Raw genomic sequence first — 144,179 nt, 5'->3', positions numbered from 1 at the left:
CATTTCTGTTTTGTATTACCACTTTCCTAAACCATAATTCAGTGCGTGGTATTTAAAGATGTTTGTGTGTAACCCTTTGCTTCAAGCGTTTTAACAATAATGCCGCGATATCTAGCTTCGAGTAGGAGGCATACAACTGCTCGATCATAATCTATGAGAAGAATCCCAAACGATCGGCATACAGGACTAAGATTCTGAAGCTTGTTGCAGTGCATGCTCCTTCAGCCTGCTACTTTTGATTTTATTTTAAAATCGGGAATGCGTTTTACATGTTGATATTTCCCTCTTCATGAGCACAAATTTTTCTACAGGCTGCTTGGCTGACGCCTGAAACCACTCGGCTACCTCCGCAGTGATCGCTGTCTCATATTTCTGTATAGTATTAACACTTTCCTAAACCATGTGGAGTTGACCGAAATTTCTGCAATTCGCAGCACCATGCCTATTGGACGGGAATCTGATTGGGGGTCTTTGGGAGGCTTGAAGTACAAAAATAGGCGTGGCTCCCCTATGGATAGCAACATGCGAAGGTTACCACCGCGAACGTAACTATGGCGCCTACAGGGGCGCCTCTCGCGGCGAGGGGCTCACTTCCTGCAAGATAAGCTCGCTCGGACGCGAGCTGCGACGCCTGCAGTCCTATCATTGTGGCGGGCGCTGCTGCGTTCTCAGTTTTCTAACACTGTCTATTTTGAACGTAAATCGTTGCGTTGTCGACTGGACAGGCATGCACGTGCGATATTTCACCAGGTATTGGCTGACATGTCCAGTAGTTTGATCGTGCTTGTCCGAGGGCAAGAGTTGCAAGACTCTCTAGCGTTTGTCGGTTACAGTAGAGTGAATGCTATGAAATCTAGAGCGAGCATATTGTTGGCCTTTAGGAAACAAATTAAGCAACTTATCTGCCTTGCTACCGCTCGCCTTTGTTGTAAAAGCGGCCCTCTAACCTCTCGATAGCAGATTGCCGTATTTGTACTGTAACGAGGTGGCTCTCAAAGTTAATGTGGACGGCCACAATCTTCGTTCTAGCGGTGCTGCTCAACATACCAGCGTTCTTGAGCACCTCTCTCTCTCTCTTAAACGCAAAACCCGCTCTTCGTCAGCTTTGTTTTTCTTCTTTCTCTCCTTCGTCGGCTATAGCAGCTGGGGCATCAAACCCGAACTCTCTTTCTTACAGTACAAACTTTTCTTGAAGAAAATGTTCCTGCGGAACTAGTTTGCTTTGAGCACTAACTCTCAAACCTAGGCTTAACCTGCAGCTGTGCCTGCCCCTTTCGGAAACCAATATGATCATTTGAGAACACAATGTCACACGCAGAAGGTTTCTGCTACGGAAGATGTTTGCGCGTAAAGCATGCCACTGAGCGTGTAGTGCCCTGAAGAAACTGCATGCCATGAATCAAGGGTATGCCTCTGCCGCGTCCTCCAAAACTGCGAAGATAGAAATAGCCTTTGGGGGATTTTTTTTTATCATACCAGTACGGTCTCATTCGCCTTTCTTCGAAGAGCATCATTAACGTACTCCTGAATCGGTAGAGCATGTTGTAACGCTGTATCGCCCTTCTCCCGTCTCGTGAAATAAAGTAAATAGCAAAACTAGTTTAAGAAAGTTTATTACACCTAGTATTAACTCGTTTCCGCTGAAATTAAAAGTTTGACTACTCACAAAATCTCACCCGTGCCCGATGTTAATTCATTCTATGCTCTCCTCGTTATGTTCGCCAACCGTTCGTTTCTTTGAGACAGTTTTCTACGAGCTGATACGCCCCATTGTCGTGCATGGCTGGTTCGCAACCGAAACATGGCGTCTTTGAACGAAAAGCGCGACAGCTCCACTTTGCACGCCTTTTTTTTATTGTCTGACGGCATACACCTGCAAGACGCCGGCAATATTTTGCTGTGTTCACGAGATGGTGTCACTACACTCGTACTTTAAAAGCGCGCACTACGGTAACTAGGACCGGGTGGCAAATACGGACAAGCAAGGCACAACGGTAGGCACAGCCACGCGTTACGGTACAGCAAATACTTACGCATGGCTCCACCAAAACACTGTTAAATTAGCCAGGTCTGTAAGCTCTCAAAACGCAAGCGTTTAATAGTACGTGCGTTTTACTGTACTCTGAAAGCCACCTGACAAGACCAGCAACTTCACGTCGTGAACTTGTGCGGCTACAAGAATGCGCGCGTCAATTTTTATATTCCTGTGCGAAAAAAAGCCTCACAATTCTACCCTCTAGGCCAGGCATTGTTCTCTCGCCTTCTCTTGCGATGCTTTGATGCTTTCTGTTTCGTGCAGTGCGCCAGTCTGCTACGCCGACTGCGACGGAGCGGTCCTGATATACTCTTACCGCTGCTCGCAAGGCGGGGCTGGCTGCAAGGCTATTGCGGCAGGTCGTAGCAAATTCCCTTTGCATTTAGGCCAAGGCCAAAGACAAGCGCGGGCTGAAAAGCAGAACAGCTCAAGTTGAAAGGTTTAGAAGAGACGAAAAGAGTTTCGCAGGAGGTTTTTTTTTTTCAGGTCCTAGGAGGTAGAGCGATTGCTTTGAGAGTCCCAGAATGAGCTGAAGCTATTTGGGCGTCACGCGAAAGCGCTAAGGAGCTAAACAGGTGAAAGCCCCTACGAGCACCATAGGCCTTGGATGTGACCGCCAAGAGTTTCGACTACGGAGCACAAATGAGAGCAGGAAGGGCATCGCTAACTGCAAAGCACGGCGCTGTGCGTACATGTTTCTCAAGTAAAGGCTAAAGCGTAGCACGAATTAGCCTGCAACTTTGTAGTAAAGTTGTTCTTAATAAGAAAACGAAAAACCGAGAATTGAAAGCTTTATTCCCGCTTAAATCGAGTTCTATCTCTAAGAATTTATTTGGTAGTATATCCTGCATGATGGCTGAATGGCTATGACGTGCGGCTACTATGCACAGGTTAAGAGTTATTGAATTACAACCACGTCAGTGCATTTTGACGAATGCGGAATGCAGCAACACCACTGTCCTTGCCTCATCTTGCCTTGGACATTCGCAGTCTTCTCCGGTGCACCACATGCGATATCGTGACGTCGGTCCACGTAATGACTACGCCAGTCTTCTGCCAGCTATTCTGGCAGGTACTGCCGGCGCCTAGTTAGCATCCGGTTTCGGAATTTCATAGTGTAAGGACGCAGAAGAAAGCAAAGCATACCTCGAGAAAGGCAGCATTTTATCAAGTTGCCCGAACCAAATTACCCTCACATGAAGACAGGCTTTAGGAGTTCAGCTGCAATGTACGGTATAAAGTAACTGAAAATAGAGCAAATTTTTGTTCATTGACGAACCGTTATCGTTTTCTTAACCACCGAGCACAAGATACGCCTTATTGGCACAGTACCTATACATTTCGCGATCTTTTAGCAGGCGAATGCGTGTGTCCTCGTCACTTCAACTGAAAATGTGTTTGTCAGCGGTAAACAAAATTTATTCAATTCCGAGGGATCCACTGTACGCAGAAAGACAGTTCTGTCGTCTCAAGTTTAGAGCTTCCTCCCAAATGACCGTTCTCCTTGCCTTGCGCTACGAGTCTTCATGCCTTATGACTACGTCCTAAGATTCTTGCTTTAATACATACGCGGCCGCATGCACACCTAAATGAATCTTGCAAATATTCTCATTATTTAGCGCAAGAGACTAAGAGTTGATTGACGTCTGGTAGCAGGAAGCTGGTTTGGACACAGCAACGAACTTGGAGGATGCTCAGTGCGCTAATATTGATATAAAATTCATCTGCTGATGACTACGAGGGGCATCGGCACGCTCAACGGTATTTGGACTGCAGAGCTTAGGCGCTTTGAAAACGCCGTGTTAAGATAGATGTACAGCATACGTTAATAGATTGCAATTGAAAGGGTCTTCTTTGGGACAATGCTCCATGGCTCGTTAAGAACCGTCAGCATTCCAAATCTAATGAAAGCGACAAGCTCTCAAGGGCATATTCAAGAAAACTTTGCGCAGAATGACACAAGACGGAGGGAGAAACCGGTACACACACAGGAGCGCAAACTTGCGACTGTATTTTCGGAAACAATACATCGCCTTAAAAAGCAGAAAAGGCGCAAGCGTACGATAGCCAGTGCAACACGTGTGGGAGGGCATTGGTATAGCAAATATAGCATCAGTGATAGGCACATGACAATTCAAACGAAGCGAAATAGCCCAGAAAGCAGAACACAAAAGCGGGTTATCGGACGCGAAGAAAATCAAGTTTTTTTTTTTTAGAAGGGCTACCCAGACTTACTCCCGCAGCCTGCCGTACTATATATCTCAAGGGCCTCCACAATTTCCCGCGCCACCCTATCGGACGCTCTCCCGATAACCATCGTAGAACGCAGGAGAGGGCGGCAAAGCAATGCAATGACAGGTTCGAGCCTCCATTTGAGCCCAAGGAATTGGCATGCTCTCTGAGCCTGTCATTGAGACAGCGCCCTGTCTGGCCTATGTACACAGACCCACAGCTGAGTGGAGCCTTATACACAACTCCAATAGTGCAGGGCACAAACTGTGTTTGGTGTTTCGTGACACATTTGTTCTTCATTGCTCTCATACCCTGGCACCTGCTGGTCATGGCGCACAGGGGGGTCATTTTCAAAGCAGCTGTAAAAACAACATCAACTCCGAACTTGTTGGCCACCCTTTTGACATTGTGAGATAGCTTGTGCACATAAGGGAGGATTGAAAAGGCCTTCTTTCTCTTGGCAGCGTGAGGTGGGGAACATCGACGGCCCTCTCAAGCCTTCTAAATTGTCTAAGCAATGACTCGGCTAAGGAAACTAATACTGAACTCGGGAATCCAGCTCGCTCCAAACGTTCAACCTGGCGGTCAAAACTGGGTTTGACCCTGTGCGTGCATGATTTCGAAAAGGCTGATCCTACACAAGAAGATGCAATGCCACGTTTTACGAGTTTAGAATGAGATGAGTCAAATGGTAACAAAGCTTTTTTCGAACGCGGAATGTGAACCCTACAAAGGTGCTTGTCATTAGTAAAAAACAATTTTAGATCTAAAAATTGTACACAGTTGTCCTGTGGTAGTTCAAGGGTAAACTTCAGAGTCTTGGAGCAAGCACAAAAATTCGCCAAGACTGAGTCAGTCTTGCTGACTCTCAGATTTAGCCCCAGATTTACCTAAATTGATCCCTTCCAGGTGCAGCCGATGTTATCTTGTTCAAGAATGTTCTAGTAACTTGCAACGCGTTGTCTCGTAAGTTCGCGATCATCTTAAAACGAGCACGGCCCAGAGCTCCGGACATTCTGTTCGACGAGCGCCTAGCACACTTGTTGCTACGCCGCAGACGAGTGATTCAGTTCTCTGCGGGCGCAGGTCTGCCTAAATAAAGAGTTTTCGTTATTTGGTCTGCGCGCACCGTGCCTTGATTCAGTGCACATTAAAATCTTGCAAGCTGTTCATGTCTGACCACAGCGGTGCGGGCACCTTTCATGCTAAGATCTTTGAAGGCGCTTTACGCTTAACTACCTCTAGCTAGTTCCAGAGGCACTGAACTCAGTGACTGGGAATCATGCTCCCTATGCTAGTGGCGGAGTCGTCTCTTTGCTGCCATCATGTGGGAAAATTTTACACCTTTTGCAATTCCACGAGCACTCATCACCGTCACGATTAATAAAACATTACCAGTCGAACCACATTCACAGCAGGACTAAGGGAAAGGCCATGGACCTCCGATTGATCCCTGATTACATCCTTGCTTACTTCAAGCCATCATCTCCTCCCCTATAGCTGTCCCGCCCTCTTCTGTCGTTTTTTTTCTTGTCGAATTAACTTTGTACCCCTAACGGAGCATCAGTTATACTTTCTCCCTATTGTTGCCTTACCCATACGGATAGCTTTCTGATTTAACCGCGCATAATTTCATCTCCTCATTTGTTGCATATCTGCTATCTCACGCTGCTCTCTTGTCGATCCCTTCCCACAGCTCGCAATGTTTTCGTTAGTGCAGTTTCGACCCTCTGCTGTAGACTGCGAGCTCCTTCCCCATATGAGTTCTCGGCCCGATAGAACTTTTGCGTAAATTGCCTCCCGAGGTACGCAGGTAGGCAACTATTCGTGACCTAAAGCCTGGACCACGTGGAGCGCTTACAACGTGCAAAAACGCGCAGCGTGTGATGCTCACGCGGCCATGAGGCCAAGCTTCCTAAACCACAAGTGCGATTCCCATGGTAGAGCAAGTTCGGCGGTAAGACCACCTACGTTTCACTTGCGGAGAGTTTTAGACTGAAAAAAAAAACACCCCATACCGGCCACGCTTACCAGGACGTGACAAACCCACTCAACCTCACATCCAGTCTCCTGCCTATTGCACACTCAAGTTACAAATCCGGGTCGAATACTTGTCGCAACTTATAACGCATCGCTGTAAATCGATTTCTTTCCCTTTGCGGTCTTTACGATCCAGGAATCTCGCTACAAGCACAGACGTAGCCACATTGCGGCACCTTTATATTTTAACTCTCCTGACTTCTATGTTATGGACTGAGTACTTGCTAGTGGACGCGGCAGCTTTTACGAAACATTCATTCTTGTGCGACGACAACCACACCGGTCTTCATATGAATGCTGTTTACCAGGCGTACGCTTACGAAAGTGTTTGGCGTGTCAAAAGTCTTGCGCTGTTGCAAGACTTTTGACTCGCCATCTCAATTATCCAGATGGCCTTTCCTTGGCGTGTAGCAAACGACACTTCTGTGAGCTGAGCCGGTAAGGTGCAAAAACGTCAACGTCATATTGACGCCAACGCTCGTGAAGACGAAAACGCCAATCAAGAAGAGGAAGAAGTGTGCGTTGCGGAAGTGTTGTAGAAGCGCACGTCATGGGCTACGCCGCAGTTGACCTTCGGCTGCTTAATACCAACGGGACAATATTCTTTGCGCCACTCAGGCCTGTCGTTGTATTATCGGACAGCGATAATATGGCGGACACACAAAGCCAAAGTGCTGCACCGGAGAATTGGTCTCGAGCCCGCAAGTTGCACTGTGAGATGTCCCCTTATCTTCTAGGACAGATAAATTGCGACTCATGTGTCCGCACACCATCCGGAAGCGCACGCCGTGAGATACCCAGTACGGCATCAAACAGACGCACGGATGTTCCATCACGTAGCCAAATATTTCCTCTCTTAAACCTCGAAAATCATCGTCTTGGCCGTCCCGTTTTTTGTGTCGCAGCTTTAAGAACCTGCATTTTTCCTTCTCTTAGTATGTGGCATTTCTCTCATTTATCCTTTCATTTTTCGAAACTATATTAGAAAGAATTATTCCAAATATCTCGTTTACGCACTCCAAAGCCTATTTCAAGGATGGGCGACCTGAGAGAGAAGTTAGCCGCGAACACCGTGTCTTGCTGATTAAAAAACTAAAGCTGTTAAAAGGTACTTTCAAACTGCACTGATTCATAACGAAGTTCAATAAAAAGCACAGAAAACAAGCACATGAATGACTAGAATAATCGAGCATTTCATACCTGACTTTTACAAGACAAAGCAGATTCCGATAAATACGACGGCCCTAGCTGCTTCAAAATTGCTCGATTCGCCCATCATAATGGCCCGCGCCGTAACTTTGACAACTGATATGTAATCTAAAGTTGGAAACCAAATATCTCATAGCCACAGCGACCGCTAAATCCGTAATCTATAAGTGGCTAATGGTGCTCAGCCGCGCAAAGAATATAACGTGTACTTTCTCGCACCTCAGCGGCTCAGCTCAGAAGCGTCGTTTCCTACACGCCAGGGAAAGACCCTCAGGTTCAATCAGATGGAGAGTCAGAAGGTTTGAAAAAATGGAAGATAAGCCTCTGATACACTACAAGCAAAACACTTTCGTAAGCGTACGCGTGGTAAACCGCCTTCACGTGAAGGACGGCGTCGTTATCGTCGCACAAGAATGAATGTTTCGTAAAAGCTGCCGCGGCCACTAGCAAGTGCTCCAGCCCATAGCATGGAATTCAGGCGAGTTAATATACCAAGCTGCCGCGACGTGGCGTCATCTGCGCCTGGAGCGAGATTCCTCGAACGGGAAGAAGACAAAGGGGAAGGAAATGATTTGCAGCGATGAGTTCTAAGTTGCGCCAAGTAGTCGCCCCGGATTCGTAACTTGAGTGGGCAATGGGAAGGAGACTGAGTGCGAGGTTGAGTGCGTTTGCCATGTGCTCGTATGCTTGGCCGGCATGGAGTGTTGTTCTCTGGTAATAGCTCGCCCCTAGTGAAACACAGGTTGCCTAGCCGTCGAACTTGTACTACCATGGGAATCGCACCCGTGATTGGGGAAGTTTGGCGTCACGGCCGCGTGAGTATCCCACGCTGCGCCTTTTCAAATGTTGAAAGCGCTCGATGCGGTGCAGGCTTTAGGTCATGAATAGTTGCCTACGTGCGTACCTCGCGAGGAAATTTATGCAAAAGTTTCACCTGGCGAAGAACTCATTTATGGGAGAGAAGCTGGGACTCCACATTTAGTATTTAGCTGCAGTCATATCTTTCCGCAGTCAAACCTACAAAAGGAATCAGACACTTTCGAAATTTTATCTCTAGCTCTTTCAAAAACATAAAAAACTGCTTGTCGGCGTTGGGCGTGCTGCTTGCGATCATCCCTTCAATTTATTTAACCACCACAAATGTCAGGGCAACTGCATATGAATTCACCTCACTCTGAATAAATTAGAAAATCGAAGATGATGGTGCGTTGGCTTCGCCACATTGTAGCTGCCGCTAGAATGGTCGCAGCGTTTCTTATAACTAGAAAAAGTTATGCCTACTTATTCACCTTTAAAACTAGGCAGAAAATGCCCTTCAGTTTCGTAAATGATTAGATTTAAAAATATATACTTAAGTAGAACAGAAAACTGGGCGAGTTGGTGAAGGTTCAAAATTATGTACAGCGCGAAAAACTAAGACAGGGGAAGAAACACGCAAACAAACAAGCGCTGACTATCAACTGAAAATTTTATTAGGAAACAGGCACAGGGATCAGAAGTGCCGGGAAATAGTAGAGGCGTATCTGATCGCCACATCGCGCATTCCATGCGTTGCAAAACCTTCGGTGGCGTTACACCAGGTAGAACTGGAATATATTGATAGTACTGCGGCAGTGCAATGAGGCTAATGCACACGTGTGGTTTGGTTTGCTGTTTCGGTTTTGCTGTTTTTGTTGTTTTGTTGTTTCAGGCTTTGTGCGCCTGCGCGTGCAGGGTTGAAGCCTTTATAACCACGAGTTTCCTAATAAAATTTTCAGTTGATAGTCAGCGCTTGTTTGTTTGCGTGTTTCTTCCCCTGTCTTAGTTTTTCGCGCTGTACATAATGTTGAATATATACTTGTTTTTCGACCACGGTGGAGCATTCTCGTAAACACGAATTCATAGAACCAATAGGTGCGATAGTAAGAGTTTGAACTTTCTGTAGCATGGGGAAAAGAAGTTATAGATTCTTATCACATATTGAACCACCTCGAGTGAAGGCATACAGCTCACATCTGCCTGAGAAACATTGATTTGGCATGAAGAAGAACCCCGCACTCCTCGGCTACAATCTTTGAAGTTTATACGCAAGCCCTGAAAAAATATCAACATTTTATCGCATTGGCAACTAGAGAGAAGCGTTGCAGTAATGCGTTAATGCACGCGTAAGACATATTTGCATAGACGAGGAAAACATCTACGCAGAATGCGTTAGAAATTGACATTAAAGACCGGGGAAAGAGTATTCGGAAAGGTCGTCATAGAATACAAAACATTTTCTTCAAGTTCTTAATCCTACTCTCCTCCAGATACATCCAGACCAGTCACTCCATATATAGAACACATAGGGTTTTATTCCACACTTTTTAGGCTTGCTGTAACAACTGCCCCTTAGTGAGGGTGCGGCCTCTCTGCTTGACACGCGGTACCATCCCCCAGTCTCTCTTGATCGTCTGCGTGTATCGTGTTCTCGCATAGAAAACCAGGGACTGGAGAGCTTCCAGCTGAGTGCCGATGCCGATCGCTGGGTGCATCACAGTTTGCGCCTCACTTTGCCCATGTGGCCATCCGGCGCTAACCAAACAGCGTGCCTCAGAGGTGCAATAGAAGCATCGCTGGTCGAGCACTGCTAGGCGATTGCGGCTGCATTGTTCTTCTAGCGAGGTCACTCCTAGCTCGGCCTCTCGGTTTTTAAAGGGTCTCCATGAGCACCTTTCTTTTTTAGCTCATTCGAGGGCTGCTTGCCGGTGGTCCACAAACGTCCGTGCGCACGAATGCACTATTACGACCACACATGCTGAGCGGGTCCACACGGGACGGATGCAAAGAGACACCGTTAGGCACAGTTGAAAGAAAAGCATCTATTCAAGAATTACATATTGCCACCTAGTCTTGCCAGGTGGCGCATACGAAGTAGGGCGACGACGACGAAGTAGGGCTCGCGCCGTGTGGAGTATGTCGCCGTTGTTGCCGCAGCTTGCCTGGCCTTCACTTTCGTGCCTGCTAATAAAGCCCCCTTCGTCAGCAAGTACGTTACAGTCTGGTGGAGTGTGCCGGGTACCCGTGAGCCCATGCAAGAGACCCCTCCAGGCAGCCGTCGAGCCAGCCCTGTACTGCTTGACACCCCGGTATATCGCTTCAGCCGGAGGATCCAGGGACTGCCATCGGAGGTTGGACCATTAGAGAGCGGCGCCATGGCGACAGCCGCTCTTCCTCCTCTGCAAACCGCTGCTGCCGCGCCATCCCACTACACCTTGCAGACTCCGCGGATTCCCAAGACGTTCCGAGGGGAACTTTTTGAGGATGTGGAGGACTGGCTCCTTCACTTTGAACGCGTAGCTGCGTTTAACCAATGGGACGACGCAGCCAAACTCCGAAACGTTTACTTCAGCCTCGAGGATAGTGCTCGCACCTGGTTTGAGAACCGGGAGGACGTTCTAATCTCGTGGCATGAGTTCCGTCGACGGCTGCTGGAGGCCTACACAAGCGCTGATCGTCGCGAACGAGCTGAGCGTGCGCTACAATCCCGCATCCAGCTGCCGAACGAAAGCGTTCAGATGTACGTCGAGGACATGACGCGCCTCTTTAGTAGAGCTGATCCGGCCATGCCAGAAGAAAAGAAAGTCCGGCATTTGATGCGTGGCGTCAAAGAACAGCTCTTTGCAGGCCTCGTGCGCAGCCCGCCATCGACCGTCGCTGCATTCCTTGCCGAGGCCGCGACGATGGAAAAGGTTCTTCAACAACGTTCTGCGACTTACAACCGGCCCGTGCATGCTGCTGCAGTCACCGAATCGTTTGCCACCACCGGGAGCCACCCTGACGATTTGCGCGAACTGATTCGCACCATCGTGCGTGAAGAGGTCCTCAAGTTTTGCAGCCCTTCGCAGTCTGCACTTGGTTCGATTTCCGCTCTTGTTCGCGAGGAGGTGCAACAGGCGTTCAGGGGTCCTACCGTCGAAACACCACCTCTGCCGGGAGACTACAGCCGCCCCACCTATGCCGAAGTTGCGAGACGCCCAGCTGCAGCTTCGCCACCGCCGATTCCAGTAACGCCTCCTGCACTGCTGTCCCCAGTTCCACCAGTCCCGTATTTCGACGATCGCCGAGCGTACTTGCGGAAGGCCGATGCCTGGCGCACATCTGACAACCGGCCACTCTGTTTTCACTGCGGAGAACCAGGCCATCTATACCGCAATTGCTCTTATCGACGCCTCGGTCTGCAGGGATTTCGAGCCGATTCGCCCAGACCCCGGTTTGGCCACCGGCCTCCAGCCATTGAAGACTTCCTCGCGGAACAGCGACTTTCAGCCCGTGCGCCGCATCAGCCGCGCTCATCTTCTCCGAGACGCTCTTCCCCGAACCCGCACAGCTCCTCGCGAGCAGTACAGGGTCGCTCGCCGAGCCCTCGCCGCGAAAACTGAGACCAGCGACCTTCGGGGGCGAGGTCGCTGGGAGTCGCTGCGCTGAAGACCTCCCGCCGCCGCCGCTACGCTCCGACCGTGAACAGATAGCACCGTCATCTGACCGAGACAGCTGCGTTTCCTTCGACATACCTGTTCTTCTCGACGGTCACAGAGTCAGTGCATTAGTGGACACCGGGGCCGACTATTCAATTATGAGTGATAAATTGGCGACTCTTCTAAAAAAAGTGCTTACGCCTTGTTCTGTAGTGCATCTCCGTACTGCCGGTGCTCATCTCGTTACTCCAAAGGGTATTTGCACGGCTCGCGTTCAGATTCAGGGATCTACGTTCGTCGTCAGTTGTGTAGTTCTGTGCAATTGCTCCCCCGATCTCATTATCGGCATTGACTTTCTGCGGGAGTATGGTGCTGTCATCGACCTCCGCCAACGAATCATCACCCTTTCGACCAGTAAAGCGACCCACCTCGCCGAAACTTGCCACCGCAGTGCCGCCCTTCGTGTTTCTGCAGACAGTGTCACGTTGCCGCCACGGAGCAGTGTTTTGGTTGAAGTCACTTGCAACGACTTGCATGACGCAGAAGCAGTCGCCGAGGCTAACCGTTCACTCCTGCTTACTCAAGGCATCTGCGCCGCTCGCAGTCTACTGACGCTTCGTTGTGGCCGGTCTGCGGTCCTGGTCACTAATTTTTCTAATGAGTACCGGCACCTTTTTGCAGGTACTGCTATCGCTTGTGCCGAACCTGTTACCGATATTCCCGTTTGTTTTGCGTCCGCGGCAGCCGGCACTGACGAACCTTCCTTTGAAAACGTCGACATAAACTGCCACCTGTCTCGGGAGCAACGCCTGGCTTTGGAACAGCTGCTGAAGGAATGCAAGTCGTGCTTCGCTTCCTCCTCGAAGGTTCGTCAAACACCCATCACGCAGCACCGCATCATCACTTATGACGACGCTCGCCCTATACGACAGTAGCCTTATCGTGTTTCTGCTAAAGAACGGGTGGTTATCCAAACTCCGGTTCAGGAAATGCTTGACGATGGCGTTGTTCAACCTTCCCAAAGCCCGTGGTCTTCACCTGTAGTCCTTGTTAAGAAAAAGGACGGCACTCTCCGGTTTTGTGTCGACTATCGCAAACTGAACAGTGTGACTAAAAAGGACGTCTACCCGTTGCCGCGCATTGACGACTCGCTGGGTAGATTACGGCGCGCTAAGTACTTCTCATCCATTGACTTAAAGAGCGGCTATTGGCAAATTGAAGTAGACGAACGGGACCGCGAAAAAACCGCCTTTGTGACTCCAGATGGCCTCTATGAATTTGAAGTGCTTCCTTTCGGTTTGTGCTCCGCCCCGGCTACGTTCCAACGGATGATGGACACCGTCCTCACAGGCCTCAAGTGGCAAAGCTGTCTTGTTTACTTGGACGACGTCGTAGTTTTTTCGGAAACATTTGACCAACATCTCCAGCGCCTGCGGGCTGTCCTCGAAGCCCTCCGCTCGGCAGACCTTACCCTGAAGCCCCAGAAGTGTCATTTCGGTTACGAAGAGCTCAAATTTCTTGGTCACGTTGTGAGCGCTGAGGGAGTGCGGCCGGACCCCGAAAAGACTGCCGCCGTCGCACGTTTTCCCGTTCCGACCGACAAGAAAGCTGTCCAGCGCTTCCTGGGTCTCTGTGCGTATTATCGGCGCTTTATTGCGGACTTTTCCACGATTGCTGAGCCGTTGACGCGCCTCACCAGGAATACCACCTCCTTTGTCTGGACCACTGAGCAACAGACCGCTTTCTCTACGCTCCGCCAGCGCCTTCAAACACCTCCCGTTCTTGCGCACTTCGACGAAGATGCCGATACCGAGGTCCACACCGACGCCAGTAACATCGGTCTTGTTCAACACCAAGAGGGCCTTGAGAGGGTTATCGCCTATGCTAGCCGTACTCTCTCCCGCGCCGAGAGCAATTACTCCACGTCTGAAAAAGAATGTCTTGCGGTCGTGTGGGCCACCATGAAGTTTCGCCCTTATCTTTACGGCCGCCCATTCAAAGTGGTCACCGATCACCACTGCCTATGCTGGCTGGCAAATTTGCGCGACCCATCTGGACGCCTGGCACGCTGGAGCTTACGGCTCCAGGAATTTGGCATTACTATTGTCTACAAGTCCGGCCGCAGACACGAAGACGCCGACACACTGTCGCGTGCACCAGTTGATGCTGCCGACGCAGTGCCCGATGACGACAGCGGCTTCCTTGGTACTCTCACCGCCTCCGACCTACTGACTCGGCAGAGGGCGGACTCGGACCTTCGCCCTCTCATTGACGCCCTTGAAGGTAGTGATACGGCTATACCTCGCCATTTCTGTCGACGTCTTGGCTCCTTCTGTTTGCGGCAAGATCTCTTGTACAAGAAGAACTCGAGAGGCAACGATAGACCTTACCTTCTCGTCATTCCAGCCGACCTCCGGTCTGACGTTCTTTTCGCCTGCCACGATGAGCCCACGTCTGGCCACTTGGGCTTTTCACCTACGCTCGCCAGAGTGCGGAACATGTATTACTGGCCTGGACTTTCTGCTGATGTCAAACGATACGTTAAAAGCTGCCGAGAATGCCAGCGCCGGAAAACGCCCCCACTTAAGCCGGCGGGTTTTCTCAAGCCCTTTACTGCCCCTCGCGCTCCGTTCGACCAGATCGGCATGGACCTCCTCGGCCCTTTCCCCTTGTCGCAGGGCGGTAATAAGTGGATCATAGTTGCTACCGACTATTTGACTCGCTACGCCGAGACCAAGGCGATCCCTCGTGGCACAGCTTCAGAAGTCGCAGAGTTTTTCATGCACAACATCGTCCTGCGACATGGCGCTCCTTCGAACGTGATTACAGACAGAGGGACGGCGTTTACAGCGCAACTAATCGACCACATCTTTCGGCTGAGCTGCACAGCACACCGCAAGACCACGGCCTACCATCCCCAGAGCAATGGCTTGACCGAACGATTTAACAGGACCCTTGCGGACATGTTGTCCATGTACGTAGATGTCCAACACAAAACTTGGGATGAGGTCCTGCCGTATGTCACATTTGCCTACAACACCGCCCTGCAGGAAACTACGCGCTCCTCCGCGTTTCGCCTTGTGTACGGACGCGAATTCCAGAGCATGCTTGATGCCATGCTCCCGTGCCCAGAGGATGACCAACTCGCCCCAGACGCCCAACAGTTTGCCCAACGTGCTGAAGAAGCCCGTCAGCTGGCCCGCATGCACATCGGGCAACAGCAGAGCTCGGATGCGCGCCGTTACAACCTTCGCCACCGACAGGTTGACTACAAACCCGGTGACCATGTCTGGTTGTGAACTCCTGTTCGTCGCCAAGGCTTGTGTGAGAAACTGCTCACCCGCTATTTTGGCCCTTACAGAGTGGTACGGCGTGTGAGTGAGGTTAACTATGAAGTGGTTCCGGACGGTGCTGCGCAACCGCGACGCCGACAGCCCGACTCTGACGTTGTGCATGTTGTGCGGCTTAAGCCGTACTATACACGGTGACGCAACCGTGCTGATGTTTTCGCGCGCTTCAGTTGCGGCAGTTTGCTTGTTTGTTTTGTTTATTTTTTGTTTCACCCTTACGTCGACAGCGACAGCGCTCTTTTTTTTTTTCTTCATAAGGGGGGAATAATGCCACCTAGTCTTGCCAGGTGGCGCATACGAAGTAGGGCGACGACGACGAAGTAGGGCTCGCGCCGTGTGGAGTCTGTCGCTGTTGTTGCCCCAGCTTGCCTCGCCTTTGAAACATTTAGTTATTTTTCATTTATTTTGAATTGGCGTTAAGCCTGGCAAAGCATTGCTGGTCCAGGCATCCTCTCTCTTTCTTTTATGTTTTTTTTACCTCTTTTTTTGAGAGGACCAATAAAAGGGTAAAAGGGTGCTCAAGCTTACATGCAGCTGCGTTGGCGCCGGATTCTTCGTCAGGAGATACGGAGGGGCTGCCTTTTTCGTTCTCACAAGCTCACCTTTTTCGTTCTCACAAGCTCGGCTTCTCCCCGTTGGCTTGGGCGCATGGGGCACTTCAGGACCGACTGCCCAGCGGTGTCCTCTCTACTACAACGTTTTCCTTATTTCCCCGTCCATTCAAGTGATCATTCTTTACCAAGCTATAGTGTGTTTGTACCTCCCTCTCAGCGTGGGTGCCTGCGGAATTCCTGGTCTACAAAGGCCTCCGGCCGGCTTGGGTCTTTTCCATTACTCTCGCAGCCCCTGTCGCTCTTGTGGTGTGTGCAGCTGGTGTTGCGTTTCGGCAGCCTAATTGAGCTGGCCTCTCCAATGCGGCACACAGGCGCTCATGTCCACAGCGTCGCCGAACGTGGGCCGCTTAGTCTGACGGGTTCGAGGGGACAGTGACACTGTAAGAAGGCGCCTCAACCCGGCATGCACTTGTTCCAAGACGAAGGTAATGCTGAAGAGAAAGCAACGCTGATCAGGCATAGGACAAAAATTTAGTGTCTGTCTTGATCACCTGCATGTGCATTTCCTCGGTTATGCCTAACGGAAGAGTGGGAATCTCCGATGAATCGCCGATTATACATCCCTGTTCCCACCGTTCTTTGTTTCCAGCATTACTCCCCCCTTCCAACTGCACCTCGTTTTACTTAGGATGTTGTTACATAATACTCTTCAGGACGAAAAGCTGGGCTGTGTTGTATGCTTCTTGGCGTGTTGCCTTTTGAGCAGTTTTAGTATGGCTAAGTTCAGTGAGATAGAGAAACTCTGAGAGAGAAGTAGGTTAGTAACTAGTAATTTCTCATTAGCACCCACTTTACGTGTGGATGGATGCAATGAGCAATTACTTCCTCGCAGCCGATTTTCATCGCCCGAGGAATTTCCCCTCAACTCACTGCACTAACCTGCAGCGAGGAGATCAATTCCGCCTCGCGTAGTCGTCTGCAAGCTGTTCTGGTTAGTTCATTTGGTAGAGCGACTGCTCTAGACGGGCGATGGTCTCCGGTTCGGTCCCGAGGCCAGGATGAACATTTGCTAGCAGTGAAAGTTCTGAGAGTGCAAGTGCGCATGGGTGAATGCGAGTCAGTAATCACTCCCTTTTCAAAAATATCATAATTGTCTTTTGTTGTGAAATTTATGGCGGTGCTTTTATGCGTCCTTATATAATTCCTTCCGTTTACAATTTGCAGCGAGGTGCAGGATGTGGTACGGTAATGCGTCTACTTGAGGCAGGTAGTGAACCCACATCCTAATCACGAGAGAAAAATAACTAAAAGAATAACAATAGTCTGGAGTGCATTTGGAAGGTTCTCGCAGATCATGAATGACAGATTATCAATATACCTGAAGAGAAAAGTATGTAACAGTTTTTTTCTTACCGGCACCCTAGGATACGGCAAAAACACGAAGGATAACCAAAAGGGTTCAGGTTAAATTAAGGGCCACGCAACCAGCTATGGAACGGAACGTGATAGGTATATCGTTAAGAGACAGGGAGATGGCACAGTGGGCCAGAGAACAAACGCCGCTTAATGGAACCTAGTCGAAATCAAGACAGAGAAAAAGTGTTGGCCAGGCCATGTAATGTCAAGGTAAGACAACCGAAGGTCCGTACGAGTAACGGAATGGATTTAAAGAGAAGGTAAGCGTAGAGAGGGAGGCAGAAAGTTAGGTGGGCAGATGAGATTGAGCAGTTTGCAGGGGTAGGATGGCCAAAGCTGGCACAGGCCAGGGTTAACTGGAGAGATGTGGTATGGGAGTGGGAGTAGTGAGGATGATGAAGACGATATGCTAATTAACTGGCTGCCAAATATAAACTTTAGCTTCTTTTGAAATTCTTAAGCGCTCAAATTCTTATCCTGTAACAACCGTTTGCTTTTCTGCAACTGTTTTTTTGCAGTACAATGAGGAACTATTTTCCACAAAGGCTACTGTAATGTATTTTAGTCATTCGGTGAGCAGTATTTCATACTGCTTTGTGCTACTTAGACACCTTGCTAAACAAGTACCTGGAAGAAGACAGCGAGGCAAATTGCTTGGGAACAGATTAGAACTTGTGTAATTTGCTTAGTCTAAAATTGCGGAGCGATACGCGACGCACTTCGAAGCTACACTTCCGGAAGTGACGTGTATTATGCGAGTGATTTGAACGAAGCCTTTCTATGAAAATGAGCGAAGCGAAGGCCAATAAAGAACACTTTATCGTGCGGCTCCAGAATAGTATATACTTGGCAAGCTTCCATTCTTTTTAATGCACCGAAATCTCAGGACAGCCAGTTTCTGAATTCCATCAGTATCGGTTTATACACATCGGAAATAGAATGGCTGAGCCACGCGACGATATTTTATCCATTTTTCGAGTCACTGACAGAAAGCGACACCTATATACGGCCAGAAAGCTGCTGTTCCTCTAGAAAAATTTCATACATCTTCATTAGTACGTCAGGATTGCTTAAGTTGTTTGAAGTGTCTCGCATACGTGTACCCTCTCTTGAAAGAGGATTCCATTATTTAAGGAGGTGTCATGTTCGCTCGGCCAGTTCATATACTGGCTTCAGATTGCACAGTCTATAAAAACTTGGACGCTTTCCGTGGATAACAACAATGATTATTCTTGAAGTTATACCTGTACTGGCTTTCTTCGCACTGTTTCTCACTTCAGGCGGAGAGCAAAGCACGGATGAAGAAACCGACAATGCCTGGAAGGTAACGAGAAGGGGCTTCTTTATTAGACTCTAATGGCGGAATTGAAATGGAGTACAATTTTCTCACTAATTCTTTCGAATTCCTTTCGAAAGGCATTCGTCTTGGCAGTGTTGATTTCATACGTTTTTCTTTGTATATGATTATTGAATGTGCCACTGATGTCCAGGAAGGAGAAGGGCTAGCTGCTAAGGCAGGCCTTCTGGCGTTTTAAATATTGAATTATTTCTGCAGATTATGTGAACGACAAATACGCAAGTCTAAGGGCCTGCCCGTTCTCATGCGATCCTCATATTCTCATACTCCCAGTATCTTATATTTTCGATCCATTCAGACGACGATGTCACCGATGCAATATTTATTTGTCAGAAGTATTTGATTTTATTCTTATCACTTTTTCTTTGCAGCTTTAACCCAGTTTGATTTTTACTCAATTTTTTTTTCTGGCCGGTTTTCGAAAACTCACAGTGGAGTATGTAGTGACACTTTTATTTTTCGCCGGTTTTCGATTGCTCGCTGATTTACCATGATTTATTCCAGTGGTCGATATAGTGACGTTTCTTATCAGTTAGAGCACGTGATGATTGTTGACTAGGGATATAAACACGTTGTGCAGCCACGCAGCTATAGCCGAGAGGCGCAGTGTTCGATGATAGGAATGCATATTTAACGGCAATTTACTATCATATTTACTTTCACCTCCAGCTTCGCAAAAGTTCTTCGCATTTTCGTGAGCATGTTCGAACAATTTCCTCAAAAAATGAAGCTATAACATTTGTACCTAAACGCGCTAAGAAACTCGTTAGCCGAGAAGAGGGACCTCCAAGTCAAGAACTTAGCATCAAATGTCACCGAGTCACAAAATAAGACTCTCCAAACAACAGAGTCTACCTATTACATTGAAGTCCCAGATAACCGCGTTGTACTCCCTTGCATTTTTCGCAGGAGGCTAGAGATGACGGGCCGTCTTGTCTCGTTATTGCGCGGCTGTTTTTGTGCCCGCTGCGCCAGCGGCAACGGAGACGCGGCCGCTTGCTGTTGCTTGGTGCACACAATCCGCTGCCACGTGCGCGGAGAAATGCCGCCCGCCCAGAAAGTCACACCAAGATGGTGACGTGCTCGGTGAGGGCAAGGCCCCCCGGCAACAAGTCAACGGGGCGTCCTAAACAGAGCGCCCGGCTTTTACTAGAGTTCAACTTGGGCCAGAGAGGAGGGCGTACTCGGCATACTCACGCCAGAAACCCACGAGACTGTCTGCATCGCGTAGCAGAAAGGAAACGTCATCTGCGTAGGCAACAACTCTGACATGAGCGACGCTCGGCAGCGGCAGTCCGCGTATCCCACCGGAGCCCTGCACGCGTCGCAACAGTGGGTCTATCGATCGTCCGAGCAGAACGGGCCAGAGCAGCAGCCCTGCCTGACCCCCCGCGTGACGGGAAAGCCCGGCGTGGCAACGCCCTTAAGAAAGATGTCCGCCGTTCTCGTCGCGTATAGCTTTCGTAACAGTGTGAATAAGCCAGCGGGGAAGTTTTAGTCCGCGAGTACTTCGAACAGATAGGAGTGTCCTAGGCGGCCGAACGCCTTTCCGGTCCAGGCTCACTATAACCCGCCACGTCATCGCGATTGCTGGTGTGAGCAATCAGGACACGCATAACGCTCAACGCAGCGAAGGTACTGGGGCCTAAAACCGAGAAAAATTGGTTGGAAAGAGGTTCATTAGGGCGACAAGCAGGGCTGTGAGGATTTTATAATCTACGTTAAGCAGCGCAAGAGGTCGCCAGCCTGACAGATTGTGGCTGTCCGCGCCGGATTTCAGAAGGAGCGTTATACGACCGCACCCAAAAGAGTGCGGGATTAACTTTCCTTTGAACACAGCGTTCAAAGTCGCTACAAGAGCGTGTTGAATGAGGGGCACACCACTCTGTAGAATTCTACTTGGATGCGGTCAGTCACGTGGGTGCGCCAGAGTTCATCCCGCGAAGAATTTGCCACACTTCGCTGCCTGTAATTGGGCGCATGATCGATTGCGCTTCCTCGTCGTCAAGCCGCGGGAGATCAGAGGTGAAACGAACCAAGCGCTCTGCCTATTAGCGGCCTGTATAAAAATGCTCACGGGAAAACAGTTCTGAGAAGAAATTTCAAAACATGCGCACTATATCGCGCCGTCAGAACTCTCCCATCCGTTCTCGGAAAAAACTGACGAGACGTGTAACGATACTTTCTCCGACGTCCCTGTATCACGTGCAAGGCTCAAGACATCCGGGTTGCAAATGGAGCGGTGGTGGCCACCGAAGATACCGCGGTGCGCGACTGCTGACATAAGTGTGTTCCGCGCAACTGGAACTCGGATCGCGCACGCGATTCTGCGACCGCATCCTGCCATTCTCTCAGAGTACTTGGATCTTGCGGCACTGGTACATCTAGTCGGCAGATATCGCTATGGTCTCCGGGCCGACCCGGCAGGTTAAGGACGAGCGAGAGCGGCCGATGGTCCCGCACGTAATCTGCGTCTCTCCGAAAGTTTAGGACACGGCACTGCGCGACAGCCTGCAAAAACTCCAATTATACGTACACCCGACCAAATCTTTAACTGGCTCACGTGTTGCATCGCTAAATACACCTTGTAACAGGTTCTTTTCGGCTACACCGCTGGTGTATTCATGCTATAATTTGACACGTGAGATGGCATTTCGTGGTTTCTTTTTTTTCCTACAATGTTTGAGTGGAGTACTTGCGTGTTGAGATCAAAGTTATCAAAAATATTCATCTTCTGTCACTACGAAGAGCTGAAACAAGCGGAATACGCAGCAATGGTTCTGGTGGCGCACTTGCGCTTACTCTGGGCAAAAAACTTGTCCGCCATGAAAGCAGTGGTAGTTTACCCAGAGGAGGAGGCCATAACGACAAGAACCATTGCTGCGTATGCCGCTTATTCTGGCTCTTCGCAGATATGGACGATTCGGATTGCTAATAATTTTGTCCAAGCACGCAAAATACTCCTATCGAATATCACGTGAAAGAAAAAGACCTCGAAATGCCACCTCACGGACCGAATTACAGCACGAATATGCTAGCGGTGTAGCCAAAAGCAACCTCTTACAAGGAGCATTTATTAATGTCGCCCTCAAGCCAGTTATAGATTTGGCCTGGTGTACATGCGGTCAAGCCTGTTGCTACTTAACCTACCACTCCAAGTGCCCGAAAACGCAGCGCCGTGTAAACGAATGTATGCATCACTCAAAATGAATTGGCTCAGGATGCGCCGCAATTGAACAGACTGCGTTAAAGACCGTCGCACCTCGCTAACTGAACACATATCTCTGTCGAGGTCAACCACGCAATTAGAATCCCCAAGAAAGAACGGGTGGCTATCCGAAAGAAACAGTGCTAAAGAATGGACGAAGTTGTTCGTCTGGGAGAGATCGACCGGCTCATGTACATTGACGACGCGGATTTTGCGCTGACCATGATAAAAATCAAATGCGATAAAGCAACCTTTAGTGTTCAACAGGCTGCGTCTAAACACCATCACTACCGCACCACGGCTGCGACACGAACTAAAAAAGAAAAAAAAACCTTTCACAGAAAACCAGTCGTGAAAAGCGTTCGCATCGCGGCATGTACGAAGGTTACATTCTTGCAGAAACATGTGTTGTGTTGTGTTTTGTTAGGTTTAATGGCACATAGGTATCTAGGTCATCATGCTCCAAACACAAGGTATAGGAAATGTTTTCTGCGGGATTTAATAAAAATGTGGAAAGCGATCAGTGGTGTAAAAGGCCTAATAAGTTTAACTAAAAAGTAGTAACAGACAAAACGAGATTTAAGATTCGCTAATGGTAAGAGCTTTCAAAAAAGAGGTCAGGCAGCCTCAGCGGCGATCCTTGGCTGGGCTAGGATGTCGAGGATCCCAACCAATCAAATAAACGCCTCAGTCTTCTTCTCACGAGTGAGAAAGTGGTTGAGGTATATCAGGCAATAAAGCAAGTCAGTGGTTCAATATTTAGTTTTTCAATTACGCCTGCTTCTTTTAAAAAGCTGGAAATATAAGGTATGTTAACAATGGCATTCTCATCTAAGAGCAGTTCTGGATGAAAAGGAATGCATTCATTATAAAATTGAATAAGGTACTTTTTTCTATATTTTTCAAGTTTAACACAAGAGATTAAAGTATGGTTAACCGTAAGTTCGTCTCCGCATTCTTCGCAAACAGGTTTGTCTTCTTTTGTTAGTAGGAAGTTGTGCGTAAGGTGCGTGTGGCCTTTTCGGAGACGGCATAGGATCACTTCTTTGAAACGTTCCTGGTGCACACACGACTTAAATTCACGTAAAACGGGTTTTTCCAAGTGTGATTTATTATTTACTTCATCCTTCCAAGCCGAATGCTATTTCTGTTTAGTTTCCTTTCTACTAATTTCATGCAATAATTAAAAAGTATATCTACTTTTTCATTTCCATACCACGAGCTTTAGCAGCACACAAATCTGCTCTCTGATTGCCTTTTCTTCCTACACGACTCGGGACCCAGCAAAGTTTTATGTTTTGTCCTCGAGATATGGCAGTTAACATGCTGTGTATGATGTCACCAAGTATAGAAGTGATTGCGTTTCCAGAGTGGAGAGCTGTAAGTACGCTTAAGAAGTCTAGGTAAATAATACTGTTTGGGAGCTTCTCGTGTACTATTTTTTCTATGGCCACTCAGACTGCGAAACTTTCTGTAGTGAAGATGGATGCACTCTGTGGAAGTTGTACTGTTTTCTCTGAATTCCCTCGTACCACTGCACTTCCTACGTAAAGATCCGTTTTTGATCCATCAGTGTAGAAACCTGTAAAACTACTGTATTTTTCTTAGAGCGCAAAGAATTCTTGTATTATATGTAGTTTTAAGGTTTGTTTTTTACGAAACTGTGAAGGGTGAGATCACAGATTTCAGAAAAATTGTACCATGCAGGCAGTGGATCTGGTCTTCGAGCAATGGCAGGTAATGTGTCTAGTACACTGAGGTTTTGGCACAACTCTTCAAGACGCAGGAGGAATGGCCTTATAGCTAGCGTTTTTTTGTTAAATAGTGTTCTTGGTGGGCTCTTTGTGACTATGCGGGAACACAGATGTTTGGGCAGCGAGCGGCTTTTTAAAATTTATGAGCATGTCAGCATGGTTGTTCGGTCTGTAAGTGATGGTTCCTTGGTTTGTACATAAAAACTTTTTGTGGGTGACATTGTATTGTTGTGCCGGCGCCCACATTCCGCTGGCTGGCCTCTCTGGAAACCAGCGCTGCGCGCCCGCCGTCGCCAAAACAGGCCCAGACTCTCTCGGACATGTCGCGGCTTGCAGCGTGAATCCCCCGCCTCGCCGGCGCCTGGCACGGACCCTTCCTCCTTTCCCTCCTCTCCGTCGGTTCGAACACCTACGACGCTTCGCGGCCGCCCGTTCCTGTCGGCAAGCCTTCAACGGCCGGGCGCCTCCGGACTATTGGTCTAATTTGAACGGTGGCCAGTGCCGTGACCTGATTGGAGGATTTGAACTGCTGGCTGCCGCAACGGACACCGGCGGCTTTAAAAACGGAGCCGCGCTGAGCCTGAAAAGCAGACGGGGAGCAGTAGAGCCATCACGCCGGAGCTACGCTCGCCGGCGGGGGCGCCCTTCTTCCTTGTGCTAGCCCGTGGTGCTCTTGGCTCTTATATCATGTAAAAGCCCTTGTACATAATGTACGTAAAGGTCCTTTGACTCACCGTCGCCTCGACCGTTTCCTGGCTCGGACTCCCAGACCCAACACTGGTGGCAGCGGTGGGATGCCTCAGTCTCAACAGTATGCACCAGTAGAAAGACGCAAACCTAAGTTATGTTTTTTTTTTGTTTATTTCTCCTTCGGGCAACATACAGGTATTGCCCACGAGGCAAGACAAAAGGAGGTGCTAAACCTCCTGACTGGGTCTTGTCCTCGCCTGGGTACAGCAGCAGGAGCGGTATTGCATTGTACAACAACAAAAGGCTGTCTTTGCCATCGCTTACAAAACAGACGCATCATAAACAGTTCTTGTAAATATATACAGATAATAAAATAATAATACACACTAAATCATATACAAAAATGGTACAGTAAAGCAATACATTACGGTTGTTCGAACCGATACAGCATTCCCTGCTGAAAAAAAAAGCTCTACGACGCAACAACCCCACAGACCATCCACCACAGAACACCACACAATCTGCACGACACACCACTCCGGAGTCTGTCGTTTAAGGTATCATGGTCTCGCCGACCCATACACTATACATTCATAATCAAAGATAGAGCGTACTACCGAGCGTTAATTTTCTAAAAGGCATGTCCCGTCGGCACCCCAGTGTTTTCGCGAATATACTTTTAGTATGTTAAGGGATCGGGAGGCATTCTTTTTCACTGCAGTTATATGAGGCAGGAAAGTTTTTTTTTTTTCAAAGGTTACGCGTAGGAATTTGTGTTCATATTTTACGAGTTGGTGTGTTTTGTTCAGATGTATGAGTGGGTCGGCTTGTAGGCCTCGTTTAAGAGAGAACAATATGGCCACTGTTTTCTGAGGAGAGAACTCGAATCCCTTTCAGTCTGCCCACGCCGCAAGTTTATTCACTGCCAATTCTACTTGTCTCTCGCATGTTGATATATTTGTTGACGTGCAGGCTATTTGATGATCGTCAACATAAACTGAGTACATTATTGATTTTGGGATTATTGATTTTGGACAGTGTTGAACCTAGGCGTACATGAAAGGAACGGTTGGATAGAAAATCGCTTAGGCAGTTCGGCGGATGCCAAGTTCTGCAACATCGCAGAGTATCCCGAACCTCGAAAGTTTTGTCATATACCTTTTTCGAGATCGAAGAAGACAGCAAGACAGTGCTATTCATGTATGAAACCTTCTCGGACGGTATTTTCGAGGTGAACTAAATGATCTGTTGTTGAGAATAACTTTCACTCACTGATAAATGTCAAGGAGCTCACGAGAATCAAGCACAAAGGTTAGCCGGATATTTAGAATACTTTCAAAACACTTGGCAAAGCAGCTGGTAAGAGCTATTGGTCTATAACTGGAGGGGGATGTTGGCTGTTTTCCCGGTTTCAGGAACGGTACTATGATGGCTTTCTTCCAAGCTTCTGAAATTTTTTTAGAGTCCAAATTTTGTTCAAAAATTTCATAAGAGCTTCTACAGAAGGTTGGGAAAGATGTGCCAGCATTTGTTAATGTATTTCATTAGGGCCAGGAGCACTCTGCTTGATAACAGATAAAACTCTGGTTTGGTTTCTTGGGATTTAACGTCCAAAAGCGACTCAGGCAATGAGGGAGGCCGTACTGAAGGGCTCCGGAAATTTCGCCCACCTGGGGTTCTTTAACGTGCACTGACATCGCCCAGTACACGGGCCTCCAGAATTCCGCCTCCATCGAAATTCAGCCGCCGCGGCCGGGATCGAACCCGCGTTTTTCGGGCCAGCAGCCGAGCGTCGTAACCACTGAGCCACCGCGGCGGGGCATAAAACTCTATTTATTCCTTTCATTGTAATTAAGCTATTGAATGGTTCATATGCGCAACCGCTTGTTCGAAGCCTGTTTTTTTTTCAGCTGTGTTTTTATATTTTAAAAATTATTCAGTGTAGTGTGCAGAGCTAGAAACTGTTGAGAAATATTTGACTAAGATGTTTTCTTGTTCCTGTATACTTGTTTGTCTTCCTGGGGCTGTAAGGAAAGGAATCGTGAGAGAAGTTGACATTTAATTTATGGACTTGCTCCCACATTTTCTTGGCTGTAATTGAACTGTTTATGGATGATATATAGTTTTTCCTTTCTCAGCATTTCGACAGATACGCCGTGCATTTGCTCTTGCCTTTTTAAAATTATTAAGGTTCTCGTGCGTTGAGTGCCTGCGAAACACTTCCCAGACTTTATTCTGCTTCTTTTTCGCCTTTGTACGTTCTTTGTCATACAACTCTTTGTGGCGCTGTTGAACCACTCCCGAGGATTCGAGGATTGAGGAATATTAAGACGTGCTGCAGCAATGATAGAAGATGTAAACGCTTCTTTCAGTTCATCAATACTGAGATTATCTGTAAATAGTTGGTCAAGAGACACTTTTTCTAGAAATAGGTCCCAGTTAGCTGCGTGTAGCTTCCAACGGTGCGGTTTACTTGGGGATCATTGATGGTGGTGATAAGTTAATAACCACGGGAAGGTGATCACATCTGAAGGGATTATTCAGGACATCCCATTTAAAATCGATAAAAACACACGGTTAACTACAAGAAAGGTCGATGCAGCTCATTTTTCCAGACCTTGGAGAGCAGTGTGTGGGTTTTCCTGTATTGAGCAGGCAGATATTGTTGGACAGAATAAAATCCTCTAGAATATGACTTGTATCTGTTTCTTCACTTCCCCAAAAACCAGAAAGGACCTTAAAATCTCTAACAACTAGGTATGCCTCTGGTAGCTGATTAAAAAGTACTTCGAGATCATGTAGTGTGACTGTTAGGTGTGGCTCGAGATATATAGAGCATATTGTTATTGTTTTCAAATGTAGAACAGTCACTGCAACAGCTTGAAATCTAGTTTTAAGTTTCACTTCGTGAGTCGGAACACCGCTCTCTAAAATAAATTCTACTTGGATGCGGTCGGTTGCGGGGGTGCGCCGGAGTTCATCCCGCGAAGAATTTGCCACACTTCGCTGCCTGTGATTGGGCGCATGATCGTATGCGCTTCCTCGTCGTCATGCCGCGGGAGATCAGAGGTGAAACGAACCAAGCGCTCTGCCTATTAGCGGCCTGTATAAAAATGCTCGCGGGAAAACAGTTCTGAGAAGAAATTTCAAAACATGCGCACTATATCGCGCCGTCAGAGCTCTCCCATCCGTTCTCGGAAAAAACTGACGAGACGTGTAACGATACTTTCTCCGACGTCCCTGTATCACGTGCAAGGCTCAAGACATCCGGGTTGCAAATGGGGCGGTGGTGGCCACCGAAGATACCGCGGTGCGCGACAGCTGACATAAGTGTGATCCGCGCAGCTGGAACTCGGATCGCGCCAGCGACTCTGCGACCGCATCCTGCCATTCTCTCAGAGTACTTGGATCTTGCGGCACTGGTACATCTAGTCGGCAGATATCGCTATGGTCTCCGGGCCGACCGGGCAGGTTAAGGACGAGCGAGAGCGGCCGATGGTCCCACACGTAATCTGCGTCTCTCCGAAAGTTTAGGACACGGCACTGCGCGACAGCCTGCAAAAACTCATATTATACGTACACCCGACCAAATCTTTAACTGGCTCACGTGTTGCATCGCTAAATACACCTTGTAACAGGTTCTTTTCGGCTACACCGCTGGTGTATTCATGCTATAATTTGACACGTGAGATGGCATTTCGTGGTTTCTTTTTTTTCCTATAATGTTTGAGTGGAGTACTTGCGTGTTGAGATCAAAGTTATCAAAAATATTCATCGTCTGTCACTACGAAGAGCTGAAACAAGCGGAATACGCAGCAATGGTTCTGGTGGCGCACTTGCGCTTACTCTGGGCAAACAACTTGTCCGCCATGAAAACAGTGGTAGTTTACCCAGCGGAGGAGGCCATATCGACAAGAACCATTGCTGCGTATGCCGCTTATTCTGGCTCTTCGCAGATATGGACGATTAGGATTGCTAATAATTTTGTCCAAGCACGCAAAATACTCCTATCGAATATCACGTGAAAGAAAAAGACCTCGAAATGCCACCTCACGGACCGAATTACAGCACGAATATGCTAGCGGTGTAGCCAAAAGCAACCTCTTACAAGGTGCATTTATTAATGTCACCCTCAAGCCAGTTATAGATTTGGCCTTGTGTACATGCGGTCAAGCCTGTTGCTACTCAACCTACCACGCCAAGTGCCTGAAAACGCTGCGCCGTGTAAACGAAGGCATGCATCACTCAAAATGAATTGGCTCAGGATGGGCCGCAATTGAACAGACTGCGTTAAAGACCGTCGCACCTCGCTAACTGAACACATATCTCTGTCGAGGTCAACCACGCAATTAGAATCCCCAAGAAACAACGGGTGGCTATCCGAAAGAAACAGTGCTAAAGAATGGACGAAGTTGTTCGTCTGGGAGTGATCGACCGGCTCATGTACATTGACGACGCGGATTTTGCGCTGACCATGATAAAAATCAAATGCGATAAAGCAACCTTTAGTGTTCAACAGGCTGCGTCTAAACACCACCACTACCACACCACGGCTGCGACACGAATTAAAAAAGAAAAAAAATCCTTTCACAGAAAACCAGTCGTGAAAAGCGTTCGCATCGCGGCATGTACGAAGGTTACATTCTTGCAGAAACATGTGTTGTGTTGTGTTTTGTTAGGTTGAATGGCACATAGGTATCTAGGTCATCATGCTCCAAGCACAAGGTATAGGAAATGTTTTCTGCGGGATTTAATAAAAATGTGGAAAGTGATCAGTGGTGTAAAAGGCCTAATAAGTTTAACTACCAAGTAATAACAGAAAAAACGAGATTTAAGATTCGCTAATGGTAAGAGCTTTCAAAAAAGAGGTCAGGCAGCCTCAGCGGCCATCCTTGGCTGGGCTAGGATGTCGAGGATCCCAACAAATCAAATAAACGCCTCAGTCTTCTTCTCACGAGTGAGAAAGTGGTTGAGCCGTATCATGCAATAAAGCGAGTCAGTGGTTCAATATTTAGTTTTTCAAGTACGCCTGCTTCTTTTAAAAAGCTGGAAATATAAGGTATGTTAACAATGGCATTCTCATCTAAGAGCAGTTCTGGATGAAAAGGAATGCATTCATTATAAAATTGAATAAGGTACTTTTTCTATATTTTTCAAGTTTAACACAAGAGATTAAAGTATGGTTAACCGTAAGTTCGTCTCCGCATTCTTCGCAAACAGGTTTGTCTTCTTTTGTTAGTAGGAAGTGGTGCGTAAGGTGCGTGTGGCCTTTTCGGAGACGGCATAGGATCACTTCTTTGAAACGTTCCTGGTGCACACACGACTTAAATTCACGTAAAACGGGTTTTTCCAAGTGTAATTTATTATTTACTTCATCCTTCCAAGCCGAATGCTATTTCTGTTTAGTTTCCTTTCTACTAATTTCATGCAATAATTGAAATGTATATCTACTTTTCTTATTTCCATACCACGAGCTTTAGCAGCACACAAATCTGCTCTCTGATTGCCTTTTCTTCCTGCACGACTCGGGACCCAGCAAAGTTTTATGTTTTGTCCTCGAGATGTGGCAGTTAACATGCTGTGTATGATGTCACCAAGTATAGAAGTGATTGCGTTTCCAGAGTGGAGAGCTGTAAGTACGCTTAAGAAGTCTAGGTAAATAATACTGTTTGGGAGCTTCTCGTGTACTATTTTTTCTATGGCCACTCAGACTGCGAAACTTTCTGTAGTGAAGGTGGATGCACTCTGTGGAAGTTGTACTGTTTTCTCTGAATTCCCTCGTACCACTGCACTTCCTACGTAAAGATCCGTTTTTGATCCATCAGTGTAGAAACCTGTAAAACTACTGTATTTTTCTTCGAGCGCAAAGAATTCTTGTATTATATGTAGTTTTAAGGTTTGTTTTTTACGAAACTGTGTAAGGGTGAGATCACAGATTTCAGAAAAATTGTACCATGCAGGCAGTGGATCTCGTCTTCGAGCAATGGCAGGTAATGTGTCTAGTACACTGAGGTTTTGGCACAACTCTTCAAGACGCAGGAGGAATGGCCTTATAGCTAGCGTTTTTTTGTTAAATAGTGTTATTGGTGGGCTCTTTGTGACTATGCGGGAACGCAGATGTTTGGGCAGCGAGCGGCTTTTTAAAATTTATGAGCATGTCAGCATGGTTGTTCGGTCTGTAAGTGATGGTTCCTTGGTTTGTACATAAAAACTTTTTGTCGGTGACATTCTGTATTGTTGTGCCGGCGCCCACATTCCGCTGGCTGGCCTCTCTGGAAACCAGCGCTGCGCGCCTGCCGTCGCTCAAAGCAGGCCCAGACTCTATCGGACATGTCGCGGCTTGCAGCGTGAATCCCCCGCCTCGCCGGCGCCTGGCACGGACCCTTCCTCCTTCCCCTCCTCTCCGTCGGTTCGAACACCTACGACGCTTCGCGGCCGCCCGTTCCTGTCGGCAAGCCTTCAACGGCCGGGCGCCTCCGGACTATTCGTCAAATTTGAACGGTGTCCAGTGCCGTGACCTGATTGGAGGATTTGAACTGCTGGCTGCCGCAACGGACACCGGCGGCTTTAAAAACGGAGCCGCGCTGAGCCTGAGAAGCAGACGGGCAGCAGTAGAGCCATCACGCCGGAGCTACGCTCGCCGGCGGGGGCGCCTTTCTTCCTTGTGCTAGCCCATGGTGCTCTTGGCTCTTATATCATGTAAAAGCCCTTGTACATAATGTACATAAAGGTCCTTTGACTCACCGTGGCCTCGACCGTTTCCTGGCTCGGACTCCCAGACCCAACACTGGTGGCAGCGGTGGGATGCCTCAGTCCCAACAGTATGCACCAGTAGAAAGACGCAAACCTAAGTTATGTACCGGAGTCTGTCGTTTAAGGTATGATGGTCTCGCCGACCCATACACTATACATTCATAATCAAAGATAGAGCGTACTACCGAGCGTTAATTTTCTAAAAGGCATGTCCCGTCGGCACCCCAGTGTTTTCCCGACAATACTTTTAGTATGTTAAGGGATCGGGAGGCATTCTTTTTCACTGCAGTTATATGAGGCCTCCCAGCTAGCTGAAATTCCCGACCTGCATCATATATTTTACGCCGATGACATCACTCTCTGGTGTTCATCTGGATCTCCCGGTCACGTACAGGACACCCTGCAACGTGGCCTAGATCTCATCGACTCCTTTCTCACCACCGCTGGCCTCTCTCCTGCTCCTGAGAAATCCGAGCTTCTCCTTCTCAGCCATTCCTCCTACCAGCGCTCACACAACCACTTCGTCTCTCTCCACCTTTCTGGCTCTCCCATTCCTGTCGTCACACAGTGCAAAGTTCTTGGCTTCCCTTTGCATGCGGCTAAGAATGTGCAATCCCTTCACCGCGCTGTCACCACCTGCCACTCTGTAACTCACCTCCTGCGGCGCGTGGTCACTCGACGCTCAGGTCTCCACGAGGCTCACGCGTGCCGAGTTGCCCACGCGCTGGCCCTCAACAAGGTCTTGTACTTTGCACCCTACGCTTCCTTCACTCAGACTCAACTTAACGCTCTCGAGACTGCTCTTGTGGGCCTCTACAAGGCAGCTCTCAACCTTCCTATCACTACCTCTACCACTAAGCTCTTTGCCACAGGCCTCTTCCATCCTCTTCGTTCTCTTCTCAGTCTCCATCGTGACTCGCAGCTTGCCCGGCTTTCCCTTACCCGTCAGGGTCAGTGGTTATTGACTCAAGCGGGTATCTCGCCCATTCCAATCTCCCCGTTTACCTCTCCTATTCCCACCCCCGCCCCCAATCTTCGTATCCTTCCCCTCCCGACCAACATGTCCCCCGTCCTGCACGCCGGACGTCGTCATGCGGCCGCACAGCACCATTCCCCTCTCTTTGATACCCAGGGTGTAGCTTACACGGATGCCTCCTTCGTGGCTCCTCGAGGTTCCTGCGGCTACGCCCTGTACCATCCACACCTCCCTGCTCCTGAAACCCACACCAGCGGGCCGTATCTACACCCTCCAGACGCATTGTCCCTCGAGGTCCTCGCCATTGCGCATGCCCTCCAGTCATTTTCCCTCCTTCCCTCTCTCCAAGAGTACACAGTCTATTCGGACTCACAAGCCGCTATACACCACATACAGAAACGCACCCTGACCCCTTCTCTCCAACAGGAGGTCGAACGAGCGGTCTCCGCACTGCAGCCTTCCATCGTTTTCCTCCGCTGGGTCCCTGGGCATTCAGGGATTGACGGCAATGAGCTGGCCCATCAGCTCGCCCGCGACACACTTTTCCGGGCACCGTTGATCCCCTGGCCCAAGCCCTCGGAGGACGGTGGGAGACTCACCCTTCGCCGCACCATAAAAGAGGTCTACCTTGAGCTCCGCCTCGACAAACGCCTTTACCCTCCCCCTCATCCATCACTCACGGTGCCAGAGTCTCGCCTTCTTCGGCACATTCAGATGAATGCAGTTATCACCCCGTCCCGCCTCTTCCTCTATCGCTATCGATCGGACCCTTCCTGTCCCAACTGCCCCTGTATCTATGCGGACCTGGCCCATTGCCTATTCTATTGCCCGGCTGCTCAGCAGTCGGGTTCCTTCCCCCCACCCTCTCTATCCATCACCACCTGGCTCGACTGGCTTGGCGCTGAAGGGGAAGAAGAACAGCGGCTTCTGGTCGCCCAGGCGGTCGAAATGCTCGGCCTGTAAATTATGGTTGATTAAAAGTCTTTTACTACTACTACTATGAGGCAGGAAAGTTTTTTTTTTTTCAAAGGTTACGCATAGGAATTTGTGTTCATATTTTACGAGTAGGTGTGTTTTGTTCAGATGTATGAGTGGGTCGGCTTGTAGGCCTCGTTTGAGAGAGAACAATATGGCCACTGTTTTCTGAGGAGAGAACTCGAATCCCTTTCAGTCTGCCCACGCCGCAAGTTTATTCACTGCCAATTGTACTTGTCTCTCGCATGTTGATATATTTGTTGACGTGCAGGCTATTTGAAGATCGTCAACATAAACTGAGTACATTATTGATTTTGGGATTATTGATTTTGGACAGTGTTGAACCTAGGCGTACATGAAAGGAACGGTTGGATAGAAAATCGCTTAGGCAGTTCGGCATCCTTCCGCGCATGCCAAGTTCTGCAACATCGCAGAGTATCCCGAACCTCGAAAGTTTTGTCATATGCCTTTTTCGAGATCGAAGAAGACAGCAAGACAGTGCTGTTCATGTATGAAACCTTCTCGGACGGTATTTTCGAGGCGAACTAAATGATCTGTTGTTGAGCATGCCTTTCACTCACTGATAAATGTCAAGGAGCTCACGAGAATCAAGCACAAAGGTTAGCCGGATATTTAGAATACTTTCAAAACACTTGGCGAAGCACCTGGTAAGAGCTAATGGTCTATAACTGGAGGGGGATGTTGGCTGTTTTCCCGGTTTCAGGAACGGTACTATGATGGCTTTCTTCCAAGCTTCTGAAATTTTTCCTAGAGTCCAAATTTTGTTCAAAAATTTCATAAGAGCTTCTACAGAAGGTTGGGAAAGATGTGCCAGCATTTGGTAATGTATTTCATTAGGGCCAGGAGCACTCTGCTTGATAACAGATAAAACTCTGGTTTGGTTTATTGGGGTTTAACGTCCGAAAGCGACTCAGGCAATGAGGGAGGCCGTACTGAAGGGCTCCGGAAATTTCGCCCACCTGGGGTTCTTTAACGTGCACTGACATCGCCCAGTACACGGGCCTCCAGAATTCCGCCTCCATCGAAATTCAGCCGCCGCGGCCGGGATCGAACCCGCGTCTTTCGGGCCAGCAGCCGAGCGTCGTAACCACTGAGCCACCGCGGCGGGGCATAAAACTCTATTTATTCCTTTCATTGTAATTAAGCTATTGAATGGTTGATATGCGCAACCCCTTGTTCGAAGTCTGTTTTTTTTTCAGCTGTGTTTTTCGATTTTAAAAATTATTCAGTGTAGTGTGCAGAGCTAGAAACTGTTGAGAAATATTTGACTAAGATGTTTTCTTGTTCCTGTATACTTGTTTGTCTTCCAGGGGCTGTAAGGAAAGGAATCGTGAGAGAAGTTGACATTTAATTTATGGACTTGCTCCCACATTTTCTTGGCTGTAATTGAACTGTTTATAGATGATATATAGTTTTTCCTTTCTCAGCATTTCGACAGATACGCCGTGCATTTGCTCTTGCCTTTTTAAAATTATTAAGGTTCTCGTGCGTTGAGTGCCTGCGAAACACTTCCAAGACTTTATTCTGCTTCTTTTTCGCCTCGGTACGTTCTTTGTCATACAACTCTTTGTGGCGCTGTTGAACCACTCCCGAGGATTCGAGGATTGAGGAATAGTAAGACGTGCTGCAGCAATGATAGAAGATGTAAACGCTTCTTTCAGTTCATCAATACTGAGATTATCTGTAAATAGTTGGTCAAGAGAGACTTTTTCTAGAAATAGGTCCCAGTTAGCTGCGTGTAGCTTCCAACGGTGCGGTTTACTTGGGGATCATTGATGGTGGTGGTGATAAGTTAATAACCACGGGAAGGTGATCACATCTGAAGGGATTATTCAGGACATCCCATTTAAAATCGATAAAAACACACGGTTAACTACAAGAAAGGTCGATGCAGCTCATTTTTCCAGACCTTGGAGAGCAGTGTGTGGGTTTTCCTGTATTGAGCAGGCAGATATTGTTGGACAGAATAAAATCCTCTAGAATATGACTTGTATCTGTTTCTTCACTTCCCCAAAAACCAGAAAGGACATTAAAATCTCTAACAACTAGGTATGGCTCTCGTAGCTGATTAAAAAGTGCTTCGAGATCATGTAGTGTGACTGTTAGGTGTGGCTCGAGATATATAGAGCATATTGTTATTGTTTTCAAATGTAGAACAGTCACTGCAACAGCTTGAAATCTACTTTTAAGTTTCACTTCGTGAGTCAGAACACCGCTCTCTAAAATAATAGCGACACCTCCAGGGAGCCCACTTGAGTGCTGCCGATCACAGCGGAAGACTTTATATTTTTCTAAAATATTCTTATGTTGAAGTCCTAAGCTTGTTTCCTGTAAGCATAAAGCTAAAGGAGAGAATGAGGTTGCGAGATCCTTTACATCGGTGTAATTATTCAACAGTCCTCGGCAGTTCCAATGACTTAGGAATGCCATTTTTACTACTTTGGGGGAATAGGGCAAAAAACCTAGGCTCCCGGATTATTGGGGCCTGTGATTTGAGTTTTGGGTTTTTTGGCGCGCTCAAGTAAGCTGCACCGCCACTGTATTGTGGATGTGCTGGGGGATGTGTCCATTGTCTCACGGGAGGCGCTGGAGTGTCGCGAAAAAGCCGCGGCTGTGCGAGATGCAGACCTACCCCGACTAGGTGAAGTCTATCGGGCTGCCGACTCGCGGGCTGGCAAGCCTTTTTCTAGAGATGGCAGGGCAGCTTTCGCCGCGTCTGCCGGCGGCGCAGATGGCCCTGCCGTAGGCTCACTGTGCGTGGCCTAGGCAGGTGCCAATGACCGGTGTGGTGCCCCGCCACGTCGCACCACAAAGGCGAATTTTGTTTTTGCACTGAAGGAGAACGTGCCAATGGTATGTGAAAGCCGTTGACGTGCTTCTCTGAACTAAATGTTTTCCTTTGCTTTGAGAGTGGTTACTTCTTTTTCTGTTTTCCATGTTGGGTAAGACCTTGAGTAAGCGGCGAGATCTCCTTCACAGTTGGCGCAGTACGGTGCTGCTTCACAGTTCTCTGAGGTGTGTTCATGTGAGGCGCATTTCGCGCATGTTTTGCGGCCACGGCAGCTCTGTGAGTAATGACCGTATCGAAGGCACATGTAACACCGTCGCGGGTTTGGGATGTAGTGGCGGACGGCTATCTATTTTTAGATAGCCACTGCCAAATTCCCCTCCCTACGCAGAGTAGCATGTCAGCGATTTTTAAACGCCGGCTAAATTCTCTGCTCTTCATTAAAGAGTCTCTCTCTCTCTCTAGATAGCCAACCTCTGTTGTTTCTGGGAGTGTACTTGAGTTGAAAGTGAGGACTAGGTTTTTGGTTGGTATTTCTTTGTTTTCTTTCCTAACTATTTACAGTCTAACTATATACAGCTGCGCGAAGAGATGTAATATTTGCCTGGGCTGGGCCATTAGTCCGCAGGAGGTACACGGTGGTGCGCAGGCGAGTCGTGCCGAGAAGGCGAAGAACCTCAGTGAAGAGTCGACATGAATTGTCAGCCGCGGTCCTAATAAATGTTGACGGAAATTTCAAACGGGCCATTCGGGCAGAAAAGAAAGCAGGCGCAACTGTGGAGGCAGTTATTATATCGGTGAGTGGTGCTGCTTCTGGCCAACGAGTGAACCTGTACGCAAATTTAAGTATCGGTGGCCTTGGCCAAGTAGAAGTCGGCCGACAAGACCGATGTGGACCGTATCAATATGGCCGTCGGGAGGAAGTGTCACAGAGCGCTTTTTGCAGACCGGAATGCGTGTACTGTTCATGGAAAGCAGGTACGTAAAAGGCCTTGAAAATCGGTCGTAGCGTGTAGAAGATAGGACACTTACTTGAGCTCAATATCAGTTATGAATGTGGGTCCGGTAGTCTTTTCGGTCACGTAGGAAAGGCGCCAGGGCACGAGGCCCTGACCGCTTGTCGACGCTAGCGGTAGACCGTCCGGTTGGCCACCCAAGAGCGGTGGCCAGGATAGTGAGATCTAACGGTGCTCCAGGGAGCCCGGACAGGGCGAGGTTCAGCGTCATTGGCGCAGGCGAGGTCGACGGCGGCAGCGAGCCGCTGTAGCAGCCATCAGCTGACCTATGCGGTGGCAGAGCTGATCGATTGGTGCAGACGCAACCGTATCCTTCGGGTGAGGTGTGAGGTAGAGGGGCACGAGTGGTGCTTGAGCTGACGTTGGCAAGCTGTGGACAGGAGTTTCTGACCTCCATGATCTTGTCGGCTAAGTACGCGAGTGTGGGGAGGCCCTTTAAGGCTGCGGCTAGCATCGTCTGGACATTCGCCAGAAACTGCTGGAGGAAGCCCGTAGGAGAGTGTCATCCGCCGTCGGGGAGCGCTGCATGGTTCGCAGAGAAGCAGCACCATGTATACCAACCTGCCCCTTGACACAAATATTGACAGTAAGCAGAGTGTATTTACACGTGTAACACAAGGCTGAAACGTTTATGTGCGGGAGCAATGGAAATAAGCGCCGTTTCAAATATCCTCCGCTCCAAGAAACGTCCACACGTCATTTCAAATGAACGAGGTGTGTGCTATGTTCGAAATACCTTGTGAAATTTACGCCGCATGCCCTACAGGTATTTCTGGATGGAGTGCCTAAAACTACACCACGAAGGGTATTACACTCTTCAGCCGCCCATACTGAGCAGTGATCACCTTCAGATTGACTTCGGTTTCCTCCTACCTGGTTTCAGTTCATTGGAGGAGATGGAGAAAATATGTATATCAGATACCGAAACTTTGATAGCGACCCCTGGAACAGAGACATTGCGAAGTGCACTATGGCCACCCGATATTCCAAGAATGACACAGAAAAATCTGCAGTGTACTGGACGAAATGGTACAATATTTGTTCTGAGGCAAGGTAAGTTGATTTGGCTGCAAAAAGGGTGACATGCTCATATTTATCGCAGACAACCGTTGCCTTAGGAACCACACTTATGCAGTAGCGACTGATGAGATATGAATGGCTCGCTGTTTTGGGGCATCGATATTTTGCCAACAGTGGCAGCAGATACGTAGACATTGCTTGAATGCAGGCGTTTAAGTAGTTCATTGTAAAGGCAAACAGCGCCAGACTAGTGAAGAAAAAACAAACGCTAACACAAAGGAAGGACTAGACAGGTCAGCGCATTTTTCATGTTAACGAAAACCGCGCGAGGCTGGTTATGAAAACTATGGCCGGCACAAAGGAACGACTAAGCACAGAAGTTTGTTCAAGCGTCTACTCGTTCATTACATGCGCTAAAGCTTGTATTCCAAATCCCAACGGCTAGCAGTGAAATTAGACATCAGAATAGGGTGTTAATAGCACCGTCGGTATGCTGTACTTCTGCAGGGTCATCTAGAAATATTTTCTTCACGGCAGCTATTGTATTCCGCTGCTTACCTTTGGCTATAGGGATTGAGGAGGGCGACAATCTCGCGCCTTTCCTTCAGGACTACGATACCACTTTGAAAAGTTTGTCGCGTATGTCGCTTCCTCACTCCCTGGAACTTTCTCATGCAGCATCCTCTGTGGTGAGCTGGTTTTCCTGCCCTCCTCCTATTTCTTCCCGACGTGCCGCGGCTGTGGCGTGCCTTCCTTCGCTGCGAAATCTTTAGGTATCGTCTTGCTGAGCATCAAGTGTACAGCGATAAGCAGTGCAGGTGTGTAGCAAGTAATGTAAAATAGGAAGCGTGCGTATCTATTGCGGGCTCTATGGCGAAGTTCGGAGGTCGTGCGTGCGGATCCCGACAGCGCCATGTGGTTTCGTTCCGTTCACTTGCAACGGGGTGTACATAGGTCAGACTGGGCGTTCTTTTAATGAGAGAGCTGGGTAGCATCACAATCTGGTGAAAGAACGGAAGAGCGGTCATCTTGCTACCCACTGCCGGGACTGCAAGTGTAAACCCATTTTCTAACTAAGTTTCTTGGGCATGGAAAGGATCGGATGGAAAGAGAGATTACTGAGGCACATCACTTTAGAAAATCAGGTGGTCAGTGTGTTAGCACTTCTTCCTTGTCACTTCTTGGTAATGAACTGGCGTTTTTGGACCATTGCGGTTGATTGTCATGAGACGACAGTAGCGCTGTACTTCAGCTTTGGTCTCCGCAATAAAATTCAGTTGGAAGTGCAGCATACGTCCTGTCATAATTGTGTTTCTTTGTCCCGTTTTTTCGTGCTGCTACGTTTTCAAGATGGTTTTCTTCTCCTGCTTTTATTATTCTCCCATGCATAAACACTACAGAAATGAAAAAAAAAATCCCTTTTGCTCGGTAGTTTCGATGACTGTTGGCTTCCGTCAACGAGCACCCCTTTCCATCCCCTTGTCTTCTGAACAGTTGATTGAGGGCCTCGAATCTGGCAGTCTTGATGCCGTAGGTAGTATCAGAGGGTTCTCGCATAAATCCCATCCTCACTGTTCGATCACTTTCCTCCGTGGCTCTCGCGGTAATCCAGGACATACTGCGTCCGCCCCTGCGGACGAGGGTGGCGGTGGTGAACACTGTGAAGGGTCGCTTACACTGCAAATAAATACTGCGCAAAGCAGAAGACTGGACAGCAGTCACCGTAACTGAGTTGGTAAAGCACCGAAAGAGAAATTTGGAGGTCAAGGGTTGGGATCCCGCCGGCGGCATGTGGTTGTCTTCCATTCTACTTTGATACATCCTCCATTAATAAAAACAACAAAAAGAAAAATACATCACCTATACTCTCCGGTTTCAGTAACTGTTGGCTTCCGAGATGTATGTTATAGCGAGCACCTCTTTCCCTTGTCTTCTCTATGGCTGTACGTGGCATGAAGCCTCATGTCACGGAAAAGAATTAGCTGCAACAAGTGTATTCGTTGTGGCGGAATCAACTGCTGCAGCCCTCTGTTCAATGCTGCCGCAGAGCTAATCACTCTACGGGCGCCGTCATGCGAGTTAGACTGTGTTAGTTTTTACCTGGAAAGTCTTGATATACATTGCCGCGCCTGGCTTTTTGTAGCCTCTATTGCGATATGTGTGCTCTATTTGTCTTGCCTTAAATGTTTCCGGTTCAAAATCTAGCGCTGTCCTTTTCGTTTTGTTTAACTGTGCCGGGGCCAATATATGTAAAGTATGTTTCAAATAACGCTTAAAAGTTTCTAAAATATTATCAGATCAAAACAGAAGGGAAAGTCTGTTCAGGAGCAAACTGTCAGGCCCGACGGATGTCAAAAACAAAACTAGCAAGCCACGAAGTAGTTCATTGAATAAAATCCAGTAATTAAATTTTCAGTTAGCAGTGTCTGGTGGTTAATGTCAGCGGTAAGTTCGAAGCCACAGAGAAAACGGTGCACGGTGCAATGTAGGACTTTGAAGTTAAACACGCCATTCTATAAAGCGCTAAAGCATGAGCACACACGGCGATTTCTTCTGCACTGAATCGAAACCCACCGCACGAGGCGCGCAGCTTCATCAGGACAACTGCAACATCAGTCGGCGCCATGAGCAGTGGAAACGGGGCTTATTTCGAACTACGTGCGATAATATACCACAACGTGCAGTTTACTTTACTTCGCCGCTTAGTGCAAGGATAATAATAGTAAAAGAAAGTGCCCTGCTATATAATCAGGCAGGCTGCTCTAATGGGTCGCCGTAATCATTGCAAGAAGTCACCAGCGGACATCTCGTTACCAACGAGCTTCCCGTGCGCCTCATTCGTTCAGTTTAGCAGCCGCATTGTCTCAGTGGTTATGTGCTTGGATGCTGACCCTAAATACACAATTTCAATACTGGCTACGGCGGTACATTTCGATGGAGGCGAAATGTTACAGGCCCGTGAACTGTCACGTTAGAGAAAGCCAGGTGGCTTAAATTACCCCGAGCCCTTCGTTATGGCGCCCCCTGCGTATAGCCTGAGTCACTTTGTAATATTAAACCCCACAAACTAAACAAAATCAGGCGTTCACTTTTGATCAGGTGCAGATAAAGCCCCGTAACTGTTGGGCTGGACTCCCTTAATTAAAAGGTGAACTTGCCATGGTTTCAGACACTGAAAAGGCATTGCCTTTTCCACGGTTGCGAACTCACATTTGGCTCTAATAACAAGACAGTGGCGACTAAAATTACTGAATTTAGTTATTAGGTAAATGATGTTTCACGCTGATGAGTGGGTAAGGAAATTTTCTTTCTGCTGCTAATTCCATCGACTTTGGAATTTTTCAATCTACTTCCGTAAACACGCAGCTTATCCAGTGTCTAGTTCATCCAAACAGTCTTCGATCCAAAATGATTGCAGCCGTCACCGTCGTTTCTCGAGGCTCGCACACAAAAACTTTGTTTGCTCCGTTACCTTTACTGGACATCGTAAGAAAGGCTCATCGGAATGAAAACAATAAATTGCGAATTCGCAGTTAATTAGCTAAAGAGAATTCGCGTGTCCAATTCTGTTTTCTTTGAGTAAACAGGACAAAGAAATAATACCCAAGGTTCCACTTGTAGTCTGTTAAAAAAAGGTGGCAAATACTCTTCCCATTAATGAGAAAATACTAACATTAAAGGGACTGTGAGGGGAGCTCTATTAATATTTTTCTTAAAGCAAAATCCGAAAGTTAAGCTTCTCATGGCTTTGTTGCAACTTGGCCGGCAGCGAAAGATGCATTTATTTCCAAGAAATTTGGATTCGAAGTTGCAAAAGTTTTTCCCGCCACTCTGATTCAAACGTGGGATTCTCTTATGACGACACAGGACTAAGTGACATGAAACCTGACGTGCACATGACGTAACGCAGACTCTGTGATTTCTGGCGGCCAGCAGTGCGGCCTAGCAGCAGCCGAAATGAAAGCTACCGCAGGCCGCACGTTGAAGGCATCTATCGGCTATTGCGGCCGTCGCTACCGTCGCTTCGTTTACGTTTGCACCGGCGCTTTGGCAGCGTTACGATGGATCCCGTTCTCGAAGTCGTCAACGAAGTTCTCGCGAACAGACACCTTTAGCATACCGTATACCTTGTAACCGTTAGCGGAATACCGGGAGCCCGCCTATCCCCGGTGAGCAGCGCTGATTGTTTCCGATGCTGCAGGCGCTCGCGTAGCTGTCGGGTACGTGGCGCCATCTGGCGACGTCAATGAGATTTGCGCATGCATTGGCTGCGCCTCAGTGATTCGTGGTTACTCGCGTCCTAGCGTTGCTAGAACCATTGCTTCCAACAACACTGTTTTGTCCTATGACGTCATCACGCTTGTACTTGCGAGTTTGGCCTGTGGCGGCGATACCTGTATTTTGGTTCTTGCTCTTCTCTACGTTACAAGAGCTTTCTTGTGAGTATGAGTGGCGTTTTATTAATAAGGAGCTGGTATTCTGTCCATAGAAGCCAACTTCAATTTCTCCTCAGTGTCCCTTTAAAAGCAATGAGCAACCAAGAGATAGCCTTCAGATATAATTAGGGAGACCATCTTATTCGCCTGATGCTGTGCTCAATTCTTCACTTTACTTCTTTGCGGGAATTGCTGGGCGGACAATGTGAGAAAACCATGTGTCTGAGGTTTGCTCTCTGGCTACATACGAAATACTTTTAAATTCACCATGCTGAAACCCCCTCTGTAATGCGAAAGCCCTGAGGATAAAATAAATGAAATGAAATGAAACAGCGATGACGGAATTATGTCATCTAGCCGAATACTTTTACGCACGTGTCGCTGCTACCATTAAAAAGTGCATCCACCTATTCGGGCCGATTCCTCTTATTGAGGTATGGAGATACTTGAAAGGCGTTTGTAATGTTAGCAAGTATGCCTTGTCTCTTTTCTTCTGCTTCCTGCCATCATCATCATCCATCATCGTGGCCCTCTTTTTTCTCCTCTTCCCGTTGCCGAGTGCAGATTAGTAGGCCAGATCTTAATTTTTCCAACCAACCTCTCTGCATTTCCCGTCAATAACACCTCTCTCTGTTTTTCTTGAAAGTATTTGCTGTAACTGCGTTCTCCAACGAATGGAATGTTTGACCGCGTAAAAAAACGTTTTGTTGAAAAGCTGTCTGTTAGTGACAGTGGTTTACTTGTGCCGGCATAATAGTGTTAGCGTCGCAGTCTAAAGGTTTGCTGCCGTATCAATACGCCTATTTGCTGCTTATGTATGATAGATCGCAGCATGGCATCCACGTTGTCTTGACCGCATTTCCGCCTTTGTTTTCGGGGCTCCTTATAGTCTCTTATTGGCACCTGGCCATAACAAGAAAAAAAAATGGTTTCCCAGACTGCCTTAACTTTCCGCCCCCCCCCCCCCCCCGTAAGGCGCGATATTAAGCGTATAATAATTTAATGTCAGCCTGAGCACCGAGCTTTGTCTTTTCCTACTCTGAATTGCTGTTCAAATATGCAGAGGCGACATTCCTTTCAGATCTGACATCGTATACATTACTTTTCAGTAGGCAACGGTAAGAAAGTTCATGTTCAGTTGCCATTTTCGTCTAATATTGCCACAGCAGGGAACGAAATGCTCGAAAATTAGCCTATTCTCTTAGGCTGCCAAAGCTCTCGTCTGGCTGTGGGTGGTACGAACATGTTCGGATGCATGTTCTGAAGCGCAAACCATAGCTCTTACCATAGAGACTGCCCTTACATAGAGCCTCGTAATCCCCGCTTTAAAATACCGCTCCGTCTCAGCCAAAACGAGGATGTCGTCCAGATCGACCGACGGACCGAAAATCTTCTTACCTTCAGGAGATTTGGGACGCTGAGGACGCATTACGAGCAAAGCAGTGCGGCTCAGAAGCAAACCCTATGGGCTCTAAACTTCTGACAAAGGCTGTACACTCTGTAATTCTCATTTCCTTTGTCTCACGCAGCTCCGTAATTCGATCCGAATACAGCACTAGTGGGAATGTTCTCACCGCAACGCTGTATTTTGACCTTGGTGAGTTGGCTGTACTCCTTTCTTTTGAATTTGAGGAAAAGTTTGCTACTGTGCTTCAGCCATCTGCACGTTGCATTGTGGATGCGATGTACACAGTTGTACTTTAACCTGCTTCCCATAGTTATTCGCATGCCCTCGCATGCAAATAGATTACGCTGGGGATTCCAGGTGGTGTTGCACTGAAACTGGGTATGAAAGCCCTTTAAATACTTAAAAACCGGTTCCCTTCAGTGCTTAAACGGTATGGTAAAAAATTTGATTCTTGTGTTTTTGTTCGCAAGTCTAGAGGAAAATGTACTGGCCCTCTTGCAACGCTGTCAGCTGGTAGCTGCAGTCGAAGCTTTTACGAAGCAGGTAGTCCGTAAGAGCCAATAATTACTTCACAGATCAACGCAAAATAGGAAGCAGCGCACCTTCAGAGCTGCCTACAGTTTTAGCGATATGGGCATATGCAAAATCATTTAGTAAAGCTGAGATCTGGGACAGTTGGTATGCATTCATACTCGTGAACAGCGGAAAAAGGCGGGACAACTACAAGACAAGTGCTGTCTTGTCGTTGTCCCGCATTTTTGCGCTGTTCACCAGTATGAATGCAAAATCATTCATTGCCTTTTAACTGGTAGTAGGGCCTGAAGAGTACTTTCGACAGTGGGACAAAACCTGCAGTTAGGGGGGCCGCACTCAAACAGCAGACAGCGGAAACCACTGCGTACCCAGACGTGCTAAGCACACACTGATGTTTCAAAAAAATGCTGATATCCTATCTTGTTCGTTAAGATTTTTCTCTTTTGAATTTAAGCAAGCAACGTTTGATGATTAAATATGCCAGCGTTCCATTTATGAACAACATAAACAAAGCTTCTAGACAGACTTAGTCTAGTCCATCAGGGCCCTAAAAATCAGCGACACAACGTAGTGGTAGCTTATTTATTTCTTTTATTTGAGGTTACCTCATGGTCCTGAGAGCATTACAGAGGAGTTATTTATGTGAAGTTTAGTGGCGCAAAAGGAAGTAAAGCTATGATGCGCCAACGAGATCGTTAGAGTGGCTTGTGTTAAAAGTGGAAGCTTCTCATACCTATAGTTTATTTAAAATGCTGGCTTCCTTGAGAAATCTAACAATAAATGAAAAATCAACAAGTGCTTGACGACCTAAAAGTAACATGGGATGTAATCGGATGTATGCATTTTAGAAATGTCCTAAAACAGTTTTTCTTTAGTTCTTCAAGTTTTATACACGAAACTAAAATGTGGTTTGCTGCGAGTTCGCAACCGCAAATTTCACTACGAAGTTTTTCTTGTTTTTTTTTTCAGAAAGAAGGTGTGTGTAAGATGCGTGCGAAAATGCGTAGCCTTCCTGAAATAACCTCAATGAAACGTTCTCCCTACTCCCAAAATCTGCCTTAAAGAATGCAGTTCCTGCTTTACCCGCTCTTCCCATGTAGTCTGCAACTTACTGCCCAATTTACTGTACATTAACCTCAAACAATCCCTGCGGATATGTTCGCTTCTTTTATTTGTCGAAATCGTGTTTGTGCAGCGCGGGCATTAGACAGGAGGTTGAGCAGTTGGAAATAGCACTAAAGAGCAAATATTACTTATGTAGTTTAAAATTATTCGGCACCATTTTGCTGGTTTAATGGCTAAAGAAAATATTAATCGCAAATATTTTGAAAAGTATACCGTATTCTCTAAATATTTTTTGGGGATAAATGGAACTGCTGAAGGCTATATAAAAAGGCTGACTAAATTTGAAACCAGTCAAAAAAGTTATGACAAAACCCGTTATAATGCAATTAGCGAAAAGAATGCATGTAGAACTGGTACTAGGAACATAAATTAGCGTGGGTAGACAAAAAAAGAAATAAAAATCGTAATGCCCCTTCTGCATGGTATCAGCAAGAAAGAGTAGAATGGTAAAAAGAAAAACTAAAAATGAAATTTGCCCAGCCAGCATTGCGGTGATAGGGACATAGAGTAGAATGCGAAAGGAAAGGAAATAAAAATATTTCCCTGCCCGCAACGGTATTAGGAGCATAAAGAAGTGTAGGCGGATAAAGTAATGAAAACAGTGCCCAGCCCGCGCCTCCTAAGGCGGTATTATGGTCATAAAGTAATGTCGGTAGACAAAATCAAAGAAAACAAATATTGTTCAGCCCGTACAGCAAGAATAACATATGTAAGTGGATATTTGGCGTCACCCCAATACATAAGGACAACATGAAGAAAATAAAAAGAATAACTTTTACTCTACAGCAAAATATTCCCGCAACCGTTTTGTGAGTTCTTCAATGCCCTTAGGCGTAGATCAAGCTGCCGGTAGGCGGGCCACTCCGATGACGTCCAGCAGATGAAAGATGCCAAGCAAGCAGTTCTGCAACACAGTTGGAGAGCGACATTATGCTGATAGGCAGTGCATGATGATATGCAGGTAGGAGGGATGAAAAGTGAATTTATTTAGATCTGCGTTCGTGGGATAAATTGTAAAGAAAAGGCTCTGTCGTGACAGCTTTCTGTAGCATCTCGATGAGAGGTAATGATAAAATATCCCACGATTCATCATTGCCACGAACGATTGCCACGATTTTCCACGATTGCCGAGCCGCTCACGCGCCTCAAAAGGAATACAATCCCCTGTGTCTGGACCACCGATCAACACATTGCTTTCTCTACGCTCCGCCAGCGTCTTAAAACATCTTCCGTTCTTGCGCACTCCGACGAAGATGCCGATACCGAAGCACACCGACGTCAGCAACATTGGTCTTGGCGCTGTCCTTCTTCAACACCAAGAGGCCTTTGGTAGGGTTATCGCCTATGCTAGCCGCACTCTCTTCCGCGCCGAGAGCAACTACTCTACAGTTGAAAAAGAATTCCTTGCGGTCGTGGGGCTACCATGAAATTTCGTTCTCATATATACGGCCGCCCATTCAAAGTAGTAACCGATTACCACTGCCTAAGCTGGCTGGCAGATATAAGAGACCAGTGTCAACGCTTGGGACGCTGGAGCTTACGGCTCCAGGAATTTCACATCGCTATTGTATAAACGTCTGGCTTCAAGCACGACGACGCCGACACACTTTAGCGTGCACCAGCCGATCCTGGCGACGCAGCACCCGATGACGACAGCGGCTTCCTTGGTACCCTCACCATCTCCGACCTGATGACCCGGCAGCGGGCGGATGAAGACCTTCGCTCTCTTATTGACACGTTCGAAGGCAGCTACACGAATATATCTCGCCGCTTCTTTTGACGTCTTGGCTCCTTCTGTTTGCGGCAAGGTCTCTTGCACAAGAACTCAAGAGGCTACGATAGACCTACCTTATCGTAATCCCAACCGACCTTCGAACTGACGTTCTTTTCGCGTGCCACTATGAGCCAAGATCTGGCCACTTGGGCTCCCCACGAATGCTCGCCAGAGTGCGGAACACCTAGTACTGGCCTGGGCTCTCAGCCGCTGTCAAACGCTAGGGTTGAAAGCTGCTGTGAGTGCCAGCGCGGGAAGACGCCACCACTCAAGCAGACGGGGTTTCTCAAGCCCGTTACAGCCCCCCTCGCTCCGATCGACCAAACAGGCATGGACTTCCTCGGCCCTTTCCCTCTGCCAAGGCGGCAATAAATGGATCATAGTTGCTACAGACTATTTGACACGCTACGCCGATGCCAAGGCGATCCCTCGTGGCACAGGTTGCAAACTAGCGGTGTTTTACATGCACAGCATCGTCTTACGACATGACGCCCCTTCGTGCGTGATTACCCACAGAGGAACGGCGTCTACAGCGCCGCTAATCGACCACATTTTTCGGTTGGGGTGCACAACGCACCGCAAGACCACAGCCGACCATTCGCAGAGCAATGGCTTGACCGAACGATTGAACAGGACCCTGCTGTATATGCTGTCAATATACGTAGGTGTCCAGAAAAAATCATGGGATGAGGTCCTGCTGAATGTCACCTTCACCTACAGCACCAACCCGCAGTAAACTACGGGCTTCAGCTCGTTTCGCCTCGTGTATGGACGTGAAGTCCAGAGCATGCTTGATGTCATGCTCCCGTGCCCAAAGGATGACCAACTCGCCCCAGACGCCCAAGAATTAACCCAACGCGCAGAACTACGAAAAGCTATGAGGAGCTCCACAAGCAACGCGTCCTCACTCGTTGCCCTATGGACAGGTCGAGGTACTATCCGCTGATGCTGTCGTCGCAGGAGAGTCCCAGTTCATGCAGGAGGTAAAACGGTTCATCCTTGACGATGTCGCTTGTCAGCTCGTGCATTAAGCTCCAGCTCTGTCACCAGCACTTCCTCCGGCCTTTCAGCAGATCATCCAGGCAGCAGGTCGCGGACGCCCTGCAGATCAGGGATGCCGTGCCACATGTCCCTCTGCAGGCAGTGGCTGCTCCGCTTAAATACGCCCTGTCCTGTCTCTGTCTCGACCGGCTTTTCATCCCTCGGGATATTTCGCCGACGACACTGAAGCTTCTTGTGCTCTTGCGCACATTCCGCTGGCCTCTCTGGAAACCAGCGCCGTGCGCCCGCCGTCGCGCAGAGCAAGCCCAGACTCTATCGGGCATGTCGCGGCTTGGAGCATGAATCGTCCTGGCTCGCCGGCGCAGACCCTTTCTCCTCCTCCACACTGTCGGCTCGAGACTCCTAGGACGCTTCGCCGGCCGCCCTTTCCAGTCTGCAAACCTTCAACGGCCGAGCCCTTTCGACGATTCGTCTAATTTGAACGGCGGCCAGTGCCGTGACCTGATTGGAAGGTTTGAACGGCTGGCTGCCGCAACGGTGACCGGCGGCTATAAAAACGGAGCCACGCTGAGTCCGATACAACTGGGGGGCTTCGGCCGCTTACGTTTTCTTCAGCCAGCGTCCGCTGCGGCGGACGAGGTTGTTGCGACGCGTGCCTTTTCTTTTCTTTCTTGCCTATTATTTTTGTGCTCTCCTCTACCTGCACGTGGTAGCGGTGGTGGCTCGACTTGAGCCAGTCGGCCGGCCCGTGCACTTTTCTTTTCATCCTTCTCTCAGTCGCAACAACGAGCGCCGGCAGCAGAAGGCCCAGCACGCCGGAGCTACGCTTGCCTGGTGCCGCCCTATTTCTTTGTGCTAGCCCGTTGTGCTCTCGGTCTTCAACGTAATTTGACTCAACGTCACCTCGACCGTTTCTTGGCTCAGTTCTGCGCAACAGAAGCAGCAGGCTGAGAAGCTCCAGTCCCAAGCATGGTGGCCAGGCTCGGAGGCCCAGTCGCGACAAGCTCCGCCGCCTTTGGCACCTCGACCTGTTCTGTCGTCTCGGGCTCCCGTGCCACCACCGTTGCCGCACATGGCGTCAACTACCCTTCTCTACAGTCACCCATGAGCACTCGCGACTACAGGCCCTTTTATTTTGCCTATGGCATTGACGGACATGTCGCCCGGCCCCCGCCAGAATCAGCCCTATCCGCCTGCTGACGTCATGACGCCATCTGGGTACGGATCTTACACGCAGCACTACTGCATGCAGCCCAGTCCACCATCATCTTCGTTCACAACCGACCACCAGTTTGCAACGCCACGCCGCTCCCCTTCTCCGCGGCGCCGTCTTATCTCCCTGATACGCCGCCGCGTCAGCCCTAACGAAGCGGAAAACTATCGAGCGCAGTTCCCGAGGCAAGAGCTTCACCTTCGGCAAGCTTTACAGGGCCTCTGACGTCCCCCACCAACGTAGTTGATGTGGTCGTAGACGGCGTTGCGACGTGTGCCCTGATTGACACAGAAGCAGCTTTATCAAAAGTTCTGAGGCCATTTTCTAGAATTTTGCTACGTACTGCTGACGCCCAGCAAATCCAGCCGCTCGCCGCTTGCACTGCACAAGTTGTTATCCAAGACGTCGTCTATTCAACTGAGTTCGTGGTACTATCTTACTGCTCGCATGACGTCATTCTAAAGTGAGACTTTCTGTCGGAACACTCAGCTGTCGTCGACTGCGCCCATGCTGAAGTCACTCTCTCTGTCCTACCCGACGACTCCACAGGCAAAGCTACTGATTATCCGGGAAAAATTCTGCTCTATGATGTCGCAATTCCTGCTTCCTCGTCCGTTGTAGACTCCCTGTCATGTGCCTCTCCAGCCAACCCCCCCCCCCCCTTCCCCCCCGACACACCTGTACTCTTTACTCCCTTCGAAATGTTCGCTCGCTGCAGGAACCTACCGCTTCCCTTCGCAGTCCTCACGCTGACCTCCGGATCAACAACCACGCTGATGTCCGGTTTTGTTACGGAGCAAAACTAACCGCAATAGGCTACTCCACAGCGAGTCTCACTTCTCGCGCTATTGTCCTTTTGGCCTTCATTTCAGAGTTCTGAGATAAGTGTATACGCAGCACAGCTGCATACCACTACGTAGCGTTGAGCTGTAGTGCTGCACACTTTCTTGTCTCCTGTGCGAAAATCCCACACAGGACCGCTGTAACTGCAGCCGACTGGCGCGCTCCATGGGCGGTAATATGTATGTTGCCAACGAAGAACAGTTATTCCTTTTGTGCGTTTTTAAAAAACGCAGCAACGGCTTTGCATAAGCCTATGGAGCAAGAAGTGCGCAGGATCTGCGTCTCTATACTTTCCGCAAAATAAGCGTTGTATCTACACAAAGGCTTCGAGCTGGTGCGTCTTAAAGAAGTGTAAAAAACACTAAGCCGCCTAAACTTCTTCCCCGCACCGAGTGCACCGAATGGAGGAGCACGCATTCATGGAGCGACGCGGAGCCACACATATTTATGCTGTGACCGCACATAGCGTGCCACACCACGTTTTGCGATGTGATCGTCAGATTATTGTGAGCCTAGTTATATGACAAAATTAATTATTCCTAAGGTAATAAATGTCATAATTAAGATGTAATTACTCATGCAGTACATTCACTGAGGATTCAAGATGGTCATTGCCCCCCATAACAATTACTCGTATTTCTGTTTCTTCGACGAATAAACTTGTGGGCGTTTTTTCTAGGAAACTGTACACTTCCGAAAACAAACAACTACACTTTCAATTATACTGACGGTAAATGTGCAGTGGTATTCACACCTCACTGGGACAATGGTAAGTGATGACCTCTGCAGTAACAATTGTAAACGATTTGAACTGCCTAAGCAAACCATAGTATTCCTATAAAAATATATCAGCAATTTTTTTCCCAGCTTAGGGTCTGCCCAGCTCTGTAGCGTGAAAAGATAACGTTAACACGAAGAGACCCAGAAAGCAGCGTTCATTATCGAGAGACGTGAGCGATTATACTCTAGCTGATATCCGTGGCAGCAAAGAAACTTCGGGAGAATACGATAAAAAATCAAGCAAATGAAGACGCACCGAGGGCACCAGACAGCGCCCTAAGGAGAAAATTGGTCGAGGTGTATACCTGCAAGGAATTTTGATGACTTATGATGAAAGTAATAGTAAGCGGTGGGAAACTGCTCAGTCCATTGCTCTTTTCAGCCTTCATTTCAGGTATGTGTTTTAGAAGGCGGAGGTCAAAAAAATAATCAGCCGAAAGTTATGAAGCATGATGCTGCTCCCTTCACCCGAAATACATACGCGCAATAAAGGATATTCAAAATTCCGCAAGCGCGCTTTTTCGCATAAGCTGCCCAAAACAACATGGCTTACCGAGGTTCCCAGCTCAAACAAAGCAAAAAGAACTGAAGGACTAGTTTTTTGTTGGATTCTTCCAAAATGCGTTTCTTGCATTCTATCCACACCTTTAGCGTCTGTCCCGTAACCCACGAGGTTTTTTTTTATATATATACAGAAGTCGGCCATCTTGTCTTTGGCAACATAGTTATGTGGGACAGCGCACTTGGGGAATTTTGAATATCCCCTATACTACTGCGAACCGTTTGTGAGCACTGACCACGTACGCAAATTATTCCATTCATTGTATAAAGTCATGAAACAAATTGATTCCGCGGGGAGCTTGTGTATATACGCAAAACAATCATTCTTCAGCAAGACAATACCTCACTGCGGTACTACGGTGTATTGTGCGGTTAGTGCAAATAAATTATTTCACAAATATAAAACCACATAGAGTACATGCATTCGTTAACAAGCATTATAATGCAAACGCATGGCAGATAAACATGAAAAAAGATATATAAAGTGAAAACAAGCAATGTCTAAAAACATTTACGCTTGTGTAGGGAACGACCGAACCAGATATCCCGAATCGGTTAAACAGGGAAAGCAACGCACAATTTTGTTTCTCAAAGCCAAGAACAGGCACGGGAACATGGGACATACCTGCATTCGAGAAGAGACGAGATACGTGCAAGCTCCGTTACCCCTTCGCGTTTTGTCTGGTATATAATGCTGGGCATAATATTTTCTTTTTCCGTCGTGAAAAAGGTCATGTCGATATTTTTGCGTAGCTGGTATGGCAGCACGAACGCAGGTGTAGATGGCGGATAACAGACTGGTGTTATGCTCCAAATGTGAATTAGGCAAACATGTGACCGCAAACAAAAATCAATAAAGCGGCTATTGTAGCAGGAAGTGTACTGGATAGCCTTCGAAGACCAAAATATAGCGGTTGTTTTTGCCGCGGTCAGTTTAAAGCCTGTAGCGAACCTTCGAGATATAAACAATATTCAGAACATCTTGGAAACTTACGTACGTTGTTGCGGCTCTTCCAGAGCATTGTGGTCACGTCGCATGTAGCAATCTGATCAAGCAGCATGGCGGTGGCGATATACAAACGCGGCAACTATACTATATATTTATAATCGTAGTAGGCCCTTAATTGTGCACATCTTTCAGTATCTAAATAGCGACCCACTGCCAAAGTAGTTCGCGTATTCTAAATATGAAGTTGAAACGTCGTTGGACCGAGCCTGGTTACACAATGCAGTCCATCAGTAATTGTTTTTGTGGAGAGTGGAGTTGCGTTTCTGTGCCATCATTATTGTGCATATTCATTGCAGCAACGGAGTCTCGTGAAAGAGCCTGCGAAATGTGGGTTCGAGAAGGAAGCACTGACACATGGAATAGGACATGCGATACGGTCTATGCTGAGGTCTGTGGAACCCGAAATATCACAATATACGATAAGGCGTACTGCGAGAAAATACCTGCCGATAATAAGAACACCTCAGAGGCTCCTTTAAATATATGCAGGCTCTCTGAATAAAAGCACGAGCTGTTCACGTCTGACGAACATCATTATAAGTAGCTGCGGTTCAACGCAGCCAACAGTCGCCGAAACATTATACAGGATGTTTCAGGGAAGCTAGCCAATAAATTTTTTTTGAAAACGCTTTTTGATGTACGGATGTTTTTTGCGGCACAGTAGTACCAGCGCTGGCAGACGTCAAAAACCGGCTGATCATGTTAACGAGTGAAGTGATTAACTAAATTCTAATCGTTAGCTTTTTAACTATTGCCGATAGGCCCCTGAGTGCAATTACAGATTTGAAGCCAGCCGTTAGTAATAGCCATATCAGTTTTTAGAATTCTCAACACGCGATTACCCTCGCTGCTGTGGTTCTGCTAATTAGGGTCCTTTCTCGCGCCAGTCGCAAACCGCCCACTTGCGGGAGGGCGCAGAGCAGAGTCAATCAAAATGCGACACTTGGTGACGCACGTACAACGTGACGCTCTCTTCCGCGCCCGGGCTGGAGGAGCGAAGTGCCGAGGAGCGAGGAGCACTGCAGCATGGGGTGGGCTGAGATTGTCGCATGGTACATGCGTCACGGAACGTCGCGATTTTATTGCCATCGCTTTACCGCTTCCGCAAGCGCGCGCTTTTTGAATGGCGGGAGACATGGCCCAGGAGAGTCAAGCCACACTAACGAGTGAACCGCGTTTTCAAAATTCTAAAAACAGACATGGCAATTCGTAACGGCCGCAACAAATCTCAAAATGCAATCAAGCACCTATCGGCAATAGTTGAAAGTTAAAGATTTGTTTGGTTTGGTTTGTGGGGGTTTAACGTCTCAAAGCGACTCAGGCTATAAGGGACGCCGTAGTGAAGGGCTCTGGAAATTTTGACCACCTGGGATTTATTAATGTGCAATGACATAGCTCAGTACACGGGCCTCCAGTATTTTGCCTCCATCGAAATGGAACCACCGCTGCCGGGATCGAATCCCGGCCTTTCAGGTCAGCAGCCGAACACTGAGCCACTGAGCCACCGCGGCAGAGAAATCACTGCACCAGTTAACATTATTCACCTGTTTTTCGACATATGCAACCACTGGTATTTTTAGGGCTCAAAAACGTTGTTTATCTCGAAAAATGAAGTTTTAAAAATTACCGACCGCCTTCCCTGCAACCCGAGGTATATATTTTAAAGTACAGTTGTTGACAGGTTCTCGTAGTACTTTGTAGAACATAATAAATACATTATCTTTCGTTAACGCCCTCGAGAATACTGTGATGTACCGTTTTCCCTCACGACTGGCCTGCTCCTCAATCAATGCGACGTTCAGAACGCGTGGCACATTCTTAGGTTTAGCATCGGGTTCATTACCAGGAATTCGAGACTGGACCTAGTCTGTGCCGCTAAACATAGAGGCATATGTAGCGCCAAAAGGGGAGGCTCTCGATGATTATTTGGTTTCTTAGGTATGGGATGCCGTCAACGCACTGTTTTAAAACCTTGAAAGTAATGTGCCACGTGGAGGTCATCAAGGAAACTGCAAGCGCTTGCAGCAAATTCCTGGCATGTAGCGCCGCCATATCGCCGTCATTGCTGCTGTGCCCCGTTGGTAGTGGCACACGCCAGTGCAAGCTTTTGGCGCCACGTGCCGTGCATGATAAATTCCGTTGGAACCTAGCACTCGGGATGCCTGCATCTTTAAATAGCTGCTGCACGTCGTACGGCAACCTAGTTTGGCAGCAGTGCACATCTTGACACAGTCACTAACGTTTCCTCCACTTTGCAGGTAAGCTGAATCTTTCTAGGCACTCTATCCATGGTTTTTGTATGTTTTGCACTGCTGCCAAATATTTCACGGTGTGCACATATTTCTTTGTACAATCGTAAACCTTCTTAGCGCGAGAGTAGTGTAGTTTCGTTGGTGCTTCGAAGTGTTTTCTTTTTTTCGTCATCTGCTGTGCATCATGCCTAGCGACCTTGAGAAATTACGGGATGAATTAAGAAAAGAACTTGCGAAAGACATTGCGGCATTGCGAAGCATTCTTGAACGTGACTTGAGGAAGCAGCTGCGAGAAGTTTCACTGAGTATAGACAACTGTAGGAAGCAATACGATGACGTTGTGACTGAGTGTGCTACGCTGAAGGAAGAAAACAAATCCTTAAGGGCTGAAAATGCCGCCATGACCTCTGACCGTGATGCGCTACAAAGACAAGTGTCTGACTATAAACTAAGGTTCAGCAGCTTGGAAGATTATTCCAGGAACCGAAACGCAGAGATCACTGGCCTGCCGGGAACCGAGAAGGAAAACCTTCCTGAGGTTATTGAGAGGATCGGGGAAGTTTTGAATGCACCCGTGACATCCGACGACATTGAAGTGTGCCACTGTGTGCTTACTAAAAATTTGAGACAGAAGTGGTAATAGCGCTGCAATAAGACGTACACAAAAAAGACTGACACAGGACATGCTCTAACGTGCTACTAATGCGCTACTAAAAATTCTTCGTGCCAGAACATAGTGCTACAGTTTCAGAAGCGCTCAAAACAAGGCGCCTTCCTGGAAAAAGCCAGAAAACAAAGAATTACCACAAGCCATCTTGGGCACCCTGATGAAGATGCAAATCTTGTCTGTATAAATGAGCACCTGTGCCCTTCACTCAAGAAGCTGATGGGACTCACTGTTGCTTCGAAGAAAGATAAGCAATGGAAGTTTGCGAGGACGAGGAATGGCCGCATCTTTGCTAAGAAGGATGTAACTTCGTCAGTGGTCCGGATCGATTGCGTCAATGACATGGAGAAGATAGTCTGAAGATTCGTGCGCCTACTGAGATTTCGCTTTTGATTAGGCATGGCTTCCCAGTTCTTTCTACCTGCAGGCATCAAATAGCGTTTTTGCAAAAAACAAAAAAGTAACGTCATTCTTTCATCTCAACGCACAATCTCTGCGCAGTAAAGAGGATGAAATAATCGCATTTCTTGGTTTGTTTGATTTCAAGTTTGATATAATATTTTTCACCGAGACCTGGTACCGAACTGTTCATGAAGCCATTATCATGCGGCACTATAACTCATACGCGCTGAACCACCTAAATAAAAAAGTCGGTGGAGTAATGATAGCTGCAAAGGAATCCTTTATTCCTGACTTTACTAAATCATGGGAAAATTTTTAAATACTTACTCTAAAGGCTGGGCAGAACATTTTTTCTGTTTTGTACTGACCTCCATGTGGCAGTGTCCCAAGCTTTCTTTCATTTCTTCAGTTTTTTAAAATGGATAACAGAAAACAGACTTAAGTTAGCCCTTAGCGGCGACATCAACATAGACTTTTCTACACCCTCAACTCAGCAGTGTCAAATAAATACCTTGCTAAACTGCAACGGTTTCATTAATGCCATTATTTATCCAACGCGCCTGTCCACATCGACCGCAACTTCAATAGATGCTTTCATCACAAATTTGCATGAGAAGTCAATCGTGTCTCGCGTTAACTCTGGCCAGGTTAGTGACCACCTACCAATTTTTTATTTCATAGATAGTCATATAACAAAGTCTAATAAAGCTACTCAGCAACATCGACAGTTGGTGAATAAGGATACCTTGACAAACTTTCGGTCTAGACTTGAGCAAATGAACTGGAGTCCAGTTTATGAGGTTACAGATCCTGATGAAGCATATGATATATTTATAAGCATCATAAAATTGGTGTATATTGAACGTTTCCGACATCGGAGCACCAGAAAACCAAAGAATGCTCGTAAGCCATGGATAAACAAAGCATGTTTAAAGATGATAAAACACAAAAGCTACCTTTGTAATTGTTTCATCAAGAATAGAAGAACAGATGACTTTCTTATATTTAAGGCGTACAGAAACAAGGTGACATCATTTTTTCGTCAGGCAAAGAAAGACTACTTTCATGGTCTATTCAACAAGGATGTTCTGAAGCGAAGTGATAAAGTATGGAAACAAATTAATACTATTATTAATCCATCGAATATCATTAATGAATTGGAATTCATGATAGATGATGAGACGTTATCAGGAAAAAGGCTGGCTCATTATTTTAACGATTTCTTTGTGTCTGTTGCGCATACCATTCATGACCTTACTTGCATGAGATATCTTCGTCAGTCAAACTCGTTTACCGCTTTCCTGGCTCCAACAGACCAAACCGAGATTAAGCGATGCTAAGTCGAGATTAAGTCGAAGGACGTGGATGGATTCCAGATCCAAGTGTTCAAACATGTAATTGATGTCCTTTGTCCTATCTTGGACCCTGTCTTTAACAGCTGTTTCACCCACTGCACCTTTCCTAGTGGGATGCAAACTGCGAGGGTCATCGTAATTCATAAAGGAGGGGATGCTAACAATTTATCCAATTACCGTCCGATATCTATACTCCCGTTATTTTCCAAATGGTTAGAAAAGCTATTACATGGCAGGATTCCAGGTTTTTGCAAAAAGCATAAGCTAATCACACCCAGTTAGCATGGACTTAGGAAATTACACTCCACTGAGACCGCTCTTCTTACACAGATGGAGCTGATTTTAGATTCTTTTGAACACAAAGAACTAATTCTGGGACTTTTATAGATTTTTCTAAGGCGTTCGATCACGTTAATTACGAAAGCTTATTACTAAAACTAGACAGATATGGCTTTCGAGGTTGTTTTTATAGTATAAAATAAATCATATTTAGAGGCCCGTTTTCAGCAGGTTGTAATTGATAACACACTATTTGACCCCAAGCGTATTGCTGCCGGCGTACCCCACGATAGCATACTCGGGCCGCTACTTTTTAATCTCTACATTAGTGATATTGTAAACACTGACCCTAACACAACTTTTGTTATCTACGCTGATGACACCAACCTATTTTTCAGAGCACCATGTGAATCGAGACTGGAAATAGATGTTACGAGGTGCCTACGTTCGCTACACCACTGGTCACTTTCCATTTCGCTGTATATCAATAAAGGCAAAACAAAAGCTGTGCTTTTTAGACCCCAGAATAAGTCCGTTTCTGAGTTAACGTCATCAATCGGTTCAACAAAAATAGACGTCTCCTCATCCGTTAAATGCCTTGGTGTCACATTTAACGGGAACTTATCTTGGGATCTTCATGTTTATAATACAGCTGCCAAAATTTCAAGAGTAGTAGGTATCCTGTCCAAGTTTCGGTAGTACTTTCCACAATGCATGAAAAAACTTTATACGACTCTTTGTTCGCCAGTGTTATAACTTATTGTTTCTTAGTCTGGGGTACAACCACTGTCTCGAATACTAAAAAACTCCTACAGAAAAAGTAGTTTGTGCAATTAACAACATTCCAAATGATGCACACACCAAACCTGTCTTTGAGCCATTACACATTGCACCAATTGTGCAATTGTACTCTGTCCTGCTGCGTAAAAAGTACACCTCAAATATTAATCAAGGAACTGCATTTCACGCTGATTTGTCGGAACTAATATGCAGAGAACTCCCCTAGAATACGCGCATTGGAGACAATTGTTATTTACCGCCAAGGCGAACTAACTACGGCAGACAAATGTTGTCCTATAATATGCCGTCCAATTTAAACAATTTGTTAAAAACTGTAATTAGTGAAAAGTGATAACATATCATTTCTTTCTTCACTGTACTAACTCAGCCTGCTGTTCTGCCTTCCCTCTTGACGGGAATGTTTGATGGTTATGTATATTTTGATGCCCTGAACATGTTTATTTTCGATGCGATGTGCTCTTCATTTAAATATGTCACAGGCACAACATCCCTATTGAAAATATTGAGCGTGAATTCTGCGTGCCTATCTTTGCGTGTTTATTGCCACGCAAAATGCGACGATTGAACGAGGTCGCAGAACGCGAGACATATTTCACATAATTTGCGCAAGCTGAGCAAGCTCGCAAACGCGAGACATCTCTCACATAAGTGCGCAAGCCGCGTAAGGCTCGTACAGCAGGAGACATCCTCGCGTAATATGCGCAAGCCGGGTGAGGCTTCCAGAATGTCCGAGAGCCAAGGGTGAGTCCCAGAATGTTCAAGAGCCGAGTCTGGCTCACAGAGCACTAGACAGTGTCTAATGGAGTTACCATCATGATGCCGATAATAAATTGCATGGCTGCAAGGCTCCTACATCACTGCTCAACACGGTACGCTAATGTACTGCATTAAGGCCTCCTCATCTGTCTGTCACTGCCTCATTCAGCATGCATGTTGTGAGATAACAAGCTTTGCAGAAACGGTGCTTCGTGGGATGGTTCTCATGTGTGTAGCATGCTTGCAAAAGAACATAGATAAGGTCACCTTAACTGGCTTTATTAATGCCACATCCCTCATGATGGGTGCCACACAGTGGCTAAACAATTTCTTCAGTTTCTCCAAGTCCAGCAGGTTGGCGTCTTGATACAGGTTCTCACTATGCAGCACCTGCAAAAAGGTAGGAGTATATGCAAAAAAATTCAGTTAATCTGTTTTCTGGAAATTCCAGAAAAGGGCACAAGTACTTCTTCCATTAATGAACTAATGATGATTTCGAAAAGTTTCAGGTTTGAAATACAGACACTGGAAAACCCAACTCAAGCACGCAGACTGCTCAGCATCAAACCTGCACAAAATCTAATAACCGTGTCACACAGGCATTTTGAAGGCTTTCAAATGGCTATTAACTCAGTGGCACTTGAATACAGCTAAATGGGCATTTCCAATAGCCACTGAGTCCCTAGAACAGTGTGGACATCTATTAAGATTTTGAAGGCTTTTCAGTGGTAGAAATTTGCACTCAGACATGGAGCACTCGCAACTATACACGAAGGAATAAAATCAAAGCAATTTAATCGCTCAAAGAATACTCCACATGAAATGTACAACTTATTTCACTAAAAAAAAAGAAGGCTAGCCACAAAACACTGCAGCAAGCATATTATTACTGTTGCCAATACCACAAATACAATGAATACCACCTTTTCAAAACTGTGTGAGCGCTACAACAGCTTCCCAGCAAAATTATCAACTGTGACAGTGGCGCCACAGCAGCTTGGTGGCAGATGATGAAATATCTCTACGGCGATCAAGTATTCTGTGTAGCAGTGGCATAACTCCCGAGTTGAAGTGCAAATCTCGAAGCTCAATCTCCCACCTCAACTGTTATCTTTAAATACATATTTAAATTCATTGGAGCGTGCTGCAGAAGTAGGTGGTCAGATCATTCGAGAGGATACCTGCAAGCTATCTCAAGAGACGAAAGATCTGATGAAGAAACGCCAAAGCATGAGGACATCTAACTTCAGAGATAGAATAGAACTAGGAGAGCTATCGAAGTTATTTATAAGTGCACGGTAGCCAACATAAGAAAGTTTAACATGCAGAAAACCTAGCATGCTCTAAAGCATGGAGGTAGCCTAAAATCAGTGAAGAGAAAACTAATCACAGGTAAAAACCAGTTGTATGCGCTAAAAGACAAAGAGGGCAATGTCATAAGCAATATGGATAAGATAGTTAAAGTAGCCGAAGAGTTCTGCACAAATCTCTACAGTAGTGAATGTAATCAGAACATTACGGAGAGAGGCAGTAAAGCATAGCAATGGGACATCCCGCCAGTAACAAGGGAGGAAGTAAAGAAAGCCTCAGGAGCAATGCAAAGGGGCAAAGCAGCTGGTGAGGATCAGGTAACAGCAGATTTGTTGAAGGACGGAGGAGAGATTGTGCTAGAGAAACTAGCCACCCTGTACACGCTTGCCTCGTGACCACGAGCGTATCAGGAGCTTGGAAGAATGCGAACATTATTTTAATTCATAAGAAAGAAGATGTCAAGGACTTGAAGATTTACAGACCGATCAGCTTACTATCGATTGCCTACAAGGTATTTACTAAGGTAATCACTAATAGAGTCAGGACAACCTTCGAATTCAATCAACCAAATGATCAGGCAGGCTTTCGTAAAGGATACTCAACAAGAGACCACATTCATGCAATCAATCAGGTGATAGAGAAATGGGCAGAATATAACCAACCCCAATATATAGCCTTCATTGACTACCAGACAGCAATTGACTCGGTGGAACCACAGCTGCCATGCAGGCATTGTGGAATCAGGGTGTAAGAGTGTTATGTGAAAATATTGGAAGATATTTATAACGACTGCACAGCTACCATAGTTCTCCATAAGGTCAGCAATAACATTCCTCTATATTCCGAGTTTTCTAACACCACCATCATTTTTTGGCACCGTGACCATATCATACAAGAATGTGAGACCTACTGCAAACCTAAAGAAAATCTGTGTGTAAGCCAAGCATCAGCCGTTGTATGCAATAAGAAGTCTAAGTGAAAAAGATTCGATGTAAATTAGAGAAAGCCTTGCCATTTTTGTACTTCTGCTTCTATGACTGCTTGCTGGATTTTTTTCTTTAGTTGGAAGCATTCTTCCATCCCTTATCTCTATACACTATTCCTCTGCCAAATGACTGAGTAACCCAAATAGCAATTCCTAAGTAGGGAGGGGGCCTTCCACAGTGACCACACAGGGACCTTCAAGTTCTTGCAGCAATCAAAACATCCCTTTGTAACACTGGCCTTGAATGCACCACTATACTTTTGTGGCAGGCCAAATACTTATACAATTTATGTTTTAAAACCACACAGAAATCCACAACTGCCATTATGAAAACAACCTAGTAATGTAACCATAAGCGTACCTGGCCAGCATGATCAGCATGGAAAGGCGCACAGCTTGTGTGCAGCTCCTAAAATGAAAGCAAATTCACATGATTAATTGCAATTTCCACAGAGACATTCTTGAAAAATCATGTTTTTGCACCACTCAGCCTCAAGCCTGCCTTATTGCTCCTGCAGCAATGAGGCAAATCTGAGCACAGCTTGGGGTGAGCTGGTGGTATCACATTAAGCACCTGACACTACGTGCATCAATCCATTTGTATGATAGAATTTCAGAATGGCGAAAAGACACACACACAGGAAAAAATGGTGGGTGGATGAGATTAAAGGGACACTGAGGAGAGCACTATTAATATATTTTTTATAGCAAAATCCGATAGTTCGGCATGTCATAGCTTCGTTGCCACTTGGCCGGCAGCGAAAAATGCATTTATTTCTAAGAAATTTGGATTCGAAGTTGAAAAGGTTTTTCCCGCCGCTGTGATTCAAACTTGGGATTCGGCTATGACGACAGAGGACTAAGTGACGTGAAACATGACGTGACATGACGTGTTGCAGACTCCGTGATTTCTGGCGGCCAGCAGTGCGGCCTAGCAGCAGCCGAAAAGAAAGCTACCGCCGGCCGCACGTTGAAGGCATCTATCGGCTATTGCGGCCGTCGCTACAGTCGCTTCGCTTACGTTTGCACCGGCGTTTTGCGAGCGTTACGATGGATCTCGTTCTCGAAGTCGTCAACGAAGTTCTCGCAAATAGACACCTTTAGCATACCGTGTACCTTGATACCGCTAGCAGAATACCGGGAGCCCGCCTAACGCCGCGAGCAGGCGCTGATTGGTCCCGATGCTTCAGGCGAGCGCGTAGCTGCCCGGCACGTGGCGCCATCTGGCGACGTCAAGGAGATTTGCGCATGCATTGGCTGCGCCTCAGTGATTTGTGCTTCTCGTGTCCTAGCGTTGCTAGAACCATTGGTTTGGTTCTAGCAACACTGTTTCGTTATATGACGTCATGACGCTTGTACTTGCGAGTTTGGCCTGTGGCGGCGATACCTGTATTTTGGTTCTTGCTCTTTTCTACGTTACAAGAGCTTTGTTGTCAGTATGAGTGGCGTTTTTGTAATCAGGAGCTGGTATTCTGTCGATACAAGCCAACTTCAATTTCTCCTCAGTGTCCCTTTAAGAAGTTTGTGGGGATACAGTGGCCGCAAGTGGCAAAGGACAGGGTTAATTGGAGAGACATGGGAGAGGCTTTGCCCTGCAGTGGGTGTAGTCAGGCTGCTGCTGCTGCTGCTGCTGCTGATGATGATGATGACAGCCTGAGCACACCTACAAAGTAAAACTGTGATCTCGACCCAGCAGCACTTTACTGTGTTGAAAGAAAACAGGTACAATTGAATTACTGCATTACCTTGTTATTATCATTAAAAAGTACAGGGCTCTGAAGACTTCCTAATTTACATCGAAACGAATGGGTTACAATGAACTTTCACGGATTACACTAACAGGCACTGAAAATCCAACACAGCTGCCCAAGAGAATATTAGGCAGCCGCGCTAGCCTTCTTTTGCGCTATGCTACCTGATACCAGATTAAAATTCCAGAGCAATTTACTCATACTCTAGCACTGGGATACGTTATGCCCCAGACTGATGCAGCTGTCTTACTAAAGGCAGAGAAGCTTTCAGTGTGGGTCATGTGTGCTGTGGCGTGAACACATGCACAGCATCGCCTGCTACCATTCAAGTCCTCTGTGTACACAAATTCAGGTTCAATAGAAAACCCACATCACAAATTTGGCTAGTCTGGTCGGCCAAGCATGGGCCAGCTGATAGCACGAAGCAGCAGGTGCGACACATACCATCATCATCAGCCTGACTAGGCCCACTGCAGGGCAAAGGACTCACCCATGTCTCCACATTAACCCTGTCCTTTGCTAGGTGTGGCCACCATATCCCCGCAAACTTCTTAATCTCATCCGCCCATCTAACTTTCTGCCGCCCCCTGCTACGCTTGACTTCTCTTGGAATCCACTCCATTACCCTTAAGGACCAGCGGTTATGTTGTCTTCCCATTACAAGCCCCGCCCAGGCCCGTTTCTTCCTCTTAATTTCAAGTAGCATGTCATTAACCCGCGTTTGTTCCCTCACCCACTCCGCCCCCTTTTGGTCTCTTAATGTTAGACTTATCATTTTTCTTTCCATAGCTCACTTTGCTGTCCTTATCGTTTGGCACGTGTTTTTTTCTTTGTAATAAGGCATAAAGTATTATACACGGATTACCACATGGCATCCTCCTATGACCGCTAAATAATTTATAATCAAATTTCTTTCTCCTGCTGTATTTGTTTCGGTTTCAACAGCTGAATGATGGCTGTGACGTCAAAGCGAGGTTATTGGTCACGTGAGGCATGAAAAACTGCAATACAATTGGTAGTTCTGGCTCTTAAGGAATGCTGGTGTCAGTGCTGTAGCAAATTAAAATGATGAAGCAGCGATTATAAGTGCAGTTTTCCCACGCCTCACGTGACCTATAACCTCTCTTTGATGTCATAGCCATAGTCAAATTGTTCACCGAAACAGGATGGCAGAAAAAGTTGATTATAAATTATTTAGCGGTCTCACGCGAATACCAGATGGTGATTCATGCATAGTAGTGTCTTCCGCATCATTATAGAGAAGAAAACATGCCACCAAGATTAGGTGTCTATACTCTTTTAAGCTGAACTCTCTTCATTAGCCTCCAAGTTTCTGTCCCAAAAGTGAGAAACATGCAGGCTAAAGAAAAGATCTCAGCTTAAGTACCAAAGTGGCTCTAATCACACGATGAAGCGGAAAAACTCTCGACACTTGAACAGAGAACAAATAGGAATTCCAACAAAATTTTAGATTCTTGTAAGGCTATCAAGCATTTCTGAATATTGTAAACTGCACCTTCACACATACAGTACGCATGTATGCCAAGCTCACATTCAGTAGCCCTGTTTACCGGCTGTAATTATCACGGTCTGAGCTCAGTTACAGATTTAAAACCAGCCAAAAGATGCAACACAGGAAAAGAGAAGAAAACAGGTTGGACTATCAATTGAATTTTTTGTGAAGGAAAAGAAGGCTCGCATGAAGATGCGCCACACATGACCCACACCAGCGAAAGGCAGGACAACAAATAACTGTCACTGATATACAAGCACGTCATCTAAAAGAGAAAATTCTTTCCGTTGAAGATTGACTAATGGCTTCGCTACTCATACAGCCGTTGCCTTGGAGATATGCATCAAATACCTTACAGATTTGTTTACCACTTCTGTACACCACTGAAGTGTCACAGAAATCAGGCGTACACACTGATGGGTCATCTTATGATTTACACTCACGACATTGGCACTGTAGTGCCAGATTAGAAGCTGCCTTCCCCCTAACAAGTTAGTGCTCACTCAGGAACACATTAAAGACACCTGCACATATCCCTGAAGTAGTTTCTTGCACAAGCTAGCGGAATGTCATAAACCACTTCCTGCAAGTCCTGAACCTAGTTTTATGGGATACCATACTGCTATCCCGGTTTTAACAGCAGCGCAAAGGCCATCAACACGATTGGCGCAAAAATTACATTTAAAAATTTTCCCGCCACTCGATTTGAACTCATGAAGTCTACACAAAGGACTCCATGATAACCGTTCTGAGGTGAATGGCAGTTCAGCCTAGCCTCTGGAATCTGTGCCAAAAAAAAACGGAGTCAGCGCATCGCAATTTACTTCCGAAATCAGCCGGTGCTGATGAAAATTGTATGTTTTGCTTTCTCTGGCTTATAAAGCTCCACTTTCAGAAAAAGTGTCGTCTTTGTGGTTAGGATGCGGAACTTCATCATCACAGGTCAACTTCAGCTTGCCATCAGTGTCCCTTTAATGCTTCAAAGTTGAACAATAGCTCCATTCATAGAGGAGGGCTGTGCATAAATTTCGACCACCAAAGATTCTTTAACATGCACTGACATTGCATAACACACGAGCAAATATGCATTTCGCCTTGTCGAAACGAAGCCACCACAATTCAATCCCGCGTCTTTGGGCTCAGTAGCCGAACACCAACGCAGTAGGCCACAGCAGCAGGTGAAAAACAAAAGAGAGCCCTTAATAGGCAACCTAACTTGCGAAAATCAACATAACGAGGGGTCACACAAGTAGCAGTGGACTAGGAAAATAAAAGCTACTTGTGTCGGAAGATGTCTTCAGTGCTTACCTCAAAAGCCTGCTTGCTTGCTGGGCATCCTAGCACCAAGTGAAAGGCTGGCACAGCCATACTGGAGAGCTTGGAAGAGGCATTGCTGGTAAAGTTATGTGGAGATTGCTGCAAGGTAAAAAGACACATTTAACAGCAGCACAGTGCAAAAAATGGACTAGAATCGAGCATGTAAGGCAAAGTGCAAGGCACAAAAAGGAGCCGGTCGCAGAATGGAACACAACTGTTTAACCACATTTCGAAGTGGGCCAGGCAACAAGAAATTCATAACCACGGCAGTAATTCACAAGCTAGCCTCAGACGAGACATCACTTGCATATCGATATCCAGCATCGTTTCTACAATACATGCCACCATTCAAAAGAAGAGACCACAGCAGAACGATATTTTCAGTAGAAGGCTGGTTTGCTTCAAATTCTGCATGCGTCCCTCAATTTGAAATCTGGCATGATTAGCACTGATTTCACATTCTCACAGGTATGATGAATTAATAGTGCCAATTGCAGAAAAACCACACTTTTTCCTTTAACATCAAATAAGGTATTGGAGAGGTACCTCAGCATATTTAAGTCAAAGTCAGATTTATTTGCGCCATTGGTTATAATCATGAAACAATCAAGTTTATTCTTCGTACATATTAAAGGCTCAATTACCCTTAAATTTCACTGAAACTTCGGGATTTAGGGCAAATGGAGCTAGGGCACCTGTGTGCATTTTGCAGTTGTTTGTACCATTTCAGCTCCGAGCCAAAGTATGAAAAAGCGAATGCCAAAATAGAGGCGGAAAACTTCAGAGCAATTTGTTTTTATCTCACCGTTCTGCTATTCAAGGCTCGACTACACTGGCTCGGCTATAAGTACGAACGCAGCTGGATCATATGCAGCTTCGTACCTTAAATACACAATTTATAAAAGTACAAGTGAAATACAAGTGAAAGAGGAGGAAGCTCAATCCTAACGCATACAGCTGAATCGCAGTCTACGTAGTTAAACTGCTCGAGCGCTGTTACTTCAATTACAGCGTAACATGCGGCGAGAATGTAAAGCCCGGGCCGAAGATCTATTGGTGGGCACATATTCCATTCTCGGCGAGAGATGAATGGCAGTACGGCGGCAGTACGGCGCCGATATCGTGCACCCCGCGATCGGATCAGCTGTGCATATTTGCATGGCATACTGACCATGACCGTGTGACCACTGACACTACACGCGCATTCATGCCCGTGTGCCGCCAGCAAACAACCTTTCAGCGCTGCGTGCTGCCGCGATAGGCACTGCGTCTTCGCGTCTCTGTACTAGCTGTGTTGACGTGGCCAGTTGTGCGCAAAGGCTTTGAAATAATGAACAGGTTCGAAGAAAATTAACTTACCCCCAAGATGCGAGATGTCACCCGGGTAGTGGTCTCCCACCAGCTGCTCCGCCATGGAGGAAATGAGCCCCACCGTCAGCATAGCGTTTCCAGTGAAGGCGCGCAAAGGACGACGCGCTATCCGTCGAGCCCGCTGACGCACGCTATAAACACAGGTTTACTCAGCACCTTACCACGTTTTCGTACATCGCACCAGCGAATTTCACTGCTGTCGGCACATCACATATCGGAAGAGTGACAAATGCTCATGCCAGCGATGGTTCATGCCCTCGGCACCACAAAGGACCACGACAAACGTAGTAACGCTGACCGCCATGCTGTCCCTCCCCAGACGCTGCGTTCGTTGGCTAGCGCTTCGGCCAGTTCCGGCTTCCTTCGGCCCGTTTAGAAAGGCATCGCCTCCAGGCATTCCTCCAGGTCGTCTCTTTCGGGCTCTATGCTTTTGGGCAGTGCGATAGCAAAGGACTAAAACCAAATGAAACTTTCGTTACAAAAATAATTAAGTTCTTGTGCACATATTAGCATTAAAAACTTGAGAAATTTGTGACGCATGGACGCATTAATATGCGTGTCGGTACAGTCGTGCGTGCGTGCGTGCGTGCGTGAGTGGGCATGGTCTAGCGCGTCAAATCCAAAGCCTATCCGACATGCTGCATGGTTTCTGAGATCACCGCCGTGAGCTTCGCTTGTTTTCTTGTGCTGCTGCTGGGCGGTCTTGCGCGCCGCTGTTACTGTGCTGGAATCGCAAAAGAAGAAGGATTACCGGTGTGTGCTGCCGGTGGGCGCGCTCTCATCCAAGAGTGGTAGCAGCTCCCAATTAAGCGATCCGTCGGGGCATATATGTTATGGATGTCTGGTCGACAACGATAATGAGGTCAGCAGTGCGGTGCCGTCGTTTGATGAGTCGAACCTTTCGGCCTATTGCACTGCTAACTTCGTTGCAAAAATGCCTGGCTCATAAGCAGCGACAGTGGCCATTGTTTCTGTGGTGTGTTTCGATTACAAGACGGCGCCCTTCTACAGTGTGGCTTCCTTGGAAACTTATTCGGCGGTGTGCCTGCAACGCCTGTCGCTGTCAGCTCAAACTGACCGCCTGCGAGCGCTGCCTTCTTTTGCGATGTGAACGGTGACGGGATACTTACTGCCTGTGGCCGGAGCTTATAGCAAAAGCGAAGAGTGTTTTCTGTGAAGGTTTGACGAAGTGCGTGTGTCAGTCTGGACCCTTAGCAAGTCATACGAGATGCGACATGCAAAAGTGGTCCACCAGTCGCTTCAGCAGAAAGGAGTGCGGATGTTTTTTACGTTCCTTCAATCGAGAACTGCCCATGCAAATATTTCAACTCGTCTCTTGCCTAAACAGCATAGTAAAGAAGCTAAAGCAACAAAACTGCTGTTTGCATGCTGTATATTGATTCCGCACTCGTGCTAGAGGTGGGAAATATGTAGCAGTTATTGGTGGAGTTACAGCCTATGAAGCACGTGCAGCTTCATGTAATTGCAGGTTAGGATATGCGCCTTACTTGGTATTGACTTTGTGACCAGACATAGCCATCTGTCAACTAAAAGAAATTTTCTTGCTATAGGATTCTGCAGCATTATGTATGCTTCTGGACACTGAATACCGGGTGTGTCACCTCTCTTGAAAGCACTCAGATTTGTGTACTTATCAGTACGTTTGAGATGAGAAAATTTTATCAGCTTCTTTTCTTTATTTTATAATTAGCTACACAGCATGTCGCAAAAAAAATGTTTTAAGGAAAAGTATTTCAGTTTAGAGTAGAACAGTTCAACAAAGTTGTTTTGGGCATTCTGGTAACTTCAAGATGGTATCTGATGGTTGCATACAGACGCGCAAGTCAAACCTCAAAGGGCATCAAACTTAACAGTACCGCTGAGCTTATCCTTTCGTGCTTTTTATGTGTGTGTAGATCACCTGGGGAAGTTCAGTATTGGATGTTGGATTTCATAGTTCTGCTACAACTTTTATCTTCCTTTCTACACATGAAACATGACTGAACTTGATTACATTCCCCAAGCAAATGCCTGACGCCTTACAAGCGTTCCTTACTGTGCACAGTTGTCCCAGTGCATTATATCCACTCATGTGCAGCACACTGTTGTGTTGCTCTTGGTCTCCGAATGTGACTCTCAGCAATATGATGGAATCATAGTCCATCCAGATGGTCTTTGTGGTAGTGCAAATTTCAAAACAGATTGAAAAAGAATGAAGAGTGTGATACTTTGTCATGCATCATGCAATGCTGGTGCTAATCAGGCAACATGTGTGGTATATATACTTCGCACATTTGAGATTCATTGGATTTGTTCTGGAGCCATACTGGGAATTAATTAATCGATCTGTGATTTGTCACTGAAATTGAGAGAGGGCACTAATTTCTGAACTTTTGACACCAACTGTGAATTCAAAACTGTCTTTTCGAGTAGGCTTGCATGGCCTTTTTACGTGTATGTAAATTTATGCTAATGACTTTGGAAATTGCTTTGGAAATGGTTTTGGAAATTGCCTCGTAACATTCCTGTTACAGCTCACATTTCGCTTTCTGCACGTCATGTTTGATTGAACCTGATTATATCCCCAAGCTTGTTTGTTGCACCTAACAAACACTGTTGCCCTTTCAGAGTTATTCCATTGATTGACTCCTTTCGAGTGCAAGCAACAAATGGTTGTGTTGCTTCTGATTTCGAAATATGGTTGTCTGCATGACGGGCAACAACGTAAGTGCTCTGGATGGCTTTCATCATGCATCTATAACATATCTGTAACTTTCAGAATTGGTTAAAGGAAGAACTGAAGGATGCTGTAAGAGTCACCAGCAGCTTGTTTTTTACATTATTTTACAATGAACTTCCAATGTTGACAAGTTCTTGCTCAGTGTGCATGTTGTCATGTACAGGTCCCTGCAGTATCGAAGGGAACCATTTTGCACTAAAAGATAATTTTTTGGTTATTTGTTTGCTGAAGTTGAAAATGATTAATGGGTACTTACGCCAAGACGAAAATTACAAAACAGCAAAACGTGAGCTTATTGCTCATTATTGAGAAGTAATCATTAACTGAATGCTCGAACTTTGTTTGCTTTCACCCTAAATGGGCCTTTACAGTCTCGACAAGTTGCTACTAAGCAAGCAAACGCACACATGGCCACACGCAGCCTCACTGAGCTTGCTCAGTATGCACATAAGCACGCACAGCTTCGGCAAGCCCCTCTCAGCACGCAGATGTCCACGTACACAGAGTTCTCCACGAGAGTCCACGATTTTTTACACGCAAAGAGTGTGCGTGAACGTCTATCAGCTCACAGTACGCGCATATGTACACACAGGACGCACAGAATGCGTACAGGTAACGCACAATTTCTGCGCATTCGTGTGCAAAATGAACGTGATCGTACAAAAATCACTGTTCTCGTGCAAACTCACGCAGAGTTTTTTCAATAGGGATGTACTGTAGCGTTGTGTGATTGTGGGTTTTCGTGCACAATGTAGCTGATGTAGGGGGCAGAGACCTCCGTCAAGCCTGTATATGCTTTTTGTCCCCGCTCCTCACATGCTTGATGTGGAAATAAACCTGACTGATTGATTGTCCATGCTCCTCGTAACTTCTAACTCGGGCATTGTGCATCCGGACGACGGCGCCATGATTCCGGTGCAAAGCCCCTGGTTCCTGCTCCGACTGCAGAGGACTTCGCGAGCGTAAACGCTTGACCACGTCTGTTTTGGGCTCGGAAACACTCCGTGCAATTCACGCATTGGAGGTTGTCTTCGATCTTGAGCGCATGACCTCGTGTAGAAAACCCAATTGTACGTCCGTCTCCTGAACTCTCTCTTCATCCCAGTAATGGTCCGGAAATTCTGTTGGCGTGACACAGCTGACTGCCAATTTTCCGAAGATCAGGGCAGATACAGAACATATTCCGCACTCGTGTAACTTTGCCATTGCCTCTCATTATTTTCCTAACCCTCCTCCACATTCCTGGAATGTTGACTTTTCTTGGGTTTGGCAAATGAACAACGCTCATTAGCGGAGACAGAACTCCTTTTCACTGGGTCTCTTTGCTGGTCTAAAAGGGATAGTGAACAAAAAATCTGCCGAGGAGATTCTTGGCCCAAATGAAAGCTCTGGCACTGAGACTGACCAAAACAATACTCTTTTGAAATAGAAATCAACAGAACGTTATTTTAATGAATACTTTTCAAACGACCGCACCTAGCGGATGCTTGTCAAAGCTCTCACAATAGGCAATGTAACGTCAGCCTTAGCCGTCGCAGTCTATCCAGGACGGAGAGCGCGTAAGTGAACGCTTTTGGCTTGCTTTCGCTTCATTCTATAGTTCAATTCGTTCAACTTCCTCGCGGCCAGGCTTCAAGATTCTCTGCCCGAATCTAGCGTTTCTATACTTTGGGTGACTGCTTGCCTTGTTAGGGGACAATTCTTCCGACTTCCTCATCCTCCGCAGCAACGGCGAATCAGAAAGCAACATTTCGCAGAGAGAGTACCTGCAGCGCCATCTCGCGCTCGCCAAAGGAATGAGCGGGAAAGGATTCCTGCTAAGCCAGCTTGCCTACGGCGCCGCTGAGGGTCGACGTGACGCGTGACGTGATGCCCGCTAGGGTGCCTCGATGGCCAGCGCCACTTTGCGGAGGTGAGCGTGCATCCACGCACACTAATGCCCGCCAGTTCGTAGGCAGGCGCGTGCTGAGGGCGGCCCGGTGACCGCTCACAAAACGTCCAAAATGCAGCCACACGCTGAAAAATAATCAAATCGATGACTCTATATATGGGTAATCGAGTCCTACAAATAAAAACCAAGCAATTTCTCAGTATTTCTAAACATTTTATTCAGTATCTCTTTAAATAAAGTTTTTTCTTCCTCCCCGATGTGACAGATGATTTCGGCGACGATCTAAACATGCCTCACCCCTTTACCCCACACTAGCATTTAAGATGTACAGTTCTATTTTATTTTTATTTATTTATTAGTTACCTCAATCGCCCCGCAGGGCATTACAGCAGGGGGGTACAGACTTCAATACAGGTATAAAACAATTATTGCAGTGCATAGAAAAATGCTTCATTAGATGTGATACATACAATGCTCGATGGCAAACTGTTCCAGTCCCGAACAGTTCTAACAAAAAAAGAATAACGCAAGACGTCACCCTTGCAAGAAAATTCCCTGACCTTCAAGCAGTGGTCCAGTCGCTTTGAGATATAATGAGGTGCCTGGATATATTGTTGGCGGTTTATGCCAGTTTTCGAATAATAAATCTCATGGAAAAATTTCAATCTTATGTACCTTCTACGGTCCTTCAACTCTTTCCAATTAAGTTTTCGTTTGCTGTCCGTCATACTAACTTGCCGCTTATAAATGCCAAGAACAAATCTAACAGCCATATTCTGAATTTTCTCTAATTTTTCTACACACTCAGATGTGTGTGGGTCCCAGCAAACACATCCATATTCAAGTATGGAGCGTACATGACTGAAATACAGCTGTGTTTTTAAGTTACTTTAAATGGCTAAAATTCCGCCGTAGGAAACCCAAACGTGATGCTACCTTATTCGCCATATAATTAATGTGCTTATTCCATCGTAAGTCCGATGTAAAAAAGACGCCTAGATATTTAAAGGACTTGCTTATGTTTAGAGTAAAATCATGAATTCTTGTTGTGTCCCCTTATTGCTTTTGTGTGTGTGCGCCCCCGCATCCTCCTCCTAACGACCACTCGCATCCTCCTCCTAACGACCACTCGCATCCTCCTCCTAACGACCACTTGCCCCTCGTCGCACGCTGTCGCCAGATGCCCCCCCATGGTGCGCCCCCGCATCCTCCTCCTGTTTTGGGAAGCCACTCCCTCCCGTGGACGCTTCTCCGCTCCCTCCTTTCTTCGGGCGGCCAGTTCGGCTCCTGCCTCGGTCGACGCTGGTCGCACCCTCATCGGCTTTAAATAAACGAAGTCTTAAAGTACCGTGTGCGTCTTTCGCTGCATTCAACACAGCGACCGGACACGACAGTGGCGACGAGAAAGTGGATTCGACCCGCGCTACGCAACGCTATTGACAAGCCATGGCTACGCGAGGGTTTCCCAATCAGATACCAGAGTTCAACGGCTCATCGTGGTCATCGTGGGTTGGACGCCTTCAGTTCTACTTTGAAGCTAACAACATCACAGACCCAGCCTTGAAGAGGGCCAACCTGCTGACGCTGTGCGGGGAGCAGACCTACGATACTGTCTGCGCCCTTATTCAGCCAAGCACACCAGCGGCAGTGTCTTACGACGACATCGTAAAAGCGCTGCAAAAGCACTACGACCCAAGGCCATCCAAGGTCTACAGCCGGGCTCGCTTCCAACGACGAGATCAACTGGGAGGAGAAACTGTGAGCGCCTACGTAGCCGCGCTCAAGAAGCTCGCTGCCGACTGCAATTTTGGAACGCTGTCGACAACAGCTACCGGGCAGGAGGGAGACGCAGCTTCTTCTGTACCTGTACGGATGATTAGCACGTTTTCTTGTGAAGGTGACGTGAGCAGTTTTGTTTATGTTTAATGACATGTCCCAACGCACACACCAGTCTGCTACAGTATTTAAATCAGTTTGCAGGATTTGCGAATCAGAAGTGGAATTTACTACTCTGTAAACAGCACAATCATTGGCAAACATCCTGAATGAAGACTGTATGCCAACTGAAATATCATTAATATGCAGCAAAAACAAACGTGGGCCCAATACTGAGCCTTGGGGAACTCCCGACGTAACTGGTGCATACTGTGAAGAAATACCGTCCAGAAAAACAGCCTGTTTTCGTTACAACAGATATTCTGCAATCCACGCAGTTACTTTACAATCCAGGTTGCACGCTTTCAATTTGTAGAGAAGACTGTGCGCGACAACATCAAATGCTTTACGGAAATCCAAGAAAACGCAGCCCACAACTTGTTGCTTATCGATTGCCGATGCTAAATCATGAACAAACTCTACCATCTGCGTACTGCAGGAAAATCCACGCCTGAAACCATGTTGACTAGTGCATAGGAGACTGTGTTTGTTGAGATGGGCCATAACGCAACTATATATAACATGCTCCCAAATTTTACAGGTTATGCTGGTTAAGGAAACAGATCTGTAGTTCTCAACGGAGTTTCGCATACCACTGTTATGTATGGGCACGACACGCGCTACCTTTCAATCAGCAGGCAAGTCGGTTTCAATAAGGGACTTCTGGCACAGCCGGGTGAAATACAGACATAATGTATCGGCACAATTCCTATAAATTGCGGTAGGAATATCATCAGGGCCACAAGCCTTAGCCTGATTCAAATCCTTCAATAATTTACGCACACTGTCAACAGAAAAATTAACTTCCGGCATGCAATCTATTTCAAGAGGTAATGCAAAACACACAACGTGAACTAGGTGGCAAAAGCACAGATGAAAAATAAAGGCTAAACATTTCAACTTTAGACTGATCATCATGAATTATTATCTCCTCATTTTTCAGTGCAGGTACTGAACTGTCATCCTTACCATTACGCTTCACATATCTCCAAAATTCTTTGGTATCTCTGACACGTTTTTCTCCTAGATTCGAAAAATACAATTCCTTAGCGATGTGAGACTTCTGTCTGAATTCATTTTTTATTGTTTTCAGCAAGGCCAAACACTCTGGCGATTTACACAACTTGGCACGTAACTCGGTGTTAAACAAAGGTTTATCTCGAGCTATCTTACTTGATATAACGCTTGATGGAATAAAAGCTTCACGTATTTCAAACAGTTTCTGTTTGAAAGTATTTAATAGCTGTTCGATATTTAAGTTATCCGCGGGTTCATCAAAAGTTTGAAAGAACGAATCGAAAGCAGCGTCAATCGCCTCGTAGTTGGCCCTGCTGTCGAAATAAATCTTTCGCCTAGGTGGTTTTGCAACCTTCACATAGTGAACTAATAAATCTGCTAGAATAATATTGTGGTCGCTCAAACCAGGCAACACTTGTACATTGCATACAACATCAGGCACGTTACACAACAAGAGGTCGAGTACGTGACCAGTTCCGTCCGTTCGTGATGGCTCATGCACATACTGACAAAAGGTGTTGGAATCTAAAATGTCAAAAAAAGTTGAGTATACATTCCCTCGAGCTATATCTCTTTCTTCGTCAGCTGACCAGTCAATGTCCGGAAGGTTAAAGTCCCCCCCTAAAACAAGGCATTCATTGTTAATAGTTTCAAGAAAATTAGATACGCCAACCAGCGGCTTTACAGAAGGACCAGGAGGCCTATAAAATGACCCAAGAACCATTGCTTTCCCGTTCGGCAGTCTTACTTTGCAAACAATCAATTCAGTTTCACTATCAGAGAAGTCCATTTCAGCGCATGGGACACTTTTATGGACCAAAATGAACACTCCTCCGCCACGTGCACAACGGTCGTGACGAAAACACTCGTACGTGTCCCGAAATATTTCAGCGCTTGAGATGGTCGGATCGAGCCACGATTCTGTTCCCAAAAGAAAGGTCGGTTGGACGGTACGAAGAAGAAAGTGAAAGTCATCAACTTTATTTTTTATACTGCGGCCACTGATTGACAAAATGCTGACTGGGCACATCGCACAATGAACAGTAGTTTGTCATTGTTCGCGTACGGTGCCGGCTTCACTGTCCCATTGGAAACGCCTACTACCCAAATGAAGCGTGCCATATTTCAGAACTGCTTTCGCGCCTTTTCTGCCATTTTGTTTGGCATAATCCCATAATTTCCTACTCTTATCACGGACAGTACGGGAAAAGTCTTCAGATATAGCATCACTGGATCCCTTGAGCTTGAATGCCTTTGCAAGCACAGCCTGGCGGTCTTTAAATGAATTGAAGCGCACAATGAGAGGCCGATTTTTTCCTTCGGATAATTTACCCAGCCTATGAGCACGTTCAATAGAAAAGGAAGACAATTCCAGCTTCTCAGTGCACTGACTTATGATGAGCTCCTCAGACTTGGCTGCCGTCTCACTGGCATAAGAATCAGTTAAGCCGTAAAAAAATCAAATTATTACGCCTTCCACGACTTTCCAAGTCGTCTATTTTTACAATCATGCTTATCAGAACTACATGATCTTTTCGTTGCTGATCTTCAGCGTTGGCTAGGGCTATTCCAATTGCGTAAATTTTTCCTAGCTTCATTTCCAATGCAACAAGCCGGGCTTTTACGTCAAGTCACGTCCGTGGTAAGCTGCGATAACTTGGAGAGAATTGTGGTTTGACCATTCAGCAGCTCTTGGAATTGTTCAGCTGTTGCTGGCCCAGAGTTACTCTCAATATCCCCGCCACAAAGCAACAAAATCAGCAGATAAAACGCTGTGCTACGAGAAACTGAAAAATACTCTTAACATACAGACGATTTCACAACACAAAACCGCGTGGCTTACAGGAAAAAGTAAGATAAAGCATTTGGAGTGGAACCGGCAAAATGTAGCGCGACGGTTTCAAAGGGTGAAAAAGACCAACCTGCGTGAGCAGTAGGGTCACCGCCATCTCGCCGGTTCCACGCCCCATAGTTACAGTGCTGCTCCGATGCTTTTGTAGCCGACACTTGGCAGGGTCGACGCCCACTTGGCAATGTTGCCAGCTCGGAATCGCAAAATGTACACTTTCGTCGCTAGGGCTATTTCAATTGCGTCAATTTTTCCCGAAATAAGATCTCGGAGCGCACCCGCCTGCAGCAGAACTTCATATCTCCGGAATTTTTCTACCGCCAACCTTGTCAGCGGCTTCGTCGCATGAGGCATCTCTGCGGTCACACGCAGGCCGCAGGCCTCAGAACCTTGCTGTCGTCTGAGCAGTTTCAGGAGATATTGTCACGTTGTAGTGACGGAAGTCCAGCGGTCAGGAAGACACCAACCAGTCTTGGAAACGAAGCTCTTTATTTGGGCTGACTTGCGCCCGCAAAAGAACTGAATCACTCGGCAGCGGTGTAAGCAACAAGCGTGCTCTCCGGTCGTCGAACTACGAATGCCCCCTGCTCGCGGCATCGTTCAATTTAAAGCCGGCAAGGAAACTTCGAGATAACAGGTCGAGATCATCTGGAGTAATCTAGAAACACGTAGATGCAGCTCTCCATGGCTGTGATGAATCGAGATAAGTCCGGTCGCTTCTCGCGTCACGAACAGAAATGATAACACCCCTTTTCGGCGGCCTTGCGCGAACCAACGGGCGCTACGATGATACGTGGCAATATTACCTCGTATACATTGGCTGCTCGACCACATCACCGACTAGTCAGCCACGACTCCTGTGGCTGAGATCTAATCTTGCCCGTGGTGCGGTCACTCTGGACCCTTGGCCGCAATAAGCGACCTCGCCGTACCAGATTTTATTGCGAGGAGAAAGAAAGAGTGCTGCTCCCGGACCACGATTGTATCGCGGGTTAGGAAAGGATCCGATTGTAAAGTGAAAGACAACGGCTTTGAGCCGAAAAGTTATTTTTGTCAGAAAAATAAGAATAAGAAGGTGAAAGTGGTAGGGAAGAGAGAATTAAAGAAGCTACACGCTATGAATTCAGCGGCCTAAACTTTTCTTTTCTTTCCATTCTTTGCCTTCAAGTCGTGCCACTGTTGGTAATGAAGATCAATCTTGACTGCTCTGCAGACTAGTTTATGTAAAATTGAATGAATAAAAAGATTTGTTAACCGGTACAAATGAGACTTCTTTATGCAAACTTGCACAATGAAAAATAATCCGGCCAAGTGTGAAATAAAGCGATGTAAGTAATGTTGATTGGCTGGTTATTAACGGGTAGAAACTACAGTAGCTGTCTTCTTCAAATTTAATTTTAATTCACGTTTTTAACTATGAAATGCTTTTATCGCCCGTTGTCGGCGCTCCACAGGCAACCTTGGCGCCAGAACGGAGGAGAACACGGAGGCGAACTTATACGACCTTTGGCGAAGCTTTCAGTACGCCTGTGGATAGGTGCTGCGCTGCCGCATGAGCAGCGCGTGCGTCAACAACAGCGTCTTCGTGGTCGCGTATTTGGCGAAGGTATCGCGCGGCACTGAGGATGCTAGGCATTGCTCTCCAGCCCAAAAAGGCGCAAGCATAATCCTGGCGGGACTTGATAAGCTAGGCGACAGCGCCGCGTGAGTTGAGGTCATTACTTAATGCACGCCATCTAGCAGCACAGCCAGTAGCCAGCTCTAATGTGTCCTTGAAATGATCGATCAATCTATCGATTGATTGATTGATTGATTGATTGATTGATTGATTGATTGATTGATTGATTGATTGATTGATTGATTGATTGATTGAAAACTACTGATTTCAAAGAGGTAAGGGTGTTAGAGATTAGAATATATTAGAGATGGGAGTAGTATGACCTCACCCGCTCAAGAATCTGTTTCCTTCAGCTGCCTCTTTGTCCCATTGGACCAGCCGAAGCTGCCTCTGCGGGCCTGAAAAAGCCACAAGATCCTTCCACTGCTCATGACTAGGGCTATCGTTATTTGTTTGTTGTGGACTAGACCCGCAATCCAGCGTACAGTGGTATAGGGTTAACGTGTCTCCGCACCAGACAGATTCTGCCTTGTATCTTGTAGGCCATATTTGGTGATATAACGCTCCGTTCGGAAACGAGTAATTTTGTAGCCGTCCCGATATGGTGGCTTGTTCTCGGTTTAGCCTGTCATGCGGAAACGTATACTTAGTTCGCCTTTGTTTATATGCTGGAATGGTTTCCATGTATGTTTCCGGTATAAAAATTAGGGACCGCTGCTGCAAGCCGCCTTGGGAGAATGCGAAAACATTGACGCCTGCTCGGCACTCGTCGCCAGCTTTGCCTTTCTTGATCATTTTCTTTTTGTTTGTTAATTTAACTATGAAATTACCGTAATTGTCTTACGCTATAATTACTGATCTATCTATTTACTCTGATTATACCTTCTTTTATCTCAATCAACCATTCTTGTTTTTCAAATATGCCGCCGAGGCTGCTTTCCAGTCTGCTTACTATATCCCCGTCTAGCCTATTCACCCGTCCAATGATTTTGCTGATAACAAACCATTAATCTATGTGAATTAAACTTCTGGTTAGATTAATTAGCACCCATCAAATGCATTTCAATTCATTTCAAACTGTATTTTCACTCCTTGGTCTATTTTCGTACTATTTTGCCGTCCACGGCTGTTTTCCTTTCGACTTATTATATCGACGTCCGCACAATTTCGCCACTTTTTCGACATTTTTGGCTACAATTAATTCACAAATGATCCTGTCGACATAATTTCTTTTGTGCGCCATCCTCACATCATCCTATTTCGATTACCACCACTCGTTTGATGCAACCTTTTCTGAGAATGTCATAACTGCTGAGGACACGTTCTGCGACACGTTTTGGTGACACGACCCCCGCCGATATAGCCGAGAAATGCTTTGGCGTTAATACAGGATTCTACCAGTGACTCAGCCCACCGGCCAATGAAACCTCAGACGACGGAATATACGTTCATGGTACCTCCCCCCCCCCCCCCCCCCCCCCCCCCCCCTAGCGTCAGACATCCATACGATTGTACGTTGTCTACTTGGATCCGTTGTTTCCGCTCTCGCGAGTAGAAAATTGGTTCTCGCTGGGTAATTGAGCCGTTTTGGAAAGCCCGGAAAGCGGTCTTTGAATCCTGGACTATTCAATAGTTGCTGTGTGTTGTTTTCTTCCGTGATAGACAGGGATAATTCCACCTCTTCCTCTGTACGGATACAGTTAGTTTGTGCCGTTGTACCGTAAATAGGGTTGCCCTGAGAGACGATAAACGCTGATGCGGTAGCTTCTCTCCCCGATATCTCGATTTATCGACGCAAATTACCACCTGTTTTCTCTTGAGCTAGCCCGTGGTGTGCCAGGTGCGTGCATTCTTTTTGGTACACAACGAAGGTGTCTGGACCTCTAGCCCTAAATCTACTACCTGGTCCCCGTCGTCTTCTGTAATAGGGCCACTCAGTTTATTCCGCAGAATGCGTCCTGCCCTTGTCTGTTTAAGTCTCCTCATGTGGGATTTTAGCATGGCCTCACTGTGTGCCTCGGGAGTACAGTGTAATCCCACATCGTCGAAGTTACTTTTTTAGGCAGGAGAAACTCCTAATGCCAGTTTATACGTTCTTCTGACGAGTATAATCATTTGTTCTCTTTCCACCTTGTTGGTTGCTCGAGAAGCCCATAAATGGGACGCGCGATTACTAGTGCTGTTACAATCCTTCTTGTATCCTTTTCGTAACTCCCCTACGTTTCACTTGTGATTTTTCTGATCATCCTGGATATTCTTTTTGACACACCTACGGGGTCTTTTCGTGTGGTCGTGCCAGTCTCCTTCATGCAACCACAGTCCGAGGACTCTCATTTTATCTGGCCAACCGTGACTATTTCAATGTCCGCTGGTTTGTATTTAGAGGAGTGTAGGCTTATGTATTCCGATTTTTCCGGTGAGCATTGAATTCTCCTTGCGCATGCAGCGTCGTTTATTTCAACGAAAGCTCTCTGCAGCCGCGCGCTTTCTCCTCGGTCGAGGCCACTAGGGTTATGTCATCTTCATTTCCCTCCATGAGCCCTGTCACCTGTCTACTGTTCCGCCTGATGCTTGGGAGTCAACTGATAGCCCAAAACACCTTTCGAAAATCAAGAAACACTCTGAAAGCGCACTACAACAAGAAAGGCAAGAAGAATGGACGCGCAATGAGTCGTGTTCCTGATGAGCTCCGATATGCCGGAATTGGCCACCACCCCGTCCTCACTGGGAAACGACTGCAGTGCCGGTGGAGCTCTACAAAGCAGAAGGAAGTGCGCACCAAATACCTTTGCAAAATGTGCAATGTACCGCTTTGCGTCACTTGATTTGGCCTGTTTCGCTGACAACTTCCCTGAGATGGATGGTGGGACATGGTGGGACATACCCTGTCCCACATGATAAATACACCCTATGTGTTTGGTGGGACATACGCTGTCTCACTTTTCTCTTTAATGAACAGACAGTTTGCACTCGTTTTTTTGTTTTGTTTATAACAAACCTGTCCCAGAACGTTTCTTGTAGTGAACAAAAGTGCCCAAGTTAGTTTTTCTCTTTGCATCCATCCAAAAAAGGGGACCATTTAAAGAAAGCCAATGTAGAGCCAAATTGCTTTTGGCTCTATATTTGGCTCTACATTGGCTTTCTTGTAAATGCTCTCCTTTTTTCAGCCGTACTGCAATACTGTTAAAACATAAGGACCAAGATACGCGGGAAATCGTTGAAGTACTTTTAATTCTCCGGGGACTTGACAATTGCGTCAGCAAACCTTCCGTCGCGCTAACACAAAAAGAAATTGACTATCTGAACAGTTCAGTACGCTAAGTGTGGGGTGCGAATGTGTGCTTTTGTTTGCTGTGTTTTTGACAATCATCACTTATGCTGTTGTATCTGTTGATTGTGCTCATTTTTGCCTATTTATTGCGTGCGAGCAATAATGTTTTTAGTCGCAAGTCAGCTATGTGTTTGTCTCTGCCTTGTCCCGTACTTCGTGCGCTGTGCCTTCAATTTGAACCATGTACCGACTAGCCCAGGCGAATATTTTACTAAAGTTTCAGAAACTTTATTCCAGATAGTAATAACTCGTTTCCGCTGAAATAAACAGTTTGAGCACTCAAAAAATCTCACCCGTGCCCGATGTTAATTCATCCTCTGCTCTCCTCTTTATGTTCGCCAACCGTCCATTTCTTTGAGACAGCTTTCAACGACCTGATACGCCCCAATGTCGTGCATGCCTGGATCGCAACCGAAACGTGGCGTCTTTGAACAAACAGCGCGACAGCTGCACTTTGCACGACTTTTTTATTGTTTGGCGGCAATACACCTGCAAGACGCCGGCAATATTTTGCTGTGTTCACGAGGTGGTGCCACTACTCTCGTACTTTAAATGCGCTCACTACGGTAACTAGGACCGGGTGGCAAATACGGACAAGCAAGGCACAACGGTAGGCACAGCCACGCGTTACGGAAAAGGCAATACTTAGCGCATGGCTGCACCAAAGCACTCTTACATTAGCCAGGACTGTAAGCCCACAAAACGCCGGCTTTTAATATGCGGAAGTGCGGCGGAGCGTTAACTGTCTATAGCGTGCGTTTCACTGTACTTTGAAAGCCGCCTGATAAGACCAGCTCCTTCACGTCGTGAACGTGTGGGGACGGCGCTGTACGTAAATATCTCAGAAGTAGGCGCTGAAGCGTACCACGACTTAGCCTGCAACTTTTTAGTAAAGTTGTTCTTAATAAGAAAACGAAAAACCGAGAATTGAAAGCTTTATTCCCGCTTAAATCGAGCTCTATCTCTAAGAATTGATTTGGTAGTTTATCCTGCATGATGGCTTAATGGCTATGACGTGAGGCTACTATGTACAGGGCCAGAGGTATTGAATTTCAACCACGTCAGTGCATTTTGGCGAATGCGGAATGCAGCAACACCAGTGCACTTGCCTCATCTTGCCTTGGACATTCACAGTCTTCTCAGGTGCACCACATGCAATATCGAGACGTCTGTCCACGTAATGACTAGGCCAGTCATCTGCCATTATTCTGGCCGGTACGGCCGGCGCCCATTTAGCATCCGGTTTCGGAATTCGATAGTAAATAGGGCAGAAAACCTAAAAGAATATCTCGAGAAAGGCTGCAACTTAACAAGTTGCCCGAACCAAATTACCCTCGGGTGAAGACAGGCTTCAGGAGTTCAGTTGCAACGTACGGTACAAAGTAACAGAAAATATATCAAATTTTTGTTCTTTGAGAAACCGTCATCGTTTTCTTATCGACTTTAGCAGGTAAATGCGTGTGTCGGCGTCACTTCACTGAAAGCGCGTTGTCAGCGAAAATCGAAAATTAATCAATTGCGGCGGATCCATTGAACGCAGAAATATAGTTTTGTTGTGTCAAGTCTCGAACTTCCTTCCTCATGACCATTCTCCTTGCTTTGGGCTACCCGTCTTCATAGCTTATTACTACATACTAAGATTCTTGCTTTAATACATACGTGCGGCATGCACATCTAAATGAAGCTTCCAATTATTTTCCTCATTTTGCGCGACAAACTTGAAGTTGATTGACGTCTGCTAGCAGGAAACTGGTTTTGACACAAGAATGAACTTTGAAAGATGCTCAGTGCGATAATATTGGTACACAGTTAATCAGCCGATAACTACGAGGGTCATAGGCACGCTCAGCGGTATTTGGGCAGCAGAACTTAGGCGCTTCTGAAACGCCGTGAAAGATAGATGCACAGCCTCCGTTAATAGATTACATTTGAAAGCGTTCTCTTTGGGAATATTCTCCATGGCTTGTTATAAACCGTCAGCGTTCCAAATCTGATGAAAGAGACAAACTCTCAATGGCACCCCTCCGCAAGCTACGACGCCTTGACATGCTTCAAGAGGTCTACTGCATTGCTTAGAAGTAAAGTTCGTGCAAAATGTAACCGTAGTCTGAAGAGGACATGAGAACAAAATTCAACTCGTGTCTAACCCCCGGCTGAAATTGCCGGTTTCGTAAACATTCCCGAAGTAATAAAAAGGTGAGAATTTTCCTGCTTGCATTCGAAGCGCCTTCGGTTCTCTGAACAAAAACTAATACGATCGCAATGATCGCAGCGGGCTGTGAGCCAGCTGGCAGAGGCCTACAGTATTCCTCCGAAGTTTCTTTTAAGTTTTCGTTCATGCAATGATAGAGCGGCAAAAGAGTGAATCCGGTGAGGAGGCGTGCGCATTCCTCGAACAGTCCGCTAAACTCTGGCAGCCGTTTTTTGTACATCCAATGTTGAACAAAAGTCTCGCCATATTCGTCGACTAAGTTGGTCCAGGTAGAGCCTAATATGTCTTTGTATCGGCAGGCCCGAAGATCCTCATTGATTTTCGTGCGCAAACATTTCGTTTCGGCACGCTACAGCATAGCACACACCCTTTCGTATTCCTTATCGTTTAACGGTACTCTACTATTTTCGTTGTGATTAATGCGCTCGATTCTAGGAAATGAGCTAATGCGGAATCTGATTCCGCGTTCTGGGTTGCAGCTGTAATTACTCGACTGACTGCATTCTTGTAGGTATTAATATTTGCAGACTTTGATTCCTCTTTGCGAACGTCTGCGCATTACCATCCCAGATAAGAATTTGGTAATTATCGATTCCACGTGGTTCTAAGTCAATACACCTAGGAAAAGCTTCGAGCAGCTGCTCTCGTTGCGAAGGTCACCTCAATGCAGCTGGCAGTCGTCAAACCCTGGTGGTAGGGTAAATACTTTGCGAAAAGGTGGGCAAATTTCGCACCTCGTGCACATCTGTGGGAGCTGCTCGGATTCTATTGTGAGCGTTAAAGTCTCCACAAATACCATGTGACGAAGGCACTTTCTATATTAAATGTTCAATCTTTGTTATGTTTAATGGATTGCCAGTCTCCAAGTATACACCAATGAGAGTTTAGACTTGCCTACCAATTACTCACAGAGCACACATGTGCACATTGTCGCTGTAAGACAGGAGTTCAACCAAGGAAGCCGGAATATCCTTGCAGAAGCCTAACAACAGCCTGCTGACGTGATCTCGTTGTTGCTAATGAAGGAGGTGGTAGCCGTTCAATTTGGAACTGATCTCCAACACGCCATTATGATTTCACAGTAAGAGGAAAGTGATAACCTCGCACCAGCTGTCGAAAGTCTGAAAGTTCCGACTGTACATCACGAGCGTTGCATTCAAATATGGTGCATCTGCGGAACATGTGAATAGCTACATGAGGTGAGGTTGCTGTTAGAGAAGCCATGATTGCTGCTGTGTTGAGATGCGCCAGAGAGGGCCGTGAGATGCTGACACCAACGGTTGCATTGCCAGAAGAGCTTCTACTTCCGGGACACTTCTTGACAAAGGCCTTGCACGGAGAAGAGCCTTGATGGCTGCAAACAGCATAGGTATCAGTAATCACGAAATATCTTGTTCTGTGCCAATTTGCTGCTTTTGGTAGGGCATCCTGTCACGTTGCGGAGTCCTCTGTGGAAAATGAGGTTAACTTCAAAATAGGCGAAGAGATCGAGGGCTTGGCAAGCTTTTTCTACGGAGCAGCTGCGTAGGAGTATCCAGCTGTCTTCTCTTGCTTTGTTGAGTTTGTTGATCTCAATCTTTGTCACGGGTTCAGCGATTACGCGAGGTCATCATTGAGCCATGACAATGAGGGGGTGGCCGTTCGATGCCCGGCGTAGCCGGTTAGGAAACGTAGTGAATGAGACTGGGGCGTGTTAACAGGTAACAACCACGAAGCAACTTTTATAATTTCGATAAGGAGACTATGTTGCACCCGAAAAGTATTAGGCCGGCACGATGAAAGAAGTGCTTAGTTTACTGGCCGGAGTGTTAGAATATAAGATGGCGTGCCGAAGAGAGGCGGAAGACGATGATTAGTGGGCCGGCTGTCTGACACCGGTCCGTAATTCTGGGCTTTATTTGCTCACTTCAGAGGTTTTTCAGTTTTTTGTGGCGTGTGTCCTCGACGTGCGACGACCTGGGGTCCCTGGCCGCCGGCAAAAGCATGTCAAGCGACCTCCTCGGCGCTGTGCGCCGTATCCACGCCGACATGGAACATCGCCATCAGCTGAACTCCATGCTGCACTGATGGCAGCAGCGGCAACGGCGGGTCCAGCGGCCCCTGTAGTTGCGGCTACAGACCAGGGCCCGGCAAACAAGAGACTGTGTGACGACCAAGCCAGCAACGAGCCTCTGACCGACCATCCAGAGGACATGAACCAAGCATCGTTCACAGTTGTCTCGTACAAGAAAAAGAGAGCTACCGGTGTTCCTGTAGTTTTCAGGCCCACCGACGAAGGAGGAAGCCTATGGAAAGCCAACCCCAACATTGTGGCTTCGGCGGTTGTCCTCCGCCATCGCATTCACAAGGATAGGAGCCGATGGTTACAGTATCGACGCTGCCCGCCGCCAACCGTCTGCACACGGTAACTAAGCTGGCTGGAGTAGCTCTAGAGGTCCGAGTCCCATACTCTTACACGGCAAGTTATGGCAAAATACAAGATGTAGCGGTCACCTACTCAAACGAAGATCTGCAGGAATATCTACGCGACCAAGGTGTCCTTTCAGCAAGGAGGCTAACCGCCTACCCTCCTGAGGATGGTGGAAAGATCAAAGAGGTACGCCGTCGCACAGTTATATTGGAATTCGCAAAAGATGCGCCGCTACCAAAACGAGTAACGCTTGGATTCTGTAGTTACCCTGTAACTGAATACGTCGGAGCAGCAACTCAGTGCTATAAATGTCAGAGGGATGGCCACATATCAAGACATTGTCAAGCCGCGAGCCTGGCCCGCTTACGGTCACAACTGTTACACCTGCGGCAAATTCGGGCATTTTTCGTGCATGTGTAAACAACGCCAACGAGGCAGCAACTCCTCAAGTCAGCGAATCGGGCTCCTTGAAGGTCCTCAGCAGCAGGATCAGCAACAAGAATTCTTCCTGGAGAGCCTCGACTTCCTCAACGTAAACAGTGCCTCAGAATGGTTCGAAACAGTCTGCGTGAATGGTCACAGCATCGGGTTCAAGTTAGACACCGGCTCCGACGTAAACATCATGCCCATGCAGCGCCTCCTCTATACTTTCTGTGCCTGGGAGAACGAGAGGCGAACAATGGGAGCCCGCCGTCGAGGCTAGTACGGCCTTTCGCCGCCACGCGCCGCCACCGGAGTAGGATCACTGCCGCACCGTCGCTCATAGAAACGCAGACCGTTCGCAGCTGTTCTGTCGTTGAGTTTTTCGCTGCATTCATGTTGTTTCAAGTACAATCAAAACTTTTTTTAAAAGGGAGCTCAGAATCACTTGTCGCTAAGGGTAACCGGACCATTTTAGTCGTGTCTTTCGCTGCTACTGCTGTGCAATGCGCTCGCGCGTCGTCTGCTGCGCTGATATGACAGCGCGCGCCTGCTTAAATCCACTGCGTGGAAAATTGTTCTGTCACCTTTAAGTTCGCTTGTCTGCTGGTCGTTATTTGAAAGCAGTGCTTGGCAGCAGCTAATACTGAAATCTTGGGCTCTGAAAGAGCTCCGTCGCGTGCTATTGTTTACTCATGTAAGCAGCACGTAAAGCGGTACCTGATCCCGCGTTTCCTTCGTAAAGTTTTTGAGAGTTACCATTGTCGCCACCGAAGCCAGAGTTGGCGCCAGAAAATGTGGACTTTTGCCAACTGGTTTCATCATTTGATCTGCCGCGCACTTCCTGCAAAACTGCATGGTGTCTCGAGTCGCATCGTTGACGCTCAACTTGAGCGAGTATGGTACGCGCGAAAAATGCGCCCTGCTGTCAGTGCCACCAGCTAGTAACGTGAGACGCTGCATCATCTGCCTGCACATAACGCTGCGCAGATATAGAGGTTCATATATTCAATATCAGTGCGTTGTGAGTCAACACTTACTCAAACTCGAAAAAAAAAGTATTTATTGTGGAGGCTAACTTCTACACGGCAGTAAAACGTACGCCATCCTCAGAGCCTCGCGTACTTTCGCGAAAGGGGCTTTTTTGTGAAATGTTTAACTACGTCATGCTCGTCACTGACATTGAATGCGTAGTTGCAGAGAAGCGGCCTCAGGAAACGAATCCGATATAAGGTTCATGAGCTCGTCGATGCCATCGCTCTTGCACTTCAGCAACTTTGAAGCGCGAAGACCTGGGACAGCGTGCTCTACTAATGTAGTCATAGGCTTTTTCAAGGTCTGATCGTCCTGCAGGGTGCGGTCAGCAAAAGCTCTTAATGTGTCGAGAAAGAAGAGAAGTTGATCTGACGGGTAGAGCAGCCCATCTCGGTCTTGGCTGCGGGTGAACTGAAGGAGTGGCTGGTTGCTAACCGGCGTCGTACACAAAGTAAGGCAGTTCTCGCAATCCATATACTCGCCAACAACTCGTGCAATGTAACCGCCCACATAAGCGGTAGCTGAGATCTGAAGTGACGGCAGGTACTGTGGCGAAATTGTGGTAGTAAGCCTCAGAAGCACCAATCTTGCTCTCGACAGCTTCGGCGCTGCTTGCACAGTCGACGTCAGGGGAGGCTTTGGAGCTGAAGTAGAAGTTGGTTGCGCAGAAGAAAGGACGTCAGCGGGTAGTCTTGGCATCGAAGCACATTCTTTGTGGGCAATATTGAATGCTGAATTAGACGCAGTGATCCCGGTATTCAGTAACTTTTCGAGACGTGACAATGCAGCCCGAACATCCAACATGCCGTTACACCCGGATGAAATTCGCAAACTACCAAACAGGGATTCAATAGGATCGCTGCTGAATTTTCGGGTGGGGACGAAAAAGAACTCTTCAGTCTGCATGCTGACTGAAGAGTTCTTTTCCGTCCCCACCCGAAAATTCAGCAACGATCCTATTGCAGATATTTGACACACGCCACTGTAGAATAAATAGGTAGTTATCAGAATTGCCTGATAGGTTTCGTCTGTGAGAAATTCACGGGTATGCCGAGATCTTTTTTTTAGCCCTTCTAAATACATAGGGAAAGTGACTGCAAGCCATTCAAGCCGCGGATAAGCACTGTCGTCGAATTGGCGAGCATCCGGAAAATGTTGGCGTATGTGCTGCGTCGTGTTGCTGATGTCGTGAAGCACGAACCACCAATAAACGTTCTTCATGAACGTAATGGTGGGCCCTGCAGCTGGAAATGACACGGCAGAAGTGCGCCCAGCCTGATGCTTGAAAAAGAAACAAGAATCGTACTTCGCGCGGCCGATCAGCAGTAGCCGAGCTTCTCGTATCCCCGATGAGCGCGGGCATCGAGGCACCCGCCGCGCGCGACGTATTCTACTCACACAGCGCCTCCTTGCGGCAGCCGCGAGCGGCGGCGGAGCCGGCGCCCGACGGCCTGAGGAGAGCGTTCGCCCAGGCACAGAAAGTATAAAGGAGGCGCTGGCCCATGCATCAAATCAGAAACTGGCGTATGCAGCCAGACATGAAGCCGACGCATGCACGAGTGACGACGTACAGCGGGCAGGAACTTCCTATACAGTCTAGCCCGTTTATAACGAAGCCACTTATAGCGAAATAGCGGTTATAACGAAGGGATTTCAATTTCCCATTCTCTTTTTTGCATTTTCAATACATTTTGGGTCCGGTTTTAAAGAAGTAAATAAGAGCGCGTCAGCGGATATAACGAAGAGATTTAATACGAACCGAAAAATAATCTGCCAATCAACACATTTTTGCGTCCTTGAGGCGATTTTTTCCGCGAAAATAAGAGCGAAATTCGGCTGACGGCGTCCTTTCGTGGCGTCGTCTGCTCTCCTGCGGAGCGAAAGGTGGCTTCACTGCAGCGCATGGCACGCCGGTCTCGTGTTGCGCCGTCCTTGAACGGCGTCACGGCGTAGAGCGGTAGAGCACGCCGCGCAGGGGAAAAATGTCAAAAAGAACAGAGACGACTTTTTTTTTCGATGACGTCGCTGAGAGCGGCCGTCTTGGCCAATCTCGGTTCTCTATTTCTCCCAGGCAGTCGGCGCCACGGCTGGACTGCAGTCTGCAGGAGGTGTGGCAGCGCGGGCTTTGTTTTGTGTCGGTGCCGCGGTGCGCAAGGCAGGGAGAAAGCGCGGCAGCATTGTGCATGTTGGAAGCGTGGCTCATTTTTATCGTTATCGCGTTATCGCGGAGTTCGACCAGATCTTTGGTTCGCAGTTGGTTGGTATGGAAGCCGCAATCCTGAAGTCCGCACTCGCGAAACGTATTCAGGGGACGCTGGAAGACTTCTTTCAGCGGCAATAAATCGGTATGCCGATGTTTGCATTTTTTTTCGTAGTCCACATTTAACGAAATAGCGGATATAGCGAAGTGATTTCCGATTCCCGCCGACTTCGTTATAACCGGGCTAGACTGTATATGCTGAATGCCAACTGCAATGCTCAGCGGGCGAAAACTCCTGCATCTTGAATTTCCTCATCGTCAACCAGCCGCTAAAGCCAATCTTAGGCGCCGACGCATGCAAGGCATTGCAGCTCATCAAAAGAGTACAGCCGCAGCGGACAACTGTAGCTGCATGCACAGCAACCCAGACCATAAGGAACGTGCTCGACGACTTTTCTGATGTATTTGAAGGCATTGAGAAATTGCCTGGGGTGTACTCCATACAACTGAAAGAAGGAGTGATTCCTGCGGTGTCAGCTCCACGCCGAGTACCCTGCGCAATAGAGCACAAAGTGAAGGCCGAGCTGCAACGCATGGAAGAAGACGGCATCATAATGAAGGTGACAGAGCCATCGGAGTGGGTTCACCCAGTTGTCATTACTCACAAAAAAGATGGCAACGTAAGGCTGTGTTTGGACCCTCGCAACCTGAACGCAGATGTGAAAAGACAGCACTATCAGGTTCCAGTACCTGAAGAGTTGTTCGCTACGCTGAACGGTGCAAAGGTTTTTTCTGTTCTCGATGCTAAAAGTGCATTCTACCAGCTGGTCCTAGACGAGCCAAGCTCGCGCTTGTGCACTTTCACGACGCCCTGGGGACGCTATCGTTTCCTTCGGGTTCCATTCGGCCTTGCAACAGCTCCTGAACTTTTCCAACAAGCCATAGACAGGGTGTTTGAGCTGGAACTAACTGTCAAGCCCTATTTTGACGACATCCTTGTGGCATCAAGAAACCTTGAAGAACATGCGGCCGACCTGAGACAGGTGCTGACCATCGCCAGAGCCAACAACCTAAAACTTAACAAGGAAAAGCTCCAGTTGGCTTTGACGTCCATTACATACCTTGGACACCAACTATCATCCCATGGGATTGCTCCAGATCCAGCAAAAGTGACAGCCGTCGAATCTGTGCCACTGCCAACAAACAAGCAAGAACTACAGAGATTTCTTGGAATGGTTACCTACTTGACGAAATTTATTGCCAACTTTTCGGAACTCACAAGCCCTCTTCGTGAACTACTGAAGACGGATGTTCACTGGCACTGGACGCAACAACATACCGACATCGTCAAGCTCGTGAAGTCGAGGTTGATTACGGCACCCGTGCTTCGCTATTTTGATCCATCAAAGCCCGTGACAATTTATACGGACGCTAGCTCCTACGGAATCGGATCAGTCTTACTGCAAGAAGGCAGACCCGTGGCCTACGCTTCAGCAGCTCTCACAGCCACCCAGCAGCAGTATGCGCAAATCGAGAAAGAACTGCTAGCCGTCGTGTTTGCGTGTGAAAGATTTCATTACTACACGTTCGCACGAGAAGTGACCATACAGTCAGATCACAAACCTCTGATTGGCCTGCAGAATAAGGACCTGAACAAAATGTCACCCCGACTTCAAAGGCTACTACTGCGCCTCCAGCGGTACACCGTGACTCTGGCTTACGTTCCGGGAAAACAACTAGCAGTTGCAGATGCCTTGCCAAGAGCTCCCGATGGGTCAACAAGAATGGAAACAGCAGATTACGACCCCGGACTTGACGTTTCAAGTTTGGTTCAAGCAACTGTTGGCAGACTTCGCGAGATCGCTGAGGAGACATCACGAGATTCGACTCTTCAAACAGTAACCAAATACATCAAAGAAGGGTGGCCTCAAAAACTCGCACAGGTAGACAACAAAGTCAAACCATTCTACCATGTGAGAAGCGAGCTCTACACAACGGAAGGCTTCATGTGCTACGGCCAACGCTTGGTTATACCAGCCGCATGCCAGGCAAATGTGCTTCGCACGCTCCACCAAGCACACCGCGGAATCGTTGCGTGCAAGGGTTTGGCAAGCCAGAGTGTGTATTGGCCAACTCTAAACCAAGACATCGAGACTTTGGTCAAGAGCTGCTACATATGTCAATCACATCAAATTGGCAATCCACACCAGCCTCTATGGGACCGAGCCCTTCCAGATCAACCTTGGCAACAACTCGCCATGGACTTCTTCCATCTGCAGGGAAATACATACCTGCTGATTGTCGATTATTTTTCCAAGTATGCAGAGGTCCGGCAGATGAGGACAACCACAGCAAGTTCGCTGATACAGATACTGAAGGAAACATTTGCCAGGTTTGGCATTCCAACGACAATCGTATCTGATCAGGGACCACCCTTCGGCAGCGACGAGCTCAGAAAGTTCTTCCGTGATTGGGACGTGACACACCAGCCGTCTTCTCACTTGTACCCTCGTAGCAATGGCCAAGCGGAAAGAACAATACAGACCATCAAGGCAATGATGACTAAAGCAGCCGAGGAAGGCAAAGACCTCGCAGTAGTGCTCCCCAACTACCGCTCCACACCAATACCAGGAGCAAAATCACCGGCTGAGCTCCTGATGAGTAGAAAGCTTCGCACATTCCTACCAACACTACCAAGTGTCTTGAAACCAAGCTTTCCAACTGAGGCTCACCAGAATCTTCTGCAGGGAAGGCAGAAACAACAACACAAGCATGCTGACCTGCACACAAGAAACCTTCCCCCGCTTGTTCCTGGCCAACCCGTATGGCTCCGAAATAGCCGCAACTGGGAAAAAGCCACCGTGGTAAATGTGGGCCCAGAGCCTAGAAGGTACACAGTGAAAACAGACACCAGAGGCATCTTTGTAAGAAATCGAATCCACCTGCGACCTCGAACGGCGGAACCTCCTACTGCCCAAACTTCGCCAGAAGACTACGAGGTAATCGATTCAAGCACTCCTCAACAGAATCCAGAATATCCGGTCCTTCCTCCCCAACCACTTCAAGTACCTCCTCGCCCACCTCATACTACTCGATCAGGAAGAAGGATCAAGCCTCCTCCACGTTATCCAAGCACAATCAGTGACCTCAGATAACCAGGATATTCCGAGTGCAACCTTCTCAATTTTCGTTAAACAAGGGCGTGTTATGTATACCCACAACAACAACTCGGCTTCGCATCCTGTGGCGCCATCTCTACGTGGCCACCTCGTCCTAACAAGGCTCCACAGCCAGCGCCACCTATGTAACAGCTACCAAGCTGAAATCTTGAATAAACCTCAGTTCCTTTCTGTTCACAACTGGGCTGGTCCGTGTCGTCAGTCTCTCCGACAATAACCAAACATAACACGTTCCTCATCTCCTGGCTCTCTACCACCGCCTCCCTGAACGCAACGCCAGCGACGCATCGCAACTGGCCAACCCGCGTCTGTGCTACCTGCAAGGCATTTCCAGACCACCAGCGACGCTTTGTAGCGGGTGAACACTCTCCTTTTTATCTGTTGTGTTTTACGCGTGCCTAGTGTGTGTTTTCCTTAGTGTTTTCGCTTCTTCTATTGGCTCCCTTTCCTTTAAAATATAAACACGGCTTCGTTTTGTTTTGTTTGATTTCTTTGTTCTTTTCTTCGAACCTGCACGCGAAAGCGTACCCATCCAGCAGTCGGGGACGCGTCCCCCCGATTCGCGACAGTCGTTCCTTTATTCCCGCAGAGCAAGGTCCGCCGTGGTCGCCGTGCGCTCGGTAGCGCTCGCGATCGCGGGGTGGGGTCCGCGCGGCTTTGAACTGCGTCATCCGCGGTTAAGCGGGGAGGACGTGTTTATCTCCCCTAATAAAACCACACATCTGGCGCCCAACGTGGGGCCTGCTCTTGGAACATTGGACGACTGTCCGTCCGGCTCGAGGAACGCTCTTTGTCCGGATTTGACAAGTGCTAGGCCTAATGCGAATTTGTATCGCTAGGACCTGCGGCATCCTTTCTTGAGTGCGAGGTGTATTGCGCTGCATCATGTGTGAACTTTTCGACATGCTCAGCATGTTTGTTGTAGTTTTCTCAGGAGTTTTTTCAGCACGAGAACCACTTGGTACGCATCGAGGGAGCGCGAGGCCTAGCGCCCGCGGAGTTGCCGAGCCCGAAGCGACTGAGTACGGAAGCCGCGTGGGGGGTTTGAGTTTTCTGTATATATTTTCTCGCCGTCTCTTTTTCGACTCTGGGATTCGCGGCTCTGAGATCCGGGTGACATGGGGCCACGGGCGCTGCTACGAGATTGCTGGTATTGCAGCTCGCCAACGGGAGCTCCGACACCGTCCGCTACGGTGGGCGCCGGCCGCTCCGAAGCTGCTTCGTGCAGTGAGCGGGGTAGGGCCACCCCACAAAGCTGATGTTTCCTCGCGGCTGCGCGCACGAATCCCGTTTCGGGTCTTTCTTTTGTTGAGGGTCGGTTTCACAATGGCAGTGAGGCCTAAGGCTTTTCAGAGCTGCCTGCACCATGTCAAAAGTGACACGACCACCGGACCGTGGTGTTGAGAGGGGGCGCACTTTGCTGCCCCATCCGTTTTTTTTAACCTCGCATGAACTGAGCAGTCTCGTTCAGCTCAAGAAAGGGCTTTGTTCACTCGAACTTTGCGTTGCACAGCCGCCCGACACGTTTTGCTAGCGAGTTGAGCATTGAGCCACGAGGCCCTTGTGTACGCCGTTTCCCCTCCCGTGACCTACGTTAAAGGCATGCGGAGTGTGTTTCAGAAATTTTGCAGATCCATTGCACATCGTCTCGCTGCTGCCTGCTGCGACGGAGCGGCCTGTATCCTGTTCGCCGCATCCTTTCGGGGCAGCCGTGGCGAGACCAGACAGCAGCCACCACCGGCTGCCGTGACCCTGGCGACTACTGCAGGATCCTGGCCTGTAGTTTCCAACCCGCCCTCCTCTTCGCGGGCCTGCGGACACGTAGTCCGCGGGCCATGCGAATCGTCCCAGCGGAGACCTGCACGCCACCTCCAGAATGCCGCGGAAGACTGCGTGCACGCTGTCGGCGTGACCTCCGCTGCACGACCTTGTTGCGACAAGGGTAGCATGGCCGGAGACCGGTGATGGGACGAAGAGGATGAGAGACTGGATTTAGAGGAAGGTAACGAAAAACTTTATACACTTATTTACATTATTTACAAAGGGGGATTGAGAATGACTCTCAGTGGAAGAGAACGTCTTCGTCAACCGTAGTCGACTGGAGCTAGCAGGCTTCTCTCAGCCACACTCATAGCCGAGTTAAATAGTGTTCGGATTCCCCAGATCCCTGGCTGGGGAATAAAGTCCGAAGAGCACTGTCCAATCGGATGGACCGAAGTACACGCTGGTGTTGCCACCCATGGCAGGGCTGTTCCACTCTCTCGCAGCTGGGTCGATGGGAAGGGGGAGATGCTGACTAATCCAGCCCGGCTGGAAAGGAATCTCCCGCAGAGTTCCAGCGGGTGAATGAACTTGCTTCCCCGCCGGGTGTCCAGAACACGAGTCGGGGACACAGAAGTCTTCAATTAACAGCCAGCGTGACTGGCGCCGCCACGTCACCTCCGCTTCCGCTGTGGTAGCGCTGACAATACCTCCTGCGCATCTCCTGCCTTCGTCGCTGCTGCCACGGTCACCTGCACTCCGCTGTACTAATCCAGTTAGGCTCGGAGGGGGGCATTCCAAGCACCCCACTGCACCACCGCCGTCGCGAGGTCGTCGGCCTTGTCGACTGTTCACGGTAGCTGTTCGATCGGGCCCACGTGGCCAGAAGTACGGTCACGACAGCTCGTCCGCCGCCAGGTAGAGGCCTCGAAAGTGGCTACAGCTCCTGGCTGTCCTCTGATGAGGCCGCATCAGCCAGGCAGGTCCTCTGTTTCCTGGGTGATCCAAGGGTCGGTGTCTGCAGACCAAGGGTCTCAGGTAGAGCATTAGTGGTCAAATTTGCACTATGCCCCCACCCCGGCAAAGGCAAGAGCACCACCCTTCTCCCGAGTCGTGCCAGGCAAAACAAAGAACAAGGCCTCAAGCTGCGCTGCTCGATTAACTCCCGTTTTTGGCTCCCCCCCCCCCCCCCCCCCTCACGTGGTCTGGTTGGGTGAGCTGCGACGGGACCTTTGCGGGCGATTTAATGCCACCGCATTTTTCAATTTTGAAACAGGTTTTGCTCTGGAGAAATTACAGCTGCCGTTGCGATTCACACACCAACGGCCCCGATAGATCAGACGAGAAGACAGTAGAGCTCCACTACTGCTCACGTAAACTCAAGCGCTAATCTATACATAACACACAAAACCCGCACACTGCAACCATCCATTCCAAAACCTCCAATGCTGTCATACCAAAAAAAACCTCTTTTACGCAGAGAATTAACAAGCGTATTTAAGCTACATCATTACGGCCAAAAAACACGAAGTACAAAATCCCACACAGGCATAAAAGCTCAAAACTTCGTTTACGTTTTTCTACCGTACATGAATAAAAAAAACAAAAGTAAATACAAGACGTATGTATTCCTGGAATATTCCTACTTCAGCCGCGTCCGGCGCGGTCGGGCGGCCGTTCTACCAGCTAAGGTTTCCAAAAAGCTGCGGGGCTGATTAGTTCCGTCTCTTTTCGACTGGCATGCAAAGCCCGGGCAGCGCTGAAAAAGCGTTACACGAGAGGGGCGCTTCCCCCTCTCCCGGTTCCCTGCATGTCTCGTCTCTGTCTGACCCGCGCGCGCTCTACGGCGCCCTTTTGTCTGGCGGCCGCGCGCTTCTTTCTTCAGCAGGCAGCAAGTGTCACATGTCTCATGACAACCCTTGCTGCGGTCCAACAATAGAGCAAGTGGCCCACGCCCGGCATGTTGCGTCCCCCTTCGACTCGCGGGTCTTTTGTGGCGCTCTTTTGCCCGGGGACCTTGCACCCTTCTCCCCAGCACGCCGCCCGCGTCACATGCCTTCACGCGTAGCCGTTTTCCGGAAATTTCGCCGGTTGACTTTCTTTTTCTGTCAACATTTCTCGTGTTGCAAACAAATGCTAAGCTGCCGGCTCTCGCCTTAGTCGAGCCATCAATTCTCAAGGGCTCATCATTTCCGCCATTTTTCCCGCGCAGCAAAGCCACTTGCGCTTTGCTCAGAGTGTCAGGCGACGGCTCATCTGAACAACAGCTCGCTCCCGTCATATCCGCTGAACACGATGGTTCGCTCTCCTGCGGTCTGTACCTAGCCGCTGCGATATTGCTTACACTGAGCTGCTCTTTGTCGGGTGTTCGGTCGCGTGCGGCGCTCGTTCCCTCATTCTTGAGATGACCTTTGTTTTGATGCAGCGCTGATGCGCATTCCTCGCTTAGAATCGATCTTTCACCTGTGGCTTTCAGTGCGCGACTGCTTTCTGGTATGGCGGTGCCGTCACGTGTTAAGGTGCCGGCCCTCGCCGCAGCGTCAAAAGCCAACACAGTAATTCCCGGAGGCTCGTCGCGTGCGGAATTTTCCTCGCATAGCAAAACCACCTGAGCCCTACAGTCAATCCTAGGTAACGACCTCTCTGAAAATTCGCACGCCTCAGTGATTTTGTCTAAGCTCGGTGCTTTACTGTCTGGCGTTCTGTAGCTGGCCGCTGCGACTCTGTCGTCATCTACCTTCAAAGGACCTTTCTCGGGTGTCTCACCAGCTATATTCAGATGAAATTTTTCGCAGTCTATCTGACCTTGAGCTGCCTTTGCCTCGTCCTTCCGTTTCAAATCGGCATGGCTCTGAGGGTTCGATATTGCCCTGTGACACATTTCTTTGTTGCTAGCTAGTTCAAACAAATCATCGCTAGTGCCTTTGTTATGAGTTTCGTTGTAGCTCAAGCCCCTCTTCTCTATAGCTCGACTTCCGAGTGGTTTGAAAATAGCTAGGGGCACTGCTCCGGCAAGGTTGGTGACACCGCCGCTTCGGTATGCAGCACCCCAAACGGGCCTTCAATGGTGACGCGCGCGACCGGAAGACAGACACTCTCCTCCTGGGCCACCTGCCAGATCAACGCGCTTTCCCCAGTGAAATCTGTCGGTGAAACGAGCGAAGGGTGCATTACATTCATTGTGGCGGCGGAGTCGCGCAGGACGCGACACCGTCGCCCATTCGCAGTCATTTCACGAATGTACGGCTCTAGTAGGCGCACATTTTCCTCGTCGAGAGTAGTGAGCGAAAAAACCAGCTTAGTCCTTCGACAGCCACTCGCGATATGCCCTGGCTCGTTACAGTGGAAACATACTGCCGGTCTCCTCGCCTCGAAGGCTTTAGCACGATCCTTCTCTTTTTTTCTTTGTCCGCGTCATTTCTATCGAAGGAATCTTTTTCGCGGTCCTCCTCACTTGCCCCTTTCTCTACCCTCGGTGGGGCCGCTTTATTCCCATTCCACAATGGGCGCCTCCCGAACTCCCTGTAGGGCTTTGTTACTGCCCGCAAGCTTTCCTTTCCTGTTTCGCGCCTCACCTGGAACTCTTCTGCGAGCTCGGCGGCACGCTCTAAGCCTTTCTTTTCGGGCTTATCTTGCTCCCAGAGCCGCCTTTCCTCATTTAGACAGTTGTAAAACTGTTCTAAACAGATCTCTTCTACACCTTTGTCACGGTCCTCATAAACCTCCGCGGCCTTGAGCCATTCGATCAGATTTGCCTTAAGACAGTACGCAAAATCAGGAAATGACTCAGAGGGCTGCTTCCCCGTGGTTCTCAACCGTCGACGAAAGGCGTCGGCTGACAGGCGGTACCTTTTTAGCAAAGTGGCCTTCACTTTATCATAATCATCCGCTCCGCCTTTGTCAGCCGAGCAAGCACGTCGACAGCCCCACATGGCAGAACCGTCAAAAGGTGCTGAGCCCAAGTTGTGCGAAGAAAGTTATGCCTTTCGCACGTGCGCTCAAAGTTCACAATGAACAGCCCGATATCCTCGCCCATTTTGAAAGGTGACATCAGGTCGTTAATTTTGGGCGGCTTTGATGACTGACTGCTCACCACAGAGGTCGTGCCTGCTTTTGATTGAGCTTCAGCTAGCTTCACCTCTAGTCGCTTCTTTTCTAGCTCCACCTCATCTTTCCTCTTTTGTTCCGCTAATTCCAATTCCTCTTTTCTTCTTCGTTCCTGCAATTCCAATTCCTTTTTTCTTTTCCGTTCTTCTAACTCCTCTTTTCATTTTCGTTCCTCTAACTCCTCTTTTCTTTTTCGTTCCTCTAACTCCTCTTTCTTTTTAGAGCGCAGCTCTTTGGCGTCCGTTCCTGGGTTTCGCGTCGTCGTCGGCCTCGTAACCAGCTCCGCCCCCCTTTCATCCCCCCAGCGCTAGCAGCGACCGACTGATACCGCTGGATGCCGCTGACGCCGCTAGAGAGTCAAGATAACGTGACTGCATAGAACACCGTCGCCGCCATGCAGAAAGAGGAGGAAAGGGTCCCCCCCCCCCTGTTCTTGTGTGGCGGATAGGGTGCTCTTCAGTTGCCGACGCGCCGGTTATTTCACGTAGGCCCCGGCACGTCGACGAATACGTGACCACCTTCCCACGGCTAGACCTGGTTCTTAGCGCTGTGGAAGCGAGGGTATCATATTGTTTGTGTCGGCATCGGCGGCGTTGTCCCTGAAACCAACTCCGCAGCTGGGGTTGACTCACTATCGAAAAGGTGAAACAGCTTATTTGCTGCGCTCAAATTTCGCATTAGGAAGTAACGTAATCGTCGGTAATTTTTTTGGTCCTCCAATACCTCTCTTCTTTTGATTTCCTCCCTGTGCTCCACTATCTCCTCATCCTCAAAACCGAGGTCGTCTATAGCACTGACAACCTGCAATTTCTTCATAGTTTTCCCACAATCAATCCCTAATTCCCCCGATAAGGAGGTCAGGTCCATCTTACGCAGCTTTCGCCAGTCCATGACTGCCCTTAAGTGCTCGTTAATAATGTGATCGCAAGTCTCTCAAGGGTGTTGGTGCAAAGCAAGGTTCAATCCGAACAGGCTACTACAACCAACTTACATTACCAGGAAGAGCAGCACAAATGCTAAGCCTGGCAATACTCAAGGAGAGAAGGCAATACACTCACCAAAACCGGAGCACGGACACCACGCAGACGATCTCACCGCTGCCAACCAGTTGTTGCGACCCGGGTAGCATGGCCGGAGACCGGAGATGGGACGAGGAGGATGGGAGACTGGGTTTAGAGGAAGGTAATGAAAAACTTTATACACTTATTTACATTATTTATAAAGGAGGACTGAGAATGACTCTCAGTGGAAGGGAACGTCTTCGTCAACCGTAGTCGACTGGAGCTAGCAGGCTTCTCTCGGCCACACTCACAGCCGAGTTAGTGTTCGTATTCCCCAGATCCCTGGCTGGGGAATGAAGTTCGAAGAGCACTTTCCAATCGGATGGACCGAAGTAGACGCTGGTGTTACCACCCACAGCAGTGCTGTTCCACTCTCTCGCAGGTGGGTCGATGGGAAGGGGGAGATGCTGACTAATCCAGCCCGGCTGGAAAGGAATCTCCCGCAGTCTTCCAGCGGGTGAATGAACTTGCTTCCCCACCGGGTGTCCAGAACACGAGTCGGAGACACAGAGGTCTTCAATTAACAGCCAGCGTGACTGGCGCCACCACGTCGCCTCCGCTTCCGCTGTGGTTGCGCTGACAATACCTCCTGCACATCTCCTGCCTTCGTCGCTGCTGCCACGGTCACCTGCATTCCGCTGCACTAATCTACTTAGGCTCGGAGGGAGGGCATCCCAAGCCCCCCACTGCACCACCGCCGTCGCGAGGTCGTCGGCCTTGTCGACTGTTCACGGTAGCTGCTTGATCGGGCCCACGTGGCCAGAAGTACGGTCACGACAACCTGGCTCAAGTGCATGGAGACCAGGAGACTCCTCTATAGCATGTAACTTGCAGGCGCGTGGGTCTATTTGAGGTTGGGGGAATGTGGGTACGCACTCGTCCTCTGTGGTTCGCTTTCCCGCATTGCACCCCCTACTCTGGTTAGCTTACCCGAAACGCACTCCCCTTAGTTGTGTTAGTTTAACTAACAGGGGAGGGGCGCTCGCGTCGCAGTGAAACGAGCGCCACGGTTGGCGTGTTTTGCTGCGCGCGCGCGGGGAACACAGGGCACTCTTCTCCTCGGCATCGGGAAAGCGCGCGGACGTTTCGCTCGCGGCTCCACTCTTCGTCGACGGGCGTCTCTTGGCCGGAACATGCTCCCGCCAAGCCCGTCCCGTCCGGCCTCGAAGTTTTCCTTTGCCCTAGCGTGGGCGAACATTCGCTCGTAACCGTGCTGGTGAGTCGGACGTCCTCGATTCCTCAGTGTATTTTGTTGCTAGCTGGCGTTATTGTTGTTATAGCAGTAAATGCCTTGTTTGTGGCAGCCTGTGTGTCGTTCCTTTCATCCCGCAGAGCAAGGCCCACCGTGGTCGCCGTGCGCTCGGTAGCGCTCCCGACCACGGGGTGGGGTCCGCGCGGCTTTGAACAGTGTCAGCAGCGGTTAAGAGGGGACAACGTGTTTCTCTCCCCTAATAAAGGCCCACAAGTTTAATAATATAATATTAAGACGAAAACAAACTGCTCGTGTGGTTTTGATGGCATTAAGGTTTACACCAATTAAAGCAATTGCCAAACTTATTGTTCACCTTCGTTGTCATCCAAAAAATCAAATCTTTACAGCAGGCAATTTCCCCGAAAATATGAAGGTGGCACGTGTAGCGGTATTGCTCAAAGGCGGTGCTGCGAGTTTAATTAGTAACTATAGACCTATATCAGTTCTTCCTTTGTTTTTCGAAATAGTAGAGTAAGCGAGTAATAATTGGATAACCGATTATCTTAATAAACATCGGTTGATTTCCCCTAGCCACTACGGATTTCAAAAGAGGAAATCAACGGAATGTGCGTTGCTTAGTATTAAAGATTAACTCACTAAAAACATAGGAATTCATTTGTACACATTAGGTCTCTTCCTAGATTTCAGCGAAGCGTTTGATTCAATCAAGCATATTGTACTTCTTAGCAAGTTGCCGTATTATGGAATAGGAACAATCTCACTTAAATTATTAGAAAACTGTCTTTCATGTTGTTCTCAGTATGTTTTAGTTAATACTGCCATGTTCGATCTGCAGTTTATCAAATTTGGTGTTCCTCAGAGCTCAATCATAGCACCTACCATGTTTCTCCTGTACATCAACGACATTGTATCTATCCCACAAACTACTTCCGTTATCCTTTATGCTGAGGATACTAGTGTATTTTTTTCTATAGATAATCTAGGTTCCTTAATTCCTCGAGTAAATTTATGGCTTATAAATCTATCTGACTGGCTTGTTGCAAATGAACTGTGAAATGTTGGCAAAACGAAGTACATTGTTTTTAGTTCTCTTAACGGAGCTGTTCATATTAGTAATAAGTGGCATTTCAATCGTGACCGCTGGAATGAATTTCAAATGTCAAATTTTTAGGCATCCGGTTTCATGAACACTATCGCTGGTCTTGTCATGTTCGCTTTATTAAACGCAATGTCGACCAATGAACTGATGTGCTTATCAGGTTCCGTCTACTGTTATATCGTTATTTACGAGCGCTACTTTAATATCGTTCACTGGCGGCTTCATTACTGTTTGCTTGTATGGGGCACTACTGGTAGGTCAAACATGGAAGGCCTATATTTATTAGAGAAGGAAGGTGTCCGCTTCATTGAAAACTTACCGGTACGTGACTCAACAGCGTTATATTGTATGCAAAATAGAAACTTCGGCATTGAATCCTTTTGTAAAATGCGTTTGTCAGAGACTGCCTTTTCTGATCTTAAAAGCGAGCCACAACTATTCTATCGAAGTATACGAAGCATGAGCCGCATTACGAATTTACCAAAACTGCTTTTATAAAATCTAAATGTAGGACTAACTATGGAATGCAGATATTCCGTTGGCTTATTCCTAACCTGCTGAACCTTCATCCTGATTTGTTGCGCGTCATGGAAAACTGCTGTCTGCAAAACTGCGCTGCAGCCATCGTACTGACACGTTGTTGGGAAGTAGTTCTTCTTTAGAAGGTGATGTATGCAAGCTCTATGCCCACTTTTAAACACAATATAAAAAAGTATCCCAGAATCTAAAGAATCTGCGCAAACTGCTCTCTTGTTTTTTTGTTAGTCCGTGGTATTCAAAAATGTTTGTTACCTTTCACTTCAAGCGCTTTAACAAAAATTCCGCGATAGCTAGCTTCATGTTAAAGACATACAATTGCTCGATCATACTTTGTGAAAAGAATTTTAAACTTATGGCAAGAATTCCAAACTCTCAGCATACAGGATTAAGACTCGGAAGCTTTTCGCGGTGTATGCTGCTTGAGCCAGCTCCTTTTTATTTTATTTTAAAATCGAGAATGCGTTTTACATGTAGCTGTAAAACGCACGCCGATTGCGTCAGCAAAAATGTTCCTCTGGGCTGCTTGCCTGACGCCTGAAAATACTCGACCACCTCCGCAGTGATCGCTGTCTCACATTTCTGTATAGTATTACCGCTTTCCTAAACCATACATCAGTGCGTGGTAGTTTAAGATGTTTGTGTGTTACTTTTTACATCAAGCGTTTTAACAATAATGCCGCGATAGCTAGCTTGACGTAGGAGGAATACAAGTGCTCCATCAAACTTTATGAAGGGAATGCTAAACAATCAGCATACAGGACTAAGATTCTGAAGCTTTTTTCAGTGTATGCTGCTTGCGCCTGCTCCTTTTGATTTTATTTTAAAATCGGGAATGCGTTTTACATGTAGATATTCCCTTCTGCGTCAGCACAAATTTTTCTCCAGACTGCCTGGCTGACGCCTGAAACCACTCGGCCCCCTGCGCAGAGATCGCTGTCTCACATTTCTGTATTGTATTACCACTTTCCTAAATCATACATCAATGCGTGGTATTTAAAGATGTTTGTGTGTAACCCTTTGCTTCAAGCGTTTTAACAATAATACCGCGATATTTAGCTTGGTGTAGCAAGCATACAACTGCTCGATCATACTCTATGAGAAGAATCCCAAACAATCAGCATACAGGACTAAGATTCTGAAGCTTGTTGCAGTGTATGCTGCTTGAGCCTGCTGCTTTTGACTTTATTTTAAAATCGGGAATGCGTTTTACATGCAGATATTCCCCTCTGCGTGAACACAAATTTTCCTCTAGCCTGCTTGGCTGACGCCTGAAACCACTCGGCTACCTCCGCAGAGATCGCTGTCTCACATTTCTGTTTTGTATTACCACTTTCCTAAACCATAATTCAGTGCGTGGTATTTAAATATGTTTGTGTGTAACCCTTTGCTTCAAGCGTTTTAACAATAATGCCGCGATATCTAGCTTCGAGTAGGAGGCATAAAACTGCTCGATCATAATCTATGAGAAGAATCCCAAACAATCGGCATACAGGACTAAGATTCTGAATCTTGTTGCAGTGCATGCTCCTTGAGCCTGCTACTTTTGATTTTATTTTAAAATCGGGAATGCGTTTTACATGTTGATATTCCCCTCTACATGAGCACAAATTCTTCTACAGGCTGCTTGGCTGACGCCTGAAACCACTCAGCTACCTCCGCAGTGATCGCTGTCTCATATTTGTGTATAGTATTAACACTTTCCTAAACCATGTAGAGTTGACCGAAATTTCTGCAATTGGCAGCACCATGCCTATTGGACGGGAATCTTATTGGGGGTCTTTGGGAGGCTTAAAGTACAAAAATAGGCGTGCCTCCCCTATGGATAGCAACATGCGAACGTTACCACCGTGAACGTAACTATGGCGCCTACAGGGGCGCCTCTCGCGGCTAGGGGCTCACTTCCTGCAAGATAAGCTCGCTCGGACGCGAGCTGCGACGCCTGCAATTCTATCACTGTGGCGGGTGCTGCTGTGTTCTCAGATTGCCAACGTTATCGATGTTGAACGTAAATCGTTGCGTTGCCGACTGGACAGGCATGCACGTGCGATATTTCACCAGGTATTGGCTGACATCTTCAGTAGTTTGATCGTGCTTGTTCGAGGGCAAGAGTTGCACGACTCTCTAACGTTTGTCGGTTACAGTAGAGTGAATGCTATGAAATCTAGAGCGAGCATATTGTTGGCCTTTAGGAAGCAAATTAAGCAACTTATCTGCCTTGCTACAGCTCGCCTTTGTTGTAAAAGCGGCAATCTAACCTCTCGATAGCAGATTGCCGTATTAGTACTGTAATGAGCTGACTCGCACAATTAATGTGGACGGCCACAATCTTCGTTCTAGCGGTGTTGCTTAAACGCAAAACCCGCTCTTCGTCAACTTTGTTTTTCTTCTTCTTTCTCTCCTTCGTCGGCTATAGAATCTGGGGCATCAAACCCGAACTCTCTTTCTTACAGTACAAACTTTTCTTGAAGAAAATGTTCCTGCGGAACTAGTTTGCTTTGAGCACTAACTCTCAAACCTAGGCTTAACCTGCAGCTGTGCCTGCCCCTTTCGGAAACCAATATGCTCATTTGAGAACACAATGTCACACGCAGAAGGTTTCTGTTACGGAAGATGTTTGCGCGTAAAGCATGCCACTGAGAGTGAAGTGCCCTGAAGAAACTGCATGCCATGAATCAAGGGTATGCCTCCGCCGCGTCCTCCAAAACTGCGAAGATAGAAATAGCTTTTGGGGGATTTTTTTTATCATACCAGTACGGTCTCATTCGCCTTTCTTCGAAGAGCATCATTAACGTACTCCTGAATCGGTAGAGCATGTTGCAACGCTGTATCACCCTTCTCCCGTCTCGTGAAATAAAGTAAATAGCAAAACTAGTTTAAGAAAGTTTATTACACCTAGTATTAACTCGTTTCCGCTGAAATTAAAAGTTTGACCACTCACAAAATTTCACCCGTGCCCGATGTTAATTCATTCTATGCTCTCCTCGTTATGTTCGCCAACCGTTCGTTTCTTTGAGACAGTTTTCTACGAGCTGATACACCCCATTGTCGTGCATGGCTGGTTCGCAACCGAAACATGGCGTCTTTGAACGAAAAGCGCGACAGCTCCACTTTCCACGCCTTTTTTTTTTATTGTCTGACGGCATTACACCTGCAAGACGCCGGCAATATTTTGCTGTGTTCACGAGATGGTGTCACTACACTCGTACTTTAAATGCGCGCACTACGGTAACTAGGACCGGGTGGCAAATACGGACAAGCAAGGCACAACGGTAGGCACAGCCACGCGTTACGGTACAGCAAATACTTACGCATGGCTCCACCAAAACACTGTTAAATTAGCCAGGTCTGTAAGCCCTCAAAACGCAAGCGTTTAATAGGAAGTGCGTTTTACTGTACTCTGAAAGCCACCTGACAAGACCAGCAACTTCACGTCGTGAACTTGTGCCGCTACAAGAATGCGCGCGTCAATTTTTATATTCCTGTGCGAAAAAAAGCCTCACAGTTCTACCCTCTAGGCCAGGCATTGTTCTGTCGCCTTCTCTTGCGATGCTTTCTGTTTCGTGCAATGCGCCAGTCTGCCACGCCGACTGCGACGGAGCGGTCCTGATATACTCTTACCGCTACTCGCAAGGCGGGGCTGGCTGCAAGGCTATTGCGGCTGATCGTAGCAAATTCCCTTTGGATTTAGGCCAAGGCCAAAGACAAGCGCGGGCTGAAAAGCAGAACAGCTAAGTTGAAAGGTTTGGAAGAGACGAAAAGAGTTTCGCAGGAGGTTTTTTTTTTTTCAGGTCCTAGGAGGTAGAGCGATTGCTTTGAGAGTCCCAGAATGAGCTGAAGCTATTTGTGCATCACACGAAAGCGCTAAGGAGCTAAACAGGTGAAAGCCCCTACGATCACCATAGGCCTTGGATGTGACCGTCGAGAGTTTCGACTACGGAGCAGAAATGAGAGCAGGAAGGGCATCGCTAACTGCAAAGCACGGCGCTGTGCGTATATGTTTCTCAAGTAAAGGCTGAAGCGTAGCACGAATTAACCTGCAACTTTGTAGTAAAGGTGTTCTTAGTAAGGAAACGAAAGATCTAGAATCGAAAGATTTATTCTCGCTTATATGGAGCCCTATCTCTAAGGATTGGTTTTGATAGTTGATCCTGCGTGATGGCTGATTGACTATGACGTGCGGCTACTATGCACAGGTTAAGAGTTATTGAATTCCAACGACGTCAGTGCATTTTGACGAATGCTGAATGCAGCAACACCACTGTCCTTGCCTCATCTTGCCTTGGACATTCGCAGTCTTCTCCGGTGCACCACATGCGATATCGAGACGTCGGTCCACGTAATAACTACGCCAGTCTTCTGCCAGCTATTCTGGCAGGTACTGGAGGCGCCTAGTTAGCATCCGGTTTCGGAATTCCATGGTGTAAGGACGCAGAAGAAAGCAAAGCATACCTCGAGAAAGGCAGCATTTTATCAAGTTGCCCGAACCAAATTACCCTCACATGAAGACAGGCTTTAGGAGTTCAGCTGCAATGTACGGTATAAAGTAAATGAAAATAGAGCAAATTTTTGTTCATTGACGAACCGTTATCGTTTTCTTAACCACCGAGCACAATATACGCCTTATTGGCACAGTACCTATATATTTCGCGATCTTTTAGCAGGCGAATGCGTGTGTCCTCGTCACTTCACTGAAAATGTGTTTGTCAGCGGTAAACAAAATTTATTTAATTTCGGGAGATCCACTGTACGCAGAAAGACAGTTCTGTCGTCTCAAGTTTAGAGCTTCCTCCCATATGGCCGTTCTCCTTGATTTGCGCTACGAGTCTTCATGCCTTATTACTACGTCCTAAGATTCTTGCTTTAATGCAGTCGCGGCCGCATCCACACCTAAATGAATGTTATAAATATTCTCATTATTTAGCGCAAGAAACAGGGAGTTGTTTGACGTCTGGTAGCAGGAAGCTGGTTTTGACACAACAACCAACTTCGAGGGATGCTCATTGCGCTAATATTGGTATAAAATTCAACTGCTGATGACTACGAGGGGCATCGGCACGCTCAACGGTACTTGGGCTGCAAAGCTTAGGCGCTTTGGAAACGCCGTGTTAAGATAGATGTACAGCATGCGTTAATAGATTACAATTGAAAGGGTCGTCTTTGGGACAATGCTCCATGGCTCGTTAAGATTCGTCAGCATTCCAAATCTAATGAAAGCGACAAGCTCTCATGGGCATATTCAAGAAAACTTTGCGCAGAATGACACAAGACGGAGGGAGAAACCGGTACACACACACGAGCGCAAACTTGCAACTGTATTTGAGGAAACAATACATCGCCTTAAAAAGTAGAAAAGGCGCAAGCGTACGATAGCCAGTGCAACACGTGTGGGAGTGCATTGGTATAGCAAATATAGCATCAGTGATAGGCACATGACAATTCAAACGAAGCGAAATAGCCCAGAAAGCAGGAACACAAAAGCGGGTTATCGGACGCGAAGAAAATCGTTTTTTTTTTTTTGAGAAGGGCTACCGAGGCTTACTCCCGCAGCCTGCCGTACTAGATATCTCATGGGCCTCCCCAATTTCCCGGGCCACCCTATCGGACGCTCTCCCGATAACCATCGTAGAACGCAGGAGAGGGCGGCACTGCTGTTTTTTCTTCTTATTCCTGTCTATGTAGTGTTTGCATTTAAAGCAATGCAATGAGAGGTTCGAGCCTCCATTTGAGCCCAAGGAATTGGCATGCCTCTGAGCTTGTCATTCAGACAGCGCCCTGTCTGGCCTATGTACACAGACCCACAGCTGAGTGGAGCCTTATATACAACTTCAATAGTGCAGGGCACAATCTGCGTTTGGTGTTTCGTGACACATTTGTTCTTCATTGCTCTCTTACCCTGGCACCTGCTGGTCATGGCGCACAGGCGGGTCATTTTCAAAGCAGCTGTAAAAACAACATCATCTCCGAACTTGTTGACCACCCTTTTGACATTGTGCGATAGCTTGTGCGCATATGGGAAGACTTGAAAAGGCCTTTTTTCTCTTGGCAGCGCGAGGTGAGGAACATCGACGGCCCTCTCAAGCCTTCTGAATTGTCTAAACAATGACTCGGCTACGGAAACTAATACTGAACTCGGGAATCCAGCTCGCTCCAAACGTTCAACCTGGTGGTCAAAACTGGGTTTGACCCTGTGCGTGCATGACTTCGAAAAGGCTGATCTTAGACAAGAAGATGGAATGCCATGTTTTACGAGCTTATAATGAGATGAGTCAAATGGTAACAAAGCTTTTTTCGAACGCGGCATGTGAGCCCAACAAGGGTGCTTGTCATTAGTAAAAAACAATTTTAGATCTAAAAATTGTACACAGTTGTCCTGTGGTAGTTCAACGGTAAACTTCAGAGTCTTGGAGCAAGCACAAAAATTCGCCAAGACTGAGTCAGTCTTGCTGACTCCCAGATTTAGCCCCAGATTTACCTAAATTGATCGCTTCCAGGCGGAGCCGATATTATCTTGTTCAAGAATGTCCTAGTAACTTGCAACGCGTTATCTCGTAAGTTCGCGATCAGCTTAAAACGAGCACGTCCCAGACCTCCGGACATTCTGTTCGATGAGCGCCTAGCACGCTTGTTGCTACGCCGCAGACGAGTGATTCAGTTCTCTGCGGCCGCAGGTCTGCGTAAATAAAGGGTTTTCGTTATTTGGTCTGCGCGCACCGTGCCTTGATTCAGTGCACATTAAAATCTTGCAAGTTGTTTATGTCTGACCACAGCTGTGCGGGCACCTTTCATGCTAAGATCTTTGAAGGCGCTTTACGCATAACTGCCTCTAGCTAGTTCCAGAGGCACTGAACTCAGTGCCTGGGAATCATGCTCCCTATGCTAGTGGCGGAGTCGTCTCTTTGCTGCCATCATGTGGGAAAATTTTACACCTTTTGCAATTCCACGAGCACTCATCACCGTCACGATTAATAAAAGATTACCAGTCGAACCACATTCACAGCAGGACTAAGGGAACAACCATGGACACCCGATTGATCCCTGATTACATCCTTGCTTACTTCAAGCCATCATCTCCTCCCCTAGAGCTGTCACGCCCTCTTCTGTCGTTTTTTTCTTGTCGAATTAACTTGTACCCCTAACGGAGCATCAGTTATACTTTCTCCCTATTGTTGCCTTACCCATACAAATAGCTTTCTGATTTAACCGCGCATAATTTCATCTCCTCATTTTTTGCATATCTGCTATCTCACGCTGCTCTCTTGTCGATCCCTTCCCACAGCTCGCAATGTTTTCGTTAGTGCAGTTTCGAGCCTCTGCTGTAGACTGCGAGCTTCTTCCCCATATGAGTTCTCGGCCCGATAGAACTTTTGCGTAAATTGCCTCCCGAGGTACGCAGGTAGGCAACTAGTCGTGACCTAAAGCCTGGACCACGTGGAGCGCTTACAACGTGCGAAAACGCGCACTGTGTGATGCTCACGCGGCCTTCACGCCAAGCTTCCCCAACCACAAGTGCGATTCCCATGGTAGTGCAAGTTCGGCGGTAAGACCACCTACGTTTCACTTGCGGAGAGTTTTAGACTGAAAAAAAAAAACACCCCATACCGGCCACGCTTACCAGGACGTGACAAACCCACTCAACCTCACATTAAGTCTCCTGCCTATTGCACACTGAAGTTACAAATCCGGGTCGAATACTTGTCGCAACTTATAACGCATCGCTGTAAATCGATTTCTTTCCCTTTGCGGTCTTTACGATCCAGGAATCTCGCTACAAGCACAGAAGTAGCCACATTGCGGCACCTTGATATTTTAACTCTCCTGACTTCTATGTTATGGACTGAGTACTTGCTAGTGGACGCGGCAGCTTTTAAAAAACATTCCTTCTTGTGCGACGACAACCACACCGGTCTTCATATGAATGCTGTTTACCAGGCGTACGCTTACGAAAGTGTTTGGCGTGTCAAAAGATTTGCGCTGTTGCAAGACTTTTGACTCGCCCTCTCATTTATCCAGATGGCCTTTCCTTGGCGTGTAGCAAACGACACTTCTGTGAGCTGAGCCGGTAAGGTGCAAAAACGTCAACGTGATATTGACGCCAATGCTCGTGAAGACGAAAACGCCAATCAAGAAGAGGAAGAAGTGTGCGTTGCGGAAGTGTTGTAGAAGCGCACGGCATGGGCTACGCCGCAGTTGACCTTCGGCTGCTTGATACCAACGGGACAATATTTTTGCGCCGCTCAGGCCTGTCGTTGTATTATCGAACAGCAATAATATGGCGGACACACAAAGCCAAAGTGCTACACCGGAGAATTGGTCTCGAGCCCGCAAGTTGCAGTGTGAGATGTCCCCTTATCTTCTAGGACAGATAAATTGCGACTCATGTGTCCGCACACCATCCGGAAGAGCACGCCGTGAGATACCCAGTACGGCATCAAACAGACGCACGGATGTTCCATCACGTAGCCAAATATTTCCTTTCTTAAACCTCGAAAATCATCGTCTTGGCCGTCCCGTTTTTTTGTGTCGCAGCTTTAAGAACCTGCATTTTTCCTTCTCTTAGTATATGGCATTTCTCTCATTTATCCTTTCATTTTTAGAAAATATATTAGAAAGAATTATTCCAAATATCTCGTTTACGCACTCCAAAGCCTATTTCAAGGATGGGCGACCTGAGGGAGAAGTTAGCCGCGAACACCGTGTCTTGCTGATTAAAAAACTAAAGCTGTTAAAAGGTACTTTCAAACTGCACTGATTCATAACGAAGTTCAGTAAAAAGCACAGAAAACAAGCACATGAATGACTAGAATAATCGAGCATTTCATACCTGACTTTTACAAGACAAAGCAGATTCAGATAAATACGACGGCCCTACCTGCTTCAGAATTGGTCGATTCGCCCGTCATAATGGCCCGCGCCGTAACTTGGACAACTGATATGTAATCTAAAGTTGGAAACCAAATATCTCATAGCCACAGCGACCGCTATATCCGTAATCTATAAGTGGCTAAAGGTGCTCAGCCGCGCAAAGAATATAACGTGTACTTTCTCGCACCTGAGCGGCTCAGCTCAGAAGCGTTGATTCCTACACGCCAGGGAAAGACCATCTGGTTCAATCAGATGGAGAGTCAGAAGGTTTGCAAAAATGGAAGATAAGCCTCTGATACCCTACAAGCCAAACACTTTCGTAAGCGTACGCGTGGTAAGCCGCCTTCACGTGAAGGACGGCGTCGTTATCGTCGCACAAGAATGAATGTTTCGTAAAAGCTGCCGCGGCTACTAGCAAGTGCTCCAGCCCATAGCATGGAATTCAGGCGAGTTAATATATCAAGCTGCCGCGACGTGGCGTCATCTGCGCCTGGAGCGAGATTCCTCGAACGGGAAGAAGGCAAAGGGGAAGGAAATGATTTGCAGCGATGAGTTCTAAGTTGCGCCAAGTAATCGCCCCGGATTCGTAACTTGAGTGGGCAATGGGAAGGAGACTGAGTGCGAGGTTGAGTGCGTTTGCCATGTGCTCGTATGCTTGGCCGGCATGGAGTGTTGTTCTCTGGTAATAGCTCGCCCCTAGTGAAACGCAGGTTGCCCAGCCGTCGAACTTGCACTACCATGGGAATCGCACCCGTGGTTGGGGAAGCTTGGCGTCACGGCTGCGTGAGTATCTCACGCTGCGCCTTTTCAAATGTTGAAAGCGCTCGATGCGGTGCAGGCTTTAGGTCATGAATAGTTGCCTACGTGCGTACCTCGGGAGAAAATTTATGCAAAAGTTTCATCTGGCGAAGAACTCATTTATGGGAGAGAAGCTGGGACTCCACATTTAGTATTTAGCTGCAGTCATATCTTGCCGTACTCAAACCTACAAAAGGAATCAGAAACTTTCGAAGTTTTATCTCTAGCTCTTTCGGAAATATAAAAAACTGCTTGTCGGCGTTGGGCGTGCTGCTTACGATCATCCCTTCAATTTATTTAACCACCACAAATGTGAGGGCAACAGCATATGAATTCACCTCACTCTGAATAAATTAGAAAATCGAAGATGATGGTGCGTTGGCTTCGCCACAATGTAGCTGCCGCTAGAATGGTCGCAACGTTTCTTATAACTAGAAAAAGTTATGCCTACTTATTCACCTTTAAAACTAGGCAGAAAATGCCCTTCAGTTTTGTAAATGATTACATTTAAAAATATATCCTTGTTTTTCGACCATGGTGGAGCATTCTCTTATACACGAATTCATAGAACCAATAGGTGCGATAGTAAGAGTTTGAACTTTCTGTGGCATGGGGAAAAGAAGTTATAGATTCTTATCACATATTGAACCACCTCGAGTGGGGGCATACAGCTCACATCTGCCTGAGAAACATTGATTTGGCATGAAGAAGAACCCCGCACTCCTCGGCTACAATCTTTGAAGTTTATACGCAAGCCCTGAAAAAATATCAACATTTTATCGCATTGGCAACTAGAGAGAAGCGTTGCAGTAATGCGTTAATGCACGCGTAAGACATATTTGCATAGACGAGGAAAACATCTACGCAGAATGCGTTAGAAATTGACATTAAAGACCGGGGAAAGAGTATTCGGAAAGGTCGTCATAAAATACAAAACATTTTCTTCAAGTTCTTAATTATACTCTCCTCCAGATACATCCAGACCAGTCACTCCATATATAGAACACATAGGGTTTTATTCCACACTTTTTAGGCTTGCTGTAACAACTGCCCCTTAGTGAGGGTGCGGCCTCTCTGCTTGACACGCGGTACCATCCCCCAGTCTCTCTTGATCGTCTGCGTGTATCGTGTTCTCGCATAGAAAACCAGGGACTGGGGAGCTTCCAGCTGAGTGCCGATGCCGATCGCTGGGTGCATCACAGTTTGCGCCTCACTTTGCCCATGTGGCCATCCGGCGCTAACCAAACAGCGTGCCTCAGAGGTGCAATAGAAGCATCGCTGGTCGAGCACTGCTAGGCGATTGCGGCTGCATTGTTCTTCTTGCGAGGTCACTCCTAGCTCGGCCTCTCGGTTTTTAAAGGGTCTCCATGAGCACCTTTCTCTTTTAGCTCATTCGAGGGCTGCTTGCCGGTGGTCCACAAACGTCCGTGCGCACGAATGCACTATTACGACCACACATGCTGAGCGGGTCCACACGGGACGGATGCAAAGAGACACCGTTAGGCACAATTGAAAGAAAAGCATCTATTCAAGAATTACATATTGCCACCTAGTCTTGCCAGGTGGCGCATACGAAGTAGGGCGACGACGACGAAGTAGGGCTCGCGCCGTGTGGAGTATGTCGCCGTTGTTGCCGCAGCTTGCCTGGCCTTCCCTTTCGTGCCTGCTAATAAAGCCCCCTTCGTCAGCAAGTACGTTACAGTCTGGTGGAGTGTGCCGGGTACCCGTGAGCCCATGCAAGAGACCCCTCCAGGCAGCCGTCGAGCCAGCCCTGTACCGCTTGACACCCCGGTATATCGCTTCAGCCGGAGGATCCAGGGACTGCCATCGGAGGTTGGACCATTAGAGAGCGGCGCCATGGCGACAGCCGCTCTTCCTCCTCTGCAAACCGCTGCTGCCGCGCCATCCCACTACACCTTGCAGACTCCGCGGATTCCCAAGACGTTCCGAGGGGAACTTTTTGAGGGTGTGGAGGACTGGCTCCTTCACTTTGAACGCGTAGCTGCGTTTAACCAATGGGACGACGCAGCCAAACTGCGGAACGTTTACTTCAGCCTCGAGGATAGTGCTCGCACCTGGTTTGAGAACCGAGAGGACGTTCTAATCTCGTGGCATGAGTTCCGTCGACGGCTGCTGGAGGCCTACACAAGCGCTGATCGTCGCGAACGAGCTGAGCGTGCGCTACAATCCCGCATCCAGCTGCCGAACGAAAGCGTTCAGATGCACGTCGAGGACATGACGCGCCTCTTTAGAAGAGCTGATCCGGCCATGCCAGAAGAAAAGAAAGTCCGGCATTTGATGCGTGGCGTCAAAGAACAGCTCTTTGCAGGCCTCGTGCGCAGCCCGCCATCGACCGTCGCTGCATTCCTTGCCGAGGCCGCGACGATGGAAAAGGTTCTTCAACAACGTTCTGCGACTTACAACCGGCCCGTGCATGCTGCTGCAGTCACCGAATCGTTTGCCACCACCGGGAGCCACCCTGACGATTTGCGCGAACTGATTCGCACCATCGTGCGTGAAGAGGTCCTCAAGTTTTGCAGCCCTTCGCAGTCTGCACTTGGCTCGATTTCCGCTCTTGTTCGCGAGGAGGTGCAACAGGCGTTCAGGGGTCCTACCGTCGAAACACCACCTCTGCCGGGAGACTACAGCCGCCCCACCTATGCCGAAGTTGCGAGACGCCCAGCTGCAGCTTCGCCACCGCCGATTCCAGTAACGCCTCCTGCATCGCTGTCCCCAGTTCCACCAGTCCCGTATTTCGACGATCGCCGAGCGTACTTGCTTAAGGCCGATGTCTGGCGCACATCTGACAACCGGCCACTCTGTTTTCACTGCGGAGAACCAGGCCATCTATACCGCAATTGCTCTTATCGACGCCTCGGTCTGCAGGGATTTCGAGCCGATTCGCCCAGACCCCGGTTTGGCCACCGGCCTCCAGCCACTGAAGGCTTTCTCGCGGAACAGCGACTTTCAGCCCGTGCGCCGCATCAGCCGCGCTCATCTTCTCCGAGACGCTCTTCCCCGAACCCGCACAGCTCCTCGCGAGCAGTACAGGGTCGCTCGCCGAGCCCTCGCCGGGAAAACTGAGACCAGCGACCTTCGGGGGCGAGGTCGCTGGGAGTCGCTGCGCTGAAGACCTCCCGCCGCCACCGCTACGCTCCGACCGTGAACAGATAGCACCGTCATCTGACCGAGACAGCTGCGTTTCCTTGGACATACCTGTTCTTCTCGACGGTCACAGAGTCAGTGCATTAGTGGACACCGGGGCCGACTATTCAATTATGAGTGATAAATTGGCGACTCTTCTAAAAAAAGTGCTTACGCCTTGTTCTGTAGTGCATCTCCGTACTGCCGGTGGTCATCTCGTTACTCCAAAGGGTATTTGCACGGCTCGCGTTCAGATTCAGGGATCTACGTTCGTCGTCAGTTGTGTAGTTCTGTGCAATTGCTCCCCCGATCTCATTATCGGCATTGACTTTCTGCGGGAGTATGGTGCTGTCATCGACCTCCGCCAACGAATCATCACCTTTTCGACCAGTAAAGCGACCCACCTCGCCGAAACTTGCCACCGCAGTGCCGCCCTTCGTGTTTCTGCAGACAGTGTCACGTTGCCGCCACGGAGCAGTGTTTTGGTTGAAGTCACTTGCAACGACTTGCATGACGCAGAAGCAGTCGCCGAGGCTAACCGTTCAATCCTGCTTACTCAAGGCATCTGCGCCGCTCGCAGTCTACTGACGCTTCGTGGTGGCCGGTCTGCGGTCCTGGTCACTAATTTTTCTAATGAGTACCGGCACCTTTTTGCAGGTACTGCTATCGCTTCTGCCGAACCTGTTACCGATATTCCCGTTTGTTTTGCGTCCGCGGCAGCCGGCACTGACGAACCTTCCTTTGAAAACGTCGACATAAACTGCCACCTGTCTCGGGAGCAACGCCTGGCTTTGGAACAGCTGCTGAAGGAATGCAAGTCGTGCTTCGCTTCCTCCTCGAAGGTTCGTCAAACACCCATCACGCAGCACCGCATCATCACCTATGACGACGCTCGCCCTATACGACAGCAGCCTTATCGTGTTTCTGCTAAAGAACGGGCGGTTATCCAAACTCCGGTTCAGGAAATGCTTGACGATGGCGTTGTTCAACCTTCCCAAAGCCCGTGGTCTTCACCTGTAGTCCTTGTTAAGAAAAAGGACGGCACTCTCCGGTTTTGTGTCGACTATCGCAAACTGAACAGTGTGACTAAAAAGGACGTCTACCCGTTGCCGCGCATTGACGACTCGCTGGGTAGATTACGGCGCGCTAAGTACTTCTCATCCATTGACTTAAAGAGCGGCTATTGGCAAATTGAAGTAGACGAACGGGACCGCGAAAAAACCGCCTTTGTGACTCCAGATGGCCTCTATGAATTTGAAGTGCTTCCTTTCGGTTTGTGCTCCGCCCCGGCTACGTTCCAACGGATGATGGACACCGTCCTCACAGGCCTCAAGTGGCAAAGCTGTCTTGTTTACTTGGACGACGTCGTAGTTTTTTCGGAAACATTTGACCAACATCTCCAGCGCCTGCGGGCTGTCCTCGAAGCCCTCCGCTCGGCAGACCTTACCCTGAAGCCCCAGAAGTGTCATTTCGGTTACGAAGAGCTCAAATTTCTTGGTCACGTTGTGAGCGCTGAGGGAGTGCGGCCGGACCCCGAAAAGACTGCCGCCGTCGCACGTTTTCCCGTTCCGACCGACAAGAAAGCTGTCCAGCGCTTCCTGGGTCTCTGTGCGTATTATCGGCGCTTTATTGCGGACTTTTCCACGATTGCTGAGCCGTTGACGCGCCTCACCAGGAATACCACCTCCTTTGTCTGGACCACTGAGCAACAGACCGCTTTCTCTACGCTCCGCCAGCGCCTTCAAACACCTCCCGTTCTTGCGCACTTCGACGAAGATGCCGATACCGAGGTCCACACCGACGCCAGTAACATCGGTCTTGGCGCGGTCCTTGTTCAACACCAAGAGGGCCTTGAGAGGGTTATCGCCTATGCTAGCCGTACTCTCTCCCGCGCCGAGAGCAATTACTCCACGTCTGAAAAAGAATGTCTTGCGGTCGTGTGGGCCACCATGAAGTTTCGCCCTTATCTTTACGGCCGCCCATTCAAAGTGGTCACCGATCACCACTGCCTATGCTGGCTGGCAAATTTGCGAGACCCATCTGGACGCCTGGCACGCTGGAGCTTACGGCTCCAGGAATTTGACATTACTATTGTCTACAAGTCCGGCCGCAGACACGAAGACGCCGACACACTGTCGCGTGCACCAGTTGATGCTGCCGACGCAGCGCCCGATGACGACAGCGGCTTCCTTGGTACTCTCACCGCCTCCGACCTACTGACTCGGCAGAGGGCGGACTCGGACCTTCACCCTCTCATTGACGCCCTTGAAGGTAGTGATACGGCTATACCTCGCCACTTCTCTCGACGTCTTGGCTCCTTCTGTTTGCGGCAAGGTCTCTTGTACAAGAAGAACTCGAGAGGCACCGATAGACCTTACCTTATCGTCATTCCAGCCGACCTCCGGTCTGACGTTCTTTTCGCCTGCCACGATGAGCCCACGTCTGGCCACTTGGGCTTTTCACGTACGCTCGCCAGAGTGCGGAACATGTATTACTGGCCTGGACTTTCTGCTGATGTCAAACGATACGTTAAAAGCTGCCGAGAATGCCAGCGCCGGAAAACGCCCCCACTTAAGCCGGCGGGTTTTCTCAAGCCCGTTACTGCCCCTCGCGCTCCGTTCGACCAGATCGGCATGGACCTCCTCGGCCCTTTCCCCTTGTCGCAGGCCGGTAATAAGTGGATCATAGTTGCTACCGACTATTTGACTCGCTACGCCGAGACCAAGGCGTTCCCTCGTGGCACAGCTTCAGAAGTCGCAGAGTTTTTCATGCACAACATCGTCCTGCGACATGGCGCTCCTTCGCACGTGATTACAGACAGAGGGACAGCGTTTACAACGCAACTAATCGACCACATCTTTCGGCTGAGCTGCACAACACACCGCAAGACCACGGCCTACCATCCGCAGAGCAATGGCTTGACCGAACGATTTAACAGGACCCTTGCGGACATGTTGTCCATGTACGTAGATGTCCAACACAAAACTTGGGATGAGGTCCTGCCGTATGTCACCTTTGCCTACAACACCGCCCTGCAGGAAACTACGCGCTTCTCCCCGTTTCGCCTTGTGTACGGACGCGAAGTCCAGAGCATGCTTGATGCCATGCTCCCGTGCCCAGAGGATGACCAACTCGCCCCAGACGCCCAACAGTTTGCCCAACGTGCTGAAGAAGCCCGTCAGCTGGCCCGCATGCACATCGGGCAACAGCAGAGCTCGGATGTGCGCCGTTACAACCTTCGCCACCGACAGGTTGACTACAAACCCGGTGACCAAGTCTGGGTGTGGACTCCTGTTCGTCGCCAAGGCTTGTGTGAGAAACTGGTCACCCGCTATTTTGGCCCTTACAGAGTGGTACGGCGTGTGAGTGAGGTTAACTATGAAGTGGTTCCGGACGGTGCTGCGCAACCGCGACGCCGACAGGCCGACTCTGGCATTGTGCACGTTGTGCGGCTTAAGTCGTACTATACACGGTGACGCAACCGTGCTGATGTTTTCGCGCGCTTCAGTTGCGGAAGTTTGCTTGTTTTTTTTTTGTTTATTTTTTGTTTCACCCTTACGTTGACAGCGACAGCGCTCTTTTTTTTTTCTTCATAAGGGGGGAATAATGCCACCTAGTCTTGCCAGGTGGCGCATACGAAGTAGGGCGACGACGACGAAGTAGGGCTCGCGCCGTGTGGAGTCTGTCGCTGTTGTTGCCCCAGGTTGCCTGGCCTTCCCTTTCGTGCCTGCTAATAAAGCCCCCCTTCGTCAGCAAGTACGTTACAATATTAGCGAATTAATGACGTGGAGGCTGGGGTGCTCAAGCTTACATGCAGCTGCGTTGGCGCCGGATTCTTCGTCAGGAGATACGGAGGGGCTGCGGAGTTCACCTTTTTCGTTCTCACAAGCTCGGCTTCTCCCCGTTGGCTTGGGCGCATGGGGCACTTCAGGACCGACTGCCCAGCGGTGTCCTCTCTACTACAACGTTTTCCTTATTTCCCCGTCCATTCAAGTGATCATTCTTTACCAAGCTATAGTGTGTTTGTACCTCCCTCTCAGCGCGGGTGCCTGCGGAATTCCTGGTCTACAAAGGCCTCCGGCCGGCTTGGGTCTTTTCCATTACTCTCGCAGCCCATGTCACTCTTGCGGTGTGTGCAGCTGGTGTTGCGTTTCGGCAGCCTAATTGAGCTGGCCTCTCCAATGCGGCACACAGGCGCTCATGTCCACAGCATCGCCGAACGTGGGCCGCTTAGTCTGACGGGTTCGAGGGGACAGTGACACTGTAAGAAGGCGCCTCAACCCGGCATGCACTTGTTCCAAGACTAAGGTAATGCTGAAGAGAAAGCAACGCTGATCAGGCATAGGACAAAAATTTAGTGTCTGTCTTGATCACCTGCATGTGCATTTCCTCGGTTATGCCCAATGGAAGAGTGGGAATCTCCGATGAATCGCCGATTATCCATCCCTGTTCCCACCGTTCTTTGTTTCCAGCATTACTCCCCCCTTCCAACTGCACCTCGTTTTACTTAGGATGTTGTTACATAATACTCTTCAGGACGAAAAGCTGGGCTGTGTTGTATGCTTCTTGGCGTGTCGCCTTTTGAGCAGTTTTAGTATGGCTAAGTTCAGTGAGATAGAGAAACTCTGAGAGAGAAGTAGGTTAGTAACTAGTAATTTCTCATTAGCACCCACTTTACGTGTGGATGGATGCAATGAGCAATTACTTCCTCGCAGCCGATTTTCATCGCCCGAGGAATTTCCCCTCAACTCACTGCACTAACCTGCAGCGAGGAGATCAATTCCGCCTCGCGTAGTCGTCTGCAAGCTGTTCTGGTTAGTTCATTTGGTAGAGCGACTGCTCTAGACGGGCGATGGTCTCCGGTTCGGTCCCGAGGCCAGGATGAACATTTGCTAGCAGTGAAAGTTCTGAGAGTGCAACTGCGCATGGGTGAATGCGAGTCAGTAATCACTCCCTTTTCAAAAATATCATAATTGTCTTTTGTTGTGAAATTTATGGCGGTGCTTTTATGCGTCCTTATATAATTCCTTCCGTTTACAATTTGTAGCGAGGTGCAGGATGTGGTACGGTAATGCGTCTACTTGAGGCAGGTAGTGAACCCACATCCTAATCACGAGAGAAAAATAACTAAAAGAATAACAATAGTCTGGAGTGCATTTGGAAGGTTCTCGCAGATCATGAATGACAGATTATCAATATACCTGAAGAGAAAAGTATGTAACAGTTTTTTTCTTACCGGCACCCTAGGATACGGCAAAAACACGAAGGATAACCAAAAGGGTTCAGGTTAAATTAAGGGCCACGCAACCAGCTATGGAACGGAACGTGATAGGTGTATCGTTAAGAGACAGGGAGATGGCACAGTGGGCCAGAGAACAAACGCCGCTTAATGGAACCTAGTCGAAATCAAGACAGAGAAAAAGTGTTGGCCAGGGCATGTAATGTCAAGGTAAGACAACCGAAGGTCCGTACGAGTAACGGAATGGATTTAAAGAGAAGGTAAGCGTAGAGAGGGAGGCAGAAAGTTAGGTGGGCAGATGAGATTGAGCAGTTTGCAGGGGTAGGATGGCCAAAGCTGGCACAGGCCAGGGTTAACTGGAGAGATGTGGTATGGGAGTGGGAGCAGTGAGGATGATGAAGACGATATGCTAATTAACTGGCTGCCAAATATAAACTTTAGCTTCTTTTGAAATTCTTAAGCGCTCAAATTCTTATCCTGTAACAACCGTTTGCTTTTCTGCAACTGTTTTTTTGCAGTACAATGAGGAACTATTTTCCACAAAGGCTACTGTAATGTATTTTAGTCATTCGGTGAGCAGTATTTCATACTGCTTTGTGCTACTTAGAAATCTTGCTAAACAAGTACCTGGAAGAAGACAGCGAGGCAAATTGCTTGGGAACAGATAAGAACTTGTGTAATTTGCTTAGTCTAAAATTGCGGAGCGATACGCGACGCACTTCGAAGCTACACTTCCGGAAGTGACGTGTATTATGCGAGTGATTTGAACGAAGCCTTTCTATGAAAATGAGCGAAGCGAAGGCCAATAAAGAACACTTTATCGTGCGGCTCCAGAATAGTATATACTTGGCAAGCTTCCATTCTTTTTAATGCACCGAAATCTCAGGACAGCCAGTTTCTGAATTCCATCAGTATCGGTTTATACACACCGGAAATAGAATGGCTGAGCCACGCCACGATATTTTATCCATTTTTCGAGTCACTGACAGAAAGCGACACCTATATACGGCCAGAAAGCTGCTGTTCCTCTAGAAAAATTTCATACATCTTCATTAGTACGTCAGGATTGCTTAAGTTGTTTGAAGTGTCTCGCATACGTGTACCCTCTCTTGAAAGAGGATTCCATTATTTAAGGAGGTGTCATGTTCGCTCGGCCAGTTCATATACTGGCTTCAGATTGCACAGTCTATAAAAACTTGGACGCTTTCCGTGGATAACAACAATGATTATTCTTGAAGTTATACCTGTACTCGCTTTCTTCGCACTGTTTCTCACTTCAGGCGGAGAGCAAAGCACGGATGAAGAAACCGACCATGCCTGGAAGGTAACGAGAAGGGGCTTCTTTATTAGACTCTAATGGCGGAATTGAAATGGAGTACAATTTTCTCACTAATTCTTTTGATTTCCTTTCGAAAGGCATTCGTCTTGGCAGTTTTGATTTCATACGTTTTTCTTTGTATATGATTATTGAATGTGCCACTGATGTCCAGGAAGGAGAAGGGCTAGCTGCTAAGGCAGGCCTTCTGGCGTTTTAAATATTGAATTATTTCTGCAGATTATGTGAACGACAAATACGCAAGTCTAAGGGCCTGCCCGTTCTCATGCGATCCTCATATTCTCATACTCCCAGTATCTTATATTTTCGATCCATTCAGACGACGATGTCACCGATGCAATATTTATTTGTCAGAAGTATTTGGTTTTATTCTTATCACTTTTTCTTTGCAGCTTTAACCCAGTTTGATTTTTACTCAATTTTTTTTCTGGCCGGTTTTCGAAAACTCACAGTGGAGTATGTAGTGACACTTTTATTTTTCGCCGGTTTTCGATTGCTCAGTGATTTACCATGATTTATTCCAGTGGTCGACATAGTGACGTTTCTTATCAGTTAGAGCACGTGATGATTGTTGACTAGGGATATAAACACGTTGTGCAGCCACGCAGCTATAGCCGAGAGGCGCAGTGTTCGATGATAGGAATGCATATTTAACGGCAATTTACTATCATATTTACTTTCACCTCCAGCTGCGCAAAAGTTGTTCGCATTTTCGTGAGCATGTTCGAACAATTTCCTCAAAAAATGAAGCTATAACATTTGTACCTAAACGCGCTAAGAAACTCGTTAGCCGAGAAGAGGGACCTCCAAGTCAAGAACTTAGCATCAAATGTCACCGAGTCACAAAATAAGACTCTCCAAACAACAGAGTCTACCTATTACATTGAAGTCCCAGATAACCGCGTTGTACACCCTTGCATTTTTCGCAGGAGGCTAGAGATGACGAGCCGTCTTGTCTCGTTTTTGCGCGGCTGTTTTTGTGCCAACGGAGACGCGGCCGCTTGCTGTTGCTTGGTGCACACAATCCGCTGCCACGTGCGCGGAGAAATGCCGCCCGCCCAGAAAGTCACACCAAGATGGTGACGTGCTCGGTGAGGGCAAGGCCCCCCGGCAACAAGTCAACGGGGCGTCCTAAACAGAGCGCCCGGCTTTTACTAGAGTTCAACTTGGGCCAGAGAGGAGGGCGTACTCGGCATACTCACGCCAGAAACCCACGAGACTGTCTGCATCGCGTAGCAGAAAGGAAACGTCATCTGCGTAGGCAACAACTCTGACATGAGCGACGCTCGGCAGCGGCAGTCCGCGTATCCCACCGGAGCCCTGCACGCGTCGCAACAGTGGGTCTATTGAGCGTCCGAGCAGAACGGGCGAGAGCAGCAGCCCTGCCTGAACCCCGCGTGACGGGAAAGCCCGGCGTGGCAACGCCCTTAAGAAAGATGTCCGCCGTTGTCGTCGCGTATAGCTTTCGTAACAGTGTGAATAAGCCAGCGGGGAAGTTTTAGTCCGCGAGTACTTCGAACAGATAGGCGTGTCCTAGGCGGTCGAACGCCTTCCCGGTCCAGGCTCACTGTAACCCGCCACGTCATCGCGATTGCTGGTGTGAGCAATCAGGACACGCATAACGCTCAACGTAGCGAAGGTACTGGGGCCTAAAACCGAGAAAAATTGGTTGGAAAGAGGTTCATTAGGGCGACAAGCAGGGCTGTGAGGATTTTATAATCTACGTTAAGCAGCGCAAGAGGTCGCCAGCCTGACAGATTGTGGCTGTCCGCGCCGGATTTCAGAAGGAGCGTTATACGACCGCACCCAAAAGAGTGCGGGATTAACTTTCCTTTGAACACAGCGTTCAAAGCCGCTACAAGAGCGTGTTGAATGAGGGGCACACCACTCTGTAGAATTCTACTTGGATGCGGTCAGTTATGTGGGTGCGCCAGAGTTCATCCCGCGAAGAATTTGCCACACTTCGCTGCCTGTAATTGGGCGCATGATCGATTGCGCTTCCTCGTCGTCAAGCCGCGGGAGATCAGAGGTGAAACGAACCAAGCGCTCTGCCTATTAGCGGCCTGTATAAAAATGCTCGCGGGAAAACAGTTCTGAGAAGAAATTTCAAAACATGCGCACTATATCGCGCCGTCAGAGCTCTCCCATCCTTTCTCGGAAAAAACTGACGAGACGTGTAACGATACTTTCTCCGACGTCCCTGTATCACGTGCAAGGCTCAAGACATCCGGGTTGCAAATGGGGCGGTGGTGGCCACCGAAGATACCGCGGTGCGCGACTGCTGACATAAGTGTGTTCCGCGCAACTGGAACTCGGATCGCGCCAGCGAATCTGCGACCGCATCCTGCCATTCTCTCAGAGTACTTGGATCTTGCGGCACTGGTACATCTAGTCGGCAGATATCGCTATGGTCTCCGGGCCGACCGGGCAGGTTAAGGACGAGCGAGAGCGGCCGATGGTCCCACACGTAATCTGCGTCTCTCCGAAAGTTTAGGACACGGCACTGCGCGACAGCCTGCAAAAACTCCAATTATACGTACACCCGACCAAATCTTTAACTGGCTCACGTGTTGCATCGCTAAATACACCTTGTAATAGGTTCTTTTCGGCTACACCGCTGGTGTATTCATGCTATAATTTGACACGTGAGATGGCATTTCGTGGTTTCTTTTTTTTCCTATAATGTTTGAGTGGAGTACGTGCGTGTTGAGATCAAAGTTATCAGAAATATTCATCGTCTGTCACTACGAAGAGCTGAAACAAGCGGAATACGCAGCAATGGTTCTGGTGGCGCACTTGCGCTTACTCTGGGCAAACAACTTGTCCGCCATGAAAACAGTGGTAGTTTACCCAGCGGAGGAGGCCATATCGAGAAGAACCATTGCTGCGTATGCCGCTTATTCTGGCTCTTCGCAGATATGGACGATTCGGATTGCTAATAATTTTGTCCAAGCACGCAAAATACTCCTATCGAATATCACGTGAAAGAAAAAGACCTCGAAATGCCACCTCACGGACCGAATTACAGCACGAATATGCTAGCGGTGTAGCCAAAAGCAACCTCTTACAAGGTGCATTTATTAATGTCGCCCTCAAGCCAGTTATAGATTTGGCCTGGTGTACATGCAGTCAAGCCTGTTGCTACTCAACCTACCACGCCAAGTGCCCGAAAACGCAGCGCCGTGTAAACGAATGCATGCATCACTCAAAATGAATTGGCTCAGGATGCGCCGCAATTGAACAGACTGCGTTAAAGACCGTCGCACCTCGCTAACTGAACACATATCTCCGTCGAGGTCAACCACGCAATTAGAATCCCCAAGAAAGAACGGGTGGCTATCCGAAAGAAACAGTGCTAAAGAATGGACGAAGTTGTTCGTCTGGGAGTGATCGACCGGCTCATGTACATTGACGACGCGGATTTTGCGCTGACCATGATAAAAATCAAATGCGATAAAGCAACCTTTAGTGTTGAACAGGCTGCGTCTAAACACCACCACTACCACACCACGGCTGCGACACGAACTAAAAAAGAAAAAAAAAACCTTTCCCAGAAAACCAGTCGTGAAAAGCGTTCGCATCGCGGCATGTACGAAGGTTACATTCTTGCAGAAACATGTGTTGTGTTGTGTTTTGTTAGGTTTAATGGCACATAGGTATCTAGGTCATCATGCTCCAAACGCAAGGTATAGGAAATGTTTTCTGCGGGATTTAATAAAAATGTGGAAAGCGATCAGTGGTGTAAAAGGCCTAATAAGTTTAACTACCAAGTAATAACAGACAAAACGAGATTTAAGATTCGCTAATGGTAAGAGCTTTCAAAAAAGAGGTCAGGCAGCCTCAGCGGCCATCCTTGGCTGGGCTAGGATGTCGAGGATCCCAACCAATCAAATAAACGCCTCAGTCTTCTTCTTACGAGTGAGAAAGTGGTTGAGGTGTATCATGCAATAAAGCGAGTCAGTGGTTCAATATTTAGTTTTTCAAGTACGCCTGCTTCTTTTAAAAAGCTGGAAATATAAGGTATGTTAACAATGGCATTCTCATCTAAGAGCAGTTCTGGATGAAAAGGAATGCATTCATTATAAAATTGAATAAGGTACTTTTTTCTATATTTTTCAAGTTTAACACAAGAGATTAAAGTATGGTTAACCGTAAGTTCGTCTCCGCATTCTTCGCAAACAGGTTTGTCTTCTTTTGTTAGTAGGAAGTTGTGCGTAAGGTACGTATGGCGTTTTCGGAGACGGCATAGGATCACTTCGTTGAAACGTTCCTGGTGCACACACGTCTTAAATTCACTTAAAACGGGTTTTTCCAAGTGTGATTTATTATTTACTTCATCCTTCCAAGCCGAATGCTATTTCTGTTTAGTTTCCTTTCTACTAATTTCATGCAATAATTAAAATGTATATCTACTTTTTTTATTTCCATACCACGAGCTTTAGCAGCACACAAATCTGCTCACTGATTGCCTTTTGTTCCTACACGACTCGGGACCAAGCAAAGTTTTATGTTTTGTCCTCGAGATGTGGCAGTTAACATGCTGTGTATGATATCACCAAGTATAGAAGTGATTGCGTTTCCAGAGTGGAGAGCTGTAAGTACGCTTAAGAAGTCTAGGTAAATAATACTGTTTGGGAGCTTCTCGTGTACTATTTTTTCTATGGCCACTCAGACTGCGAAAATTTCTGTAGTGAAGATGGATGCACTCTGTGGAAGTTGTACTGTTTTCTCTGAATTCATCGTACCACTGCACGTCCTACGTAAATATCCGTTTTTGATCCATCAGTGAAGAAACCTGTAAAACTACTGTATTTTTCTTCGAGCGCAAAGAATTCTTGTATTATATGTAGTTTTAAGGTTTGTTTTTTACGAAACTGTGAAGGGTGAGATCATAGATTTCAGAAAAATTGTACCATGCAGGCAGTGGATCTCGTCTTCGAGCAATGGCAGGTAATGTGTCTAGTACACTGAGGTTTTGGCACAACTCTTCAAGATGCAGGAGGAATGGCCTTATAGCTAGCGTTTTTTTGTTAAATAGTGTTCTTGGTGGGCTCTTTGTGACTATGCGGGAACACAGATGTTTGGGCAGCGAGCGGCTTTTTGAAATTTATGAGCATGTCAGCATGGTTGTTCGGTCTGTAAGTGATGGTTCCTTGGTTTGTACATAAAAACTCTTTGTGGGTGACATTCTGTATTGTTGTGCCGGCGCCCACATTCCGCTGACTGGCCTCTCTGGAAACCAGCGCTGCGCGCCCGCCGTCGCTCAAAGCAGGCCCAGACTCTCTCGGACATGTCGCGGCTTGCAGCGTGAATCCCCCGCCTCCCCGGCGCCTGGCACGGACCCTTCCTCCTTCCCCTCCTCTCCGTCGGTTCGAACACCTACGACGCTTCGCGGCCGCCCGTTCCTGTCGGCAAGCCTTCAACGGCCGGGCGCCTCCGGACTATTCGTCTAATTTGAACGGTGGCCAGTGCCGTGACCTGATTGGAGGATTTGAACTGCTGGCTGCCGCAACGGACACCGGCGGCTTTAAAAACGGAGCCGCGCTGAGCCTGAGAAGCAGACGGGCAGCAGTAGAGCCATCACGCCGGAGCTACGCTCGCCGGCGGGGGCGCGCTTCTTCCTTATGCTAGCCCGTGGTGCTCTTGGCTCTTATTTCAGGTAAAACCCCTTGTACATAATGTACATAAAGGTCCTTTGACTCACCGTCGCCTCGACCGTTTCCTGGCTCGGACTCCCAGACCCAACACTGGTGGCAGCGGTGGGATGCCTCAGTCCCAACAGTATACACAAGTAGAAAGACGCAAACCTAAGTTATGTACCGCAGTCTGTCGTTTAAGGTATGATGGTCTCGCCGACCCATACACTATACATTCGTAATCAAAGATAGAGCGTACTACCGAGCGTTAATTTTCTAAAAGGCATGTCCCGTCGGCACCCCAGTGTTTTCCCGACAATACTTTTAGTATGTTAAGGGATCGGGAGGCATTCTTTTTCACTGCAGTTATATGAGGCAGGAAAGTTTTTTTTTTTTTTCAAAGGTTACGCATAGGAATTTGTGTTCATATTTTACGAGTAGGTGTGTTTTGTTCAGGTGTATGAGTGGGTCGGCTTGTAGGCCTCGTTTGAGAGAGAACAATATGGCCACTGCTTTCTGAGGAGAGAACTCGAATCCCTTTCAGTCTGCCCACGCCGCAAGTTTATTCACTGCCAATTGTACTTGTCTCTCGCATGTTGATATATTTGTTGACGTGCAGGCTATTTGAAGATCGTCAACATAAACTGAGTACATTATTGATTTTGGGATTATTGATTTTGGACAGTGTTGAACCTAGGCGTACATGAAAGGAACGGTTGGATAGAAAATCGCTTAGGCAGTTCGGCATCCTTCCGCGGATGCCAAGTTCTGCAACATCGCAGAGTATCCCGAACCTCGAAAGTTTTGTCATATGCCTTTTTCGAGATCGAAGAAGACAGCAAGACAGTGCTGTTCATGTATGAAACCTTTTCGGACGGTATTTTCGAGGCGAACTAAATGATCTGTTGTTGAGCATGCCTTTCACTCACTGATAAATGTCAAGGAGCTCACGAGAATCGAGCACAAAGGTTAGCCGGATATTTAGAATACTTTCAAAACACTTGGCGAAGCAGCTGGTAAGAGCTAATGGCCTATAACTGGAGGGGGATGTTGGCTGTTTTCCCGGTTTCAGGAACGGTACTATGATGGCTTTCTTCCAAGCTTCTGAAATTTTTCCTAGAGTCCAAATTTTGTTCAAAAATTTCATAAGAGCTTCTACAGAAGGTTGGGAAAGATGTGCCAGCATTTGGTAATGTATTTCATTAGGGCCAGGAGCACTCTGCTTGATAACAGATAAAACTCTGGTTTGGTTTATTGGGGTTTAACGTCCGAAAGCGACTCAGGCAATGAGGGAGGCCGTACTGAAGGGCTCCGGAAATTTCGCCCACCTGGTGTTCTTTAACGTGCACTGACATCGCCCAGTACACGGGCCTCCAGAATTCCGCCTCCATCGAAATTCAGCCGCCGCCGCCGGGATCGAACCCGCGTCTTTCGGGCCAGCAGCCGAGCGTCGTAACCACTGAGCCACCGCGGCGGGGCATAAAACTCTATTTATTCCTTTCATTGTAATTAAGCTATTGAATGGTTCATATGCGCAACCCCTTGTTCGAAGTCTGTTTTTTTTTCAGCTGTGTTTTTATATTTTAAAAATTATTCAGTGTAGTGTGCAGAGCTAGAAATTGTTGAGAAATATTTGACTAAGATGTTTTCTTGTTCCTGTATACTTGTTTGTCTTCCAGGGGCTGTAAGGAAAGGAATCGTGAGAGAAGTTGACATTTAATTTATGGACTTGCTCCCACATTTTCTTGGCTGTAATTGGACTGTTTATGGATGATATATAGTTTTTCCTTTCTCAGCATTTCGACAGATACGCCGTGCATTTGCTCTTGCCTTTTTAAAATTATTAAGGTTCTCGTGCGTTGAGTGCCTGCGAAACACTTCCCAGACTTTATTCTGCTTCTTTTTCGCCTCTGTACGTTCTTTGTCATACAACTCTTTGTGGCGCTGTTGAACCACTCCCGAGGATTCGAGGATTGAGGAATAGTAAGACGTGCTGCAGCAATGACAGAAGATGTAAACGCTTCTTTCAGTTCATCAATACTGAGATTATCTGTAAATAGTTGGTCAAGAGACGCTTTTTCTAGAAATAGGTCCCAGTTAGCTGCGTGTAGCTTCCAACGGTGCGGTTTACTTGGCGATCATTGATGGTGGTGATGATAAGTTAATAACCACGGGAAGGTGATCACATCTGAAGGGATTATTCAGGACATCCCATTTAAAATCGATAAAAACACACGGTTAACTACAAGAAAGGTCGATGCAGCTCATTTTTCCAGATCTTGGAGAGCAGTGTGTGGGTTTTCCTGTATTGAGCAGGCAGATATTGTTGGACAGAATAAAATCCTCTAGAATATGACTTGTATCTGTTTCTTCACTTCCCCAAAAACCAGAAAGGACATTAAAATCTCTAACAACTAGGTATGGCTCTCGTAGCTGATTAAAAAGTGCTTCGAGATCATGTAGTGTGACTGTTAGGTGTGGCTCGAGATATATAGAGCATATTGTTAGTGTTTTCAAATGTAGAACAGTCACTGCAACAGCTTGAAATCTACTTTTAAGTTTCACTTCGTGAGTCAGAACACCGCTCTCTAAAATAATAGCGACACCTCCAGGGAGCCCACTTGAGTGCTGCCGATCACAGCGGAAGACGTTATATTTTTCTAAAATATTCTTATGTTGAGGTCCTAAGCTTGTTTCCTGTAAGCATAAAGCTAAAGGAGAGAATGAGGTTGCGAGATCCTTTACATCGGTGTAATTATTCAACAGTCCTCGGCAGTTCCAATGACTTAGGAATGCCATTTTTACTACTTTGGGGGAATAGGGCAAAAAACCTAGGCTCCCGGATTATTGGGGCCTGTGATTTGAGTTTTGGGTTTTTTGGCGCGCTCAAGTAAGCTGCACCGCCACTTTATTGTGGATGTGCTGGGGGATGTGTCCATTGTCTCACGGGAGGCGCTGGAGTGTCGCGAAAAAGCCGCGGCTGTGCGAGATGCAGACCTACCCCGACTAGGTGAAGTCTATCGGGCTGCCGACTCGCGGGCTGGCAAGCCTTTTTCTAGAGATGGCAGGGCAGCTTTCGCCGCGTCTGCCGGCGGCGCAGATGGCCCTGCCGCAGGCTCACTGTGCGTGGCCTAGGCAGGTGCCAATGACCGGTGTGGTGCCCCGCCACGTCGCACCACAAAGGCGAATTTTGTTTTTGCACTGAAAGAGAACGTGCCAATGGTATGTGAAAGCCGTTGACGTGCTTCTCTGAATTAAATGTTTTCCTTTGCTTTGAGAGTGGTTACTTCTTTTTCTGTTTTCCATGTTGGGTAAGACCTTGAGTAAGCGGCGAGATCTCCTTCACAGTTGGCGCAGTACGGTGCTGCTTCACAGTTCTCTGAGATGTGTTCATGTGAGGCGCATTTCGCGCATGTTTTGCGGCCACGGCAGCTGTGTGAGTAATGACCGTATCGAAGGCACTTGTAACACCGTCGCGGGTTTGGGATGTAGTGGCGGACGGCTATCTATTTTTAGATAGCCACTGCCAAATTCCCCTCCCTACGCAGAGTAGCATGTCAGCGATTTTTAAACGCCGGCTAAATTCTCTGCTCTTCATTAAAGAGTCTCTCTCTCTCTCTAGATAGCCAACCTCTGTTGTTTCTGGGAGTGTACTTGAGTTGAAAGTGAGGACTAGATTTTTGGTTGGTATTTCTTTGTTTTCTTTCCTAACTATTTACAGTCTAACTATATAAGCTGCCCGAAGAGATGTAATATTTGCCTGGGCTGGGCCATTAGTCCGCAGGAGGTACACGGTGGTGCGCAGGCGAGTCGTGCCGAGAAGGCGAAGAACCTCAGTGAAGAGTCGACATGAATTGTCAGCCGCGGTCCTAATAAATGTTGACGGAAATTTCAAACGGGCCATTCGGGCAGAAAAGAAAGCAGGCGCAACTGTGGAGGCAGTTATTATATCGGTGAGTGGTGCTGCTTCTGGCCAACGAGTGAACCTGTACGCAAAGGTAAGTATCGGTGGCCTTGGCCAAGTAGAAGTCGGCCGACAAGACCGATGTGGACCGTATCAATATGGCCGTCGGGAGGAAGTGTCACAGAGCGCTTTTTGCAGACCGGAATGCGTGTACTGTTCATGGAAAGCAGGTGCGTAAAAGGCCTTGAAAATCGGTCGTAGCGTGTAGAAGATAGGACACTTACTTGAGCTCAATATCAGTTATGAATGTGGGTCCGGTAGTCTTTTCGGTCACGTAGGAAAGGCGCCAGGGCACGAGGCCCTGACCGCTTGTCGACGCTAGCGGTAGACCGTCCGGTTGGCCACCCAAGAGCGGTGGCCAGGATAGTGAGATCTAACGGCGCTCCAGGGAGCCCGGACAGGGCGAGGTTCAGCGTCATTGGCGCAGGCGAGGTCGACGGCGGTAGCGAGCCGCTGTAGCAGCCATCAGCTGACCTATGCGGTGGCAGAGCTGATCGATTGGTGCAGACGCAACCGTATCCTTCGGGTGAGGTTTGAGGTAGAGGGGCACGAGTGGTGCTTGAGCTTACGTTGGCAAGCTGTGGACAGGAGTTTCTGACCTCCATGATCTTGTCGGCTAAGTACGCGAGTGTGGGGAGGCCCTTTAAGGCTGCGGCTAGCATCGTCTGGACATTCGCCAGAAACTGCTGGAGGAAGCCCGTAGGAGAGTGTCATCCGCCGTCGGGGAGCGCCGCATGGTTCGCAGAGAAGCAGCACCATGTATACCAACCTGCCCCTTGACACAAATATTGACAGTAAGCAGAGTGTATTTACACGTGTAACACAAGGCTGAAACGTTTATGTGCGGGAGCAATGGAAATAAGCGCCGTTTCAAATATCCTCCGCTCCAAGAAACGTCCACACGTCATTTCAAATGAACGAGGTGTGTTCTATGTTCGAAATACCTTGTGAAATTTACGCCGCATGCCCTACAGGTATTTCTGGATGGAGTGCGTAAAACTACACCAGGAAGGGTATTACACTCTTCAGCCGCCCATACTGAGCAGTGATCACCTTCAGATTGACTTCGGTTTCCTCCTACCTGGTTTCAGTTCATTGGAGGAGATGGAGAAAATATGTATATCAGATACCGAAACTTTGATAGCGACCCCTGGAACAGAGACATTGCGAAGTGCACTATGGCCACCCGATATTCCAAGAATGACACAGAAAAAACTGCAGTGTACTGGACGAAATGGTACAATATTTGTTCTGAGGCAAGGTAAGTTGATTTGGCTGCAAAAAGGGTGACATGCTCATATTTATCGCAGACAACCGTTGCCTTAGGAACCACACTTATGCAGTAGCGACTGATGAGATATGAATGGCTCGCTGTTTTGGGGCATCGATATTTTGCCAACAGTGACAGCAGATACGTAGACATTGCTTGAATGCAGGCGTTTAAGTAGTTCATTGTAAAGGCAAACAGCGCCAGACTAGTGAAGAAAAAACAAACGCTAACACAAAGGAAGGACTAGACAGGTCAGCGCATTTTTCATGTTAACGAAAACCGCGCGAGGCTGGTTATGAAAACTATGGCCGGCAGAAAGGAACGACTAAGCACAGAAGTTTGTTCAAGCGTCCACTCGTTCATTATACGCGCTAAAGCTTGTATTCCAACTCCCAACGGCTAGCAGTGAAATTAGACATCAGAATAGGGTGTTAATAGCACCGTCGGTATGCTGTACTTCTGCAGGGTCATCTAGAAATATTTTCTTCACGGCAGCTATTGTATTCCGCTGCTTACCTTTGGCTATAGGGATTGAGGAGGGCGACAATCTCGCGCCTTTCCTTCAGGACTACGATACCACTTTGAAAAGTTTGTCGCGTATGTCGCTTCCTCACTCCCTGGAACGTTCTCATGCAGCATCCTCTGTGGTGAGCTGGTTTTCCTGCCCTCCTCCTATTTCTTCCCGACGTGCCGCGGCTGTGGCGTGCCTTCCTTCGCTGCGAAATCTTTAGGTATCGTCTCGCTGAGCATCAAGTGTACAGCGATAAGCAGTGCAGGTGTGTAGCAAGTAATGTAAAATAGGAAGCGTGCGTATCTATTGCGGGCTCTATGGCGAAGTTCGGAGGTCGTGCGTGCCGATCCCGACAGCGCCATGTGGTTTCGTTCCGTTCACTTGCAACGGGGTGTACATAGGTCAGACTGGGCGTTCTTTTAATGAGAGAGCTGGGTAGCATCACAATCTGGTGAAAGAACGGAAGAGCGGTCATCTTGCTACCCACTGCCGGGACTGCAAGTGTAAACCCATTTTCTAACTAAGTTTCTTGGGCATGGAAAGGATCGGATGGAAAGAGAGATTACTGAGGCACATCACTTTAGAAAAGCAGGTGGTCAGTGTGTTAGCACTTCTTCCTTGTCACTTCTTGGTAATGAACTGGCGTTTTTGGACCATTGCGGTTGATTGCCATGAGACGACAGTAGCGCTGTACTTCAGCTTTGGTCTCCGCAATAAAATTCAGTTGGAAGTGCAGCATACGTCCTGTCATAATTGTGTTTCTTTGTCCCGTTTTTTCGTGCTGCTACGTTTTCAAGACGGTTTTCTTCTCCTGCTTTTATTATTCTCCCATGCATAAACACTACAGAAATGAAAAAAAAATCCATTTTGCTCGGTAGTTTCGATGACTGTTGGCTTCCGTCAACGAGCACCTCTTTCCATCCCCTTGTTTTCTGAACAGTTGATTGAGGGCCTCGAATCTGGCAGTCTTGATGCCGTAGGTAGTATCAGAGGGTTCTCGCATAAATCCCATCCTCACTGTTCGATCACTTTCCTCCGTGGCTCTCGCGGTAATCCAGGACATACTGCGTCCGCCCCTGCGGACGAGGGTGGCGGTGGTGAACACTGTGAAGGGTCGCTTACACTGCAAATAAATACTCCGCAAAGCAGAAGACTGGACAGCAGTCACCGTAACTGAGTTGGTAAAGCACCGGAAGAGAAATTTGGAGGTCAAGGGTTGGGATCCCGCCGGCGGCATGTGGTTGTCTTCCATTCTACTTTGATACATCCTCCATTAATAAAAACAACAAAAAGAAAAATACATCACCTATACTCTCTGGTTTCAGTAACTGTTGGCTTCCGAGATGTATGTTATAGCGAGCACCTCTTTCCCTTGTCTTCTCTATGGCTGTACGTGGCATGAAGCCTCATGTCACGGAAAAGAATTAGCTGCAACAAGTGTATTCGTTGTGGCGGAATCAACTGCTGCAGCCCTCTGGGCAATGCTGCCGCAGAGCTAATCACTCTACGGGCGCCGTCATGCGAGTTAGACTGTGTTAGTTTTTACCTGGAAAGTCTTGATATACATTACCGCGCCTGGCTTTTTGTAGCCTCTATTGCGATATGTGTGCTCTATTTGTCTTGCCTTAAATGTTTCCGGTTCAAAATCTGGCGCTGTCCTTTTCGTTTTGTTTAACTGTGCCGGGGCCCAATATATGTAAAGTATGTTTCAAATAACGCTTAAAAGTTTCTAAAATATTATCAGATCAAAACAGAAGGGAAAGTCTGTTCAGGAGCAAACTGTCAGGCCCGACGGATGTCAAAAACAAAACTAGGAAGCCACGAAGTAGTTCATTGAATAAAATCCAGTAATTAAATTTTCAGTTAGCAGTGTCTGGTGGTTAATGTCAGCGGTAAGTTCGAAGCCACAGAGAAAACGGTGCACGGTGCAATGTAGGACTTTGAAGTTAAACACGCCATTCTATAAAGCGCTAAAGCATGAGCACACACGGCGATTTCTTCTGCACTGAATCGAAACCCACCGCACGAGGCGCGCAGCTTCAACAGGACAACTGCAACATCAGTCGGCGCCATGAGCAGTGGAAACGGGGCTTATTTCGAACTACGTGCGATAATATACCACAACGTGCAGTTCACTTTACTTCGCCGCTTAGTGCAAGGATAATAATAGTAAAAGAAAGTGCCCTGATATATAATCAGGCAGGCTGCTCTAATGGGTCGCCGTAATCATTGCAAGAAGTCACCAGCGGACATCTCGTTACCAACGAGCTTCCCGTGCGCCTCATTCGTTCAGTTTAGCAGCCGCATTGTCTCAGTGGTTATGCGCTTGGATGCTGACCCGAAATACACAATTCGGTACATTTCGATGGAGGCGAAATGTTACAGGCCCGTGAACTGTCACGTTAGAGAAAGCCAGGTGGCTTAAATTACCCCGAGCCCTTCGTTATGGCGCCCCCTGCGTATAGCCTGAGTCACTTTGTAATATTAAACCCCACAAACTAAACAAAATCAGGCGTTCACTTTTGATCACGTGCAGATAAAGCCCCGTAACTGTTGGGCTGGACTCCTTTAAAAGGTGAACTTGCCATGGTTTCAGACACTGAAAAGGCATTGCCTTTTCCACGGTTGCGAACTCACATTTGGCTCTAATAACAAGACAGTGGCGACTAAAATTACTGAATTTAGTTATTAGGTAAATGATGTTTCACGCTGATGAGTGGGTAAGAAAATTTTCTTTCTGTTGCCAATTCCATCGACTTTGGAATTTTTCAAACTACTTCCGTAAACACGCAGCTTATCCAGTGTCTAGTTCATCCAAACAGCCTTCGATCCAAAATGATTGCAGCCGTCACCGTCGTTTCTCGAGGCTCGCACACAAAAACTTTGTTTGCTCCGTTACCTTTACTGGACATCGTAAGAAAGGCTAATCGGAATGAAAACAATAAATTGCGAATTCGCCGTTAATTAGCTAAAGAGAATTCGCGTGTCCAATTCTGTTTTCTTTGATTAAACAGGACAAAGAAATAACACCCAAGGTTCCACTTGTAGTCTGTTAAAAAAAGGTGGCAAATACTCTTCCCATTAATGAGAAAATACTAACATTAAAGGGACAGTGAGGAGAGCTCTATTAATATTTTTTAAAAGCAAAATCCGAAAGTTAAGCTTCTCATGGCTTTGTTGCAACTTGGCCGGCAGCGAAAGATGCATTTATTTCCAAGAAATTTGGATTCGAAGTTGAAAAAGTTTTTCCCGCCACTCTGATTCAAACGTGGGATTCTCTTATGACGACACAGGACTAAGTGACATGAAACCTGACGTGCACATGACGTAACGCAGACTCTGTGATTTCTGGCGGCCAGCAGTGCGGCCTAGCAGCAGCCGAAATGAAAGCTACCGCAGGCCGCACGTTGAAGGCATCTATCGGCTATTGCGGCCGTCGATACCGTCGCTTCGTTTACGTTTGCACCGGCGCTTTGGCAGCGTTACGATGGATCCCGCTCTCGAAGTCGTCAACGAAGTTCTCGCGAACAGACACCTTTAGCATACCGTATACCTTGTAACCGTTAGCGGAATACCGGGAGCCCGCCTATCCCCGGTGAGCAGGCGCTGATTGGTTCCGATGCTGCAGGCGCTCGCGTAGCTGTCGGGTACGTGGCGCCATCTGGCGACGTCAATGAGATTTGCGCATGCATTGGCTGCGCCTCAGTGATTCGTGGTTCTCGCGTCCTAGCGTTGCTAGAACCATTGCTTCCAACAACACTGTTTTGTCCTATGACGTCATCACGCTTGTACTTGCGAGTTTGGCCTGTGGCGGCGATACCTGTATTTTGGTTCTTGCTCTTCTCTACGTTACAAGAGCTTTCTTGTGAGTATGAGTGGCGTTTTATTAATAAGGAGCTGGTATTCTGTCCATAGAAGCCAACTTCAATTTCTCCTCAGTCTCCCTTTAAAAGCAATGAGCAACCAAGAGATAGCCTTCAGATATAATTAGGGAGACCATCTTATTCGCCTGATGCTGTGCTCAATTCTTCACTTTACTTCTTTGCGGGAATTGCTGGGCGGACAATGTGAGAAAACCATGTGTCTGAGGTTTGCTCTCTGGCTACATACGAAATACTTTTAAATTCACCATGCTGAAACCCCCTCTGTAATGCGAAAGCCCTGAGGATAAAATAAATGAAATGAAATGAAACAGCGATGACGGAATTATGTCATCTAGCCGAATACTTTTACGCACGTGTCGCTGCTACCATTAAAAAGTGCATCCACCTATTCGGGCCGATTCCTCTTATTGAGGTATGGAGATACTTGAAAGGCGTTTGTAATGTTAGCAAGTATGCCTTGTCTCTTTTCTTCTGCTTCCTGCCATCATCATCATCCATCATCGTGGCCCTCTTTTTTCTCCTCTTCCCGTTGCCGAGTGCAGATTAGTAGGCCAGATCTTAATTTTTCCAACCAACCTCTCTGCATTTCCCGTCAATAACACCTCTCTCTGTTTTTCTTGAAAGTATTTGCTGTAACTGCGTTCTCCAACGAATGGAATGTTTGACCGCGTAAAAAAACGTTTTGTTGAAAAGCTGTCTGTTAGTGACAGTGGTTTACTTGTGCCGGCTTAATAGTGTTAGCGTCGCAGTCTAAAGGTTTGCTGCCGTATCAATACTCCCTATTTGCTGCTTATGTATGATAGATCGCAGAATGGCATCCACGTTGTCTTGACCGCATTTCCGCCTTTGTTTTCGGGGCTCCTTATAGTCTCTTATTGGCACCTGGCCATAACAAGAAAAAAAAATGGTTTCCCAGACTGCCTTAACTTTCCGCCCCCGCCCCCCCCCCCCCGTAAGGCGCGATATTAAGCGTATAATAATTTAATGTCAGCCTGAGCACCGAGCTTTGTCTTTTCCTACTCTGAATTGCTGTTCAAATATGCAGAGGCGACATTCCTTTCAGATCTGACATCGTATACATTACTTTTCAGTAGGCAACGGTAAGAAAGTTCATGTTCAGTTGCCATTTTCGTCTAATATTGCCACAGCAGGGAACGAAATGCTCGAATAATTAGCCTATTCTCTTAGGCTGCCAAAGCTCTCGTCTGGCTGTCGGTGGTACGAACATGTTCGGATGCATGTTCTGAAGGGCAAACCATAGCTCTTACCATAGAGACTGCCCTTACATAGAGCCTCGTAATCCCCGCTTTAAAATACCGCTCCGTCTCAGCCAAAACGAGGATGTCGTCCAGATCGACCGACGGTTATATTATCCAAACTAGCGAAGGACGTGCCGTGTCGTGTGTGGCAACGTGATCCAAGTGTATGTTCAGAGAGTGAGGGGGGAGGGGGAAGCGTAGCACTGCTACTGCTGTAAAAGCTTCGACCTGAACATGGGGTAAGATGTAAAATGTCACAAACGGGCTCCAATGATTATACGTCTCGGTTCTGCTGCACAACACAACAAAGTGTACCCGAATGTACAGCCCTTGTCAAAGGTTTAGAGCTCAGCTGGTTTGATTCTAAGCGTTATTGTGGCGCTCCTGTAGGACTCATGGAAGTCCTACGCATCGGAGGGAGCAGGACCGAAAATCTTCTTACCTTCAGGAGATTTGGGACGCTGAGGACGCATTACGAGCAAAGCAGTGTGGCCCAGAAGCAAACCCTATGGGCTCTAAACTTCTGACAAAGGCTGTACACTCTGTAATTCTGATTTCCTTTGTCTCACGCAGCTCCGTAATTCGATCCGAATACAGCACTAGTGGGAATGTTCTCACCGCAACGCTGTATTTTGACCTTGGTGAGTTGGCTGTACTCCATTCTTTTGAATTTGAGGAAAAGTTTGCTACTGTGCTTCAGCCATCTGGACGTTGCATTGTGGATGCGATGTACACAGTTGTACTTTATGTTGTTATTCGCATGCCCTCGCATGCAAATAGATTACGTTGGGGATTCCAGGTGGTGCTGCACTGAAATTGGGTATGAAAGGCCTTTAAATACTTAAATACCGGTTCCCTTCAGTGCTTAAACGGTATGGTAAAAAATTTGATTCTTTTGTTTTCGTTCGCAAGTCTAGAGGAAAATGTCCTGGCCCTCTTGCAACGCTGTCAGCTGGTAGCTGCAGTCGCAGGTTTTACAAAGCAAGTAGTCCGTAAGAGCCAATAATTACTTCACGGATTAACGCAAAATAGGAAGCAGCGCACCTTCAGAGCTGCCTACAGTTTTAGCGATATGGGCATATGCAAAATCATTTAGTAAAGCTGAGATCTGGGACAGTTGGTATGCATTCATACTCGTGAACAGCGGAAAAAGGCGGGACAACTACAAGACAAGTGCTGTCTTGTCGTTGTCCCGCCTTTTTGCGCTGTTCACCAGTATGAATGCAAAATCATTCATTGCCTTTTAACTTGTAGTAGGGCCTGAAGAGTACTTTCGACAGTGGGACAAAACCGGCAGTTAGGGGGGCCGCACTCAAACAGCAGACAGCGGAAACCACTGCGTACCCAGACGTGCTAAGCACACACTGATGTTTAAAAAAAATGCTGATATCCTATCTTGTTCGTTAAGATTTTTCTCTTTTGAATTTAAGCAAGCAACGTTTGATGATTAAATATGCCAGTGTTCCATTTATGAACAAAATAAACAAAGCTTCTAGACAGACTTAGTCTAGTCCATCAGGGCCCTAAAAATCAGCGCCACAACGTAGTGGTAGCTTATTTATTTCTTTTATTTGAGGTTACCTCATGGTCCTGAGAGCATTACAGAGGAGTTATTTATGTGAAGTTTAGTGGCGCAAAAGGAAGTAAAGCTATGATGCGCCAACGAGATCGTTAGAGTGGCTTGTGTTAAAGGTGGAAGCTTCTCATACCTATAGTTTATTTAAAATGCTGGCTTCTTTGAGAAATCTAACAATAAATGAAAAATCGACAAGTGCTTGACGACCTAAAAGTAACATGGGATGTAATCGGATGCATGCATTTTAGAAATGTCCTAAAACAGTTTTTCTTTAGTTCTTCAAGTTTTATACACGAAACTAAAATGTGGTTTACTGCGAGTTCGCAACCGCAAATTTCACTACGAAGTTTTTCTTGTTTTTTTTTTCAGAAAGAAGGTGTGTGTAAGATGCGTGCGAAAATGCGTAGCCTTCCTGAAATAACCTCAATGAAACGTTCTCCCTACTCCCAAAATCTGCCTTAAAGAATGCAGTTCCTGCTTTACCCGCTCTTCCCATGTAGTCTGCAACTTACTGCCCAATTTACTGTACATTAACCTCAAACAATCCCTGCGGATATGTTCGCTTCTTTTATTTGTCGAAATCGTGTTTGTGCAGCGCGGGCATTAGACAGGAGGTTGAGCAGTTGGAAATAGCACTAAAGAGCAAATATTACGTATCTAGTTTAAAATTATTCGGCACCATTTTGCTGGTTTAATGGCTAAAGAAAATATTAATCGCAAATATTTTGAAAAGTATACCGTATTCTCTAAATATTTTTTTGGGATAAATGGAACTGCTGAAGGCTATATAAAAAGGCTGACTAAATTTGAAACCAGTCAAAAAAGTTATGACAAAACCCGTTATAATGCAATTAGCGAAAAGAATGCATGTAGAACTGGTACTAGGAACATAAATTAGCGTGGGTAGACAAAAAAAGAAATAAAAATCATAATGCCCCTTCTGCATGGTATCAGCAAGAAAGAGTAGAATGGTAAAAGAAAACTAAAAATGATATTTGCCCAGCCAGCATTGCGGTGATAGGGACATAGAGCAGAATGTGAAAGGAAAGGAAATAAAAATATTTCCCTGCCCGCAACGGTATTAGGAGCATAAAGAAGTGTAGGCGGATAAAGTAATGAAAACAGTGCCCAGCCCGCGCCTCCTAAGGCGGTATTATTGTCATAAAGTAATGTCGGTAGACAAAATCAAAGAAAACAAATATTGTTCAGCCCGTACAGCAAGAATAACATATGTAAGTGGATATTTGGCGTCACCCCAATACATGAAGAAAATAAAAAGAATAACTTTTACTCTACAGCAAAATATTCCCGCAACCGTTTTGTGAGTTCTTCAATGCCCTTAGGCGTAGATCAAGCTGCCGGTACGCGGTCCACTCCGATGACGTCCAGCAGATCAAAGATGCCAAGCAAGCAGTTCTGCAACACAGTTGGAGAGCGACATTATGCTGATAGGCAGTGCATGATGATATGCAGGTAGGAGGGATGAAAAGTGAATTTATTTAGATCTGCGTTCGTGGGATAAATTGTAAAGAAAAGGCTCTGTCGTGACAGCTTTCTGTAGCATCTCGATGAGAGGTAATGATAAAATATCCCACGATTCATCATTGCCACGAACGATTGCCACGATTTTCCACGATTGCCGAGCCGCTCACGCGCCTCAAAAGGAATACAATCCCCTGTGTCTGGACCACCGATCAACACATTGCTTTCTCTACGCTCCGCCAGCGTCTTAAAACATCTTTCGTTCTTGCGCACTCCGACGAAGATGCCGATACCGAAGCACACCGACGTCAGCAACATTGGTCTTGGCGCTGTCCTTCTTCAACACCAAGAGGACTTTGGTAGGGTTATCGCCTATGCTAGCCGCACTCTCTTCCGCGCCGAGAGCAACTACTCTACAGTTGAAAAAGAATTCCTTGCGGTCGTGGGGCTACCATGAAATTTCGTTCTCATATATACGGCCGCCCATTCAAAGTAGTAACCGATTACCACTCCCTAAGCTGGCTGGCAGATATAAGAGACCAGTGTCAACGCTTGGGACGCTGGAGCTTACGGCTCCAGGAATTTCACATCGCTATTGTATAAAAGTCTGGCTTCAAGCACGACGACGCCGACACACTTTAGCGTGCACCAGCCGATCCTGGCGACGCAGCACCCGATGACGACAGCGGCTTCCTTGGTACCCTCACCACCTCCGACCTGATGACCCGGCAGAGGGCGGATGAAGACCTTCGCTCTCTTATTGACACGTTCGAAGGCAGCTACACGGATATACCTCGCCGCTTCTTTTGACGTCTTGGCTCCTTCTGTTTGCGGCAAGGTCTCTTGCACAAGAACTCAAGAGGCTACGATAGACCTACCATATCGTAATCCCAACAGACCTTCGAACTGTCGTTCTTTTCGCGTGCCACTATGAGCCAAGATCTGGCCACTTGGGCTCCCCAGGAATGCTCGCCAGAGTGTGGAACACCTAGTACTGGCCTGGGCTCTTAGCCGCTGTCAAACGCTAGGGTTGAAGGCTGTTGTGAGTGCCAGCGCGGGAAGACGCCAGCACTCAAGCAGACGGGGTTTCTTAAGCCCGTTACAGCCCCTCTCGCTCCGATCGACCAAATAGGCATGGACTTCCTCGGCCCTTTCCCTCTGCCAAGGCGGCAATAAATGGATCATAGTTGCTACAGACTATTTGACACGCTACGCCGATGCCAAGGCGATCCCTCGTGGCACAGGTTGCAAACTAGCGGTGTTTTACATGCACAGCATCGTCTTACGACATGACGCCCCTTCGTCCGTGATTACCCACAGAGGAACGGCGTCTACAGCGCCGCTAATCGACCGCATTTTTCGGTTGGGGTGCACAACGCACCGCAAGACCACAGCCGACCATTCGCAGAGCAATGGCTTGACCGAACGATTGAACAGGACTCTGCTGTATATGCTGTCAATATACGTAGGTGTCCAGCAAAAATAATGTGATGAGGTCCTGCTGAATGTCACCTTCACCTACAGCACCAACCCGCAGTAAACTACGGGCTTCAGCTCGTTTCGCCTCGTGTATGGACGTGAAGTCCAGAGCATGCTTGATGTCATGCTCCCGTGCCCAAAGGATGACCAACTCGCCCCAGACGCCCAAGAATTTGCCCAACGCGCAGAACTACGAAAAGCTACGAGGAGCTCCACAAGCAACGCGTCCTCACTCGTCGCCCTATGGACAGGTCGAGGTACTATCCGCTGATGCTGTCGTCGCAGGAGAGTCCCAGTTCATGCAGGAGGTAAAACGGTTCATCCTTGACGAGGTCGCTTGTCAGCTCGTGCATTAGGCTCCAGCTCTGTCACCAGCACTTCCTCCGGCCTTTCAGCAGATCATCCAGGCAGCAGGTCGTGGACGCCCTGCAGATCAGAAATGCCGTGCCACATGTCCCTCAGCAGGCAGTGGCTGCTCCGCTTAAATACGCCCTGTCCTGTCTCTGTCTCGACCGGCTTCTCATCCCTCGGGCAATTTCGCCGACGACACTGAAGCTTCTTGTGCTCTTGCGCACATTCCGCTGGCCTCTCTGGAAACCAGCGCCGTGCGCCCGCCGTCGCGCAGAGCAAGCCCAGACTCTATCGGGCATGTCGAGGCTTGGAGCATGAATCGTCCTGGCTCGCCGGCGCAGACCCTTTCTCCTCCTCCACACTGTCGGCTCGAGACTCCTACGACGCTTCGCCGGCCGCCCTTTCCAGTCTGCAAACCTTCAACGGCCGAGCCCTTTCGACGATTCGTCTAATTTGAACGGCGGCCAGTGCCATGACCTGATTGGAAGGTTTGAA

The 144,179-nt window shown here is 47.7% G+C and overlaps 1 pseudogene; it reads right to left on the bottom strand.

Annotated features, from left to right (window-relative positions):
• Window positions 1-55,514: 55,514 nt before the first annotated feature.
• Window positions 55,515-99,871, bottom strand: LOC149343655 (uncharacterized; annotated as a pseudogene).
• Window positions 99,872-144,179: the final 44,308 nt, after the last annotated feature.

Source organism: Amblyomma mixtum, chromosome 5 (genome assembly GCF_055824585.1).
Source record: "Amblyomma mixtum isolate Tamu chromosome 5, ASM5582458v1, whole genome shotgun sequence".
Lineage (NCBI taxonomy): Eukaryota > Metazoa > Arthropoda > Arachnida > Ixodida > Ixodidae > Amblyomma > Amblyomma mixtum.
This window is presented reverse-complemented; position numbering and strand designations above follow the sequence as displayed.